We start from the raw sequence: 144,179 nt of genomic DNA, 5'->3' as shown, positions 1-144,179 counted from the left end.
CAAAATGTATGCCTGCTACCCATCTAAACCACATGTCTGTGAGTCTGCATGTAGATGAATCTGCCAGTGTTGCCCAGTCTCTGTGAGTGGTGTAACACATTAACCTGGTCATACTCTTGACCAAGCTGATGCTTGCTCATCAAACTGCAGGGCAGCTGTGTTTGTTGTTTCTCTGCCTTATTTGGTTTGCAGGCCCTTGGCCCTTGGTCGCTGCTCACGCTCTATGAGCACTTCAGCTCCCCATCAGGTCTCATACCGACATATTTTCAGCTTTTACATGCAAAATGGAAATGGAGGCCCCCCTTCCTCCGCTATGAGGAGCCAATCTCTCAGTCTGAAACCACCAGCCAAACCTACAACATCATGCAACATGGGCTCTAAGAAGGGAATATAAAAAGTGGAACGTAAGTGGGAGAGCAACACATTTCAAAATTATTTGAACATATTGAAAATACTGTCGTATTAAATGTCAGGTAGCCGTTAAAATTGTGAGAGCAAATTATTTTTCTGATGTCACCACCAAAAAACTGCCGCAAAGGTCTTATTCATCGATATTAATTCTCATCATTCACCTTCAAAAATGCTAGGTTTGATGCCTCACCCCCCCTAAGACCTGCAAAGAGTTTTTTCTTGATTCTTTGTCTGTAAAACTGTGAAAATTAGATGACGTTTTGGTCCGAGACCTCCCTATCTCTCTGGTTATTTCTGTTGTCCTAAATCACTTTGAACCTGTCTCTCCCTCCCAATTTAATGTTCATACCAAACCTATATCCTGCCCCCCATTACATTATCCTCCTTAGTCTCCTCAGAGAGGTGTTTGATATGGACGTCTCCAGATAGAGCCCCGTGTGGGACTGTTTTTTAATCCTTGTCCCACCCGCAACCACATGATTTCTGATCACTCCTGCTCATGACACTCTTTACTATTGATTATTCGTCTGTTCCCATCCTGAAAAAAAAAGATAAATAAAAGACAGATTCTGGTCTTCATGTCTAATAACACTGAAACTGAAACTAAAGTACATTTTTTAATTATGATGATATCAAAACTGAATTTTATTTTAAATGTAAAAAACTATGCTGAAACAAAATTCAGGTGTATTTCTTGCATTTCTCGAAGTTCAGTGCTTCCCCGTCATCTGAACCAACTACAGCAGAAAACTCACCCTACATGACTGACCCGCTTTAAGGTGCAGATGCGCAGAATCCGGCGAGGACGCATGTGGCGAGCTGGGCGGTGCTTCGTTTTGGTTTGCCCGTTTCATCATGGCGGTTGGGTCATACACTTTCTCATTTTACAGCTAAACGGTGAACCAAAACATGTTTCTGAAAGCATCTGAGGCGAAAAATAGGCAATGGAGTAACAGAATATTGATTCATATTTGATCAGCACCGCCTAGTCTGATCTGAGTTTCGCGAGCCGGATGCATTGCGCTGGACGGACTCATTTGCATAAAGTTGAGGTCGGGTCGTGTTTATGCAAATTCAGATACGGCGAATGGTCCGTCAACTCGCCGTGCTGTATCCGTCATGCATCGTGCGGCCAGGTCTCCTGCTCTCCTGAGAAAATTAACTTTCTTTTCGATCCGATACCAAACAATACTAAGGCTAGTATCCTGATACCGACACCGATACCGATACTTAAAAAAAAATCTTGCGTACACAAAAGCAGGAAATATTTGTGATGTCTAGAGTGAAAATTGGTGGTAAATGCAGACACCAAAAAGTTATACCAGAAAGCCTTGGTATTAGTATTAAATAAACTACCAAAGATCAGACATGTTTTCCTTAACAAACGGAAATAAATTGGAAATTTATTCAATTTATTACAAAGTTTAAATTTATTTCAAACAAAAATTATTGTAAATATATTACAAATTTATTACGAGAGACAGATACGTTGACATGGTTCATAAAAGGAGGACATATTTAACAAATTTTCTACTGTGTATTGGGTGGACAGATTGGTGGTATTTTCTCCGTATTGGGTGGGCACGACCCCCCCCCCCCCCCCAGAAAAAAAAAGAATGTGTGGTTACACCCAAGGCGTGTGGTGCCGGGGCACTTCCTTTCTATAAACTATGTGGAGTGGAGCGAGAAGGCGAAACGAAAAGTAGTGCCTATCCTAAACTAATACTACTACTACTTTTACTACTACTTTTGGCTGCTCCTGTTAGGGGTCGCCTCAGCGGATCATCCGTTTCCATCTCTTCCTCTGTCACACGAGCCACCTGCATGTCTTCCCTCACCATATCCATAAACCTCCCCTTTGGCCTTCCTCTTTTCCTCTTCCCTGGCAGCTCCATATTCAGCATCCTTCTCCCAATATGTCCAGCATCACTCCTCCACACATGTCCAAACCATCTCAATCTTGCCTCTCTTGCTTTGTCTCCAAACCATCCAACCTGAGCGGTCCCTCTAACATAATCGTTCCTAATCCTGTCCTTCTTCGTCACTCCCAATTAAAATCTTGACATCTTCAACTCTGCCACCTCCAGCTCCAACAATAAAAAAAAAAGTTTAAAAAAAATCACTAGTTAAGGTGGCACGTTGGCGCAGTGGTTAGTGCAGTTGCCTCACAGCAAGAAAGTCCTGGGTTCAAGTCCTGGGGTAGTCCAATCTTGGGGGTGGTCCAAGGTTGTCCTCTGTATGGAGTTTCGATGTTCTTCCCATGTCTGTGTGGGTTTCCTCTGGGGGCTCTGGTTTCCTCCCGTAGTCCAAAGACATGTATGTCAAGTGAATCGGCCATTGTCCCAGGTATGTGAGAGAGAGAGAGAGAGAGAGAGAGAGAGAGAGAGAGAGAGAGAGAGAGAGAGAGAGAGAGAGAGAGAGAGAGAGAGAGAGAGAGAGAGAGAGAGAGAGAGAGAGAGAGAGAGAGATCTCCCTGCCTGCCGCCCAATGACTGCTGGGATAAGCTCAAGCATCCTTGTGATCCTGAGAGCAGGATAAGCGGTTCAGATAGTGGATGGATGGATCACCAGTTAAAGACAGTACTGGTATCGATTTTTTAATATATGAGGATTGATAATCCAATCCCTAAAATCAATTGGATCCGTCAACTTGACATCGGTTAATGACTCTGGTGGATCTGTGCCTTTATTCTTAATGGTGAAATGGCCTGCTTTTGTTTATTTTCACAACCTCAGCTGGTGTCTCCATGATATTTCACGTTTATTCTCTGAAATATTAAAGCAGAAACGAGCGACGTTTTTGCTTTAACGTATCAGCATTGAAATAATTTTGGTTGCATATTGTGATGACTATGGGGGAATGACACAGTCGCCATTCACATCAGTTTGCATGAAGCCTTGTTTTTGCTGTGCTTTTTGTCTGCAACCGGGCATGAAACCTTTCAGGAAATATAGAATTTGCTTCACAGCACACACATAAGTATGGCGATCATCCTTTACCTTGTCTGTGTAAATGGCTCCTCTTCTTCCACAGTGGTCTTTTGAGCGATGGTCTGGAAATAAATGCACACGCTTTTTTGTTATGCTATGAAGCCATGAAAAATAGTACCTTGGTTATCTTTGCAACAGTGACTTAAAAGATGTTCAAGCCCAAAAATGTTGGTTATGTCATATTCAGTGGTCAGAAATGGGACTATTTCACTGGAGGACTTATATATGTGGAGGGCAATTAATCTTTGTGTATGGTTAAACTCAATGATATACATCGATCAGCCAAAATATTAAAACCACTGGCAGGTAAGTAAATAACATTGATTATCTCGTTACAATGGCGCCTGTCAGGGGGTGGGATATACTAGGCAGCAAGTGAACAATCAGTTCTTGAAGTTGATGTGTTGGAAGCAGGAAAAACAGGCAAGTGTAAGGATCTGAGCAAATCTGACGAGGGCCAAATTGTGATGGCTAGACGACTGGGTCAGAGCATCTCCAAAACAGCAGGTCTGTGGGGTGTTCCCAGTATGCAGTGGTCAGTACCTACCAAAAGTGGTCCAAGGAAGGACAACCCCTGATCTGGCAACAGGGTCATGGGCACACAAGGCTCATTAATGCACGCGGGGATTGAAGGCTAGACCGTCTGGTCTGATCCCACAGAAGAGCTACTGTAGCTCAAATTGCTGAAAAAGTTCATGCTGGCTATGATAGACAGGTGTCACAACACAGTGGATCGCAGCTTGCTGGGTATGGGGCTGCATAGCCACAGACCGGTTAGAGTGCCTATGATTACCCCTGTCCACCACAGAAAGCACCTACAGTGGGCACATGAGCATCAGAACTGGACCATGGAGCAATGGAAGAAGGTGGCCTAGTCTGATGAATCACGTTTTCTTTTACATCATGTGGATGGCCAGGTGCGTGTGCGTAGTTTACCGGGGGAAGAGATGGCACCAGGATGCATTATGGGGATAAGGCAAGCCAGTGGGAAACCTTGGGTCCTAGCATTCATGTGGATGTTACTCTGACACATACCACCTACCTAAATATTGTTGCAGAACAGGTACACCCCTTTATGACAATGGTATTCCCTGATGGCAAGTGGTTTTAATGTTTTGGCTGATCGGTGTATAATCCTTATTTTCATATATTAAATGTAGTATTTCATCCCACACACTTCCTGTGTCGATGTGCCTGACAGCCAACTCCCCATGTAAGAGTGTCCTACACTTAGAACATTTGTGTTGGGTCCCACTGGACCCCAGTCCTGTTGCAGCCCACTAGCCCCAGCATCTGAGTACATCTCCTGTTTTAAACATGCAGAGGTGCAACTGCTCCTTAGAAAGTCCATCCTTGACCAAAAAATGTTCAATCCCTCTCCAAACTCCCATTTTATTGTTGAAGTTCCTGCATAGGTTCATATCTTGGCAGTTGTCTCTTTTGAACCAAAATCAAATCTGTGAAAACTTCCAGCCTGGCTTCAGGAAACGGCATGGTACAGAATCCAATCAATGACCGATGGCTGTTGACTCTGGTGACTGAGTCCATTTGAATCCTTTTGGACCTCAGTGCTGCCTTTGACACATTGGACTGTGATACGCTGGCTCAGCGTCTCAAGAAAGCAGTCGGTGTGCATGGGACACCCTCCTGACTGGGACTTTTATTTAGTCAGCATGGACAATTTTACATCCATCTTAGCAAGCATTTCAAATGAAACCTTTTGGGGTCCCATAAGGTGCCAGGCTACAATGCTAACCACGACACCACTCAAATTAAAAAAAATGATAATAATAAGCAAGTCTTCAGTATCATTTAGGATTTGGAAATAAGTTGGTTTTAATCTAGATCCATATTAACAAGCACCCGCATGAGGATTTGCTCTAATAAGGTCGACAGGCTTATCCAAAAGTTGGTTTCCCCGATAGTGGGTTATCTTAAACTTTCAGACATAATTCAAGCACTTTTCTAAAGATGTATAAATTTGGTAAATCTTTCTTAAACATAACTTGAAGAGAGGATTCTATGACATAAGAAACACTTTATAAATTTCAGTTTCAGGAAAGCAGGCACGGCTCTCTAGATGACCTACTTAAATCAGGAAGCAATTGGGTCAAAGTCATTATGGACTTTCTACTCACTTAATGTCTCCTACAATTACTTAACAAATGGATACTTGATTATATCGTTATGGATGCATTGGTAGTGAATCTTTCAACGTTCAATCTGCAGCATTATGGAGTAATTAAACAAGGTCTGGAGGTCTGGACGTGATCCCCGCATACAGTTTGGGAGTGTTGCCAGGCCATTTTGCCGTCGTATCTATTATTTGGCACTAGGTGTTGCACACAAATTGCACATAGCGTGCCATATATCCTTTACAGTGCATAAATGTAGGGTCTCTGAGGAATAGGTTTGTAGGGGAATAAGTGTCCCATTCACAAGCCCAATCACCTGATGAATGTTACCAGTGGCATAGGACTCAAGGTTTATTTCTCCCACCTCATCACAGGACACCGGGGAATAAAGTGCGGATCATAGTCGAGGTCATGCTCACCTCTGCCTTACTCAGTGTGCTTTACTGCTACCCCCCCCCCTTCCCCAGGGCAAGCAATTCTAGGGTGGCAACCAGCTGAACCTCTACACCCAGTGTGTAATTTTGTCTACTGGCTCCCAACAAACCCGGACTGGTAATTGCTAGGAGCTGCTGAATTTCTTGTCTGCATCTGTTTGTTTGTTGATGTTTTGTTGTTGGAAAGGGTTAAAGGCGCTTTCATCCAAGTATTGATGGTCACCAGTCGGAAAAACCTTCTATACCAGGTGTGCCTGTTTTTTTTCTGTCTTCACGTGATGTGGGATTATTTTTGATTCAGAAAAATAGTGAAAAAATAGAAAAAAATTAAATTAAAAACATCCGCCTTATAATCTGTGGTCCGGGATTAGGTGTAGACCTACTATGGGTCAGTATACAGGCTCAAACCAACTTACTGCAACTGTTTCCACATTGTAATGAGGACAAGGAACATAAGACCAGTAATAGAGAGACCTCAAAAGCCAGTTAAGAATTACATTTCTGACTCTGAATTCAAGACAACTGAAGTCATATTGTGGCCAACATTTCGTATCTGTGTGCAATTTTGCAAACTTGTCCTTTACGAAATGAATATCAAACTAAATATATGGTAGGTTTTTTTTACCCCTCAGACAGTCAGTGTTGAATCATATTTAAAAATTAAACTTATAAACTTTTGAATAGTTTTTTCAATCATGTACATGAAGAAAAAAAAATCAACACAACTTTGAGGTGAAATTATTTTTTTACAAAACGCTTGGTTATAACAATGACCCACTGTGAACTGCCCCACTCTCTAAATGCAAAATTCCAAGATTTTCATCAATTCAGGAGATTTCACAATCTATGCAGGTTATGTGTGTTGGTAAACTCCTTAGAGCAAAAACATCCCAAGATGAGAAATCCATAAACGTTGCATGAGTTCGCACTGCCACCTTGTGGTCATAAACGGTACCTTGCAATAGAGCGTCCATCAATTCATCCATCCATCCATTATCCAAACCGCTTATCCTGCTGTCAGGGTCGCGGGGGTGCTGAAGCCTATCCCAGCACTCATCGGGCGGCAGGCAGGGAGACACCCTGGACAGGCCGCCCGGCCATGACAGGGCAAGAGCAGGAATGGAGAACTGACAGTCACTCACCTTTCACCATGGCCGCCACCGTCAGTATTGCCACGGCAATACTACTTCTTAAAAAAGCAACTATTGCTTGGCAGTACTACTTTTTCACAGACAATATGGCTTATATTTCATTTAGAAGACTTGATTAACCTTTAACGACATTTTAAAGGACTTTGTGTCCAGTAAGACAAGGAGTGGCTGTATATGAGATAAATATGAAGCCATAAGGTAAGACATTGGATTTTCTACTAAAAATAACGTATGTGCTATAATATATATAATATGTGGTTTAATATAATAATAGTTTAATGTGTGGTGTAAGTGTAGCAGATCTTTGTTCGCCTTCGTGTTTTTAAACGTGTCAGAGATCTATTATTTTTTGTGTGTTTGTGTGTGTGTGTGTGTCTATGTAGCCTCCGTTAATGAGTAACTCTCTCAGTTTTCATTGTATGTGTTTAGTAGGAGAGGAAAAGCATGCACATATGTTGATATAAGTAAAGCAGATTTTGGGGGCGTCCGGGTGACGTGGCGGTCTATTCCGTTGCCTACCAACCCGTGGATCGCCAGTTCGAATCCCCGTGTTACCTTCGGCTTGGTCGGGCGCCCCTACAGACACAATTGGCCGAGTCTGCGGGTGGGAAGCCGGGTGTGGGTATGTGTCCTGGTTGCTGCACTAGCGCCTCCTCAGGTCGGTCGGAGCGGCCTGTTCAGGGGGGAGGGGGAACCGAGGGGAATAGCATGATCCTCCCACGTGCTATGTCCCCCTGGTGAAACTCCTCACTGCCAGGTAAAAAGAAGCGGCCGGCGACTCCACATGTACACTCCACGGGACGGCTTGGAAGAGTGGGGTAATTGGCCGGGTACAATTGGGGGGGCAGATTTTGAGGGGTATTCACTTGACCTTTTCAGGGGCCCAGCCATACAATTGATAACGGGACACTTAAATTTCATCACCTTTATATTTACTTCTATTACTAAAATCAGCTCTGTTTATTATGTGTCCATAGCTTAAGCCTTAAGCCATTTGGATCATAATTTAAATTGATACAAAATGTTAATTATTAGAAAGTGTCCCACTTTACCTGTATTCACCCTATTTAGATAATGCATACACCATATTGTGCTTAATGAGAAAGTTTAGCAATGCTATGTCTTGATGCATTCTAGGAAAGCCCTTGCCAAGAAGAGTAGTTTAGTTTGGCTCCCGCTAGTATTGCTCACTTCAGTTTACTGGTAAGGTTACTGGCCCTTTAAGAAATACAGAGACTTACCGGCTCTAACCAGCTGGTCTTAGTTCGTCTGACTGCTAGTAAGCTACAGTTTGCCTCTTCCATTTCGAGGAAATTGTATGTCAATGACAGATACAACCACACATTCTTCAAATAAATATCCTCAAACTGAAGCTCCACTTCTGTGATTCTCTAACCAGAGTCACACCACCATAGCGTTTGCCAGCTCTATTCAGCACATCTGTAAAGGCCCTAGACCTCTGTCATATTGGTTCTTCGAGCTGGATGGAGCTCCTTCAAGATGCTATGGCAGACCAGGACACCACAGAGACATTGGGTCGTCCCCACAGAAAGCGACACCTACCACGCCACCTACGCGACTTCGAGGTGGGCTATGAATCTCAACCACAAGATGAACCTCCAAAGGCTCTATCCCATGCATCACAGCGCTGGGCTAGCGAGACGAGGGTCCCCTCTATGAGGAGCGAGCACCCACATCAACCAATCCCATCCAGACGCCTGGCGAGTGAGGCAAGGGATCCGTCTGAGGGTAATAGATCCTCATGTCAGTTGATTCCTAGGACCGCCACCAGGTCCGGTGTTGGCTCCCTTTGTTCATCTGTGGGTGTATACCCGCAACATGCTCTGTCACCAGTCCAGGAAGCTATCCTTCAGGAGAGTATCCACCGCCTGGACCTCGAGGAGTTACAGTGCCAGGTCCTAGAAGACTACAATGCTGATTTGGAGTGTCAGTGCCTCAACGCCCAGGCCCGGAAAGCACATCGCCAACAACGGGCAGCACAAGAAGAAGCCCAATGCCTACAGCAGGAGGCACAAGATGCACAAGAAGCTATCGCCAAACAACTTGACAGGCAGAGGCGACTGAAAAAGGAGAAGGAACTTAAGGTAGCCAAGCTGGTCATCTCACTCCTTCAAGAACCAGAGATGGAGGGACCGCGTAGTAGTGCATCGACCACGAGGAGCTTTTACTCTTCACCAGTGACGAATGCTCCATCTGCCAAGGCTCCTGCAGGCTTACCGCGTCAATCCATCTCATCTACACTCTGCACCCCCTCCCGTGCTGCCAGCAGTATCTAAGCAGACTTACCCTCTAGCTGAGTTGCAGCACCATGCAGTGGCATCTGTGCCTCTAGTGCGTCCTACTGTACCACAGAGCATACATCCCCCACCGGCTCACCCTGCTGTTGTCACTTCAGTGATGCACCCTCCAGCACAGGCGATGTCAACCTCTGCTACAGCCCCTGTGTCATTGTACCTCACTCCCATTGTGCCTGCTCCCACCGAGCTTCCCGCACGGTCACACAAAGTTTCTGTAGCTATACCTGCTGCTCCCACCTAGCTGCCCGCGAGGTCACACAAAGTTTCTGTAGCTACACCTGGCATCCAGACCCAGCAGTATCAAGCCACAAGACCCAATGCAGTGCAGACTCCTACCTACTGTGTGATCACCTCTACTGCAGCTCAACCATACCAGCACGTGAGTTCCGCTGCACCCCACATGGCTCCTATCCCACCACAGATTACATCAGGGCATCCCCAGCATCCAGGTTCAGAGACACTGATTGCCTCTCCTTACGGCATCCCCCAGCCAATGCTGTCAGTCTTCAAGCGTGACCGCGAAAGTGACTTTGCTCTACTCAAGATGGCCTTGGATAACTTGATGGGCCACGAGCACCTGACTGAACAGTATAAGTACCAAGTGCTTCTCAGCCACTTGAAACTCCCCAGTGCCCTCCACCTAGCAAAGGCCTAGGTGGAGGGCACTGGGGAGTATGACTAGGGATGCCCCCCGAAACCCGGTTCTAAACGGGAACCGGTTCTAAATTGGTAAAAACCGGAGCATTTTTAAGATCCGACGTTTTCGGTTCTGCTATCGGTAGTCGGTAGGTACTCGAGAAATCATGGAGTGAGATTTATATTGTGGCAATTGTGTTTTTCGAGGAATTTAAACGTCGCGAACATAATCTTGTTTGCCGTTTTCTCCATCTCTCTGTCTCTCTCTCTTACTGCGCGAGGGGCGGGGCTGTGCTGTGCTCCACACATTCGCTCACACACGCACAGACAGCTCTGCTCAAGGGCTCATCATGGCGGAGGGAACTAAACGTTCAGAAGGTTTGGGTATATTTTTCAAAAGTCGATGACAAGAACGCTCGTTGCCACAAGTGCAACAAATCATTTGCCAGTAAGGGTGGCAATACAAGTGTAGCCCGTGGAATTAGATACCACACAGGACACAATTACTTCCGGGGTTCTTGTAGCTTTAATTTTATTGTTTGAACCTTCGAATGCAGATCGTTTTACTGAGTGCATACATTCCTTTGTCTTTCGAGCAAACAGCTCATAAATGTTCACAGATTTTAAAAAAAGGGAAATAATAAATACAAAATACGGTGCAAAATACGGCAGTGGACTATGTACGTTAAACAGGGTTTAACAAAGACATGTGGAACTTCCTGAAGATCGCGCAACTTCTCACTCTGTCAGTTACCTTTAAACAGAATTAAAATGCATATAAAACCTTTACATCCCAAATACAATGGCATGGTGTGGCTTTATTCACGCCAACATTACCTTGTCATGCCTGCAATGGCGAACAGCGGTCGACGGCTCGCGCCCAAAATCACCGAACATCAACTCCAGTAGCGTCTAAATCAAACCATCTTGTCAAATTACCGACATACAATATTGTTTGGAATAATGTTACAGGTATATTTCACAAGATATTTACCCTTACTTACTACGGAGTCAGAGCACTGTCACACCGCAATCTTCAGGCGCTCCACACAAGAAAAAAAAGAATACCCAAGATGCACTTGGATAACTTGCACGGAGTTACAATAAAAGTCCGCCACTGCCACTTACTGGTCAAAACATGCAATGACAACCAAAACTATAAAAATACACTCACAATCTGCCTCACAATTTAAATACATCAAATGACATTTTACATGGCTTGACAGTGTAACAATTACATATATTAACAGTTAAACTATACTAAATTTAAGTGAAAAATCATTTAACATATTTAACAGATTTACCACCCGGCTACATACTCCCCTGCAAATATAGTCAACGTCCTCGGTGACTACGAAACATGAACTGACTCAAATACTCCCTGCAAGGCCTTTTCAAAGAGAGCAGCACCCAGGCTTGTCAAAACCTTAGAGACCATGTCTGTGCTGACTGAGACTGCATTACAGGCTGACTTTGGCAGATGAAATGGGTTTGAATGAGATCCAGCCATTTCCCGCTTACTTTTCCTAATGGCAGGTTTAGGTGCATAGGTTCTACGTCCTGCTCCACCAGCATCCTCTGTTAGTGCGGGCCTGTCCCTGTTTTCAATAATGGGCAAGTCACTGTCGCTAACGTTTGGATGCACATCATTAACACATTCTGTTTCTGTGCCACAATTTCTCATATCTGAATAACCTTCCTCAGGTCCTTCACCGTCACTCTCATCTGTGGGTGCTGTCACAGGTGAACTAACACTTTCTGCTGCAAGAGGCAGGTTAGGTACTTGCACAAGCCGGCGAGGGATGACTTCCTCAACAATAACAAAATCAGCCTCAGGTGACTCAGGCTCATCCTCAGCTACAGGCTGTGTAGTGGTCTGTAACCTAGTTCTAGTTCTTGGTTTGGGAACTGGTTTCGCACAAGGTCGCAACTCTGACCTATGAACTCTTTTAATGGGACCTCCCTCAAAAGGTTCAACAGTGTGTGTGGTACCCTGGATGTCAACTACCTTGTAGACTGTTGAGGTCCATGTGTCCTGAATCTTATGTCTACCTGGGGGTCTGTGACGTAGGAAAACCAACTGACCAATGTCCACAGGAGGACAATACACCTTCTCATTTTGCAGTGAGATCCTCTCAGCTGCCTTCTGCTCTGAGTACTCTCTGGCTCTCTCATGTGCCTGTCGGAGTCTCTCCTGATGAACAGACAACCAATCCTGTTTCCTGTCTGACACACACTCACGCCCTAATAAAGCATCTACTGGGAGATGTGGCTGTACCCCGAAAAGCAAATAATAAGGCGAGTACCCTGTGGTGGAATGAGGAGTGACATTATAGGCATATACTACTTCAGACAGATGCTCTGGCCAACGCTTTTTTTTCTCTGGTGGGAGTGTCCTTAACAAGTCATGGAGTGTGCGATTGTATCTTTCACACTGACCGTTTCCCTGTGGCCTGTAGGGAGTTGTCCGTGTCTTTTTAACCCCATAGAGTTTGCACAGCTCTGCTATAATTTCACTCTCGAAATTTCGACCTTGGTCTGAGTGCAGTCTCTCTGGGACCCCATATTTCATGAACCACTCCCTGAGCAAAACTTTAGCTGTAGTGTCAGCCTTCTGGTCTTTGGTAGCATACGCTTGTGTGAACTTTGTAAACACATCGGTCACAACAAGGACATTTTCACGGCCATCTGAAGCTGCCTCCAACACTGTAAAATCAACAGCCACCACTTCTAGAGGTCGGGAGGCCAGGAATGCCTGAACTGGAGCATGGATTTTTGGCTGAGGCATCTTGGTCAAAATGCACCGCTCGCAGTTTTTAACCCAGCTTTCCACATCCTCGCATAGCCCTACCCAAAAACACCTCCCTCTTAGCAAGTTTACAGTGCGCTCTATGCCCTGATGTCCCATGTTGTTATGTACATTTTCTAGAACTTGGTCCCTCAAACAACTAGGCACGAGTAACTGCCACACTTCTCCATGACGTGGGTCTGTGATAACCCTGTACAACAACCCTTCTCGTTGCTGTATGCATCTCCATTGTTTCAACAATCTTTTCACTTGACTAGACAGGGCTGCTCTCTCTCTGGGACATGGCCTCCTCCCCCGATCCCAAAATGCCCTAAACTCTTTTAGGGTGGGGTCACCGGCCTGAAAACCTACCAGCTCCTCTCTGGTATAACCTGGCAGTGTGGGGGTGTTGCCCTGTTTAGTACCTGTCTCACCAGACCTCGACTCCCCAGCACGGATCTGTCTCACTTTGTAACACTCCAGACCTCTAGAGACAAGACCAGGATCCAGAACTGTTCCTCGCTCAATCAGGTTACACACAGTGATACAGTCGTCAAAATCCGAGTCAGGGTCTGTTTCAGGCTCCCCTGCAAACTCCTGCCTAGAGAGAGCATCTGCGGCGGCATTACTGCAACCAGGACGGTACTTAACCTCGAAATCAAAAACAGACAGTTGCGCTACCCACCTCTGCTCTATAGCACCTAACTTGGCTGTCTTGAGGTGGCAGAGGGGATTGTTATCAGTCAGGACAACAAACTTTGAACCAAGCAAGTAACCCCTGAATTTTTCAGCAACTGCCCATTTTAAGGCAAGCAACTCCAACTTCATGCTACTATAATTTCGGTCATTCTTCTCAGCCTGGCGTAGTCTGCGGCTAGCATATGCTAGGACACGTCTGGTGTCACCTTGCTGCTGACACAATACAGCGCCTAATCCATGCTGACTAGCATCTGTCTCAACTACAAATGGTTGTGTGAAATCGGCAAAACCCAAAATGGGAGCAGAGGTAAGTTTTTCCTTTAACTGCTCAAAGGAAGAGTCACACTCTGGTGTCCACATATTACAAAACTGGTGACCTACTTTCCCTGTTTTTTTCACACCTGAACATTTGTTGACTAGGTCATGCAGTGGCCCGGCAATCTGTGAGAAGCCTCGAATGAATCTCCTGTAGTAACTACAGAAACCCAAGAACGACTGCAGCTCTTTGGCAGTGGTTGGGACCTTCCAGTTCTTAACAGCAGAGACCTTGGAGGGGTCAGTTCCTATACCTTCTGCTGACACCTGATGACCCAAAAACTTTACTGACTGTTGTAGAAAAGCACACTTCTGCAACTTCACCTTAAGGCCCGTCTCTGCCAGTCTCTTAAACACAGTCTCAAGTCTCTCCAAATGCTGCTCAAATGTCTCTGAAAAAACCAAGATGTCATCTAGGTAGACCAGGAGTATCTGAAAAATGAGATCATTCATAGTAACTTGCATAAGTCTCTGAAATGTAGCTGGACCGTTACAAACACCAAAAGGCATTCTCACGTACTCATACAGACCAAACGGTGTAGTAAATGCAGTCTTAGTCCGATCTCTCTCATGCATAGCTACCTGGTGGTATCCGCTCGCCAGATCTATGGTCGAAAAGAACTTTGCCCCTCTCAGCGCATCAAAACTCTCATCAATTCTCGGGAGCGGGAATGCATCACGTCTTGTCTTTGAGTTGAGTTTCCTGTAATCGACACATAGCCTCAGACTACCATCTGCCTTTCTCACTAGTACTATGGGCGAAGCATAAGCACTAGAGCTTTCTTGAATGACCCCTTTTTTAAGCAGCTTAACAATATGTTCCCTGACTTCACTGTACTGTGTGGGTGGGATTCGTCTGTATGGCTGTGTTACAGGTATGTCATCTGTCAGATGGATCTCATGTTGTACTTTGTCAGTGTGGCCTAGATCTTCATCTTCTGTTGCAAACACAAAAGAGTACTTCTCCAGTAACAAAGTCAGCTGTGCTTGCTGTTCTGGGCTACCACAAAAATTGAGCTTGCCGAGAATTTCCTGCACATCTGTCGGTGTTTCGGGGTGTTCACTGATACTCACTTGTTCAGTGTCTGCTGAGATTCTCTGGAACTGTACCTCACAAAGCTCATCACTTTTCACACAGTCTACCTGAGTCAAAACCCCTAGCCTAGTCCGTGGCCCTAGCCAGATATCTTCATCAGACATGTTCATGACTCGGACTGGAAAAATGTGATTGCCCGATGAAACCAAAGTAGGCACAACAACCAAACCTCCAGGAACGGGGACACCCACAGACTCCAGCAACAAAAAAGAACCATCCTCACTCACGGTCCTGAGTCCCCTAGCCATAACTGTAGCAGCAGATGAAGCAGGTATATGGACTACATCCTTACCAGCTACCCTAGCGAGAGAGTCTGTCTGTTGCATGTACTGCATGAAGATGATTAAAAGCCTCTCTCCAGTTTGAGTCAAACCTCTCCTGCAGTGTGGTGTCAAACTCAGTGTGTACTAGCTCTCTGCATTTTTTGACAATGTTCATCCCTATTAGACCTGGAACAGAGGAAGAGTGTTCAGAATCTTTAACTATCAGAAAACCTCGCTCTGGGATAGTCAGACCCATGGCTTCTACATCAAGCTCCACATAGCCCATATAGGGTATGTCTAATCCATTAGCTGCAGTGATCTTTAACCACTCAAATGCCGGGTGAATGTCTTCGCCTTTCACTGACAGGTGTTCCCTGAAAAAACTCTCAGAAATTGTACTGACCTGGCTACCAGTGTCAAGTAAGCAGGACACTGTAACACCTCGTAGTTTCACCTCAACAGTTTTACATTCTCCGACTGCACGCTCTAAGATCCTGCTTCTGTCTGGAGTCTCTTTTGGTGAGCCAGCTTCCTCCCCTCGAGTTGTGTGGCTCATGACAACTGAGGGTGCGAGTTTTCCTGCACTACATAAGAACTAGGTGTTGCGTCCCCTTGACCCCCTCTGGCCTGTGAGTATTTTCTTGCAATGTGACCTATGCCTCTACACTTGAAACAGATAGGCTGACCATCTGGTGTGAACTTTGGCTGGGGTCTAGGTCGCGGCTTGGGCTCTAGGAATGTCTGTTGAGTGCTGCGCTTACTCAGTTCACCTACAGCAAAGGCTAGATCAGCGAGTGTTTTGCCTAACTCTGCTAGCTGTTTTTCTTGATGGGCTACTGCTCTCCGAACATCATTTAATGCAATACCTTGGTCATTGTTTGTTTTAATAATAGAGCACTGGGTTTCCGGAACCTCTGATGTAACTTGGTTGCTCTTTATGACCCTGGGACGATGAGACCTGCTGTCCTCCATCTCCCACAGGAGGGCCTCGTTCCTCACATCTAGAAGACTGCTCTCTGGTTTGTCCCTAACCATTTTCCTGAGTTCACGCCTGAGTGCTGCTTCTCTTAAACCCTCAATAAACCGGTCTCTGAGCACAGTTTTCTCATTAGGTATTACATCTGTGGACTGTTTCACTACAGAGTTCAAAATCTGGGATAGTGCATGGGAGTAGTCACGGAGGTCTTCTCCATCAGTTTGGTTACGGTTGTAAAAGGTCTGCAAAAGCTGTGTGGAACTGCGCTTTTCCCCAAATGCACTGCTCAGGTAAGAGTATAAATCACTGGGCCCCACTGACTGACCCCTCATGCATAGTCGCACCTCTTCCAATGCAGGGCCATGCAATAGAGATAGTATATAGTCACATTGTTCTTCTGTTGTTTGCTCTCTGTATCTTAAAACCCTTTCAACCTCTTCAATAAACTCTTCGACAGATCTCCTGTCTGTACCACACTCCCCACTAAATGCTTGGATCTGGCGTTCTCTTGGAACGTTGATGTATGAACGTGTGGGTGCACTGTTAGCACTTGCTCTCTGAGCCCTTGCTTCACCATTTAACCTGGTGAGCTCATCTCGCAGTCTGGCAAGCTCTTGCATGGTGGTCTGCATTTCTTTTGTAGCACCTTCACCTATACCCATTATGCCACCTGAGGTGTGGCCATTATCATTACGTGAACTCCCTTCATCACCAGAATCACTAGACATAATGATATATTAATCTTTACTCAGTCCAGTATAAATGAGGATATTTAGTTCAAAACCTGGTTCAAGGATACTACAAGGACAGTCTTTAACTTGGAGCCTTTCTGGATCTTGGTCTTTGTAGCTGAAGTTAGCGCTGGAGTCCTCTACGCTGGTACGGCTGAGTCGTGTGAAACAGGAAGCACCAGAACCTCTTAGATGCCCTCACGTCGTCTCTCGCTGGTCACCACCTCCACAGCAGGATGGCTTCAGACTCAACACCAACGGACGTCACCAGCAATCTTCACCACTGCCGTATTTTTTTTTTAAGTAAAAATAAGCCACTCTGTTGCCAATTTAAAAAAATGTTTTAGCTACACCCCACTCCTGGTACCAAAATTATGTAGCCCGTGGAATTAGATACCACACAGGACACAATTACTTCCGGGGTTCTTGTAGCTTTAATTTTATTGTTTGAACCTTCGAATGCAGATCGTTTTACTGAGTGCATACATTCCTTTGTCTTTCGAGCAAACAGCTCATAAATGTTCACAGATTTTAAAAAAAGGGAAATAATAAATACAAAATACGGTGCAAAATACGGCAGTGGACTATGTACGTTAAACAGGGTTTAACAAAGACATGTGGAACTTCCTGAAGATCGCGCAACTTCTCACTCTGTCAGTTACCTTTAAACAGAATTAAAATGCATATAAAACCTTTACATCCCAAATACAATGGCATGGTGTGGCTTTATTCACGCCAACATTACCTTGTCATGCCTGCAATGGCGAACAGCGGTCGACGGCTCGCGCCCAAAATCACCGAACATCAACTCCAGTAGCGTCTAAATCAAACCATCTTGTCAAATTACCGACATACAATATTGTTTGGAATAATGTTACAGGTATATTTCACAAGATATTTACCCTTACTTACTACGGAGTCAGAGCACTGTCACACCGCAATCTTCAGGCGCTCCACACAAGAAAAAAAAGAATACCCAAGATGCACTTGGATAACTTGCACGGAGTTACAATAAAAGTCCGCCACTGCCACTTACTGGTCAAAACATGCAATGACAACCAAAACTATAAAAATACACTCACAATCTGCCTCACAATTTAAATACATCAAATGACATTTTACATGGCTTGACAGTGTAACAATTACATATATTAACAGTTAAACTATACTAAATTTAAGTGAAAAATCATTTAACATATTTAACAGATTTACCACCCGGCTACACAAGCAATCTGTCGAAACATCTTTTGTCAAAACATGGTATTAATCTGCAGAAATGCGGCGTTTTCCACTGCTTTGCTCATAGTGTTCCATCAACGTCCACTGCAGGTAAGCCGTATGAGCCATAGATACGGAGTTAGCTAGGCTTATAACGAATTATTACGAATAGGCCAATAAATAAAATATAATTGCTTAGCTAATTGTTTAGCTACAAATATATAAGCCATAGATACAGAGTTAGCTAGGCTAATAACGCATTATTACGAATAGGCCAATAAATAAAATATAATTGCTTAGCTAATTGTTTAGCTACAAATATATAAGCCATAGATACGGAGTTAGCTAGGCTAATAGCCGGGGACACTATAAGTCAGGAGAGATCACGACTCCTGCCGGAGAAGGCAGATATGTTGATTTTTCTGCAGAAGAACTGTTAGGATAATGTTCTAGGCTCTTGTTTGTTTGAACTTCCGTCAGCCTTTTGCTGTAAAAATTTATTTTTAATATATATATTTTTTTCTTTATCTTTATCTACTTTTATTTTCTTATCTTATTTGTTGTTGTTGAATGTTGATTATAAAGTCTATAATTCAGACGCATTTAAAACATTGCTGCTGCTCTTGCTGCTGAATAAATAATGTGTTTATATTTATATAAAGTTATATAATAGAATAATAAAGCAATGTCGATTCTGTTCTTAATTAAGTGTCTTTTTTCTTGCATAATAATCAAAAAGAACCGATAAGAGTATCGATAAAGTACCGAACCGATAAGCAGTACCGATAAGAGTAGTAGTATCGATAAAATCCTAACGATACCCATCCCTAAGTATGACCCTCGGCCTTATAGCTGGTTTGCAGTCACGTGATTCTGATGACGCTCGAGATTCAGATTGAGGGCAGGGAGTGAAAAGCAGAATGGACGAGATGGAGCTACTTTAGCCCGAACTGTGCTAGTTTAGACGATATTATGAGAGAAAGGTATAAACAGAAAGTAAGATATGTTGGATATGATCCTTATGTTATGAAGAGTGATTTTTTTGACTAAGTAGTCACTGCACACATGTGCGTTATCCGACTCTAGTCCTCCTGACCGCAGACAACGGTTCGCAAGCCATTTTTTCTGATGTTTCAGTCAATTTCTTGCATTTTTCCCCCCCTCATGAACAACAACTTTCAGTACTCAATAAAAACTCCTTGTGGTTTCTCAGTTAATTACGCCAAATATGGGCATTTCGAAAGTTTGTGATAGTGCTTCCTATGTAGAAAATCACTTCCTGCCCTCCATCTGTAATTTGTGATGTCATATGCAAACAACCTATACCGCTACATTGCAAGCCTTACAAGACAAATACGGTCAAACCCGACAGTTCATCCAGTCAGAGCTAGGTGCCATTCTCAACTCCCCTACCATCAAGTTTGGTGACACTGAAGCCTTTGACTCCTTCGCCCTGTCCATCCAGTCTCTGGTGGGCATGCTTGGGACACTTGAAGGACCAAACAGGTACGAGTTGAGATGTGGATCCCATGTCGACCGGCTCCTAAGCAAGAGGCCTCTGTCATTCAGGGATGGATTTATTGAATACTGTCTGAGCCGCGGCATTCTCCGGACAGGGTCAGACATGACATACACCCTGCCTGACCTGGCAGCCTGGCTCAAGATGAAGTCACAAGCTAAGCGCCTCTCAAGCCGAGCTGCAGCACTCTCCAGAGCCTTCTCGCTCCAAGACCGCCTTCAAGTCCAAGCCATATTGTCCCTTTTGTGACAACAAGGAGCACTTCTTGAATGCCTGTGGTGACTTCAAGAATTTATCTACCAGCCAGGTTGTGAAGTAGATCCAAGAGTGGAAATGGTGCTGGAAGTGTGGCCACAACCACTCCGCTGAAACATGTACTATGAAGCGCCCATACTTGATCTGCAAAGAGCAGCACCTTACCATTCTGCATGACTGTCCAGCAGGGTGAAACCAAAGTCCGCATGGTCACTAAACCACCCATCAAGGACTTTCTCGACCAGTCCAACCATCCTCAACAATTAATGTTAAAGGCTGTCAAGGTTATCTTGAGGAATGGGGACCAAGCCTTGGAGACCTACGCTGTGTTGGATGACGGCAAACAAAGTATCATTCTCGCTTAAGCCATGCAGTGCCTGAACCTTCCCAGACAGCCAGAGACTCTCCATCTACAGATAGTCCAGCAGAATGTCAAACAGCTCCAGGGTAGCTCCTTCTCCCTTGATGTTTCTCCACTGTGCACACCTTACCAAAAGTATCGGATCCGCCAGGCCTTCACCACCGAAGGCCTCAGCCTGGCCAAACACTCCTACCCCATGGCTGCAATACAGAAACACTACAAGCACCTCCGTGGCCTGCACTTACCGCCAGTCGACCATGCCCAGCCGCTGCTTCTGATTGGTTCAGATACACCACACCTCCTGATCCCAGTACAGCCCATACGTGCAGGTCCGCCAGGTGGTCCTGTCGGCATCTGCACCTGACCAGGTTGGTCACTCCACGTTCCGATGAGCCTTGCCAGACTACGTCTTCTTCACAGTGCCGCTGCATCTCCACTGTCTCCCCTGCCACCGAGCTCTTTAGGAATGTTGATCACCACTGGCAAGTCGACACTCTTCTTTACGCCAGTAAGAAGGAAGCCACCCGCTTCAAGCAGGACCAGCAAGCCATAGCTGTGCTCCCAGCATCCATCACCAGGGTTGAGGCCGATGGAGTCCAGCACTACACTACTCCCCTGCTTCGGCAAGCAAACGCTACTCCGCATCATGCTCCAAAGGAAGCTGTGCTGCCGTGCCTCCGCAGCATAGAGAGAAGACTTGCCAAGGACCCTAGGCAGGCAGAGGTCGACTGTAATGAGATACGGAAACTGGAGAAGGCTGGTTATGTGGCAAGGATAACCCCTGAAGAAGCTGACCAGTCTGCAGAATCCTGGTACATTCCACGCCATATGGTGACCCACAACAGTAAGGACAGGATTGTCTTTAACTGTTCGTTTGAGGACCAAGGCCTGTCCCTAAACGACCTTCTGCTCCCTGGACCTGCACTCGGGCCTACCCTGCTTGATGTCCTCATCAGGTTCCGCCAACATGCTGTGGCAGTCAGTGGTGATGTCAAAGGCATGTTTGCCAAGTGTCTCGTCGATGATCTCTGCCAGCACCTACAGACCAGAGGGTTTGAGGTCCACCAGTGGGCAAGTAATGTGCCCATGGTCATTGAGCACCTCCCGCCTGAGGCCCGCTCTGAAAGCAGCGAACTGTGGCTCTTCAAGAGCAGTAGTGACCTTCAGGAGCCTATCCTGGGCCTATGCTAGAACTGCCTCGGTGACTCCCTGGGTTATAAGCATCGCCCTGTGGAAACCTCAGCACCCACCATGAGAAACATCTACCGAGTACTTGCCTGCCAGTACCACCCGCTTGGGTACATCGTACCATTCACCATGAGGGTTAGGGTTCTCATTCAAGACCTTTGGAAGGAGGAGATTGGTTGGGACGACCCGATCTAACCTCAAAGTCTGCTCGACAGATGGTGCACCTGGGAGCAAGAGATTCCTCATCTCATCCACCTGGAGTTCCCCCGAGCCTACGCCCCACCACGCGCGGACATCGCTACAACAACAAGGGACATCCACATCTGCGATGCATCTGAGTGCGCATATGGCTCTGTTGCCTACATGCGAACCATGGATGACCAACAGCACGCCCACATTTCCTTCGTGCTCGCTAGGTCTTGGGTGGCTCCCAGGAAGCAACCTGAGTTGAGTGCTGCCTTCCTAGGTGCTCAGCTCACCAACGTAATCCAAGCTGAGCTCACCATGCCCATCTAGCGGGTTGTCTTGTGGTCGGACTCCACCACAGTTCTCCACTGGATCAAGTCAGAGTCCTGTAGATACAAAGTCTTCGTGGGCACACAAGCCGCAGAAATCCAGAACCTGACTGAACCCGATAGCTAGAGATACGTGAACTCTGTCACAAACCCAGCAGATGAAATCACTCCGGGTCTAACCCTGGAGGAATTAGCCCAACCACATCGATGGCACCAAGGTCCAGAGTTCCTCTACTTACATGAAGATCAGTGGCCTACTATGCCCTCTGCTCATCCAGAGTCTGATGACAGTGAACTGAACAAGTCCGCCATAAACTGTAATGTAACCATCTCTCCCGGCCCTCAGCTCCCTGCAATTGAAGACTTCTCTTCATGGAAAGAGTTTGTCCAAGCCACAGTCAAGTCCCTTCATGGGGCGGCTGATGCCAAGGCCGCAGATTAGCCTTGTGAAGCAGCCGACTACTTACCGGGTCTGTAAGAGAGGCAGAAGTGGAAGAAGGATGGCAAGGAACTGTCGGTCGGCCAGGTGGCCCCACCGTTGACCCACAGCTTTTTCACACACTCTGGCCTGTTGGGAGGGTTATGCAGATGTACCCTGGAGCTGACGGGTACGTCCGCACCGTGGCTGTGCAGGTGAAGGACAGAATTTACCTGTGCCCTGTGTCCCGGTTGGTGCAGCTCCCGAGTCTCCCGGATACAGAGGACCCCTGAGAGGCTTTCCTGTTTCATTCAAAAGGTCTAAGTAGACACCCTGAACAGGCTCTGGACAGGGCGCCAGGCCATCACAGGGCCCACACACACACACACTCTTATGGACAATTTAGCATGGCCGATTCACCTGACTTACATGTCTTTCAGCTGTGGGAGGAAACTGGAGCCCCCTGAGGAAACCCATGCAGACACGGGGAGAACATGCAAACTCCACACAGAGGATGACCTGGGATGACCCACCAAGGTTGGACTACCCTGTGGCTCGAACCCAGGACCTTCTTGCTGCGAGGCGACCGTGCTAACCACTGCGCCACCATATATACATATATATATATATATATATATATATATATATATATATACACTCACTGGCCACTTTATTAGGCACACCTGTCCAACTGCTCATTAACGCAAATTTCTAATCAGCCAATCACATGGCAGCAACTCAATGCATTTAGGCATGTAGACATGGTCAAGACGATCTGCTGCAGTTCAAACTGAGCATCAGAATGGGGAAGAAAGGTGATTTAAGTGACTTTGAACGTGGCATGGTTGTTGGTGCCAGACGGGCTGGTCTGAGTATTTCAGAAACTGCTGATCTACTGGGATTTTCACGCACAACCATCTCTAGGGTTTACAGAGAATGGTCTGAAAAAGAGAAAATATCCAGTGAGCGGCAGTTCTGTGGGCGAAAATGCCTTGTTGATGCCAGAGGTCAGAGGAGAATGGCCAGACTGGTTCGAGCTGATAGAAAGGCAACAGTAACTCAAATAACCACTCATTACAACCGAGGTATGCAGAAGAGCATCTCTGAATGCACAACACGTCGAACCTTGAGGCAGATGGGCTACAGCAGCAGAAGACCACACCGGGTGCCACTCCTGTCAGCTAAGAACAGGAAACTGAGGCTACAATTCGCACAGGCTCACCAAAATTGGACAATAGAAGATTGGAAAAACGTTGCCTGGTCTGATGAGTCTCGATTTCTGCTGCGACATTCGGATGGTAGGGTCAGAATTTGGTGTCAACAACATGAAAGCATGGATCCATCCTGCCTTGTATCAACGGTTCAGGCTGGTGGTGGTGGTGTAATGGTGTAATGGTGTAATGGTTAGTACAAATTGAGCATCGTGTCAACGCCACAGCCTACCTGAGTATTGTTGCTGACCATGTCCATCCCTTTATGACCACAGTGTTCCCATCTTCTGATGGCTACTTCCAGCAGGATAACGCGCCATGTCATAAAACTCGAATAGTCTCAGACTGGTTTCTTGAACGTGACAATGAGTTAACTGTACTCAAATGGCCTCCACAGTCACCAGATCTCAATCCAATAGAGCACCTTTGGGATGTGGTGGACCGGGAGATTCGCATCATGGATGTGCAGCCGACAAATCTGCAGCAACTGCGTGATGCTATCATGTCAATATGGACCAAACTCTCTGAGGTATGTTTCCAGTACCTTGTTGAATCTATGCCACGAAGGATTAAGGCAGTTCTGAAGGCAAAAGGGGGTCCAACCCGGTACTAGCAAGGTGTACCTAATAAAGTGGCCGGTGAGTGTATATTGCATTTGTGGTGCACCATAGAAGTAGACCATAAAATGCTTAACCGTTGGAATGCTAACTGAAGATTTCCAAATACGTGTTTCATATCTTGGTGTGAATCATATGACTGGTCTTGTGTCTTGTCGTGTTAGGGTCTCTTAAACAGCAGCCCAGACTGAGCTGTTGAGATAATTGGTGGTAGGTACATGTAATTATATTTGGCTTGCATAACAGCAGTGGGTGTCTGATTGTTTTTGTTAACGCAACAGATGCAAATCAGGATGTCAAAATGAATTTAATTTTTCAGGATTTAGAGTTCTTGGGTTTTTCTGAACATTGCGATTCCCATTCAGCCTTGTATGTAGTGTACAGCTAATTCAATAATCCAGAGGAGGGCTCACATGCTTGATTGGTGTTACAGTGTCCATATGGTTAAAGATTGATGAATTGTTGATATAGCCTACTGAAAGCATTTGCAGAAAATAAGTTATTATCCCAGATATATTCACTCCAAAAGGGTCTCTGTGTAACATGTTGGCTCTTCTGAAAGCATGGCTGATGATTAGGACTGGTACATATTAGCAGGTGTTAACAGGTGGCCTCTTGCACTTCCCACATCTGCATTCAAAAGCACCCACAATTTTTCTGTCTCATAAATGAAGTCCTGTCTTTATTTAGCTTTGCTAAGTGATGGATTACACACACATTCCAATTTATAGGTTAGATGAGTGTGAGTGCAAAATGAATGCGATACATCCCTTATTCCACTCTTATGAAATCCCTTGGAGTTTCCCCACCATAATGTTGACCATATCTGCATTTCAATACCACAGTGATCCCTGCAGGCTTTTTACTCACAAATTTGGTAAAGATGCATAAATGTCTGGCTGGATTAACAGTCTGGCAAACATCCCTTGGCACCAAGCCACCAAAACAACCCAAATGCTTTGGAGGACTGCATTCGCACAGATTAGACTCCAAATTCAAATAGGTCCCCAAAACTAAAGGTTTACACAACCATCATCACCATCAGTGGTCACTCGGGGTCGAGTATTACCATCCTACCTCTCGGTCCTCAGGTGAGAGTAGAGGCTGATCCTGGAGCCGCATAATGGGAGGATGCCTACGCATGACAGCTTTTTACGTGGAGTGGCTGATGCACCTGCAGCCACCACACAGTCCTTGGCAAGGGGTGGTCAGAGTCCATTGGCATGGAGAACCAAGATGATTGGGGACCACCTTCTGTTGCAGCCTTCATCCACCTTCACTGCCGTTGTCACCCTACCAGGAGCCAAGCTCTGGACGGCATAGCTCTTGGGCTCATTGGTACATGCAAGCTTCTCCACCACAGCAAGGTGGTGATCCAGGAGAAGAAACCAGTTTACAGAAACAGTCTACACAACCAGCCGATATTGGGACCACTGTCACAGTATATATTGCAATTACAGGGGCTCAAAATGAGAACCAACGGTATTAGAAGTAAAGAGCTCCAGCTAAATGGAGTTGTGTGATCGATTAGTTTGCAGCCAGTATAATAAAACTCTCACACAAAAACAAAACATAGAAGGGTCCGCGGTAGTGTAGCGGTCTAAGCATTGGGTTTGAGTTGATGCAGTTGCCCACTGGGGACCGGGGTTCGCGCCCCGGTCTCGTCAGATCCGACTATGTCCGGATTCGATGAAGCAGCAATAATTGGCAACGCTGTCTTCGGGAGGGGGCGGAGTCAGCTTGTGTTCGTCACATGAATGCGTCTGTGTGTGTGTCGGAAAAAGCAGTGGTTTGGCCTAGATTCGCCTTGTCACGGAAGTAGTGAGGCGTCTCCTTCGAGATGGCCGGCCGGAGAGATGCAGTTGGCGAACGCATGCAGTATGAGGGTGGGAGTTTGAACTAAAATAGGGATTTGTTGTGTATAAGTCACAACAGTGTGACTGTAGTCTAGGACACTGCAGCTTTAAGTTTTACTACAGCCAGTTTACGGCAGTAACACGGGACGTGGTTGATGCTATGCTGTACGTGTATGTGACGATTACTGTGGCAGCAATAAACACAGTTTGATTCAAAGTCGTGGTCCGAGTTTTGCTGGACACAACATTGGCGATGAAGATGGAGTTTTCACTCACGCCTCTCTCTCCCTTCCTGGCTCTACCCGGCGAACTACCGGTTCCTTGGACTCGCTGGCATGAATCGTTTGAGACATTCATCACGGCTGCGGGTTTGGTGGACGTGGAAGACTCACGGCAGGGAGCCCTGCTGATACACAGCTTGGGCAGCGAGGGTCAGCGGATCTTTAGGACGCTCGGATCCACTCCTACATACGCGGCTTGTGTTGCTAAGCTCGCTGGACATTTTGCCACTCCACAGAGCGTCATACTCCGGCGCATTGTTTTCCGTCAGCGCCAGCAGCGCGCGGGTGAGTCAGTACATCACTACATAGCTGACTTGAGGGGTCTGGCTAGCCTCTGTAAATTCGGGCCTCTGGAAGATGAACTAATAAGGGACCAGCTGGCAGAACACACCAATAACCATAAAGTCAGAGAGAAACTGCTCATGTCCCCTGATGATTTGACTCTGTCGAAAGCAGTGGAAATAGCATTCCAGGTGGAGTCTGCAGCTGGATTAGCATCTCAATTAACATGTTCCCCACCATCCGTGCTGGCAACACAGACTGTACAGCCCGCTTCGACTTCACCCGAACCCGAGGTGAGCAACGCAGAGGTGAATTTTGCTGGGCGCCAGAGAGCGCCAACACGCACGGCATGTAGTAATTGCGGCTCTTCAAATCACCCCACCCATAGCCCTACCTGCCCGGCCAAAGGACAGACATGTTCACGTTGCGGCAAGTTAAACCACTTTGCGAGGGTTTGTCGTTCCAACCCTGCTGCTTCCCCTCAAACGCAAAGTGTTTCCCGCCCACCGGCGCCAACGACCATCCATTCAGTAAGCTCCCAGGCCCGGCCCTTCAAGTGGTGCACTGTGGAATTGGACGGGGTGTGTTTGCCACTCCTGCTAGACACAGAGGCTTCAAAGTCGTTACTGAACATGTCCACAGCGGCACATCAGGACTGATGCGGAGGACCTGTACGGCTATGCCAATTCCAAGATTGGTATGGTGGGTACCATAGACTTTTCAATTCGGTATGGGACCAAAGCCCTCACCTCATTCACTTTCCAGGTGTCCCATCATGGAGCTAACCTTATGGGTCTGGATTTGTTCTGTGACTTAGGGTTCTCTCTCATGGACAATGCTGGCTGTACCATCCTGGCTGTGGGCCTGTCATGGCAGCAGTGCTGGCCTTCTCTGTTCAGCGGCCTGGGCTGCCTAACTGCTTTTAACTACCAGCCCCTCCTGAATCCTGAGGTGCACGCAGTCATCCAGCCTCTGCGCCGCCTACCTCTTGCCCTGCGTGATGACATAACTGCTGAACTGGGGAAGCTGCTAGACGCAGGCATAATCGAGCGCGTGGACGCATCGCCCTGGATCTCCAACCTGGTGGTGGCAAAGAAAAAATCAGGAGGGCTGCGTCCATGCATCGATCTCCGGTCAGTGAACATGGCGGTGATTCCGGATAAGTACCCACTACCAACAGTAGAGGAGTTGACGGCCAAATTTCACGGCTCCTCCGTGTTCTCAAAATTCGACCTCCGCCAGGGCTACCTGCAGGTCCCACTACACCCAGACAGCCGTGACCTCACTGCCTTTGTGACACACACTGGGGTTTACCGCTACACACGTATGCCATTCGGCCTCAGCTCTGCCCCCAGTTGCTTTCAGAAAATTATGTCCACCATATTTGCCGGCATTCCTGGGGTGGTCATCTGCCTGGATGACATTGTGGTGCACGGCCCAACTGCAGCCGTCCATGATGAGTGCCTCACTAGGGTGCTCAATGTCCTCGCCAGCCACAATCTCATGCTGAATGGCGAGAAGTGCACCTTCTCAGTACCCGCCATCGAGTTTGTGGGTTTCCGCCTGACTGCTGATGGCGTCAGCCCACTGCTTTCTAATGTGGAGGCAATACAACGCCTCCCTGAACCCACATGCTCGACCCAGCTTGCTTCCTTCCTGGGTATGACGGCCTATTACTTGCGCTTCCTGCCTCAGTATTCTTCAACCACAACCCCACTACGGGAACTCCTAAAAAAGGATGCGGCCTGGACATGGACCCCGGCGTGCTCTGCAGCTGTGCGCCAGCTTAAGGAACAGCTTACATCTCCCCCGGTGCTGGCACATTTTGACATTAACAGCCCCACTATAGTGACCTGTGACACCTCCAACACAGCAGTGGGCGCTGTGCTGTCCCAGCTCCAGCACGACACCGAGCGCCCTGTTGCATTCGCCTCTTGCTCACTCACTGCGGCTTAACAGAAATACTCCGTGGGGGAGCGGGAGGCATTGGCATGTGTGTGGGCGTGTGAGCTTTGGCACATGTACCTGTATGGGAGGCACTTCACGCTGCGGACTGACCACCAGACCCTTACGTCCCTACTAGCTTCGTCGGGGTCAGGACACAAACCGCTGCGGGTCCACCGCTGGTCCGAGAGGCTCCAGCAGTACGACTTCTCCCCTCAGTTCACCCCAGGTCAGGATATGGTAGTGGCGGGCCTTCTTTCCAGAGCTAGCCCTGGCCCCGCACCAGACTCAGGCCCAGACCTAACGGAGCCAGACCTCATTCAGATGTTGCACGCCCCACTCCAAGCTGCAGTTTCTCTCCAGGACCTCCAGCTTGCCTCGGAGGCGGACCCCCTCCTCTCCCAACTGCGTACCTTCATCCGGGAGGGCTGGCCCCTGACGGTCCCTGAGGAGCTGGTACTGTACAGGAGGGTCAGGGAGGAGCTGTCCTGTTGGCATGATGTCTGCGTGGCTCGGGGGCTCTGCACAGTGGTCCCTGTCGGCCTGCGGGCACGTATCCTGGTCATGGCCCACGAAGGTCATTTGGGCATTGTGAAGGTGAAGCAGCGTTACAGGAGCCTTGTGTGGTGGCCGGGCATTGACAGGGACATTGAGGCCATGGTAAAAGACTGCACAGCCTGCCTCGTCAGGGGGAAGACCGGCCCGCCGGCCCCACCCCCACTACAACCAGTACACTGGCCTGCCACTGCCTGGGAGCACATCCAGGTGGATATCTGTGGGGAGCTCCACGGTGTCCCGCATAGTCAGCGCTTCCTTGTGGTGGCATACGACCTCCACTCTAAGTGGCCGGAAGTGATCGCCGCGGGTTCGGTCATAACCCAGATGGTCACTGCCTTCCTCGCCTCTCTGTTCGCCAGATGGGGGATCCCTAACAGAATCACTACGGATAACGGCCCACAGTTTGTCTCAGCTGAGTTTGCAGCTTTCCTGGCAGACAAAGGGATCAATCACATTCGCACTGCCTTTTACCACCCAGAAGCCAATGGGGGTGTGGAAAGGTTCAACCAAACACTAAAAAATGGCATCAGGGCACATCTGGCTGACGGTCTACCTTTCTCAGCTGCTTTACTTCACACCATGCTGCACTACCGGGCGACACCACACTCAACCACAGGCAGCTCACCAGCCCATCTCATGATAGGCCGGGAGCTCCAACTTCCTCTGGATTGCCTGCAAGCACAGTTGGCTACTGCACCTGCATCGGTAATGCCAGTCCAGCACAGCAGCATGATCGCTGGCCGTCAACGTCAGATGAAACAGCGGTTTGACAGGAGGCGTAAAGTGCGTGCGCCACAGTTCACAGTTCTGGACTGGGTCCGGGTCCATCGGCCGCACCGGGGTCACAAATTGCTCTCCTTCTGGTCGGCACCACTGCAGGTCACCAGTCAGCTAGGTGCAGCGACATTCCACCTCTCTGATGGGTCACGGTGGCATGCCAGCCGACTTCACAAGGTAACTCCACCTAACACCACACACCCCAATGCCTCGGAGAACTGGGGTTCCATGGCGGCAGACTGTGACTTTACCATAGCACAGCCAGAACCCGCAGAGGGACACCCAGCTGAGGGTGGGGGCCCCGCAGCTGATCATGAGGCCCAGCCAGCTCGAGCTCGGGCTCCACCAAGCTATCTGAAAGACTATGTTACGGACTTCTGACGTTTAGGTTAGTTAGAGCGTGGCCTGTCATGTGGCAGAATAATCCACATGGCTACGCTGGTAACTGGTAGTCCACCCAGTTTACCTAGTTGTGATACAGTTCATTCATGTTCACTGTTCTGGTGATTTCTGTAGAGGGGGGGAGAAAATGTTGTGTATAAGTCACAACAGTGTGACTGTAGTCTAGGACACTGCAGCTTTAAGTTTTACTACAGCCGGTTTACGGCAGTAACACGGGACGTGGTTGATGCTATGCTGTACGTGTATGTGACGTTTACTGTGGCAGCAATAAACACAGTTTGATTCAAAGTCGTGGTCCGAGTTTTGCTGGACACAACAGGATTAATTGGCCACTAAATTGGGAGAAAAAGGGGAAAAATCAGAAATAAATTTATAAAACAAAACATACGAACACCAAAGCAGGATTGACAACAGCACATGGTGGGCAAGGAGATCCAAAGGAGTTCAAATATGCAGACCAAGGAAACGAGTGATGTGCACACAACAGATGAATACTATCAACCATTTAACAATTGAATGGTAGTGGGGACAAAGGAAGCCTTGTATCTCTTAGTCCTAATACAGGGCATCCTCAACCGACAACCTGAGGGTAACAGCTCAAACTCTGGCCAAAGGGGGTGACCTTGGCACTCAAGAAGGGAAGTAGCCTCTCTGAACACCTTCCTATTATAAAGGTCACAAAGGCACAAAGCTATGTGTGTGTGTGTGTGTGTGTGTGTGTGTGTGTGTGTGTGTGTGTGTGTGTGTGTGTGTGTGTGTGTGTGTGTGTGTGTGTGTGTGTGTGTGTGTGTATGTTGAGGTGGGGTCACTATAACAAAACCTGTCTTGAGGCTGTGGTTGGATGATCCAGCCATAATTGCAACGCTCCTTGTAATCAGCCAACTCGTTAGTCATACCATTCCTTTCTGTGTTTACCAGGATAATACAGATCAAACATGGATATGTAAAAACACACAAAAAAATCGGAGCAGTTGAATAATCCCTCTTGCATGCAGTAGGCCAACAAAATAAGAATTACCATGGTTGGATTAGATGTTTCTTTCATCAACAAAAACATCTTCCATTATATACATAACATGTACAAAAGGGTACGTACAACAAACAAAAAAGTACACTTTTTTAACACTATAGTTGAACGTGGGGGGGTAACTGTATAGAAATTCAAACACAGTACAACATGTTAAACTTTTAATTGATTTTTGGTTTGGAGAGTGTTGAATTGAATCAATGTATTGTTTGAACTCTTCACTAAAGGCCAAATGAGATTTATTATCTACACATATATGTTTTTCTTTGTATTATTTTCCAGGAGACCAAACAATACATTCTTTCAAAGGTAAACTAAAACTGTCATCATTATTTTCAGTAATGAAAGCACATAGGTTTTGCCAGAAATTCATCACAACTGGCCAATGTCAAAATAAATGCACAACACTTTCTCGACATCCATAACAGAATTCACATCAATTTCTCTGTTAAATTTTTTGGTAACATAATTTTTAGCTGGATAGAATCTATGAATGAGTTTACAAGACATTTTCTGCCCTTTATTGGTGATTAAGTATCAATTAGGTAGAAGCCAGGCCTTCTTCCATAACATACCAACCACAAATTGATTCCAATGTGAAATCACATATGGTAAAATGTAGGAATATCTTTTTGGAACAGAGCTCTTATAGATTTGTTGTTATTACCAGGATAACTGGAAAAAAACAGATTTTGCCTATGGGAGTGTAGGTTGACGATAACAAAGACAATTGGCTGACATTTAAACAGCACACAGACTCCAGAGGGCGTTGCACCAAAGACTTTTGCAGAATCCCCAGTTGTTACATATATATTATGTTCTGACAGAAATGCCTCATAAGTAAAAAGAAGACCATCGCTATTAAATAACTGATCTACCAACACAACATTATTATGAAACCAATATTCCATAAAGAGAGATTTATTTTTATATAAAATACTTTAACCCCCCTGAAAACATGGGTTGTCTCATTTGCCTATACTGCTTCCTGGTACACACCTGAATTACATCAGCTCAAGGCTATAAATCAGTGCCTTGAGAGGCTTTGCACCAAGACTGGACTTGCTGTTCACAAACAAATGTATTCGGATTATATACTCCATTACAAAAATTGTCTTTCAACAGCTAAAACATCATATTATGCAAATATCAGTACAGTTGAAGGTAATACTGGAACTCTCTTCTCCCTAGTTAAAAGGTTACTAAATTCACCCGAAACCAATATGAACAGTAACCATTCTAATGAACAATGCTCTGCTTTTTTGAAGTTTTTCAACTCCAAACATAGTGCCATTCATAAGCAGCTAGCCTGTGCTAATCTGATTTACCATCATCATCAGTGATGAAACTGTTCTCATCTACTGTGCTATATGACTTCAATCTTCCAACTGAAAATCACATTTCTGAACTTATTGCTAAGGCTAGCACCTCCACATGTCACCTGGAACTAATTCCCACAACCCTGAAAACATGTCTGCCCTCTATAATCTCCCTGATAACCTCCATCATCAACTCCTCTCTTTCCACTAGTACAGTTTCCCCCTTCACTGAATGTTGCCATAATCAGACCAACTCTGAAAAAAAATTAATTTAGATTCTACAGACCAAAACAGCTACTGGCCTATTTCCAATTTACCATTCATCTTCAAAATCCTTGAGAGGGTAGTTGCATCTCAACTCCAGATCTACCTTGATAACAATAATCTCTTTGAACAATTCCAATCTGGCTTTCACCCCAAACATAGCACAGAAACAGCTTTGGTTAAGATCACTAATGACCTCCTTCATGCAACTGACTTCGGTTATTCTCTATGCTCATCCTGCTCGCCACAGCCTTTGATACTATATCCGATCAGCTCCCCATGGTTTGTCTGGCTAGTATTGGAGTTGGGGGCACTGTGTATCAGTGGTTTGCTTCCTACCTTACAGAAAGAACACGTTTTGTACATATTCAGAATTACCAGTCAGAAAGTTTGATAGTTCCTCATGGAGTTCCGCAGGGTTCAGTGTTGGGGCCACTCCTGTATATACTTCCTCCATCTTGGCTTCATCTTCTGGCACTATGGTATCCATTTCCACTGCTAGGCTGATGATACACAGCTTTTTGTGTCCACTAAGCCCACTTTCACTTTCCTCTCCAGTACCCTCACTGCTTGTCTCGTTGAGATATAGTTATGGATGATTAACAATTATCTGAAATTCAACAGTAGTAAAACTGGGCTACTCCTCATTGGCACTAAATCTACACTGTGAAAAACTAATATTTGCTCACTCCTCATTGATGGAGCCACCATACCTGTCTCTGCTCAGGCTAAGAGCCTTGGTGTTATCCTAGATAGTACACTTTCCTTTTCCAGTCATATAAACAGTATCTCCCAGATTGCCCTTTTCCATCTGTGAAACATCTCCAGACTATGCCCTGCTTTAACACAATACGTCACGTAAGTCTTATTCAGTGCTTTGGTCACATCACGCACTGACTACTGCAATGTGATACTAACAGGCATCCCAAACAAACTTATTCACTGACTTCAACTCATCCAGAATTCTGCAGCATGAATTATTACACGTTCAAAGTCCACTGACTATGTCTCTCCCCTGCTGATTCAATTACACTGGCTTACTGTGTCACAGCAGATTATTTAAACATTGTATTAACATTCAAAGCTCTTCATAATCTATCCCCTGCTTATCTCACATACCTCTTTCAGACTTACACTCCATCTCGCTCCCTGCGGTCTTCACGAGCAGGTCTATTTGCACCACCAGCCACCAACCTCAGCACAATGGGTGCCAGGGCTTTCTCTTATGCCATACCCAAACTCTGGAACTCCATTCCCCATCACAGTCACATACTGGACTCCATCACAGAATTCAAAACTGCTCTTAAAACGCACCTTTTTAAACTAGCATATTCACTTTAACAGCATCAAATTCATCTTTTTTTAACTCCTGATGTATATGCCCTATTGCTTATTGTGTGTTTTATTGTTGACTGCACTAATGTTTCTTTACTGCTTTTGTTTTACTGTATTTGATGTAAGGTGACCTTGAGTGTCATGAAAGGCGCCTTTAAATAAAAAGTTTAGTATCATTTGTATTATAAAATGTCCTTGTAAAATAGTTATGAGGTGAAAAGTTGTGTTTGTAGATGAAACAACCATGAGAAGAAAACCTGGTGATGGAAAGCAGACATTTTCACAGTGATTTTATCAATATCATTGTTACAAACAAGAAAAAAGTTCAAAATTGGATTAGATTATGTGTGTACCATAAAGTTGCTGACGTCACCAAAATCAACGCTGTAGTATCAAAGATAATACACAAGAGGGCAGGAGAGAGCCAAGAAAAGAACATTGTAAGGTAGAGGAAGATACATTTAAATCAACTATTTCCGCTTGGGAGCTTTCACCAAACAATTTCACCAAAAAAACAAAACAAAATAAAACAAAAACCACCAAACACCAAAAAAAGCTAGCTACAAATAGGAAAACCCAAAAAGGGAGGAAATCTGGTAGAAAATAAAGTGGAAAAATAGTTTAGATAGTTAAAATGGGACATCTCTTTCCAGTTATACTCTTGATGGTTAAAATCACCTCCTTTAATACAAATTGGCTAAGGGATAAGATTAAGAGACAGCAAACCTTCATGGTATGTAAGTCTGATATTTCATGTTTTCAAGAGCAACACTGGGATGAGGCGTGTGGAGAGAGGTTGAGAGAGAATGGATGGAAGAAATGTATATGTGAACAATGGTGGAGTCAGAAATAGAGGGGTTGCAATATTAGTGAAAAGAGGTGTAGTTGAGAATGTTATGAATGTGTGGATGATGGTGAGGGGAGAGCGATAGGGATTACTTTTGAGCATTTAGGTAAAACATGTCAATTGTTGAATGTGTATGCACCGAACGATGCGAGGGAGAGGGTTTTTTTTTTTTTGCGAAATTTGAAGGGATGGTTGGTGAGAACTGTATGGTAGTGGGTGACTTTAGTGTATGGTGTGGAAGGTTGGACGCAACTGCGAGTGTGAGATTTAGGAGCAACTCATCGAGAGGTGTGTTGAAAGAAGTGATGAGAGAAAAAGGGCTGATAGACGTGTGGAGAGACGGGAATCGGGAGGGCTTTTTCCAGGAGACCGGTGGTGAAAGGGGTGTTAAAACAGAGCAGGATAGGTTTAGTTTTTCGAAGGGCATAGTAAATAAGATAGGGGAAATAAAATACAAAGACACGATATTAGTGATCACTTGATAGGTTTTAGCTTAGGCCAAAGTGTAGGGGGGCGGGGGGTGGGGTCTGAATGGTGAATTGTTGAAAGATGAGAAATATAAGGAGATAGTGAGAGAGTGTATAATGAGAAGAAAGAATGAGAGTATGTATGAGGAGGACATTGGGAGGTGGTGGGAGAGTGTGAAAGAACAGTTAAAGATATTGAGTATAGATTATAGCAGAGGCAGAAATAAGATAGTGAGAAAAAGAGAGAGGAGGTTAAAGGGAGAGTTAACTAAAGAGGCAAAGAGGGCAGATAGGGAGGCAGGTTATTGTCTGACTTTCTGTCAGTTTGGAGGAATCCGACGACGACTTTATAATTCAGTGTCTTTATTTCAACGGTGACGGTTAGAATCATACAATAGCTAGCTCTGCAGTAGTGACTCGTCTGAGTGCTAAACATAGACTGACGATTATGTGGTTCCCCTGCGTCCGCATGTGTCAGATGGACCAATCAGCTTGCAGCTAACTTAACAGCCAATAGGAGTGCTTGTATCACATCCTTATAGCCCAATGGGCTATTATATTCTAGAGAATATTACATCCCCCTTAAGAAATTGAAATCAAACATTAGACTCCCAACATTAGTAGCACATGTCCTATATCAAACATATGAACAATCCAGACGAAAGAAAACACATTTTATAGTAATAACTGATAGAGTCAATACTCTTAATAAAACAGGTAATATCATTCATTCAATATTACTGTATGCATATTAAACTACGGTAAGTAATCAAACACTTAAGAGGTAATACAAATCACAAGAACATTTACAATAATTTTTTTTTTTTTAGATAAGGGCAGCGATCCGCCTACACCCTTGTACATTACAGGTCCAGAACCTCTCTGGGCTTCACTGCTCGTCCATACCTTGTCTGGTAGGGGACAGTCTCTGAGGCTGTCTCAGCCGCTGCATGTGAGACGTGTGGTGTGTTGTGAATTGTGAGTTGACCATATTTCTCGTCAGTGCCTGTGTTGGTGTGAGTGTCAGTGTGTGTTTCTTTTGTGTCCAGGAGGTGACGTCTGTTTCGTCTGTACTCCTGTCCTTCAGCTGTGTGGACGTGGTAGGATCTGTTGGTATCCGCTGGCTGGATGACAACTGCTGGTTTCCAACAGCCGTGCTCCTGGAGTCTGATGTGTTGTCCTTTGTGCAGCTGTGACATCGGCTTCGCTGACCTGTCGTAGTACCTTTTCTGCTGCAGCTGACGTTGGACTCTCCTGGCGTGCGTGTCTCTGTGACTGACGACCTTGGGCTGAAGCTGCTGGTGTGTGTTGGGTAGAATTGAGCGTAGACGACGACTCATGAGCAGCTGGGCTGGTGATCTGAAGCTGTCAACAGGTGTGTTCCGATACTCAAGCAGACTCAGGTAGGGGTCTCTCTGGTCAGCCTTGGCCTTTTCCATCAGCACCTTGGCGATCTGTACTGTTTTTTCGGCGAGGCCGTTGCTTTGGGGATAATGCGGACTGGTAGTCGTGTGGGTGAACTCCAAAGTCTTCGCGAAGGTCTCAAACTCCATACTTGAGTACTGAGGTCCATTATCCGAAATAACAGTCTCAGGTACGCCGTGTCTGGCGAAGGTTGCCTTCAGCTTGCGTATCACAGCTGAGGATGTGCTGTGTAGTTTGTCGAGTTCAAAGTATCTGCTGTAATAGTCCACTGTGACGATGTAATTGTCATGATTCCAGGTGAACAAGTCAGTAGCGACTACTTGCCATGGCCTGTCCGGGATCTTGTGGCTGATCACGGGCTCTTTAGTGTTTGATGGTCTGTAGGTGAGACAGGTGGGGCACTGTCCAACCATCTCCTCGATCTGCTTGTTCATCCCAGGCCAGAACACTATGTCATGGGCTCTCTGCTTGCATTTCTCCATGCCCCTGTGTCCTGTGTGTATCCGGGATAACATCTCTGCGCGGAGCGAGGTAGGTATGATGATTTTCTCGCCTTTAAACAAAATGTTATTCATCTCTGACAGTTCATCTCGGTGGTTCCAGTATTCCGCAACTCTCTGAGGGCATCTTCTCCTCTCCTCAGGCCATCCTTCTCTGATTGTCTCTCTCAGCATTGTGAGCTGTGTGTCTGCGGCAGTCGCAGCTCTGATCTCTGTCAGTTTCGTGTCACTGACCGGCAGGCCACTGTACACTGTATGTACCTGCATGTCCATGCCTTCTCTGAGGCTGTCATCTTGGTCTGTGAGCGACTTGCGGGACAGCGTGTCTGCCACGTGGATCTCCTTGCCTGGTCTTTGCACGATGGTGAAGTCATACCGCTGTAGCTGGAGGATCATCCGCTGTAGTCTCGGAGGCGCTGCTGCGAGTGGTTTTCTCATAATGGACTCAAGCGGTTTGTGGTCACTCTCCACAATGACATGACGACCATAGATGTATTGGTGAAAACGCTTGCATCCGAACAGAATAGCATATAGCTCTTTCTCTATTTGTGCGTAATTGCCTTCACTGTCATTTAGCGATTTGGATGCATATCCGATGGGCTTTTCTTCCTGTAGCAGGACTGCACCTAGTCCGTACTTCGATGCATCGACTTGTAGTCTGAGCTCTTTACCAGGGTCATAGTAGGCTAAGACTGGTCCTGGTTTGCGTGTGATCACTTCTTTCATCTTCCTGAAAGCTTCGTCATGCTGCGCATCCCATCTGAATTCACTTGACTCCTTCAGCAGGTGACGCATGGGTTCGTTGATGTCTGAGAGCATCGGGGCAAACTTGGACAGATAGTTAACCATACCGAGGATTGTCTCCAACTCACCCTTGTCCTTGGGTGGCTCCATGTCTTTCACAGCTGCAATCTTGGCTGGGTCAGGCTTGACTCCATCCTTTGTGATGCGATGCCCAAAATAGCTGACCTCGGTGGCACAGATCGTGCTCTTCTCCGGGTTGAGTTTCACTCCTCGCTCTCTGGAGCGCTGCAACATGGCTCGGAGGTTGCTGTCGTGCTCCTCCTTGCTCTTTCCATATATGAGGACATCATCCACTATGGCTGTGACTCCATGTAGACCTTCATAGGTCTCATCAACCTTCTGTTGAAACTCGTCCTGGGCGGAGATCAACCCCAAAGGTAGACGAAGGAAACGGTATCTTCCGAACACCGTGTTGAATGTTGTCAACTTGGACGACTCTTCTGCGAGTTTTATCGCCCAGTACCCTGAGCGAGCATCCATGACACTGAAATAGCAGACCCCTGCCAGTTTGGAGGTGATGTCGTCGAGGGTAGGTAGAGGATAATGAGGTCCTTTCACAGCCTTGTTCAGGTCCTTCGGGTCGAGGCACACTCTGAGCTTTCCTGTGCGTGGCTTTTCTGCTGTCACCATTGAGTTGACCCATTCAGTCGGTTCGGTGACTTTCACAATAATCTGTTGCTTCTCCATGTTCTGTAGCTCCTCTTTGAGACGGTCGCGTAAGGCTACTGGAACACGCCTTGGTGGGTGGACCACAGGTGTTACATTTGGGTCAACGTGGATTATGCATTCATCAGGAAACAGTCCTATTCCTTTGAAAACATCTGAGTACTCCTCAATGAGTGACACCTCGGTGTGTTGGATACAGACAGTATGAGCTTGATCAGTCCAAAGTCTAGGCATGCTTTTAATCCTAGCACAGGTGGTGCCTGTGTGTCAACAACATAGAACTTCAACATTGACTGGGTGCCTTTGTACTGGCATTTCAGGTCACATTTACCTTGAATGACGAGCCGCTCACCACCATAGCCATATAGTGGGCGAGTGGAGGGCTGCAATGCACTCTGTATTCCCAGTCTTCTGAAAGCTTGTGTGGGAATGACATTAGCTGATCACCCAGTGTCTACTTTAAAACTGAGTGTGTTTTTGTTTGGACCTACTTGCATATCCGCGAAAACTTGATCCATATTTTTATTGTCTTTACCTTGTGTCAATGCGTCGATGAGCAGTTCTTCATTGTCTGAGCATCTGTCAGACTCATTTTCCTCCACAGTGTGTACGCCGATTCCTGGTCTGGAGACACACTTAAGCGAAATGGTTCCATTTGCTGCAGCTGTTGCATTGCTTGCCTTTTGCTGGGCAGGTTTCGTTTCCACTGTGAGTCTTGTTCCCACAGTATTTGCATCCTTTACTGCGGTTGTTGTCTCTCGCTCTCCATGAGGCATTGTCTGACGCTGCGCGCCATTTTGTGTCGTCCTCGCGCCTTTTCCAATGCTTCTTCTTTGTTGCATTCCGACCGATTGCATGCACAGCCTGTTCGCGCGTGCCCGTGCTGGTGCTAGCAATGCTTTTGAGCTGTGCTTGTGATAGTTCATGAGACCTAGCAACGTCTATTGCTTTTTCCAATGTTAGCTCGGAACCGATGTTCAGTAGTTTCTCTCTCACTCTCGGTGAATGAACTCCGAAAACGATACGGTCTCTGATCTCCTCTTCACTCTCTCTATAATTACAGTCCTTCACAAGCAGTCCCAAATCAGTCACAAACTGTTCGAAAGGCTCGCTAGCTGCCTGTGCCCGTCCATGGAACTTATAGCGCGCGAAGATCACATTTGCTTTGGGTTTTACATACCGTTCAAAACGACCGTAGTATGTTTCCAACAACTTTCCTTCCGCTTCTGAGAGCGTCCATGTATTGTAAATGTCCCGTCCATTTTCTCCTACCCAAATCAGTAGGTAGCTGCATTTTTCTTCCTCCGATTTCCTCTTTAAAGGTCCAGAAAACATCAACTCGACGTGCAGTTTAAACTTGCGCCATGCTTCGGGCAGACTGCTAGCTTCCCAGTCCATGCGGGGTGCAGCAACTCCAGCGACGTCCATTCTGACTTTTCTGTTTCTTCTTTCTTCTCCTTTTCACGCTTTTACTCTGACACCATGTCTGACTTTCTGTCAGTTTGGAGGAATCCGACGACGACTTTATAATTCAGTGTCTTTATTTCAACGGTGACGGTTACAATCGTACAATAGCTAGCTCCACAGTAGTGACTCATCTGAGTGCTAAACATAGACTGACGATTATGTGGTTCCCCTGTGTCCTCATGGACCAGTCAGCTTGGAGCTAACTTAACAGCCAATACGAGTGCTTGTATCACATCCTTATAGCCAAACGGGCTGTTATATTCTAGAGAATATTACAGTTATGATTTAGGGGAATATGTTAGAATAAAAGATTAACTGAAGGAGATAGAACAAAAGAGGAGTAGGGAGCAACAGTTAGAAGCAGGGCTAGGCTATGTAGTTGAAGGAGAGAAATGTACGAGTTTTTTTTTCGGGTTAGAAAACACGAAACAAAAGAAGAATTATTTAGAAAAGGTGAAAGGAAAGGATGGTAGGGAGATTACAGACTTTGTGAGGATAGCTGAAAGAGTAGAAGATTTTTTACAGGGATTTATTTAGGAAAGAACAGATTGATGAAGACAGCATAAGACAAGTGCAAGGCTCAGCGTTTTCGGTTTTTACCGATTTTCACCGAAAACGATCCAGATTTTTTTTAAAAAGAGCAGAACGGTTTAAACTGATTTTCACCCGGATTTTATGTTTCCACGGATCCAAAAGGTGTTCCTGTTCGTTTGGGGTTATGTAACACTGACCTCTTGTGGCGAAATTCGGCATACTGGATGGCTTTGAAAAATAAAACCCGAAAACGCTGAGCCTTGGACAAGTGTTAGATAAGGTGAAGGCCAGAGTAAGTGATGATGATAGAGAGATGCGTGACGGAGACATAGGGACAGGGGAAATAGAGGCAGCAATAGCAGGGTTAGGTAGGAACAAGAGTCCAGGGATAAGTGGTTTTATTGGTGAATTTTACATAGAGTTTAGAGAGGAATTAGTGCCAGTGTTACATAGATTATTTAGGTGGATAGAAGAAAAGAACGAGATGCCAGGTAGTATGTCAGCAGGGTTAGTCAGCATTATTTACAAGAAAGGGAGTAGGAATAGATTAGAAAACCATAGGCCACTTAGGATGTTAAATAATGATTATAAAATATTAGCATGAGTGTTAGCCAACAGAATCAAAAAAAGTTATAGGAACGGTGGTGAGAATCACACAGGCTTACAGCATACCAGGTAGGGACATAGCAGACACAATAGGTAGCATCAGAGACACTACTGACTTTATGAAGGGAGACAAAGGAAGGATAGTTATTAGTTTCGATTTGAATAAAGCATTTGATAGGGTAGATCACGGATATTTATACAAGGTCTTAGAGAAATTTGATTTTTAGCATAGGCTGGTAGGATGGATCAGAAGGATGTATGATAGGGCAGTTAGCTGTATTAAAATCAATGGAATAGTCACAAGCACATTTAAGATAGAGAGGTCAGTCAGGCAAGGGTGTCCCTTATCGGCTCTGCTGTACTCCTTGTCGGCAGAACCGATAGCGGCACTACTGAAGGGAAATAATAGAATTAGGGTTATAGAGTTACCAGGAGAGCAGGTGAGTTTAGTTTATCAGTATGCAGATGACACGACAGTTACAGTAAGGGACAGGGGAAGTGTAGTTGAGGTATTAGAGCTGTATGGTAGGGTATCAGGGGCTGACGTAAATATAGATAAGTCAGAAGTTATGTATATAGGGGCAAGTAGAGAAGATTTAGGAATAGAATTAAAAGAGAAGAAGGATTATTTCAGGGTGTTAGGTGTGAATGTAGGGATTGAGGATAAGGAAGGGAGAGATATACAGTATGAAGAGATATTGAATAAGATTAGGAAGACATTAGGGTTTTGGAAACTCAGAGGGTTGAAGCTGAAAGGGAAGGTGGTGATGGTGAATGGATTAGTTATGAGTACGACTGTGTATGTAATGAATGTGTTGGATGTGCCTGAGAGAGTGTTGAAGGAGGTGGAAAGAATGGCGAGTGAGTTTCTGTGGGATGGGAAGGGAGTTGGGATAGCAAGGGAGGTGATGGAAAATGAGTATGAAGATGGTGGGTTGAAGTTAATCAACTTAGCGGTGAAAAAGAAAGCACTTAGGGTGAAAATTATGGTTAGATACTTAAGAAACAAGAGAGATCACTTATGGAAGGTGTTTTTAAGGGAGCCAATTTATAAATGTGGAGGGTGTGGGGAGAGTGGAGTGTATGAAGAAAGGTATGTTGAGTGGAGTGTCTGAGTTTTACAAGGAGGTGCTGGGAGCGTGGGAAGAGTTCGTGAAATGTGTGCAGTATGAATGTAAGAATGTGAAACAGGTGTGGGAACAACTAATGTTTTTAAATCCAAAAATCCCATTTGAGGGGAACTCAATTTACAACAGAGTGATTTGGAGAGCGGGGTTTAGAAAGATAAGGGATTTAGTGTATGAGTATGTACCAGGGTTTATGAGTGCACAGGTACTGGTAGATGAAGTGAGGGGAAGGGGTGAGAAAATGTGGTTGGGAACAGCGGAGTGGATATTTGGAAAGATCAAGGGGGGATGCCGAGAGAATGGGTCAGTAAGATTGAGAGAGAGGCTGTGTTGGATGAGGAAGGGGGGGGATAGAAATGTATGTTGGAGAAGGAGAGAGGAGAGTGAGTCTGATGAGTGTGAAAACGATAGTGATGTATAGATGATGGGGAAGACGTGAGAAGACCGGCAGAAAGTGTGGGAGAGGGTTATGAATGAAATGGATGTAGGGAGGATATGGAGAAATCTGAGAGTGAAGTGGAACAGTGTTGAATGTGAGAATGTTGACTTTTTATTAAGGCATAATAAATAGGGTGTTCAGTAATTTAATAGTTAGTAAGTTTGATGTGAATGTGGAGAAAGAAAGTGATGTGTGTGGTGTGGGAGTGGAAACATTTATGCATGAGCTTGTTGAATGTTGTGAGCCGGAGGGAGACAAGCCGAAAATGAAGGAATTAATAAGTAGATGTTGGAGAGGTGGGTTTGTTGAGAGAATTGGAATGGAGAGAATTGTTGTTGTTTGGGGTAACTGGCAAAGTGAACGGATGGAATGTTAATTCATTAAACTATGTTTTAAGCCATGCAAGGTTTGCTGTCAAGTTAAGGAGGAATATAGCTCATTACAAAAAGAGGAAAGCTGAGGAGTGGAATATTTTTAGGAGTATAATGGAAAGAGATGTTAATATGTTGTATAGTTATGTTAGAGAAGAAGAGTTTATTAGTGGATTTGTGGAGGGGAGCACTTTTATTGTGATTGGGGAAGAAGGGAGGGTGATGTTGGATTTTGGTTAAATAGTGTAGTGTGCGTGTATATGACTGCTGGGATAGGCTCCAGCATCCCTGCAACCCTGAGAGCAGGATAAGCGGTTTGGATAATGGATACATATATGTATATGTATATATATGTGTATGTATATATATATATATATATATATATATATATGTGTGTGTGTGTGTGTGTGTGTGTGTGTGTGTTTTGTTTGATTTCTTTGATTTGGTGGTGGTGGGGGGGGGGTCTGTAGGCTGGAAGCCACCGCAAAGCCTACAGGTTAACTCACTGTTTTCTGTTTTGTCTACCTGTGTTTTAATTTTTGATTCTTATCCTCTTTGATTCTATAGAGTTTGATGGGTTTGTGAAATATTTTATTTCCCTATTGTTTTAATATATGTATATTGTATTTGGAATGTTTTTTTTACCTATAAAATAAAAGAGAGAGAAAAAAACCAAACAAATTTCGCATTTACCGAACAACATCTTAGTTTATCAATCCATCATCCATCATTACTTAGTAATTACAAAAGGCTAGGATATACATGTTGCCTTTTAGATCTAACAGATCATACAGTGTTCGTTGATTCGTCATTTACTCAGTACCACTCGGCAACTCCTGCTGGGATTTGCGAGTCATATTATGATGTTTGCTAGTCATATTATATTTATTACCCTACATATTATGACATAATAGTAATATTTGGATATTTACTGGTCATATTAATATATTTAGTTGTGCTTCTGATGGTCTGAGACGTCACAATGCAATGTGTATAGAGGATCATGCCGTTAACTAAAAAAACAGACAAAACTAACTTTCCGTATGTGCATGCTTACCATACTTTTATACAGTGTGTGTTCATCTGCTTGTGTCTGTGTCATCTAGGCCCTTTTTTCTTAGACCTCCCTCTTGAGATGGGGCAGGACTGCCTGTCTGACTGTTGTATCTGATATGCCACTTAATACTGTGTGAAGCACGAGAATAGTCATCAATCAACCAACCAATCAGTCCAATTCAACCCGTTTCAGAACGAGTGTCAGCCTTTTGCTCGTCAGGTGTCGCTGTTGCTCCACTTAACATCTTCACGTCCACCGTACCGGCTGCAATACGAGGGCATATGCTGGTCCATCCTTCATTGGACGTGAGTTGATTGCCAATGAGTAGTTGGCATTTTAGAGGTCCCTCCGAGAGAATCCCTTCCTGCCCTTCGTCAATTCTATGCCGGCCGCAAGACGTTAGTCGACAAGGTGTCGTCTAAGCAGTCTAAAAATTAGGTTATTATCGTAAGGACGTCTCGGAAGGTATACGTAGGCCAATGACCAACACGGCGCAGTGGAAGTGACAGGCGTATACATTCTTGAACACTGCCTTGCGTCTGTTTGCTGAGATCTCATCCCCGACAAGGGTTGGAAGGGGGGGGGGATGAATTCCGCTTCCTTTGACAGAAAAAGCGCACGGCGGCCGGCGGAGGCAGAGTCTCTCTGAGCAGACGTCTGCCGCACTGTGTGGGGAGCGCGTAGACGCGGCAGGAGCGGCTCGTACCGAGGAGCAAGAGCAGCAAGTGTAAACGGGGTTTTTTTTACGTTTGATCGCAATCCAACGCCACGCTGATTCCCCCCCCCCCTTCTGTCCAGATGAAAGAACATGGCAGCGGAATCGACTCGGAGATTTACCAAGAACCTGCTGAAACCCGGGACCGCGGCGGAGATACGACAGACGGCGTGCAACGCCGTGAGGCTGTCGGCGATGACGGTAAGTGGATGGGAACGAAATGAGAGAGAAATCCAAACAAAACGCCATGTCGGAGGAAGATCGGTGTAGCCACCTGTGGGCTCACACTCGGGCTTTCTCGAGCATTCCCCCCTCAAGCCCATGGAACTTGCGTTCCCGACGCCGTGGCTAAACTGGGAACGGGCTCGATAAAATAAAATCTCCCCCAAGTATGGCTGAATGGATTTGGTTGGCGTGGACCCGCACCCGTTGCGCCCTGCTTCTGGTAGACCACGTAGATATTCGTTTCGATCGTATTTGAACTGGATGAACGCCAGCACCACCAGCACCAGCGTAATGTCCGAGCGGAGACACTGATCATGCAGGGTATGTTGTGTCGTCATGAACACCCTCGAATTAGGCAACGATGCACAATTGCACAATAGGTGTGACAACGAGTTTTTTTTTTTAAAGAAATGCGTGAGTGTCTTACTGAGGTCAGTTTTGTCAGGGGGGGGGCCGTTAAATACATAACGGTTTGGGTTCGCGGGAAATGCCTCTGTTATAAGATACAGTGTGACGTCAGCAGTAGTAACATCAGCCCAGCAGTGCGGACGGAGAGAACAGCAGCAGTGATGATGGGGATGGGGGGGGGGGTTGAAATAACGAGGTTAACAAAAATGTATTCCAGGTCTTAGTTGAACAGTCCTAACTGGGATTTAAATTTCGTAGTTAACGTTTTTTTATTTTCTGCTGAATTGTAAATGGCACGCCTCAGTGGGTGTGTCGCGCCTGAAGGGCTTCGATTGACAGTCAGTCGGTGGGTGGAGGGGTAATCCAGGGGGAAAAAAATCAACATGCGCACTGCATTGTTAATCTCGCGCATACACACGCGCGCGCGCGCACGCACGCATGAACGGAAAGAGGGATTTGCACTCAATGATGACCCTTTTATTCCTCTGGCACGATGAAGGTCATTCCACTCCGGCCTCCCTTCGGCCTCAACCTGAACGTGTGGATGTTACTGTGTCACTGGGACACAGCATGGCGTAGCACAGGGGCGATTAGAGTAGAGTCGGAAAGCAAAGCGGACAAGCAGATGGACAGTAAAAGAAAGAGGGACGGAGTAGTACGGGATGGAACAGGTCAGAGGCAAAAAGAAGAGATGGAGATGTACCGTTCCAGTCTATGCCTTAAGTGGGAAGGAGTTGGTAGGCAGCGGACCCTCTCCATGTGCAGCAGTGCTGTCTTCCAGCCAGATGTTACAGTAGGACATGGGCCGCTCAAGGAATAGAATAGAATAGCTATTTTTTAGCAAATACTTTTTATCCAAAGTTAACTCGCTATATGCATTTGTCATGTGAGGTGACTTACCCAAATGGGAAAAAAGCATAAAAATCAGTTATTATATGTTAATATATTATTGTGTGTTATTGTATTGATTCCACCTTACTGGCTGTAGAAACAGCCGTTTATATCTACACAAACACTGCTAAACACTGCTTAACGGCAGCAACTACAGCTGTCAGACGTCGCCTGCCTTGCTCAAGGGTACCGCCCCTGGAATGATATTGATCCTGGCATAGTGCGGCCACGATTTCCCAGAATGAAATGGGAGAGCAGAAATGAAACATCTGACTGTTGCGAGACAGCTAAGGAGTTAGGAAGAGGAAAAGGTGGCAGACGAAAATTGGAAGAGAGTACTCGCTTAGTGAGAGCGCACCATTTATCACGAAAAAAGGTTACTGGGTGGACAGATTCAATAGACGGAGCCCAGATGATACAGAATAAGCCTGTCAAGATAGTTTCGGCCTTTTTCCTGTCTGTCATATTCCAGCCTGGCTTGTTGGCTAGCCTCCACCCTTTCCTAAAGCTGAAAGAATTCATGGTTCTCAGTAGCAGCCCACTGGTCACTGGATCGCTGCCCAGTGCCCCCGGGTGACTGCCCACCAACGTTGCCCTCAGCCACAATTTTAAAGAGATAGAGTCTGTGAGGAAATTGTAGGACCACTGGAGATTTTTAGTGCACACATATAGGATACAGAGAGCAAGGGAACTAGAAAGTGAGTGGTGTATGAAAGGCTAAGCATCTGTGTACTGTGTACTATATGTACAAGAAAAATGCTTGTGTGCACATGCTTAGGTTAAGTGAGTGTGCAAATGCTTATAGGCATTGTGTGCATGTGTGTGCTTGTGCATGTTTGTGTTAATGCATGGTCTTTGTTGGTAAAAGAAACCAGGTCAGCAGAATCAGGCCCTATGGGGTAATGCTCACTAGAGCATGTCTCTCTCTCTCTCGTCGCTTTCCTATATAGCTCTGTGACCCTTAGTCACATGTTCACAGTAGCCCCTTCTTCTCATTTACACATCTTGGTTCAATCCCCTGGCTTCCCTCATTCCCCCTCTTTCCATCGCTTCCCATTCTTGGCTTGGTGTTGAATTGTTTCTGATTCTGTTTTTCCCCTCTGTGTCTCTGCCGGTCCCACTGCTCCACATGGGTCCTGACGCAGGTTAGATCACTGTCTGTGGTATGTTTGTGTGTGTACAGATGTGTGCAGATATGTATGTGTGTGTGTATGCGTATACAGCATACATCTCTACTGAAGCATATGACCATGATACTCAGCAAAGCTCCCTGGTGCCTGCTTAGTTTTCACCTGGCTGACCGCTCTGCAAAATCAATCACTGCTTTCTGTCTGCCAAGCTTCAAGATTCAAACCACACTGTCTCTTGTTGTATGACAGTTCATCCATCCTCTAATCAGAGGGAAAGCATGAAAGGGTGGAAAGGGAATGACAGACACAAGTAGTTTGTTTTTGTGTTTAACTCAAAACATGTATGCAACCCCAGTGCAAATTATACTGGCCACGCTTATAACAAGGAGATATGATTTGTCTGTCTCATATTTCTGTCATCTTTTACAAGATAAATGCGTGATATATTAAATAGCCACACATTATAGAGGATTCATAAATCACGTGCGTGTCGTCACATGAGCCACAATAGAAGCACATCTGTAATATTTGTAATATTAACTGGTTTTTTTTGGCCCGTTGGCGCTAGCTTGTTTACATCGGATTGGGTGGGCTTGTTTTTACTCTCTGTAAAAACAAGCAGCACAGAAATCCAGGAGCATGTGTCATTCTTGTGATGATATTGGCTGCCTGCTGGGGGAGGCTTGCCACATGCCCATTTCTTGTCCCAAAGATGCCAGCCAAGTGATCCACACGGCGAGGGAACGGGACTAGCACGCCAATCTGCCATCATACTGTAATTCAGACGTGTTATCATGTCTTTTGGTTTTTCTCTTTGCCCCATCACTCTCTGCGTTTCGCCATTTCTATGTGGCTGATTGGCGTAACATCACTTTCTTGTGGCATTACAAGTGTTTGCTCAAAAGACTACATGCAGCTCTCTGCCCTTGACATACCCGATGTCTTTATGCTAGTGCAATGCCAACCACATAATTGCCTGTTTGCTGCCCAACTAGTTATGTACATCATTCATTTTTCATCGACTTGCTAACTAGTGACAGTTGTTCAGTAATGCTGATGCCGCTGCAGTCCTCTGCTATTTAACATTAACAATCATTTTTATGTCATGGTTGTCTGCATGTTCCAGTCCCAGTCTGGCTTGACTGGTGTTACAGTATAGGAATGGTCAGGCCTGGTCTTAGATTGTCTGCAACAATTAGCAGATGACCTTTGGCCTCAGTGCCAAAGCAGCAGGGCACACAAACACACACACACACACACACACACACACACACACACACACACACACACACACACACACACACCATGGAAAAAAAGGTCAAGGTTCAAGTGGTTTTTTCCTTCCTCTGTTTTTGCGTTTCCTTTTGGAGAACCTTACCTGGGTGCTGGATGTCAAACATTAAGAAAGTCATTCATGTTTTAGGATTTCTGTCCCCCCCCCCCCCCGCCTCCCATATTTCCCCTACCTTCCATATTTCCCTAACTCATCTTACTTTATTCCCTGGGGGAAAAAAAGAATATTTGTGCCGTCTGTTCAAGGATCTGCATCTCCTACAGCCCCTCCTGCCCGTCTGTCTCTCTCTCTGTCTGTCTTCCAGCTGAGCAAGTGATTGTAGGTGTGCGTTTTACTGTCCAGTAAATTACAACAAGCAGACTTTTGTGTCTGTCTGTCTGGAACCACAATGTGTATCAAAACAGCATGACATAGTCATTTCTTTGCAGGGGGTTTTGATGGAGAGTCCAGTTGTGTGTTGTGATGTGGTTGTGTGTGTCTGGTGGTTGAGGGGGGGGGGGGGCAGCAGGCTGTCACCCTGAGTCAACGCCCAGCGCATGACACATCATGGTTCACAGCCTGGGGAGGCAGCACCGGGGATGACGGCTGGCCTGCCTGTTTGTCTAGCATGCAGATGTGTGCGAGTGTGTGGAGGGAGGTCGAGAGTCTACATTTTTCTATGCCCTACTTTTGTGACATCAGCATGACTTGTTTTGAAACTCCTATTCGTTAAGGCCGTGTAGCACTCTAGACTTGCAGCAATAGGCAGTATTGCATGCTGCATCACGGCTTACGGCTGGTGTCGGCATTCTTTTGCTCCAGCCACACATGCTGCAACGTCTCCAGAAGAGAAATATCAACGTCGCCGTCTCACAAACGAGTGTCCGTATATCAGCACAGAGCGCTGACTAATAGCTTGATCTGATGCAAGTTAGTCAAGCTGATAATGTTTAAAATCAATTGTCCCAGTGGAAGGAAACCAGCGAGATTACGGGTAATTACTCTCCCGCAGACTGCGTCTGTTACCATGGTGACTGAGAAAGGTCAATTAGGATGGAATTTAAGCCAGGCAGAAATTCTTTCTCCCCCCTCCCATATCTTTTACTTTTCTCATCCTGTATCTGATTCTAGCTCATCTTCTGCAGGGGTTGTTCCTCTGTTCCCATGCTCTCTCCCACGTGCATGTCTTGGACTCTCACAAATTCATTCGCTAATATGACCGATGTCTACTCATATACTTGTTCACATTGGGCTCACCACTCCCTTATATTTATCTTTGTCTGCGCTTCATATCTGAAACCTAAAACTGCCTGAACTTCTACATCCGCAGTTTTTTCTTTCTTCTCTCGAGTAAAATGACAGATGTGATATTTCATTTTACTCATTTCCTTTCTTTGCTTGTTCTTGGTTTGCAGTTCTGGTTGAGTCAAAACTGTTGGATGGCTGAATTTGTGGACTTGTATTGACCCTGACATTTCTGTCACATGCATCCTATTATGCTGAGACAGGAGAGGAGAGGGAGGGGGGAGAAAAGCCATGACTATTTTAGGGCCAAACAGTCTTATCAGTTTAGAGGGCAGGAGGATAGAGATGGGAAAAATCAGGGGCAAATTGAGGGTGGGAGAGAGAGAGAGGAAGAGAGACTGAGAGAGAGACGGGGGGTGTCCCAGCTATCAGTTGGTCTATCAGTACCCCTCCCCTCTCAAAGAACCTTGTTTGGAGGCTCCTACTGCTGATAACCCATCCTTCAATAAACACACTGTCCCGTGTGTGTGTGTGTGTGTGGGCGTAAGTGTGCAGGCAAGCAAGTTTGTGTGTGTGTGTGTAGGCATAAGTGTGCAGGCAAGCAAGTTTGTGTGTGTGTGTGTGTGTGTGTGCGTGTGTGTAGGCATAAGTGTGCAGGAAAGCAAGTGTGTGTGTGTGTGTGTGTGTGTGTGTGTGTGTGTTGTAGGCATAAGTGTGCAGGCAAGCAATTTTGTGTGTGTGTGTGTGTGTGCAGGCAAGCAAGTTTGTGTGTGTGTGTGTGTGTGTGTGTGTGTGTGTGTGTGTGTGTGTGTGTGTGTGTGTGTGCAGGCAGGCAAGCAAGTTTGTGTGTGTGTGTGTGTGTGTGTGTGTGTGTGTGTGTGTGTTCTTGTACTTCTAGCTTTGTGAGGACCAATCTGAGTTTTTAAACCATCAGAGTGAGGAAACTTTTAGAATGTGAGGACATTTTGTCTAGTCCTCACTTCTTTAGGGGTCCATTTTAGGGTTAGAACTTGGGTTTTAGAGTTAAGGGTAGAGTAAGTTTTAAGGTTAGGCGTGTAGATGGTTTAGTTCAGGGTTAAGGGCTAGGGAATGAATGTAGTCAATAAGGAGTCTTTACTAAGATAGAAGTACAAGAATGCGTATGTTTGTGTGTGTGTGCGTGTGTATGCATGTATGTGTGTGCGTGCGTGTGTTTAACGTGTGTGTATGCGTGCACAAGTTTGCAGATTAGCAAGTTTTCAGGTCTCAAAGGATAGGAGGGCTCAAAGGATAGGAGTGTGAGTGTCCCCATTCTTTAAGGGAGAGTAAGCCAACAGACACAATCGGGACCCTCAACACACTGTAAGAGGAAACAGAAATAGTGTGCTAATGATAATGATAGCCTCTACTCCCATACAGCCAGTTATGAAGTTGCTCTATGAATGAACAAAATGCCTTTGCACTGCCTGCCAATTCTTATTCTCTTACATAAGTTTGGGTTTTGGAAACCATACCCCAATTTGATTATATAACCATAAAAACGGCATGCAAGAGAGAAAAGACTATACCCGATTCATAACAATAGAAACAGGAGCCAATGTTCATTATCACAAAACTATTATTACAGCGCTATCACATTGTTCCATGGCAGCTACCGTACATTAGCACTAACACATATAGTTTGTAAAAAGTGCAAAAAGTTATTTATTGCACTATAATACATGCCATGCTTTGATATCACACACACACACACACACACACACAGTGGACCACATAACACTGAACTTCAATAATTCTCTGTTATGTAACACACTTAACTATCTTATTTGTTATGCTAAATTAGAAATGTGTGAATTTTAGTGTTGTACACAAGTCTTATCCTCTTACACTGTGCATTTGTCACATGGTCACCTTTGTTTGGATCTTGCCATTGTGCATATGACATATAGAAGCATATGTCAGTGTCACATTGTGTTAGCCTCTTCCGCTTGTGTGTCCCTCTCACCATGCATGTGTCAAACGGACTGCATGAAAGTGGATTCTGAAAGTGTCCTGTGCATGTGACCTCCGACAACATGAAACTCAGCATGCTGCTTCCCCCCCCCAGAAGCCATGCTGTGCTACGAGGGGCAGCAAAGGCCATAATCATTTGCTGTGCGGTGTTTGTAATGCAGTGCAACTGCAATGTGTGCACAGAGGCAAATTCATCAATAGCGTGACACACATTCTCTTCCTGTGAAACTGCTATCTCTGCTCTTCCTCTCGCCCTGCGCTCCTCCCTCCGCTTTGCTGCTTCTCTCTGCTCCCCATGCTATCTTCACCCTCTCACTCTCTCTCTCTCTCTCTCTCTCTCTCTCTCTCTCTCTCTCTCTCTCTCTCTCTCTCTCTCTCTCTCTCTCTCTCTCTGTTTGTCTGTCTGTCTCTCTCTCTGTCTCTCCCACTGCTCTTCCTCTGACTCTCTTTTTTTAGTTCTCCCCCTTTCCCTCTTTTTCTTCTCTACATGCCACTCCCAAACTGCCGTCTCTCTTCTCCCCCTCTCTTCCCTGCTTCATTTCTCTTTCTTCCCAAACATCAGCTGGATTATGTTCACTCCGTTCCCTGGTTCAGCCTTCAGTCATGACCATTGTGAGTGAACGGTTCCAGTGTCAGCAGCGGTGTGCACACAATGCGGGGAAGAGAATAGAGACACGGATTAAGGGGAGATGAATAGCGCTTTGACATTTGTTATGACTGAGCTGTAGACGACTCGGCCATGTTTGCCTGATATCAGCGAGGCCGTGCGCAGCCGGGCCTCGGTGTGTGTTGGCGCGTGTGTGTTTCGCCCGATCTGTTCAATGACTCATTCAAAAAGGACAGAGAAATTAAAGCGGACAGACAGACAGAGCGGGGGGGGGGGGGGGGAGAAGTAAAATCAGAGACTGTCACTGTCACTTGTGACGTTGTCTCCCGTTGAATTACCCCAGTGTTTGAACGGGGTGTGATCTTGCACACACTGGTGCTGCAAAGTGATCTCAGTTCTGTGTGCATATCTGTGTGTGTGTGTGTGTGTGTGTGTGTGTGTGTGTGTGTGTGTGTGTGTGTGTGTGTGTTTGTTTGTGAATGCTGTTGCTGGGTGAGACGGCATGTAAATTCAGCTCTAGCTTACAATACCCTTGAGGTATCTATTGTGGGCTAAAGTTGAGGATGAAATGTCCCGGACTGTTTAGTCTGGTTAGGAAAGCTGGATAGAGGGAAAGAATGAATGTGTGTCTGTCTGTATGTTAGTGATTGCAAAAAAGTCACATGAGCGAGAGAGACCGAGAGAGCGAGAGAGAGAGAGAGAGAGAGAGAGAGAGAGAGAGAGAGAGAGAGAGAGAGAGAGAGAGTGGTCCTTAGGGGCTCTATGCATTGTGTGAAAGCGTAGGTTTACAATAGGCTCTTTGGAGAGGCTTCACAGCCAGTGAACTGCCCCATTCATACGTCCAGAATGACCAGGCTTTGCTTCACTAGAGCTTAGCTTTTACCCCTTTCTCTTACATGCACTCACTACACACCTCGAAATTGTACCATCCAGCCAAGCCATCCTCCTTGACCTTAATGGATACCTCCCAAACACCCCTCTATCCAGACTCTATCTTGGCCCCCAGGGAAGGGGAGTCCAGTCCACTTAACATACTGGACTAAGAATAGTTCACTGACTGTCCCTGTGAGAGAAGTCTAGTGTTCTGTTACCGCCTCACAGCATTCCAGTGTAGGAGCCCTGAATATGCTGCAGCCATTATTACTAAACACCCCCACCCCCCATCCCCACCCCTGCTTCTTGGCCTGGGAGCTGCCACACTCAGTACATGAGCGATCCTTCACTAACCATCTCCATTGTCTGTGCAGGGCTCTGAGACGGACAGAGTACAGGACTAATTAAGTTATGCACAAATGAGACAAGGTAAAGCACGCTAATTAAATGAAGGAAAAAGAGGTTGAATGGCTCTTATTTATACTAAAACTCAAAACCCCTCTCTGGAAATGTTAACACTGAATTGCATTTTTTGGAGGGGGGGGGTTTACATGGGGGAGGAATCTGGAATCTAGCAGAATTACTTTTACTGGGGTCTTTATTGCAGCTCTAGCCTCCTCTTCTCTATCTGTAACTCTGATTGAGTCTATCAACCGGTTTGGCCCTTAAACTACCCTGCCTGACAGTCTCTGCCCTCTTGGCATTAGTGGCGAAACTGAGATAAAGACAACGAAAGGAGCTGCCATCTGCTACTGCAAGTACATACAAAAATACTATACACCCACACTTACAATCACACACACACACACACACACACACACACATGCAAACACATACACTCAAACAACGCACAAACACATAAGGCCTTAGGCACCATCATTATCATTTACTGAGGCAACATTAATGTTTCAACACCAGTACCGAGATGACTGCCCTCTCTAGTGCCACACACACACACACACACACACACACACAGGATGTGCCTGCATCCTTGTTAGAACAGATAGTTCTTTACTGATTGAGAAAGACTTCAAATGACCAAGTCCAAGGAGACTTAGCAGACATAACTACCGGGTGTAGCTCAAGATAACAAAGCTTAAGAGGCCACAGCTCCAAGATAGTATGTCTTCATCAGTATGTTGAGCTGGACCATATCTAACAGAGGTACGATTGCTCTCTTTGGCACATCATACTATAGTCTTTCTTCGCCACTCGTGTGCATCTGAATATTCAGTATCGACTTTCTTGAACATCGTCCAATACACAGCCACACAGTTTATATGTCAAGTGCCAGCGGTGGGAATAGGATTGACTCAACGACACCTAACCCACTCAACCCTGTGCCTGGCGACAGGCGCAAAGAGGTGTCTTACTGACACATGTCCCGGGGGAAACTTCGCCCAGAGCCAAAATAAACATTGATTGCAGCAGCAAAAAAAAAAAAAAAAAAAAGGGAGACTATTTATAAGGTGGGAAACAATGGGGAGATCTATGATGCTGCTTTGTCTGTCTTGCTTGTGTAAAACGATATTACAGGGAGGGAATCTGTGGGATTACTACTATGTTTTCTCTGTTTTGGATTTACAGTCAGTCCATGCCTATGTGCCGGCTCACTGTGTGTGTATCTCTGTGTGTATTTGTGTGTGTGTGTGTGTACGTGTGTGTGTGTCTGTCTCTGTGTCTGTGTGTGTATCTGGGTCTTTGTGTGCTTTTGTGTGCTTGTATGCGTGCATTAATTTTATGTGGCTCAAATGAGAGCCAAATAGCTGAAAGCGGATCTGTAAAAGAAATACCAGAGAGGAAGGCAGGGAGATAGAGGGACAGACAGAAAAAGGAGTTAGATGGAGGGGGGGTGAGAGAGAGAGAGGGGGGGACATTGGGGGATGGAAGGAGATGGGAAGGGAGGATAATAGATGTATGAGAAAGCACAAGGTAAAGTCTTCAAACCAGCTGTGTCCTCAATTCAAAGCAGGACCGCGGGGAGAAGGAGAGAAGCTGAGTGGGCGTCTGGTTGGATGGCTGGCGTTGGTGTGGAGGTTATCCCGGGGTTAGGTGTAGACACTGTGTAGGTGTCAACCGTAGGCATTATGACTGGATGATTTATAGCTCAAGAGGCATGATAGTGGGATTTCTCATCGTTTTTCGGCTTGTGTTCGGTTAAGGTCAGCTTCAGACTGGGGGCAGGTGCTCAATATTCAAGTTATTTGGTGATGTGGTTACGAAAGAGGGCCAATATAACTATTTATGTAACCACATTAATCCACAGTATGAACATAAACTACATTTGTCTGTTTTTTTGCCAAGATTGTACTAAACTAAAGATGTTCATGGTTGTTCCGATACCTGGGCATTTGTTGTAATGAATACGCAACAGGTTCAGAGAGGGGACACAGTTTTACAGCAAACCGAATATGACAGACATTAATCATCAGGGATAAAAGTTTGAGACATTGTGCGTCACAGATGTCTGTAGTACACATATACAACCTTAGTACAGTAGAAATGTGGACGTTTCGGAGTTTGACGTAGCCGGCTTTGCAGAAGTCAGTGGACTGTCTCATGCACTGGAGGATTTTTTACCTGAACAGGAAACACAGGAAGCCAAGCAGCTGTGCAAATGGACCAGACAGGACCGTGGGGAAAACACGGTCACATACGCCGAGAGAGAAATCGTAGCTATGGCACTTGACTGGTGCATATATCACGGTGCTGCTGTGCATTTTCCAGTAAAGTTAAGATTTGGTTAACAGATTAGTATTGGCACGGTGCTAAATCCCCTTCTGTCAGCAGTAAAGGCTAGAAGAGACCTTCAACCCTTCTCCCCCCTCCGTTTAATCTGGTTCTCATTAATGTTCTCTTCCCTGGATGGAAAACTACCATTAAAAAGAACAGCTCTGTTACACTATAGGTACCGCTAGTTCGCCTCTGGCTTTTGTCACGCTCGGGCCACGGTTTGAGTCAAGACGCGTAGTCTTGTTTTATGCCGCTAAAAAGACACTGACGGCACAACAGCACACAGTCACCTTTTGACTCTGCACCAGAAAATTGTCCCTACACAAAGCATTTCTGTATTCCCACAACACTGTGTCACCTGTGAAAGATTTGAATTATGGTATTCTTCATTAAAGTGGATGACTAGATGCATGGGTACTGTTGCAGATTTGTATTGTGTATTGTGTATATATAAAGACGGTGGACACTGATCTCATTTCTCTCTCTGCAGATACAATATGTGTTTTCCAGAACTCTTAAATATGTTTGTGTTGGTAGCCTACGCCCGTGTGTGTGTGTGTGTGTGTGCGTGTTTGTTAGTGATACTGCTTGATAGTCTAACATATTTAGTCTTTAGGCCTATTGCTAATTGTGTTAGCCCAAAGAGAAAACAGGTACCATCGCTAACACAGCTGTGGCTTAATAAGGGCATGGTTTATTTCATGGAAAAGAAACTACCACGGTCAGATAAGAACAACACAATAGGCAGCGAGAACTTGAAAAAATACTCCACAAAATGTGTGCTGTCTCTCTCTCTCTCTCTCTCTCTCTCTCTCTCTCTCTCTCTCTCTCTCTCTCTCTCTCTCTCTCTCTCTCTCTCTCTCTCTCTCTCTGTGCTTATCTTCAGAGGCTGTGATTTTGTACATCCCCTTCTCACCCATGCAAAGCAGATCAAACAGGGACAGGGGCAGGAGGGGGCTGAGCGAAGGGAGATTGTCCTCTAGTTAATCTATTGCGTATGGTGTCGATTTCTCGGATTGTGAAGGAAAAAAATTGAAAATTGTTAAAATGGGCCTTCAGATTGGAGTCTTAAGTCTGGAGGACTGAATGGCTGCTGATGGGGAGAGTGGAGGGTGTTGATAAGAGTGTGTGGGGGGGGTTGGGGGGTAGCGGATCGAGAGATGACATATGGGAGGGTGAATTAATGAGACATTTGTCTCTCTGACAGAAGTTGAATGTCTTTCTGATGCTTTTGCTGTTACATTGTTCCATCCATTATCCAAACCACTTATCCTGCTCTCAGGGTCGTGGGGATGCTGGAGCCCATCTCAGCAGTCACTGGGCGGCAGGCGGGGAGACACCCTGGACAGGCCGCTAGGCCATCACAGGGCACTTGTGCTGTTGACCTCTTTTGTTCTTGTCTCACTGTATTTTATGGTGTTGATATTGCACGTTTATGCATATATCAGTCAGTAAGTGAATGTGTGAACTAAGTAGGTAGGCACACTGGGGCGGCATGGCTCAGGAGGCAGAGCAGGTCGTCTAGTAATCGGAAGGTCACTGGTTCGATCCCCGGCTCCTTCAGAGAGTGTGTCCAAGTGTCATTGAGCAAGGTGGTGAACCCCTAACTGCTCCTGATGAGCAGGTTGGCACCTTGCATGGCAGCCTCCACCATCAGTGTATGAATAAATGGGTGAATGTGAGGCATACACTGTAAAGCAGTTTGAGTGGTCGGTAGACTAGAAAAGCACTATATAAATGCAGTCCATTTACCATTCACATTTGGTTAACAGATTAGTATTGGCACAGTGATACAAAAGGACTAAAAATCACTGCTTCTGTTAACTACTTGCGGCTACATTAAATCTTATTATTTCTGCCGCTGTCATTGTTAGACCAGAAGTATGAGAAAAGGAGAACTCCATGCAACATGAGACCTCCCACTTTTATTGTGACACACAGTGTTTATGAAATCAATGCTGTCTATCATATCTGTAAACTCACTAAACTGTCAATGGAGACAGAGTGCATAAAGGGAATCCAGGATAAGACTTTTCTCTCTTCAACTGGAGATTCATTTTTTAATTGACTCCTTGTCCCCTTGGACAGGAAATCATATTCCACGTCTATCTATAAATATGAACTTTCTGATAATACACTACTGTCTAAAGCCCCTTGAGGCAAATTTGTGATATTGGGCTATACAAATAAAATTGATTTGACTTGACTTCATTCTAGCCTGTTAGTCTCCTATTAATTATTTACTGTGGTGATGTAGGCCTCTATCTGGACCTGCTGGAGTGCTACTGAAATGCGTTTCTCTAGTCATATAGTATGATTCTCTTTGAAAAGGCTAGACAGTCCACAACATTTATCATATTGTGTTTGGTTCTGGCTCTTTGCGTATTGCCAGCTTTAACTTTTGGTTAAAATCTGTGCAAAAATTAGGAAATTAGAGCATCAGCTCAGTGCGCTATGGGTTCACAACGAGATGTTTGGGTTGTTTTTCCCGTCCTAACTAGCTACATTAGCGACCGAGTTTGGCAGAGTGAAGGATTTAACATCATTATTCACTGGCTGAAATAGAAAATGTGACTGTAAATTGCCCACAGTGCTTCATTTTGCCTTGGCATTCTTGAGATTGAGGATTTCTAAAGCAATCAAAACATGTTGCTGCGAATCCCAGGATTCATCACAACATCCTTTCCTTAGTTTAGGCTGGACCTTATGGAAATGACTCTCACAGCAGCGCTGGGCAACACCACGATTTGAGGTGGAAGTGGACTTGAGATCCCTTACTCTCAGCACACCTTTTAAACTAGTTTAGGTTGACCTGAGTCTTTGTGGCGTGTTCAATAAACATTTAATGAAGTCCAGGCCAAATGAAGAAGGTGTGACAGAAATTGCCCATGAGACAGGCCATGTGCATATATGTGTGTTCAATACTTGTATGTGTTCATCAGGATGGTTGGAGAGGAGGGATTTGGAGAAGGGTTGAAAACATTTTTTGTAAGAGTTAGAAAGTGGCTTTGGACAGTGGATGCCTGATCTCCAAGAGGGTGTGCAGGTGAGGGAGGGGGGGGGAGTTAAAATGGAGGAAAAGACCCAGAGAAGAATCGACTAAATGGAAACTTTTTAAATCCTTCTCTTTTATACTTGTTATACTTGGCAGTTCTTCATCACCATTGTCCCTCTCTGGACCCCCCCCCCCCACACACACACACACACACACACAGACACACACAAAAATCATTTGCCCACTTCCCCAATGCCTCTGGTCTTTAGATCTTAGTTAAAGACATTTTAATAGCTTCCTTTTCTAAACAAACAGCAGCCAGATTAACAGACACACATCACGGACATAGAGCGACTCCTGGAGATCGTTCAAGGAAGGCAATGGCATTGAGAACAATATTGAGACCGAGTTGTAGATAACACACAAACACACATTTGTAACTGAGGCAATCTTACAATCCACCACCGTGCAAGAGATTTTTTTCTTTTACAGATGCAGAGAAACAAAGAGAGAGGAAGAGATCTGAATGAGAAGAGTTAGCCTTGAATCGGCCATCACAGCAGTTCGACCAGTTTAGTCTCCACAAAGCCTGTTGTGATGGGTTTGTGGCACTAGGTGGCGTCGACAGCGTACTGTGTAGCTCTGTGTACTGTGTGGCTAAACTCTTCCTCTGACTTCTTCAAACAAAGAGCTGAACACACAGCCAGACACAACCCTTGTCAGACATTACACACACTCACCCTGCTTGTCAGGTCCTTTTCCTGAACCTGTAAGTCATTAAATCGTCATGGCAGTGCCAGAGATCTGGCGAGCTAGAGAAGGAAGGGTTCCAGAGATGACAGTGCTTCAGTATATCAGATAAAACAAAACAAAAAAAAGCAAGTGTTGCATCAGACCAGGTTTGTCTTCCTGTTTAAGCAGGGTTATGTGTTAGACCCACACAAAGAGCTTTGGTGCTGCATCCGCATTGCTGCGATCTGGGGCTTTTCTTAGAACAACACAGTGATGCGTTGAATTCAAGTGAAGTTATGGTGTGCAAACACATGCACACTCACTCACTCACTCACTCACTCACTCTCTCTCTCTCTCTCTCTCTCTCTCTCTCTCTCTCTCTCTCTCTCTCTCACACACACACACACACACACACATCTTCGTGACATCAGGAATTATTATTGTCACAGTAGAGGCCTAAATAGAACAGTCTCCAAAAATATAAATCATCACCTACTGCAGAGAGAAAGAGAGAGACGGGGGGTAGGGTTAATCATATTCTGATTTAAGTAAGAGAACTTTATGCAACCTTTGCTCAAACTAGCAGGTCAAGAACAAATTACCATTTACAGTGATATCCTGGCAAACGAAGAAAGAAAAAGGGCTAACAGTGGCTTAGGAGCATGAGTTTAGCTATGATTTACTATCAAATCTGTTGTCTGCATAGTTAAGCCCTCTCTTCCGAACTGTATTTCTTTTGGTTAAATGTAATCCTTTTTAACTGTTCCTCGCAGTGCGCTCCATCCATCACTACAAGCTGTCAGAGAGAGACACTGTGTGTGTGTGTGTGGGGTCGGTGGGTGGGGGACTAAGGCAGGAGAGAGAAGTTGACCCTGCGTCCTTGTTTTTTTTACCCTGTCAGTGCCAGAGGCCAACCTGTAGTATGCTAAGGACCAACCTCTCTTGAGTGACAGCATCCTTCCTGCTCTGATCGTCATGGCAACATGGGAGTGTTTTCCACGAGTAAACTCAACAGCGTTCTGCACCACATGAAACGCTACTGCAGTGAGTCAGCCTCGAGCTCTACAGGGAAGCTAACTATAGCACTGCTAACTGCTTACAAGGCAGTGCATGGGAATCTTAACAGACTGTAGTTTCCTAGTTGGCTAGTTGATTGTTGTACTGTGTATTAAGCCAGTGAGATGGGCTATGCCTTTTTCACAAATAGTTTACCTTCATCATAGCATGTACAGTGCATACAGATGCAGATGTGTGTGCATAAAGTACAGACACACACAGTCAGGTTAAACTACCATTCCACTATACCACCATGAGGACCGCAGATGTTTTTACTTGTTTTCTGTCCGCCACCATTTCTCAGTAAAGTAGGAGACTTGTAGGGAGCAGGGAGATTATGTTGCTATGGTTTTGCTTCAGAGACAGAGGCCATACAGCTGGAAAACATTAACAACACTGTGATGGAGACTGTCTGCCCTACACAACCTCGCTGATGTCATTTTTTACTGCGATTCTGACTTACACACAACTTAACCCCGCTCACAATCACATACTATAAAGCAGTCAGCCAAATACGGAGACATGCAGTTAGCCACAGACAGTGACCAACAACACCAGTGCATGCCCATACTCACAAACACACATGAACACACACACACACACACACACACACACAGAGAAACTCACTTAACACTTGGCACTTATAGCCACCATTGTGCTGCCAAGAGATTGGCCGTTTGGGTTAATGGGTAGAGTCAATGAACAGAGAAAAATTGAGGGGGGAAAAGAGAAAGTGAATACAGGATTGAGATTTAAATGAGGGACAGAAGGAGGAATGAAAGAACAGCACATTTAGTCTGTAGTTTGCTTGTGGTGGTGAGATGGCTTGTGGTGCTGTCTAGGTATGTAACAGTATCCTTGTACTGTTTTACGCTCCTATTCCATTGTGTTATTTATTTATACCTTTAACCAACACTAGCGCTAGGACAAGCAGTGCGGGAGCTAGTCTGCATTACACTTCTGCATCTTCTCTGTGAAAACTGTCCCTGTGCTGTAATAGCAGTGTGTAAGAACCTTCTCATCCCTTTCCATAGAAGCTGGCAGTTCTCATCAGTAATTCAACATTCACTACCAAATTCAGTGAGTGTTGCCTCAGGTGTTTTTTAAATTGCTCTCTCTCTGTCTCCGTCTCTCTCACACTCACACACACTCGCTCATATAGAGACTGACTCATTTTCTTACCTTCTCATTCGCTCACTCTAAAAGGGTGGTGAAACAATTAACAAGACTCCCAAAGTGAAACCAGAATGAAGCTCACTACTGAGTCACCCCCCCACCACCTCTCCTACTGCATATGTTTTATATTAAATGGTAAATGAGCTGCATTTATATAGCGCTTTTCTAGTCTACCGACCACTCAAAGCACTTTACAATGTATGCCTCACCTTCACACACACCATGGCGGAGGCTGCCATGCAAGGCACCAACCTGCTCATCAGGAGCAGTTACGGGTTCAGTGTCTTCTCAAGGACACTTCGAAACACTCCGTGGAGGAGTCGGGGATCAAACCAGCCACCTTCCGATTACAAAATGACCCGCTCTACCGCCTGAGCCATGCTGCCCCATGTCGTATTAGTGCTGCATGGTTTTCCACATAACTCCTCTTGATGGTGGAGCAGAAGGGCTGCAGCAGTGCAGCTACTGCTGTAAAATGCAATAAATAAAAACAGATTACTTTTAGGTTAGCTGATCTCATTGTCCGGCGGTGTAATAAACTCCACTTCCAAGACTGCACCTCTCAAACAGTGCCCCCGTGGTTCTATATAATGTCTTAAGTTTTGAACCAGGTACGCAGATCAGATGGGAAACCAGAGACCATGCATATGTGGGCATAATAGCGTGGCATGAGTATTATGCAGACCTGGGACACAAACAAAGATGGTGTCTGTGGTTTCTATATCTTATCACTGCTGCATCCGACATGTTGCATTTGAGAACCTTTAGTGAGAAGTGGTGGGGTTGGTTTTAGGAAGAGGGCAGAGAGGGTTATTGTCCTGTCATCTGCTACTGTGTAAGAGCCATTAATATTTTTGTGCGTGGGTGTTTCTGTCTTTGCACTGTTTATATTTAGCAATGTGAAGCACTGCAATGATGTGAGACTATGTAGGAAGTGGGTGGGACTATCTGTCACTAGGTCTCTAAAGACTCTAATCATGATTTAACATCACTCTGGTTATCTCCTACTTCCTGCCCAGAACACTGCAACCACTTTCAGACAATTCAGAAATGTTTGGACCTATATAATGTGTCCTTTACTTACCTGCTTCTGAGAACCGAGGTCCATACAGCATGACTGATATCCCTTTGCTACCAAACCATGACACATGTTGAAAATGGTCCCACACAAAATCACTTGGAAAGCAGTAAAATAATCTCCCAAATAGTTCCAGGTGTGGGTTGTTTATTTAATGTCCCTGGTCAGCAATGGTTTGCAGTTTCGCTTTGTCATGTATCTGTGATTGACCCGGATTCGGATAAGGTGGCTTGATAATGGATGGATGTATCTGTGCTTGTTTTTCCACAATAGTCTTTCTATTTGCATGGAACCTGCATTTATAAATCTGAGGGAATTCAAGTTAAAATTTGTTGCGAAATGAGGGCGTTCTATTCTGTTGCCTACCAACACTGGGATCAGCAGTTCGAATCCCCGTGTTACCTCCAGCTTGGTCGGGCGTCCCTACAGACCAGTAGCGAACCGTGGGGTCTGGTAGTGGACCTTCAATGGCGCAATGATATTGTAATCAGACAAATTTTTGGGGTATTTTTTAATATGTGAACAGCTCTGACACACCGCTCTAACACACACGCACACACACGCACACACACAAATTGCACCCATCGCAGCACCACAGGTGAAAACCTCCGACACAAACACACACACACACCGCCAGTAACTCAGTGCCTCAAGATCCACCAAAATCACATCCATTGGGTTTCAAATAGCCTTTGTCTCTCTCCATACTTGGAAAACAATGAAAAGTCACATGACATGGCCTCTGCTTCTGGCCTACAACATCACCATGGACAGTGCTAGCATGCAGCATCATGAAACCTCTTCTTTACAAACTGACCAGACCAAGGCAAAGCAATTCATGAGCAAAGAACAGAAGTAACGATTAAATCAACCTCCACATGCAGAATATGCCACGAGCGAAGTTGCAATACAATCGTATGCAAATATGCCAAACCTTACGCCATCATATTGAGTATAGTAGGCCTAACGTTACATGAGCAAAGTGTAGCAAAGTGAAGTGCCATCACAACATGTAAAATGTATATGCCAGCTTTGATCTGGAGTAAAATAAAATTAGGCAGCTGACCTTATTAGGCTACTTGAATATAAAGTCCATCCGTTGGTCCTTCTTTGTGAAGTGGGCAATGGCAGCATCATGCAGTTTGTCCTTGGATTTAAGTTCCATCAGAAGGCCTTTTTTATGGACATCAGTGCCAAAGCTCTCAGTTGATCCTGTCCCGTTGTGTTTCTGGTGTGCATCTTGATGTGCTTCAGGGCTGAGAAAGGCCGCACAATTGAAGAGGTGGATACGGGGATGGTCAACACCATACAGGTGAGGTGATGAAGCATAGACGAGACAACAGCAGGAGTTGGCCTTCCATTTCCAGTCACATGTTGCTTTTCCCCAAAAGCACGTATTGAGAAGGGTAACGCTAACAAGCTAGCTACAATGTCGCTCTCGTCTCCTCCTGTAGCCATGCCTCGTAAACTTCATCACACTCGTCTGATACACAAACGTTAGTGATGTGCGGTTCCATTGGTTTAAGTGAGCCAGTCGATTTGGATCGCCACTGTGAAAGAGTCAGTCAGTCACAAGTAATGACTCCTCAGCAACCGCACATCATTTTTTTATATGAGTGAGCCCTCGTCTGGATAGGTCTGGACTTCTAGAAGTCCTAGGGTGATATTTTTTGTCCCACCCACTACAACAGCAAAATATGATTGGCTGCTTCACCTGTCACTTTCTAAACAAACACACAAGCACAGGACTTCTAGCAGTCCTAACCAATGAGGGGGAGCCAGCCAGCTAACCCTTTCTCTGCCAAGGGACAACAACAAAATCTGATTGGATAACTCGATTGTCATGGTTTCAGGACATTAACCCTTTCATTACTGAAGCAAACTTGATAGAAACAAGGGCTAAAATTAGAAGAGATAATTATCATTAAATAAAATATTTTAAATATAGCATTTAAAATGCTGATATGCTGGGCCTTCTCTGAAGTCCTAGAAGTCCCTAAGTGCCTCCCTCTGCTACAGACACAATTGGCCGTGTCTGCGGGTGGGAAGCCGAATGTGGGTATGTGTCCTGGTCGCTGCACTAGTGCCTCCTCTGGTTGGTTGGGGCGCCTGTTTGGGGGGGAGGGGAAACTGGGGGGGGGGGTAGCATGAGCCTTTCATGCGCTATGTCCCCCTGGCAAAACTCCTCACGGTCAGGTGAAAAGAAGTGACTGGCGACTCCACATGTATTGGAGGAGGCACGTGGTAGTCTGCAGCCCTCCCCAGATCGGCAGAGGGGGTGGAGCAGCGACCAGGATGGCTCAGAGGAGCAGGGTAATGCCGGATACAACTGAGAAAAAAAAATTGTCTTGAAACCCTATTTTTTTCCCGTTCCAATAAACACTAATAACATCTACTCGACCCACCCTTAAGTAACTTCAACGCAATTTTATATCCATCTCTAATTTAACATAGGCAAAACCATCGTTAAGATTTACAATAACGTGCTGTAGAATTACAAACTACCATCAAACATTGAAAAATGCAATTTTGTTTTGAGACTTTCTAAAAGCAGCCACACACAAATGAGAGGAAAGCAGAAACTATAGGATAAAATGAGACATAACACAAGGCAACCTACAGTGGTAAAAACCATCAATTTTAGTTGGTGCCAAACAGATGGAGACTAGATTGGATCCTACAGAAATTTTGCACACTAGCTCTAGATTTCTTGTATCAGAAAACGGCACACAGTTGGTCCAGTCAGAGTTCTGCTCAATTATACCATCTCTACTTTCCTCTAACAGCTGTGAAGTTCAACAAGCACGCTGCCTCTGCAAAACCTCCCACTCCTCATGTTCCATCCACTTTCCATTAAACAGCCTACCACCCCCACAGCCCACCATGCCTCCACCCTCTCCCAAGAGCCACACACACTGCCAACTATCACTCTGGAACATTACAATGAAATCACCATAAGATGTATTACAGGCAGAATCCTGCATACACACACACACACACAACCAAACAGCACTCTGGCTTTAAAAGGTTGGTCTGGCTTGAAAAGGTTGGTATGACCAGGTTAATAGGGTGTGAAAGTGCAGCAGGATGAAAATCAAAGAGACCCTGAAGCCATTTCTTGTTATTGTCAGTGTAACTGTGTGTGTGTTTGTGTATATGTGTGTGTTTTTGGTTTTTTTTGGTGTGAGTGTTTGTGGGTGTGCACAGTGTGCTGGTCAGTGGAGAGCTAACGCAGATTGTGATTTGTATTAGAGATAGGGCTGGGCTTGACTAAAGCATGCACAGCTGCAGCATGTGTATGTGTATGTGTGTGTGTGTGTGTGTGTCAGAGAGAGACGAGAGAAAGAGAGAGAGAGTGAGAGAGACACCCACATAAGGCTGACAGTGTGTATGCTCAGCAGTAGCAGCAGTCGGGGTTGGACGCTGTAGGCAGAGTCTTGAGGCAGGACTGAGGATCCCAGAGAGAGCTTTGTTAAGCAGGACCGGCAGAGGGTGCAGAACAAGGCTAGGTGAGAGAGGGCAGGACGGAGAAGAGGGGAGATGTCCTCATAACACCGAGCAGATGGTAGCTCTTCTGGATGGACCAGGGGCTGGACTGGATTGTAATTGAAGCAGAAGGCTTTATAATGGGACAGGGACTACACTGGATCTGAGCTTTATCAACCCGGGTTTGAACTCCAGTTTTACTGAAGCTCTGCAAAGGCTGCAAGGGTAGGGACTGGCTTGCAGTATTAGGGGAGCTGGGTGGGGATAAGCAACAGACTAGACTCATTCAGCTGAGGTCTTGCTGCTGGAGTGGACTGGACGGCACCTGGACATATACTGCGAGTCAGCAGCAGAGGATCATGGGCTGTTCAGCAAGTGTGGTCCTGCTGCTACGCTCAGTGGGAGGGGCCAACTGTGGTCAAATGTGCTCGCATCAGGACCAGCTGTCAGTGGATGCCACCACACCCACACTAGAGGGCTACACCTGCACTGACACACCTCTGACGATCATCATCATGGTAACCTGCACCACTAGAATCCCCTCTGTGCTTAGGTCTGCCTCTCTGTCTCTTGGCAGGATAGGGGTGTTGCTTGTACATGCGAGGGGAATGTGTAGGTGGGAGTGTGTGCACTGCATTGGACATATACATGCATATGTGCAGGTGTGGATGTGTTTTCATAGGTATGAGTGTGTGTGCACGTGCACATGCGCACCGGTGTGTGTCTGCTTTTGTGTGCAAATCTGTAACGGTATGATTGTCTGCAGAGCTGTGGTTTGGAACAGTGTTTTATACTGTGTGGTTTTCCTGAACTTTGTTCTTTCCATTTGTGTTCTATCTCCTTTGTCACACACTCCTCTCTCTCTCTCTCTATTTGTGTTTCTGAGGGTAATGTGCTGTCTAGGAGTGGGGCCTGGCTGTTTCTTCCATCTCAACTGAGCAGGAGGAATACGGAAATAGAGGGAAGAGGGAGGAGAGCGGGGTGGAATGGGGGTGAGGTGGGGTGGTAGGGTCAGAACTGGGGAATCTAGTTTCTGTGGGAAAAAACTGCCTATATGGCTTTTCCCATGGTCTAGAGAGAAAATGACCAAAATAGCCAATTAAACTAAACAATGGGAGAAATATTAGTAGTGGATGGATGGATGGATGAATGGATGGATGAAAATAAAAGCTGAAAATGTTTCTAGCTCTATTCCTGTTTGTCATTTTGTCCTATGCTAGTATATGTCAGTCATCTGCCTGTTCTCTAAGCCAAGTGGGAAAAAATTCAGACTTTTGGCAGGGTGAGATCTCTACAGTCACCTCCCCTATCCCCCCTTCTTTCCCTGGATAATCCCTCCTTTTCTTCTAGTGCCCTTCTTACCGAGGGAAAGTGAAACCATGTTCCCTTGTAAAACCATGTTCCACTACAGAATCCTATTACTCTGTGTTAGTGGACTGATAATGTATTTAGACCAAGATCAAGCATGAAAACAGTGCATTAAATCTGCTTCTAGTCTACAGAAGTACCTTCATTATTGTAATACAATACTTTACTCTTCTTCGCACTTGGGATCTTGAAAACAAGAGACTGTTTTGGAAAACATCGTTCATGTGTGGTACCTTTCCTTAGCAGAAAAGGAAAGACGCTGAACTGATGATGTTAGAAAGTGCATCAGCAGAGGTTGTAGACTACTGGATGTGCAGTACAGCTACCTTTCCTGTCTTGACAATCTTTCAGTCCGTCACCCAAACTATGAGGATTCCTTCATTGTCCTCTCTGCTTTCACTCAGATGTTCCCTCCTCAGGGGTATTCTGTCATGTGGTTGACAGAAAATTACCTCTAACCTTTCTCTGTCAACCGGCTTGTCTGTATACTTTTCTTCCTTCCTTTCGCTCTGTCTGTCTCTATCCATAATGTCTGGGCAGTCATTCGTCTGAAGGAAGACCCCTGTTTCACTGGGTGGTCCACAAGCAGTGAGTTTGGAAACAGCACGTTTGTCCAGCCACAGGGAAAATACCGGTCATTCAAGGTTGGTAGGATTTCCTCACTCAGCTTAATGTAGGCTACTTGCAAAAAAAAAGAAGAGAAAAGGATGACAAGGCAGGAAACAACTAATCACCCAAAACAATGGTGATTGGGTGTTATGAACGATGTCAGAGAAATTTCTCCAAAGTTAATGGAGAGCATAAGAAATGAAACCCGAAACTGCCCCGAAAGAGGTAACATGTTTACTGAAAACTGGGGCGCTTTCTCTAAATTATGAATCCCCCTTTAGTCTTGCTCTGCGGACCCGGTATCGGTCTAATGATGTAAAGCAGATGGCTTCTGTCTGGTTTCTCCTCTCTGCTGTTTCAGCTGTCTCTGTCCCTCTGTCTGTCTGTCGCTCCAGCTCATCTTTTTCCCTCCTCGCCCTCATGGTCTGCTTTTAATTCCCCTCTCATCTTACCCTTAACAGAAAGATAAGCTCTTAAACCCTGTGGTTGAGAAGGACAAAGACCAGCCTGTGCAGATGATGCATGAAGAGGTGAACCCTAGAAACCCCCCCGCCCGCTACCCCCTCCATACCCCCCCCCACCTCTTTCCTTCCTTAATCTCCCTTTTGGTCTCCATCTTGTTTTGACACTCGTTTTCCGTTCACAGTCTCCTCTTTGCGCCATCTTCATTTTGTAACTTTCACGTTCAGTTATTCTCTCTCTCTCCCTCCCTCCCACGTTCTCTCTGGTCCTCCATCATGTTCTCGTTCATTCACATCACAGCACTCCCCCTCCCTATCTCATCCCCTTGTTCACATTTCTCTTGGAGCGAGGACCTGCTTGCTGCAAGCCAGCAGCCTCCATAGTGCTATTTGTGCCCCCCCCCTGCACACACACACACACACACACAAACACACAGCTGTAGTTTACCAGTATCTAAACGCAGCCTACATCCACCCTGCTGAGAGGGAGGCATAGGCGAACAGAGGAGTGTACGGGACTCAGCGAGTGATGCCAGAGGTATGGCAGGGAGAGTGATGCTTAACAGGGTGAGGATGTGAACAACAGAGCAAGGTAGTGACAAAGAGGGAAAGAAAGAAAAAGTGAAAGAATGAAAGAGGAAAAGAAGCCATGAGTGAGTGGCTTGCTGGGTGGGTGGGGAGGATGATATGAGAGCGGTGTGATGACACTGAAGGCGGGTGGGTGGTTGTTGGGTATGTTTGATGAGCTACAGAAGTGACAGAGGGTGGAGGGAAGAGGGGCAAAGACGGGAGAGAAGGAGCCAGCTGAGGCAGCTGGTGTGGGAACAGATGAGGGAGGAGAGGAGGGAAGAGGGAGAGAGATGGCCGGGGTGTGTTCCTGCAGTGCTGAGGAGAGGTTGTTAGATAGGCCTGGAGGAGTCGCAGTGCTAAGGAGGCTGATTATGATTCACTGGTTCAGACTGGAAACATCAAAGACTTAAGGGTTATTAAATTAGGATACCATGCATAGAGATTAATACATTTCTTAGAAGCGTGTCGTGGTGCTAGTCTTGCAGGGCTGTCTCACGTCCCACTTTCCTCAGCTCGCTGGTCATCGCAATGGCGTTGATATGATGGTTAAAACGGCAAGACAAAAGTGATGACTCCTTGCACGTTTCTCTATGAAAAGTTTTTTTGCTGTGAGGTTATATCACAGAGGTTGTCGAACGGCGGCTGAAGCTTTCAACACAAATGGAAACAGCGGGTTTAAAGATGTGATTGAACGTTTCGGAGATGTCAACCTGTCAAACAACCTCAACACTAAACTTTCCTTTTTACTTTACCAGGGCTTAGAGTTGGCAAGCACCCCCCGGTTCAGTATTACAATGATGTTTTAGTACTGTCGTATGTTGTATATTGTTGTATATCGCACTGATTGTGAAGCGCCTCAGGACTATCTTGTGATTTTGGGCTATACAAATAAACATGACTAAACTTGACTATTGATGCATATATTGCGATTTTTCATCGATCTATCCATTAGTCGAACCGCTCAGCCTGCTCTCAGGGTCGCGGGGATGCTGTAGACTATCCCAGCAGTCATTGGGCGGCAGGTGGGGAGACACCCTGGACAGGCTGCCAGGCCATCACACAGGGCCGACATACACACACACACACACACACACACACACACACACACACACACACACACACACACACACACACACACCTTCATACCTAGGGGCAATTTAGTATGGCTGATTCACCTGATCTGCATGTCTTTGGACTGTGGGAGGAAACCGGAGTTCCTGGAGGAAACCCACACAGACATGGGAGAACATGCAAACTCCACACAGAGGACGACCCCCAAGGTTGGACTATCGCAGGGCTCGAACCCAGGACCTTCTTGCTGTGAGGCGACCGTGCTAACCACTGTGCTGCCGTGCCGCCGTGTGATTTTTCAAATATCAAGCTATTGTAACTATTATACGTGAACGAGAACGAATGAACAAGAATGAGCAGGGAGGACTGCAGAATGGTGAGGCTGCAAGGAGTATAGGTGATGAAGGTAGATGAGTTTAAATATTTGTTGTCAACTGTTCAAAGTGACGGGGCGTGCAGAAGAGAGGTGAAGAAGAGACTGCAGGCAGGGTGGAGTGGGTGGAGAAGAGTGTCAGGAGTGATTTGCGACAGAAGGGTACCAGCAAGAGTTAAAGGGAAGGTTTACAAGATGGTAGTGAGACCAGCTATGTTATATGGTTTGGAGACAGTGGCACGGACAAAAAGACAGGAGGCGGAGCTGGAGGTGGCAGAGTTGAAGATGCTAAGATTGTCATTGGGAGTGACGAAGAAGGACAGGATTAGGAACGAGTATATTAGAGGGACAGCTCAGGTTTGGCGGTTTGGAGACAAAGCAAGAGAGGCAAGATTGAGATGGTTTGGACATGTGTGGAGGAGAGATGCTGGGTATATTGGGAGAAGGATGCTGAATATGGAGCTGCCAGGGAAGAGGAAAAGAGGAAGGCCAAAGAGGAAGTTTATGGATGTGGTGAGAGATGACATGCAGGTGGCTGGTGTGACAGAGGAAGATGCAGAGGACAGGAAGAAATGGAAACAGGTGAACTGCTATGACGACCGCTAACAGGAGCAGCCAAAAGTAGTGGTAGTAGTAGTCGTAGTAGTAGTGGCAGCAGCAGCAGCAGCAGCAACAGCAGCGACAGTAGTAGTAGTAGCAGTAGTAGTAGTAGATGCTATTGTAAATATTGCAATTTGATATTGCAATTTTTTAAGGCTTCATCCTCTCTCCATATCTACAGTAAAATGGGAAAAATGCAAAATAATCCAAAGAAAACATACAACAAAATGCATGTATGTAAAGCCCCATGTTTTAACAAAAGGAAACTCCAATGATGTCTTCCTTACAAACAGTTCGGCTTTGTTTCAAACATTTAATGTTTCACCACAAAGACAGAGATGTGCTGATACTGATACTGCTATTGGATATTGGGTTGATACCAGGCTAAAATAGAGTATCAGTATCGGAGCTTTTACCCAAGACTCACCCAAGCCATGATTATAAATAAAAGGAAAATGGCTTGATTTACTGCATTTTTAGCACATGGAAGCTTGTATCTCTTAACTTTTCCAAAGGAGTTGAATCAAGTGCAACTGGACTTGGTATATATCTGTGAAGACGTTCTCATCCAAGAGGCTTCCTCAGTTCGTGCCTTTCTGACTAGACCAAGCTAGTCTGACTGGCTGGTGATGAGACTCAGAATTTATCCTCTTGGAGTCATTGTCAGAGCTATAGATGTCCATGGCTCTTTGTGTCCCGATGTTTACCAATGTTTACCAATGCCCGTCGCTAATGCCCGAAAGGCACGAACTGAGGAAGCCTCTTGGATGAGAGGCGAAACGTCTTCACGGATATATACTAAGTCCAGTTGCACTTGATCCAACTCCTTTGGATAACCATGACATGGATGAATGAGAACATTCACAGACTTGTATCTCTTAAGTGGTGGAAAAACAACAGACCAGTTTGTCGTATCATCAGAAGCCACTTCCTTTAATGTAGGTCTTTGTTCTGCTATAGAGTTCAAACTGAGGAAGTGTGTGAGTTTGATCTTCTGTCTATATGTGTGTGTTTGCATGCATGCAGATGATCAATGCATCTTGGCAATGGCAAGGCACAAAATCTCCAGTTAGCAGAGAACCATAGAGCTGCATGTGGACTAGCGCCCCATGCTTTAAACAAACATGCGCAACCGAAACCCTTTAAATTTGGGGCGTCCTGGCGGACGACCTAGGTGAGGTGAGGTGAGGTGAGGTGAGGTGAGGTGCATGTGTGCAGGCATGTGGATCTGTGTGCAACTGGCAAGTGTGTCACTATTAACCATAGTCAGAGGAACCTGGGAGTGGCTGTGTGTGTGGGTACATGACTGTTTGACTGTAGAGATAACTGGTCACTCACTTACTGTCTAACTGGAGAGTTAGATTCAAAGTCTTAAAACAATGTTTGTTTATCGAGCATTTATCCTGCATCCGTTTTTGTGCTTTGTTCAAAATTGATAATGAAGTTATGGGTCTTGAAAATTCACAAAGACACTAATAAAGTGTGGAAACTGGACATTTTCTACTGTACATAGGGTTTCCATGCTGTGTGTGTGTGTGCGTGTGTGTGTGTGTGTGCGTGTGTGTGTGTGTGTGTACGTAGACTTATTAGCATATTTGCACATCCATGTGTGTTTAACATCAAACCTCTACTTCCTCCACGTGGTCCTACATGCGACTGACAAGTGTGCTCAGTGCTCATTCTGTGTCTGGCAGAGCGCATGTCCTCAGGTTGAATCGTCCACAGTGAATCCTGGCTCCTCTGTGTGTAACACCAAGACCGGTACACTTTTAACTTGTGACTTTAAGTCAAGTCACAATGAGCTTTAGGAGCAGAATCACCTTCAGGAAGAAAATAAAGAGCAAACGAGTACGGTCGGATTTCAGCAACATTAACATTGTATGTATGCTTTCTTTCTGTCTGTCGTACTTGTTATTACAATGTTGGTCTCATTAACTACTGTAATTTGGGTTATTTCTGTATTCTCCACTGTATTAGCCTCATCGGATCTTTAGTAAGATGACCACCTATTTGTTTTTCAAGAAATCGTGTTTTGCCACTGTGACATTTACAGACCAACTGCCATTCTTAGCAGCAGCCTTTTTTTCGTTTCTGAGGTTTTTATACAAAGGCCGTTCATTTTTATCATCTGGTATCTGTGATATGACTATGTTGTTGTGACTCCTATTATGAAAATATCCAAGCGATTTGTTTTCATGTCACGTTAAGGCAAGTTGTGTGACTAGGCAGGGCGCGGCATCGAGATGATTACTTTCAAATTGACTGATTAAATGATGTGCATCAGGCTGCACCGGCATGATAGTGTTGCCTCCCCTGTAAAAGTACCAGTTTGTGCGGGGGGAAAACCAGGACACGAAAGAACTGAAAACAAACTTGCCATGACATGACACGGGTCAACGTTTTATTGTGTTGTTTGGTTGTATCCACATATGTGTGATGACCTTTACATTAGCTTGGTATATGTCTGAATGGTCCGCTCTGGCATTGGTGACATGCCTGAGTTTTTTCACTTGCAGAACAGGATTTAGTACTTAGTCACAGTAGTAGCAAGATTTACTTAGCTACCTCTTTAGCACTGTGCCGGTGAAGTTTATCAATCACTCAAAATAACAACAACGTATCACGGGACACAGCTGTGTGTCTTGACTTGAGGAGGTTTATAATACGTCCCGTTCTTTTTCATAATATGCTGCTTTATGTTGCACATCTTTACTGTATGTGAAACATACTTCTAGTGGTTATGGTTATTGTATGGCTAACAGATTTTAGACAAAGGATCATGAGTGCAAATTACCCATATGAGGAAGTTGTACATATACCCTCAAAATTTACTCAGTGAGCTTTCCCAGGGCGAAAATCACCTTTCTGAACAGCATCATGGAGTTTCCTACATGCTTGCCTTTCCCTGCGATGGTTTCTGGTCTGTGTAAGATATCAATAACTGAAGTCTCATGCGAACTTCAATGCATCCTGACCAGTCTTTTGATGAAAGTATTGCTTCTGTAATACAGAGGATTTTGTTGTCCGTGTGAAAAGTGGGCCACTCTTTCTATTTGTTCCTGGGCTGTGGTGGATAAAATCCCCAGCCTGCAATGCATGCGTGTGTGTGCACGGGGCCTGTGAGAGGACGACTTCCTTCTCTTCTCTGACCACAGCCTGTTTCGGTCTTCATTGTAACTGCTGCTGTTCTCCTCGACTCTGAATGTCAGAAATAATCTACCATTGTCCTTGATCTGATAAATATATTTTCATATAGTGTCTTTTTTGTGTGTGTGAAAATCCATCATATTTTGTAGTTTGTATTCTGTGATCTCTGAGATAAGACTAAAAAAAACATTTACTTTGTATTATCAATTCATCTCTGGTGGTACTTCCTCTACTCTTTTTTTGGCTTCTGATGACATCATGGCTAAACACACAAAATTTTTGTCAGTTTTCTGATGATGTCATTGCCAAACACATAAAAAAAATTTCAGATCAGTTTTAAACACAATTTTTTTTCGGTCTTCTGATGACGTCATGGCTAAACACAAAATTTTTTCAGATCTTTTTTTTTTTTGGACACTGGGACTATAGAGCATCAACTATGTCTAATTAACTTTTACTATTGAAATCCACAGTATAAGCCCCAGTCTTGACATACTTGTTGTACATTACTGCTGTCTTGTCATTTGTCCCCCAAGAACAGTTGTTTCTCTCACCTGGTCCCAAAATGATGGATTGAACTCCCATCTGCTATCAGGGCTGCAGACTCTCATATTTCGTTCATGAAAGACCTAAAAACTGCCTTTTTTCCAACATGGGGATGGCCACTTTGAATTCCCGTGTTGCCTCCAGCTTGATCGGGCGTCCCTACAGAGACAGTTGGCTGTGTCTGTGGGTGGGAAGCCGGATGTGGGTATGTGCCCTAGTCGCTGCATTAGCGTTTCCTCTGGTCGGTCGGGGCGCCTCTTCGGGGCAGGGGTGGGGGCCGAGGGGAATAGCGTGATCCTCCCATGCGCTACGTCCCCCTGATGAAACTCCTCACTGTCAGGTGAAAAGAAGCAGCTGGCGACTTCACATATATTGGAGGAGGCATGTGGTAGTCTGCAGCCCTCCCCAGATCGGCAGAGGGGGTGCAGCAGTGACCAGGATGGTTCGGAAGAGTGGAGTAATTGGATGGGTACAATTGGGGAGAAAAAGGGGGAGAAATCCAAAAAAAAAGGGAAAAAAGAACTGCCTTTTTCCAGGCCTACCTTAATCCTCTAGATTGTCCCCAAGTATGGCTGTGATACTGATTTGTGGCATTTTCCAGCTAATTTTGCATCCCTTATTACTCACGTCACTATTGGTGATCTGCTTGTTGCACACATACTAATTACATTTTACATGACATGCACTCATGGCTATGATATAATTATATTCATTGCTCTAAGACACAGGAATATGTATGTAAATTGCTGACACTCTCCTGTGAGTCGCTTTGGAGAAAAGCATGTCCTAAATGAGAAAATGTAAACGTACGATGAAATAGGTGCGACACTAATCCTGGATTATGCCTTTCAACTGTGTTTAATACCTGTAATACTGTGTGGCGCATAAACACCAGAAAACTATTTGATTCTGTCTCTGCTTTCACCCTATCTGGTGATAGATGAAAATGGAAATAACATGTTCATTTTACAAGTCAAGACTGATTGGATTTCTCTGTCTGTGTGTGTCAACTGCAGCAGGAGAAGCCTAAACTGATTGATCCGCTGGACTATGAGGCGGTTATCTCTGAACTGGGTGATGATCTGAAAGAAGACCCACTAAGGGACCTGCTCCTCTTCCCTGACAATGACTTCTCGGTAAGAATGTACTCACACGTGTGTGTGTGTGTGTGTGTGTGTGTGTGTGTGTGTGTGTGTGTGTGTGTGTGTGTGTGTGTGTGTGTGTGTGTGTGTGTGTGTGTGTCTGTCTGTCTGTCTGTCTGTCTGTCTGTCTGTCTGTATGCATATGTGTGTGTGTGCATCAGGAAACATGAATAGATAAACATGAAGAAATAGACACAATTAGTTCCCAGTCCCATCCCGACACAATTATTCACACTTGTCCGTGCTTGTTTGGCATCGCAATCCTTTCACCACAGCCAGCGATTTAGGCTGTCCAACTCGCCTCAGCTGTTTGTTCATTACTGCCTTCATTACTGTGCTAATGTGGTCCTGTAGACAGATCCACAGCACATTAGGATGGCCTAATTGGCTGTTTGTAGTAAAGGGGATTATCTGCCTTAAGATCCTTGTTTTAATGCATGGCTCTACTTGTTCTCGGCTCTTTTTAACTACAGAACAACCCCCTCTTCTTTTTGTGTCTCTGTGTCCCGTTGTCAGTTATTTTAGCCGAGGGTGAACTCTGACTTGGCGCTCTTGCACAAAATGCCATTCACTAAAGCTGCCGCTCTGCAAGATGAATTATGTGTCCAGCAGTTGAGTCAATTGATTAATCTGTATGAATGAGATCCAGTCACTGGTTATGGCGTTAGATCTGTGATGCATGCTTTCACCGCCTTGCCAGCCCTGTTGAGGGAGCGTTTCTATATTTATGAATATGACACCAAGCCTTATCTAATGTTGTGTTATTGTATTGTAGGCAAGACAATATAGAATTAAAGATATATGTATCATCAAATTAATGCATGTGTGTCCAATCTGTTCTGGTAGAGTAAGCACACTGAATTATTGATGATTGGACTGTTAGGGAGAAGCAATGAATGTGAATGTGTGAGTATTAATCTACAGTTTATGGCTTTGCTTGAAAATCCTCTTATGTCAGACGGTTTAATATCAGTAGTGACAGCACCATTATACATATCATTAAATATGTGGTTTTTGTTCATCTCTCCCTTATTTTTCTTTTCTCCATTCATCTCTCCAGGTGTCTGTGGTGCCCCAGGAGAGACGGACCCTCTACTCCACTGTTCCAGATGGAGCAGAGCTACAGGTGGAATGTCTGCTGGTCAGACAGGTGAGGCAGAGGCAATACTGTGTGTGTGTGTGTGTGTGTGTGTGTGTGTGTGTGTGTGTGTGTGTGTGTGTGTGTGTGTGTGTGTGTGTGTGTGTGTACGCCTGCGTTTGTTTGCAGCTGTGTTACCATAGCAGAGAAAACATCTTCGGCATATACATACCATTTCTGAATGTGTATCCTCTTTTTCTCCATAATTTGCTGGAACACACTAATGCTTTAACGCATCTTGGCCAAGACTGGAGACAAAAGAGAAAGAGACAATAGACTTGTGCATGTGCGTTTTAGAGAGAGAGAGCGAGAGAGAGAAAGAGAGAGAGAGTGTACTTCAAATTCCTAATTGCAAAGTGAGGGCCTTTGTGCTAGAATTTTTAAAATTAGAACTAGGTTGGGGTGTCTGTGTTGCGTGGCAGTCTATTCTGTTGCCTACCAACATGGGGATCGCCGGTTCGAATCCCAGTGTTACCTCCGGCTTGGTCGGGCGTCCCTACAGACACAATTGGCCATGTCTGCGGGTAGGAAGCCGGATGTGAGTGTGTGTCCTGGTCGCTGCACTAGCGCCTCCTTTGGTTGGTTGAAGTGCATGTTCAGGGGGAACTGGGGGTAATAGCGTGATCCTCCCATGTGCTACGTCCTCCTGGTGAAGCTCCTCACTGTCAGGTGGAAAGAAGCGGCTGGCAACTCCACATGTATTGGAGGAGGCATGTGGTAGTCTGCAGCCCTCCCCGAGTTGGCAGAGGGGGTGGAGCAGCGACCGGGACAGCTTGGAAGAGTGGGGTGATTGGCCAGATACAACTGGAGGGGGGGGATAAATAAATAAATAATATATATATATATAAAAGAAAAAAAGGATTAGGTTAAGGTTATGGTAAGGGTTAAGATAAGACATGTTGTTCCAAGGTTAGGGTTAGGGGTGAGGGAAATAATGCAGTCAGTGAGGGGGTCCCCATGTGCGGGTGTGTGTGTGTGTGTGTATTTCCATGAGTACGTCTGCCATGATTTGTGTATTGTGTGTATTATGTGTGCATACGTGTGGGTGCATATGGAAAGCCAAAGGGATCAATAACACCAGTTCAGAGTGTTTGCTCACATCTAAGTCAAGTATAGAGCTCCAACTAGAGCGACTGTGGTTTTGAGCAAAGACGGCTGAAGATGTGATTTTGATCTTTCTGTTTATTCTTAACATAGGACCTCGTTATCTTCTCTCTCCTGCCCTCCACCCCAACGTACATGTGCGCATCTATGGATGTGTTAACGTGTTAAGTATGTATGTGTAGGAGTGTGTTTGTGGGTCCCTTTGGTGCACATGCATGAGTAGGTCAGACCCACGCTCTGCAGTGGAGGAAGCCATTGATCGACCAGCTACAGTTTCAGTGGTTCAGTGTAGAAACCCAAGCTCTTTGGAAGGAAAGATGCCAGACAGGACACAGTTTACAAGGCACTGGTGTGTGTGTGTGTTTAAGAGAGAGAGAGAGAGAAAGAGTGTGCGTGTGAATGAGTATAATACACCAACCTATTTGTCCAGCCGTCTGCTTCTCAATGTATCTCCCTCTTTCGATGTACTCTTGTCTACAATTTTTGTTTTAGTTGTTTTTTGTGTGTGTGTGTGTGATGGTGTGTGCATGTTAATGCAAAATAAAAAACTTCTCAGTCGCAGTTATTAGTGTTCATTACACAGATGTTGACCGCCCGCTTGCGTGTTTTCTCCTTCGCTTAATTGCTGATTAAAGAAAACATGGCAACATGGAATAAGATTACTTTGTCATGGTTTGTGCATTATAATACTGCCCATCTGTCTGTAATTTTTGCTTTTGTTGCCAGATGAGAGCCGACCAACACAATGGCTTGTCAGGGAACAGGAAAACCGAAATAAGTAGTATTCAGCAGTCAGACAGAGAGAGGATGTGAAACCCTCTTTAATTCTTTGCAAGTCTATGTTTGTTTGAGAAGGACAAGAAAGACAGAGAAGAACTTATCTACACATGACACCTGATAATACCTTTTCAACCCACAGGACTTTCACTGATTCGTTTGTTTGTTTTCTTGTTTTAGTAATCTAACGATGAATCATATCAACAACTGGCACTCTCACTTTTCAAGAGCTCCAATTATCTCACAGAGGTCATACATTTCGTGAGATAACACTTCATTACATGGTGGTCTATTCAGTTGCCTACCAACACGGGGATCACTGGTTTGAATCCCCGTATTACCTCCAGCTTGGTCAGGAGTCCCTACAGACACAATTGGCCATGTCTGTGTGTGGGAAGCCAGATGTGGGTATGTGTCCTGGTCGGTCAGGGCGCCTGTTCCAGGGGGAGGGGGAACTGGGGGGAATAGCATGATCCTCCCACGCACTATGTCTCCCTGGTGAAACTCCTCACTGTCAGGTAAAAAGAAGCAGCTGGCGACTCCACATGTATCAGAGGAGGCATGTGGTAGTCTGCAGCCCTCCTCGGATCAGCAGAGGGGGTGGAGCAGTGACCGGGATGGCTCGGAAGAGTGGGGTAATTGGCCAGATACAATTGGGGAGGAAAAATAAAAAGGGGGGGGGGATAAAAAAAAAAGTGTGTATATATATATATATATATATATATATATATATATAATTACATTCAACAAAATGTCCATCTCCTCCTTTAGGCCTGTAAGTATTACAACGCTGACCTAAACGTGGTCCACTTCAAGTACGATGACTATGCCGGAGACTACCGCCTCCTGCCAAGGTAATACAACACTGACGCTGCTTCACTCCCATGTCTGCTGTCTGGTGCTGATTATATCATATTATGTATTAGATTACAGCAGGGGTCGGGAACCTTTTTGACTGGGAGAGCCATAAAAGCCAAATATTTCTAAATATATTTCATTGAGAGCCATATAGTATTTTTAACGTATAATAAATTAAATATGTCTTACTTTTAATGCGACTTCTGGTGCTGCATGGTTTTGCTGATGGCCTTGTAGTCTGGTTCATACGTGGTGAGGTTGAGCTTCATGCAGGCGTTGAGGCTTCCATCAGTTAAACGTGAGCGTAGGTTGGTCTTAATGTTCCTCATATGCGAGAAAGACTGTTCACATGCATATGTAGAGCCAAACATGGTCAATATGGCAATACTCACACGCTGCACTGTGTGGTATGTCACAGGAAGCTCGTTCCAAGTTTTAAGAATCAGCTGGTCTTCAGGTTGAAGATTTTTAATTTCTGTCCACTTGTGTTCCCTCGCCAGCTCTGCTCGCTGTCGCGCAAGACTTTCCAACTCTCCATTAAGTGACTTGAACTTACTCATCCACATGTCTGATGCCTTCAGGTCAACAACTTCCAGCTCAAAGTCTCCGATAGAGACCCCGGGGATGCATGTCAGGTCGATTTTGTCCACTGCACACTCATGTGGATGAGTGATGAACTTGAAAAGACCAGTGCGCGCACGAAATTCTCCAAAACGTGCTTTGAATGACTGCAGGAGATTGAACGTAAAGCCAGCTAGCTGCTGGAGATCCAGATGTTGAGTGGAGTCACTTGCTAAGCATGCATCTCTAAATTGTTGCAGTCTTTCAAAGTGCAGAAGACGACCTGTTTCAATGTCCCTGAGAAAGACTTCCAGCTTGCTTTCAAATGCAAACACTGCTTGTTGAAGGGATGAGATTGTATTTCCAATACCTTGCATTTTCACATTGAGCTGGTTCAGATGGCCAGTTATGTCCACGAGATAGTGAAACTGCAGGAGCCAGTCAGTGTTGTCTAGCTCAGGATGCTTGACGCCTTTCATTTCAAGAAAAGTCCGGATTTCACTCAGGCAAGCTGCAAAACGGCTGAGCACCTTCCCCCTTGACAACCAACGCACGTTGCTGTGTAAAAGCAGACCGGGATAATGATTCCCAACTTCTTCTAACAGAGCTTTAAACTGGCGATCATTTAAAGCTCGGGCAACAATAAAGTTGACCACTCGAATGACCAGAGACATCACCTCGCCAAGCTCCTGGCCACACGTCTGAGCGCAAAGCGCCTCCTGGTGCAGGATGCAATGAAAACTTAGGATGGCTCTCTTTTCATGTTCACGGAGAAGCGCTACAAATCCTTTGTTCTTCCCCAACATACAGGGTGCACCATCAGTACAGACAGAAATAAGTTTATCCATCGGTAGTTTTTTTTCTTTAGCAAACTCCATGAAAGACATGAATAAATCCTCTCCTCTTGTTGTCCCTTTCATTGGCAAAACAGCCAAGCTTTCCTCACGCAGTGTGTCACCTGCAGCATACCTGGCAATGATACTGCACTGAGATAGATGGCTAACGTCTGTTGACTCATCTAACGCGAGAGAAAAGTATGTCCCGGTGTTTATGTCCTTCATTTGTGTTTCCTCGACTTGATTTGCCATCATGATGCTACGATCGTGCACAGTTCTTGCTGACAGGGGCATGTCTTTTATTCGTTTGATTATCTTGTCTTTATTTGGGAAGTCATCAAACAGTTCATTGGCCACATCAAGCATGAATGTTTTGGCATACTCGCCATCTGTGAATGACTTTCCATTCCTTACTATTGCCAAAGCCCCCGCAAAGCTAGCGGAATTCCCGTCACCTTGCTTGGTCCACACACGTAGTTGCTGCTGACTCGTCTGCACTCTCCGCTGTAGCTCCTCGCATGCCCTTTTCCTGCTGTCCCCCGCTGGATATTTCGATGCAAATGAAGCATGGTGCGTATCGAAGTGCCGCTTTATATTTGACCGTTTCATCGATGCAATTTTATCATTGCATATTAGACATACCGCAGATCCTGCTCTCTCCACAAATGCAAATTCCTCTGTCCACGCAGCCTGGAATACACGGTAATCATCGTCTTTTTTTCTTTTCGCCATCTTTTCCGTTACAAGGGTTGAAGCGGATAAACTAGTTGGCTATCTGATAAAATTGATTTCTTCACCTTTACAATGACCCGGACATGCTCGCGAGCCATTGGTTCCCGACCCGACCCACGGGTGACCCGTGACCCGTGAAATTTATCTTCAAAACTAATTTCTGTTTACTTTAAAATGACACAGTATTATTAAGAAATATCACAAGTATTTTAAAATCAGTTCCAAACTGATTTTTTTGAAAAAAAAATAATTTTCAACTCAAAATTGTCTGGGAGCCATATGCCGTTACCGGAAGAGCCATATATGGCTCGCGAGCCATAGGTTCCCGACCGCTGGATTACAGTTACATTTTTGGTTATTCCATTTTTTTTATTATTTTAATGTCATGAAAGTTATTGTTGAACTGGGCCGGATGGTTTTACCTCTTGGGCAAGGACATATGTTTCATCTTATCGGTCGCTGTTCTGTTTTAGAGACAGAACATTTCTAATGATAACCTCCTAAAACCACAGAGTAAGAGTTGGCTATGGTGTTGTGGAGGGTCAGTAACACGATCAAGATGGTGGCGAGTGTTGAGAGGGGAAAAGTTTACCCAGAGGGCATGCCTTACAAACAGATGTGCCTCCAGATGTGTCCACAATCCTCTTTTGGATTACATTCAGGTTATCAGTCATTCTAACTTGTTAGATCAATCAATCACAAATTCCTTCCGTCTTTCTATCCATCTGCCAGTCAGTCAGTAAGGCAGTAATGCATCCAGACTTTTTCAACAATACATGAAGACAAAACTAAAGCGGTTCTGCAGCGACCGATCACAGCCACAGGAATGTCCTTTTTTCTTTCTCAGGGTTTTCATGGTGACATTCCTTCGGCCAGTTCATATGACCTATGAACCCAGGCTAAGCTATAAAGATAGCTGCATATTACAGTAGAGAAACTTAAACTCACTCTTCTTTTGGCATTATAAATGTTGAAAGTTGAGTGCTGGTGCTGCAAATTAATTCCCTTGTTATTTCTTCCTAATCTCTCCCTAAATTCAGGTTGAAAAACAAATCGAGTTAAGAGACGCTATAACAGGATGAAAATGATAGTCAAAATATGGCTTGTGTTCATCTCTGTAAATCTACAGCCAAATGTATGGTTTTCAAACAGGTTCCCATGTGTTTCAATGGAATTGTTTTCACTTGTGCATCCAAAACTGAGCATTGTTTTGTCAGTGGGCAGCCCACAAATGCCACACGCCCTCTAAACATCTTCTCTGTAATTGATTTTCTTCTTTTTCTGACCACTTTTACAGTTGTGTGACTTTTAGCAGTGTGTTATTCCAATGCCATCCTCTGTAAGCACCAGACCAGTTGTCTACAGCTCACAACACATGCACAAAAGGGATTTAATCCCATAGATCCCACACAAAAACAGGTTAGCCAGTGAAATCAACGGAGCAAGCTCTAGTTAGGAATACCCATTGTTGGCTCTTGACAGAGAAAGATGAAGAGGAGTCAGCTATCCAGGAAGTCATTTGCATTGGGTGAATTTAGAGGATAAGTTGAATCCCCAAAATGATTTTCTCCTTCCAAAGAAACTACTTTTTTCCAGTTTTAAGATTCCAGATCCAACTTTTTGCTTAGCAGTACAATATTCTTCTGCAAAATCTTTATTTTTCCTCTCCTCCTTCCTTTATAGAAAACTGTACAAAGCAGAGAAGCTGCCGTCTCATTCTTTTGAGATTGACCATGAAGACATGGACAAGGATGAGGTCAGCCTACTATGAGACTCATGATATACCATATCCTGTACGCAGTAGACTTCAAACCCTCAAATACTCAGTCCACAGCAGGCTTTAAGATGTTAAAAAATACTCTTTCATGAAAGAGAGCTTCACTCCCACAAGCCTTTAAAACCAGAGCTGTCATCCACCAGTTAGTACTGGGTGATATTATTACGTTAATCTTATGGAGTTTAAAAAAAAATAAAACTGTATATATATATATATATATATATATATATATATATATATATATATCTACTAACATGTACACAAATACTATGTTCAACAATCCAACTGATGTTCATCACATTGCACTGTTTGACAATATAAAGTACAATATCATGCCAAAACTAGATTTCAAATAAGACCTCAAGTATTTCAGACCTCAGACCGGTGAGAAATTTTAGGTTTCAAATTCTCATTATCAGTGATTTAGACAACAAATTTGTTTCATCCCAATATGACAATATAGGAATTTCATCCCGGTACAATACCACGCAAAGACAAGAAACGATAATATTGAACCATTGCCTGGCTCTACCACCCATGTGATTTGTTAAATGAAGGCCATTACGAATTAGAATCAGTTTAGAACCTTAACTCTATTCAGGACAAAGCTGATGCATATGTGATATAATTCATTTGTGTTTTACAGGATACCACGTCCCTGTCCTCGTCCAAAGGCGGCGGAGGAGGTGGTGGTGGAGGAGGAGGAGGAGGAGGGGGGGGTATTGGTGTGTTTCGTTCTGGCTGGCTGTACAAAGGGAACTTTAACAGCACCGTCAACAATAGCATCACTGTTCGGGTGAGGAAGTGCAAAGCGAGTCCCAAACACCCACAATTCAGTCATTTCTCTAAATCCTGGTCTTGAGCTGTTGATCGGTCTAGATTTTGTCTTACTGAACTTGACAGACACATTTCTCATCAACCATATTTACTCAAGAGAAAATACATCTTGAAAATCTCTCTCTCATTGCCCTTCCTGTTCCTCACTCCCACTCACCCAACCGCCAAACTAAACCACTGACACACACACACACACACACACACTTTTTAACCATCCTGCTCATTACTCCCCCTGTAGTCTCGATTTGATTACCTTATATCTACCCAGACAGCCCAGGAAGACAACAAGAGTCTAGAGCCCATTACTAATATGTCATCCACTACCCTGTTTTCCGTCCAAGAGAAAATAACATCGTTACCAGCTGGAAGTAGTGATTTTGTCAGGCCATGAAGGGTTTGGTCCAAAAATAAAATTACTCTGCCCAGTCTTTCAAAATAAGTAAATTTTTCATAGATTCTATTTTCGTCATGTTCTAATATTTGATAGTTTAAGAAATGCTTAAAACCTCTGGATAACATTGCATAATGATACATATAGCATGATTATTAATTTTTTGATTATTGAATGTTTCTTGACTTCCTTTGATGGTCACCTTTCTGGCGCCTGGACTTTTATATCCAAGGGCTGATTACTATAGTAATCAGTAAAACCAGTTCGAAAAAGATAGCACTTTTTCACTCATGCCAGGATCAGACTACACGATATTTTTGTCTTTCGTAACGGTCACCATGTCAGATTAGGCAATTATAGTGCCATAAATTCTTGCCGTGTCTTGGCCAGGAGACTGGCAACACTACAAGTATGACCCCGACCAATCATCGTATTGTAACATGTATGGACGGACCCTTTAGTCGACTGGTTAACGTTGTCGCCCGTGGTGCGGGAAATACGGGTTCGCGTCCCGGCTGTGGCGACGGTTCCTAGGCTGACCCCCCCCCCCCAATTCACTGCATTTGTGTCAGAAGTGGGATGGTGAGACCGTGAGGTCATCAGAAGCACGTACGCTCAGAGGCGTGAGGGAGCTGATATGCTGGACGCGCTACCCAAAAAAGGGGGGTAGTGTAGCGTGCACTAATAAGTAGACATGTTAGCCCTTGGCCAACAAGTCGGACCCTTTAGTCGACTGGTTAACGTTGTCATGCGGGAGATACAGATTTGTGTCCCAGCTGTGGCGGTTCCCGAGCTGCCCCCCTGAATTTGCTACATTGGTGTCAGAAGTGGGATACATATTTCAAGAAGAGGGAGGAACACAGGGTGACATACAAGAGTGGAGGAAAATGCACACAGGTGGACTATATCTTATGTAGAAGGCGCGATCTAAAAGGGATTGGAGACTGCAAGGTGGTGACAGGGGAGAACGTAGCTAGGCTGCATCGGATGGTGGTCTGTAGGATGACTTTGGAGACCAAGATGAGGAAGTGAGTGAAGACACAGCCGAAGATCAAATGGTGGAAGTTGAAGAAGGGAGACTGTTGTGTGGCGTTCAGGCAGGAGTTAAGACAGGCACTGTGTGGTAATGAAGAGTTGCCAGATGGCTGGGCAACCACTGCAGAAATAGTGAGGGAGACAGCTAGGAAGGTACTTGGTGTGTCATCAGGACAGAGGAAGGAAGACAAGGAGACTTGGTGGTGGAATGAGGAAGTACAGCAAAGTATACAGACGAAAAGGTTGGCAAAGAAGAAGTGAGATAGTCAGAGAGATGAAGAAAGTAGACAGGAGTACAAGGAGATGCAGCGTAAAGCGAAGAGAGAGGTGGCAAAGGAAAAGGTGTATGGTGAGTTGTATGACAGGTTAGACACTAAGGAAGGAGAAAGGGACTTGTACCGATTGGCTAGACAGAGGGGCCGAGCTGCAAAGGATGTGTAGCAAGTTAGGGTGATCAAGGATAGAGATGGAAATGTGATGACAAGCGAGGAGAGTGTGCTAAGAAGTTGGAAGGAGTACTTTGAGGGGCTGATGAATGAAGAAAATGAGAGAGAGAGAAGGTTAGATGATGTAGGGATAGAGAATCAGGAAGTTCAGTGGATTAACAAGGAGGAAGTGAGGGCAGCTATGAAGAGGATAAAGAGTGGAAAAGCAGTTGGTCCTGATGACATACCTGTGGAGGCGTGGAGATGTTTAGGAGAGATGGCAGTGGAGTTTTTAACTAGATTGTTTAACACAATCTTCGAAAGTGAGAGGATGCCTGGGGAGTGGAGAAGAAGCATACTGGTACCGATTTTCAAGAACAAGGGTGATGTGCAGAACTGTAGCAACTACAGAGGTATAAAGGTGATCAGCCACAGCATGAAGATTTGGGAAAGAGTAATAGAAGCTAGGTTAAGAGGAGAGGTGATGATTAGCGAGCAGCAGTATGGTTTCATGCCACGAAAGAGCACCACAGATGTGATGTTTGCTTTGAGAATGTTGGTTGAGAAGTATAAAGAAGGCCAGAAGAATTTACATTGTGTCTTCATAGATTTAGAGAAAACATACGACAGGGTGCCGAGAAAGGAGGTGTGGTATTGTATGAGAAAGTCAGGAGTTGCAGAGAAGTATGTAGGAGTGGTGCAGGATATTTATGAGGGAAGCGTGACAATGGTGAGGTGTGTGGTTGGAATGAAAGGATGGGTTCAAGGTGGAGGTGGGATTACATCAAGGATCGGCTCTGAGCCCTTTCTTGTTTGCAGTGGTGATGGACAGGTTGACGGACAAGATCAGGCAGGAGTCTCCATGGATGATGATGTTTGCAGATGACACTGTGATCTGTAGTGAGAGTAGGGTGCAGGTTGAGGAGAGCCTGGAGAGGTGGAGGTATGCACTAGAGAGAAGAGGAATGAAAGTCAGTAGGAGCAAGACGGAATACCTATGCGTGAATGAGAGGAAGGACAGTGGAATGGCCAGGATGCAAGGAGTGGAGGTGACAAAGGCATTTGAGTTTAAATACTTGGGGTCCAAAGTAATGGGGAGTGCAGTAGAGAGGTGAAGAAGAGAGAGCAGGCAGGTTGGAGTGGGTGAAGAAGAGTGTCAGGAGTGATTTGCAACAGAAGGGTACCAGCAAGAGTTAAAGGGAAGGTTTACAAGATGGTTGTGAGACCAGCTATGTTGTATGGTTTGGAGACAGAGGCACTGACGAAAAGACAGGAGGCGGAGCTGGAGGTGGCAGAGTTGAAGATGCTAAGATTTTTACTGGGAGTAACGAAGAAGGACAGGATTAGGAACGAGTATATTAGAGGGACCGCTCAGGTCGGACAGTTTGGAGACAAAGCAATAGAGGCAAGATTGAGATTGTTTGGACATGTGTGGAGGAGAGATGCTGGGTATATTGGGAGAAGGATGCTGAATATGGAGCTGCCAGAAAAGAGGAAAAGAAGAAGGCCAAAGAGGAGGTTTATGGATGTGGTGAGGGAAGACATGCAGGTGGCTGGTGTGACAGGAAGACGCAGAAGACAGGAAGAAATGGGAACAGATGATCCGCTGTGGCGACCCCTAACAGGAGCAGCCAAAAGTAGTAGTAGTAGTAGTGTATATAGACTTGTGATTGGTGGAGTCTGACCAGAGGGCGGGTTGAGGGGTTGAGACCCTGCCCACTCAAAAAGTTGGTCAAGAACTTTCCATCCTTACCCTTTAAGTGGGGGTCCACTGACTTTGTTGTTATAGCAAATATATAGCTCTCTCACACACACACACACACACACACACACACACACACACACAGTTTTGAGTTATTTATAAAGATTTAGCTACAGTGAGCTTTGAGAATTTAGACAACAATCTTTTATTATGTTCCGCTTAAGTCTTTTCTTGTACATAGTCAACTATGATTAATGACCAATGATTTTGACCTTGATCCAATGTATTTAAAATGTCTTGCTGTCTGTGCAGTCGTTCAAGAGGAGATACTTCCAGCTGACCCAGTTAACGGACAACTCGTATATTATGAACTTCTACAAAGATGAGAAGATCTCCAAGGAACCCAAAGGATGCATTTTCCTTGACTCGTGCACTGGTGTGGTGCAGGTGGGTTTTAATTCAACTCGCGCACACACACACACACACACACATACATGCATGCACGCACGCATGCACACGTACACACACAAATGCCTAGAAGATATACTTGTGTATGCATTGATTTATTCATTATTAAGTCGGCCCTCATAAAAGATTTCTCAGCAGCATACTCTGAAGTTGCTCTGCTAGAACAGAACCTTAAACTATTCAATAGTCCCAGCTACAACTGTTTAATAGGAAGACTCAGGTCTATCATCACCTCAGGCAGGTTATCGGACTCACTTCCTTAACATAAACTCTAGAACGTACTGATAGGAGAATAGTGAAGATAAGCTGTTGGAGAAACTGAAAAGCTAACTGATAGATAACTTTGGGTAACATTAAAGCTACGTTCCTGAAGGTTTATATGCAAACATATGCCCTCTATGCTACTTTAGGTATTTCACCAATATCCATCTCATTTTGTAGTTGCGCATGTTAATGATTACTATCGGGTAGACTTTTTCAGGGCAAATGATAATGTTCATTTTCCAAGGAAAATGATAGTGATAATGTTCATAACAGTTTACATCTTAACTAGAGCAGCAAGAAAAAGCAAAGTTGCTGTTGCTAACAAGCAGCTATGGCAGACTAATCTTGTGGTAGACCTTCATAAACAGGTACAACAACGTCAATATCTAAAATTCAGGTTTGACCAAGAGTCAGTGACACAACAGTACTGGCAACTGTTTCATTTCAACTTAATCTGTGGCACTGACAAAGCTCATGTAACGACCCTCACTTGTGCAGGTGTTCGTGATAGAGATTCAGACCAGGGGTTCCTAACAGTGGCTTTTATTGCCTGCATTCACAAATAAAACAACAATCCATGAGATTTCTGCTGCAACGCGACTGCATACAAGTCTCCAGCGGAAATGGTCTAGCTCTCTCGTGCATGAGCTAGCAAACAATGTTCTCCTGGCTAACCTCATGCATTGCATAGCATACTAAACTTACATGGAAATCAAAATGCACAACTCATTAATCTTCATGTAAACAAAAGTACAAAACAAACCAAACAAAAGGACAGACAACACTGGCATAGCGCACTGAGTGATCGTATAGTTTTAACATAGAAATTCTTGACTCTTGCAATATTCATAACCAAGTTCTTGCACATTTACATTATACATAAACCACGTACCTGCATTCACAAATAAAACAACAATCCGTGAGATTTCTGCTGCAACGCGACTGCATACAAATCTAAAATAGCATAAAACCAAAATAAGAACAATGCTCTCCATAACGCACAGCGCAGCGTGGTTGCCGCCAAAATTATACTTTAACTCGGTTAAAACACTTACAAATCACTTTCTATCGTTACTTTTCGAGAGCATTAGTTAGTACAACTTATATACATTTATATTCAACCCATAGTTTGCAAAGAAAAACATGTTCATTTATTAAAATATCAAATTATTCACGGAGCGCTCCCAAAGCCTGCTTACCTCCAGCGGAAATGGTCTAGCTCTAAGGTACGGATAGCGCAAATGCCCAAAATGTGTCGAAGTGAGAATAAATAGACAAACAGTCGCGCAGCCTCATATTTAACCTTAGTGAATGCGGTACAACATCTGGGGTTTACACAAACCATCAAAAAGCATTGGATTACAATAACATGTTAAAATACAAATTTTGGGAGAATTCACTTTATCTGAGTGAGGTCATTTTCAACTCTGTTATACCCAGTCACTACTGCAATTACTAGACTAATTACAAATGTCAATAACTTGAACAAAAACAGCAATCTTGACTTCAGAATTTAATTGCTCCTCGTCAGATATGTTATCTCCTAGTTTTATGTCTAGAAACCGTATCTGGACCAGAATGAAGTAGGGCATTATAACCCAGTAAACACTCCTCCTGATTTCCTTTTTTAATAGATTTCATCATTAATGGATGCTCATGCTGCTGTTATTTGTATTACCCATCTTTATTTAACCATGCACTCATTCATTCATCTATCCATCCATCCATCCACCCATTGTGCCCCAGAATAACCGTCTGAGGAAGCATGCATTTGAGCTGAAGATGAATGAGGTGACATACTTTGTTTTGGCTGCCGAGAGTGAGCAGGACATGGAGGAGTGGATCAGCACCCTGACTCGCATCCTACAGATCAGCCCCCATGATGGGCCGGCCCCAGACCGCAAGAGCTTGGACCTCACGGACCACCGCCAGGGTGAGACAGGTTGTATTTATACCTGAAGATTACATTTGGCTCAGCTGTGACTCCTGGGCACTGCATCAGCGTTTGAAAAGAAATCCGTAGTAAGGAAAACTTAGGGGTGCATAACAGGTAACTGAAAGGAGATGAAACAAAAGCATCACATGGAAAGGGAAAACTGGATGGATATTAGGGGAAAAAAACACCAGATTATGATAATTGATTATGGTGCCAAAGAGCGAGGAGTGATCTGTTGAGTGTCGGCAGAAAAATAGCATTTTTTTCTCTCTCTCTCTCTCTCTCTGTCTGGCATAGCTGCAGGTTTTCTGTCATCCTACCTTGCCCTTTTGAGAGATTCACAATTGGGTGGAGGTATGAAGCAAAACATTAAAATCAGGAAATGAGGCGTGACACCAACCAAGTCCTCCACCTTATTTTAATAGCTTATGGTGTGTTTAAAAAAAAAAGAAGGAAACAGCATGGGAGGGGAGTTCCTCACTCTAAACCTTATGTTGGGAGCTTTTTGAGAGCCTAGCAATGGGAATACAGTTTGTGACCTGACACAGAGCATGACAGAGCATGGTAAATTGGCCCAGCGAAAAGCAAAGGAATGATGAAATAAGTCCCAGTCACCGTGGCCCCCGTGGCCCACTAACATGTCTGTAAATCAAGCTGAGTGTAAATGGTGACCTAACACTAATGAGCCATTTAGCTCCATATGGCCTATAGGGAGAATAGCTGCAGGCATGCATAAGTTATGGTTCTACAGAAGGCTGCCTGTCCTATTGCTCATGAATTTGAGAGATTGGGTCCGTATTGTAGTGCGGGGATATGCAGACTGACTTGCATCACTGAGCATTTATTGTTTGACCTTTTCAGAAATAAGTCTATGACATTTGCCCTACGGTGGAAATGGACTTCATAGATAAACATTCCCTTCCCATTTATGAGCGTTTGTCACTCATAAACAGAAGGTCTTTAGCCCTGATTATGTTTGTTCTCTCTCCAGATGTTTTTGACTTGTCATTGAGTGACAGCTGTTTGCAGGAGAATGAAGATACCACAGAGGATGGCATCAATCCAGAGTTGGCCAAGGTTGGTCACTGGCACTCTACATAATGATAACTGGATAATAAATAACTGTTTTTTAAATGCTGTCTTTTTCTATGTCTTAATGTCTCTCTGACTATTTCCCTGTCTCTCCTGCTACAGTATATCTCTGAGACAGAAGAAAGTGTTCGCTCTGCCAGGAGGGAAGAGAGGTTGAATCTGTTCTCCTTAGACCCTGATACTCCTGTATGTATACACAATGAGTGTGTACTTGTGTGTGTGTGTGTGTGTGTGTGTGTGTATGTGTGCGCGCGTGTGCGAGAGAGAGAGAGAGAGAGAGAGAGAGAGAGAGAGAGAGAGAGAGAGAGAGAGAGAGAGAGAGAGATAAAGAACGAGAGATTGTGTTCTTGTTCAGTTATGTTTGTGAGGACCAGTTTGAGATTCTAACCGTAAGACTGAGGACATTTTTGCAAACTGAGGAAACTGATCGGTCCTCACTTCTTCAAGGGGTCTTTTTTAGGGTTAGGGCTTGGATTTAGGGTTTAGGTTTAAATTCCATGAAGTTCAGTGTACAAAGTTAATCTCGATTGAACTTAGAGATAAGGTTAGGGCTTCCAAATACGCTGAAGTCTTAAGAGGCCCATCCAACGGCATTCCAGCATTTACAGGACGTGTAAGTTAACTTCCTGCTTCTTCCCTTTACCATCTACTTTGTGACTTAGTGCACTCTAGCTTGTGCTCTACCTCATGCAAATTATGCATATTTGCGATTAAGTGGTTAAAGCACTTTTACACTCCTCAGGTCCTGAGGAGCCCGCGGGCAGAGCATGCCTTGGGTGAGAGTGCAGCAGTACGGCCATTTGAGGAGAAGCTTGGCAGGAGACTGATGATCACATGTCGATCCCTCAACCTCACGCTACAGGGCTGTGTCAACGAGACTGAAACTGGACCTGTTACTAATGTGAGGGTTATAAACACACACACACACACACACACACACACACACACACACACACACACACACACACACACACACACACACACACTGGAGACACGGGTCTCAGCACACACTTTTCATACATTTATTCAAAGATTTCTTCACGTTGCATTTTATTAGTTATGAGTCACTGTGAAGTTACATCCAACGGCACAAATAATGGCAGAAAGAACATAAAAATCTCCAATTGGGAGTTCTAAAACTGAAGATGTAAAATTCAACAATTATCCTTCTGGTAAACTAGATAGTTAAAAAAAAGCCCTGCTAGAGAGCACGTCATAGGGGCTATAGAGGATATTTGGTTCTGACTTTTACAGAAACTTCTTTACCTAGTTGCCTTTAATCTATGTAGAGCAGCTGACCTTAACACTGTTTGCATCTTAGCGCTTGTAGGAGAAGATCTCAGTCAGTATTTTATCATGCAGTACATAATTTCAACATGACTTTTCTTCCATCGTAACACCTCTGGTCCACCAGATTGAGCCCTTCTTTGTGACGGTGGCTCTGCTGGATGTGCGTGAGGGGAGGAAAGTGTCTGCGGACTTCCATGTTGACCTGAACCATGAAGTTGTGCGTCTCATGTTGGGAGGCTGCAGTAATGGGGCAGGAGGCTCAGAGCTCGGTCTGGGTCAGGAGAATGGCCTGAGTTCCCCCGCGGAGAAGAGGCCGGGAGACTGTCACCTCAGCCTGGACCTGGAGCAGTGGCTCTGCTTTCCTAGACAGGTGCAACGATGAACCACAGAGTTTATTTTGCAAATTTGTGTATTGTACATGCTCGCTGAACAATTTATTTAAACCATGTGTCACTGTATTTGATTGTGATATTGGGTCATATCAGATCATTCAAAAAGAAAAAAGGACATGTTTTTGGCATAAGCACTTTCATGCTTTTGCATGTTTTTTTTTTAAAAGTATCTGTCCATTGCTGTCTATGCAGGCTATCTTTTCAGTGACCAACCCTCACACAGATATAGTGATGGTGGCCCGTGTGGAGAAGGTGCTGATGGGAAATATTGCCTGTGGGGCAGAGCCTTACATCAAAAACGCAGACTCAAGCAAGGTTAGTTAATACTTTTTTTATTACTACTTCTACTTATGCTCACTGTCTTGTTATCTGAGATTCTAATTGTGCAATTAAAGGAACATTCAGATTTTTTTACACCCTGGGTCTTATTTTCGTAGTTTTTTTTTTCTTTTTCCGTTGTGCATATCAGTTTTGATATCACTTTACTCACCGGTTTCCTTTTGTAGATTTTAGGCTTGGGACCTCCACTGGACACAGCTTTACAACACTGTCTTATGGGGCAAATGAACACGAGCCTTAAACATACCCTTTCAATAACAACACCGAAATATAGCTGCAAGCAGCAATGGGCAGGATTCAAGAACTTAGTGCAATGCACTTTAATGGAAAAGCTTATTGAAAATTCTTCAACATGTGTCTCAGATTTCACGTTGATGTCTCAACATGAGTTATTGCAAAGTTTTGGAAAATTAGCTATTTTGATAAAGCTTGATTGGCTTGTATAATAGAAACTCTGTGGAATAACAAAAATCCAAAAAATTTAAAATTTTCGGCTTGGTCCAGAGATGCTCTCTACCAAATTTCATGACAATTACTCAAACTTTGTAGGTGGAGTAGCGAAAAAACAGATTTGGTCAAAAATTCAAAATGACAGAAAATCTAACTTCTAGCAAAAGTGAGTCTTTGACTTAATATGACCTTCAGAAGAATTGGAAAACATGCCACATGCGTAAATTGCCACAGGTTTGGCAAATTTGAATTAGACACCTTGGGACTTGAACCAATGACCTTTGTATGCCTAGAGAAGATGACTTACTGACTGTACCACTGGGGAGATGTGGCAAGCTCACAGCTTCTTATAACTTGAGATTACATCGCAGTTGCCAGACTGGGATATTTTTGTCTGTTTAAGCTTAAAAAAATTCCAAACAATTTAACTGTTGGGGATAAAATTCTAAAAAAAAAAAAATCACACACCTTTCTGCTGGTTTTGGGTGTATTGTCAAATACTTTGGTGAGGTTTGATTAAATATTTGGTGAAACAGAAAATGTGCATACAGTACTATTACAGTAAGACACTGAGTGTCACTGTAGACTCATTGCTTGACATATCGCAACACCATCTGAAACGTGATATCAAGCCTCGGCGCAATCTCTCTGTCAATTTTGGTAGCATTTGAATGAAGACTTGTGGCGATATAGATGTTAATTGATTTTAAATATTTTGGAAAATATAGAGTGACAGACTTCTGAATTGACCATAGGTTGCGGTAAGGCAAACTTGTCACACATCAGTGGATGTGTTGAAAAACATTTCAGCTCTGTAGGACGTATGGGTGATTTTTTTTTTCATTTTTTGAAGTTTGGAATTTGAAATGTTTAGAAATTTAGATTTGTTGCAATAGGCCACACACATTTTAACCATCCATCCATCCATTATCCAAACTGCTTATCATGACCACCCTTACCCGAGGGATAGTGGGTGTAGATCGGTGTAGTGTTCGGGGACTCGTCGTTCTCCAACGACCCCTCTGGCCCACCCGGGCGCCTGCAGCCAAGCAACTGAAAGCATTCTCAGGCTAGTTCCCATCGATGCAGAGAACGGAAATGGAGTAGAGAACGGTCAACTGAGCATGCGCGAAATGCCTCTACCATGCCTCCACACGCCCCGCGTAGCATCTAGGGCTAGGATTCTAGGAAGACCCACCCCTACTCTGCGTCTGATTAGCTAACTTTAACCCTAACCCCGCCCTAACCCTAACCTACCCAAACAACGGAGGCAACGAGTACTTGCGCATCCTCAGTTGACCGTTCTCTGCATCGATGGGAACTAGCCTCTACTTTCGCGGCCTGAAGGTGATGCAATCCATGCGAGGCTTCAGCGTGTAAAATAGCGAGAGCAGCCGACACGAGTTTGAAGGAAGCTGGTGTTACGACTATCTCCTTCCTGTGGAAATGTGAGCCAGGAGAGTTATTCGACAAGATTTCCGGCCATATGCCATTGGGTTAATCGGGTGGGATAAGGGGAAAAACTAGAAATAAATTTATAAAAAAACTGCTTATCGTGCTCTCAGGGTTGCGGGGATGCTGGAGCCTATCCCAGCAGTCACTTGGTGGCATGCAGGGACACCTTGGCCAGGCCGCCACACCGTCCAAATGTTATGCATCGACTGAGTCATGACCCAAGATCGTGCAAATTGAATTTGTACGAATCCATGCAGCTGATTATAGATAAAAACTTTTCGCATTTGTGGCTCCCCTTAAAGAATAAGTGCAATTCACTTTTAATATGTAAGTGTAACCGAGGGTTTGTTGATGTCGCCTATACGGTATGAAACTATAAAATAACAAATACGGAGGCTCCACTTTCACACGAGGACTACTTTATTTGGATTCTTCCCCAACAGAACTCCACAGCAACAACACTGCGTACAGCACTTCCGCTCTCTTCGGCATTCAAAATAAAAGCTCAAGGCATATACTGTGGCAACAGCTTATAACAGGAAATTAAAATCACTAACAGGCAAGTCCAGAAAAATAGGTTACATACCTCCCCTCCTACAAAAAGAAACGTCCTCGTTTCAAAACAGTAGCACTATAAGTGCAAAAAACACAGTCTTGTCCAAAACATTATCAACCTGTCCTCCTAAATATACATATATATATAGCAGAAAACACACCCTGACACCAAAAAAGTGCATATCAATCTGCGAACCCCAGAAGTAACCCAACACCATAAAACAAAATCTTAACAATAACATTATGCATGTTACCCCTCATCTCACTGCACAGTCTCAATAAAGTATCCCACCGCTGCCACCAATGTAACCGAGGGTTTGTTGATGTCGCCTATACGGTATGAAACTATAAAATAACAAATACGGAGGCTCCACTTTCACACGAGGACTACTTTATTTGGATTCTTCCCCAACAGAACTCCACAGCAACAACACTGCGTACAGCACTTCCGCTCTCTCTTCAGCCTTCAGAATAAGAGCTCAAGGCCTATACTGTGGCAACAGCTTATAACAGGAACTTAAAATCACTAACAGGCAAGTCCAGAAAAATAGGTTACATAAGCTTAGTGAAAATTCCTGAACATCTATCTCAAATGTTGGGTTGATATTGCAACACTGAGTTATTGCATATTTTTTAAAATTAGCTATTTTGATAAAATGTGATTGACGTGTATAATGAGACCGTGTGGAATATCACAAATTCAAATAATTACATTTTTTCGGCTTGGTCCAGAGATGCCCTGTACCAAATTTGGTGACAATTGCTCAAAATTTGTAGGAGGAGTAGTGAAAAAACAGATTTGGACAAAATTCAAAATGGCAGAAAATCTTTCCTGGTTTAAATGGGCGTGGTTTCTATTTTTAGATTTGTCTGGACCCACAGAATAGGGGGGGGGGAGAATTTTGTAGGCCAAAATATAAAGTTTGTTGTTATAGCGCCACTATTTAGCCAATCGGTATAATTTTTTTGTTTTTTTTGTTTGTGTCTTGAGTAATGGGTGAGATTTCTAACCTATCTGCCAAGTTTGGGAACTGTAGCTGGTTTCTGAGACCCAGATAATTTTAGGGCATATTGATAATAATAATAATAATAATAATAATAATCCTAGCAGATACAATGGGTTTCCAGTAGCTTCGCTGCTTGGACCCCTAAAAAAAAATCTAGTGCCTCGTTAGACTGTGTACATGATTTCCCATTATCTATGACTTAATGGCACTGGCAGGGCAGTTTATCGATAATTACTACTGCCTGCGGTAAATAAGATGGTCATTCCTGCAAGTTGAACAGGGAAGATGCTTGGCAATGTGATGGACCATCGATAATATTGTGGCAGGAATGAGGAAAAACACAGGAGACCAAGGCGAGTTTGATGTTTATTCCTCAACTCCAAAAACCAACTGCAGCAGGAACAACCCTGCACCGGCGAGCCCGGGAACGTAAACCACGCCCCCAGCTCACAGTCCTGCTGGGTGAGAGGCATAGCCCCTATGGTCCGCCACACAGCCCCCCCCCCCCCCCCCGAACACCCAGAAGGGACTCCGGGAAAGAAAATTAGTGTCTCACTGGAGGCTTAAGCAGCCTGCCATAACGGCTGCGCCGTCCCTCAGCCGAAACAGTAGGTGAAACACAGTCCAAAGCCGGCTGAGAAGCAGAACGCTGAACCCGTGAAGACACTGCCGGGGTCCTGGAAGGAGGACGACCCCGACGGGGAACCTGGGCCGGAAACACAACTTCGCCTGCCACCCTGTGCGCCGGTTTAAGCCTATCAAGCGTGACAAGCTCCCTACGCCCACCCATATCTAGCACAAAACCCTTAGGACCCGTCTCAAGAACCCGAAATGGGCCATCGTATGGGGGTTGGAGGGGCGAGCGGTGAGCATCATGCCGTACAAAAACAAAACGAGCCGACATGAGCTCCGCAGGCACGAACGACCGCGGAAAACAGTGGTGAACGGGGCCTGGAACTCGAGTGCTGTCGGACAAAAAAGGATAAACGGCCGGACGGGGTCGAGGAGCGGAACTCCCAGGCAAAAATTCCCCAGGGACGCGGAGCGGCTGACCGAGCACCAGCTCAGCGGGTGACGCGTCGAGGTCCTCCTTAGGAGCCGAACGCAACCCGAGCATAACCCAAGGTAAACGATCCACCCAGTTACTATCCGAGAGCGCAGCGCGCAGCGCTGCCTTGAGCGACCGGTGAAAACGTTCACACAACCCGTTGGCCTGAGGGTGATACGCGGTAGTGCGGTGTACCTGCACACCCAAGGATCGCGCAAGTGCCGACCAGAGCTCTGACACGAACTGGGGGCCCCTGTCTGAGGTGATATCTGACGGAGCGCCGAAACGGGCGACCCAGGAGGAAAGAAAAGCGCGTGCAACATCCGAGGATGTTGTGGAGGATAGAGGGACAGCCTCTGGCCACCTGGTGGTCCGATCTACCATTGTGAGCAGGTGCGTAAAACCCTGTGAAGAAGGTAGAGGGCCCACCAGGTCCACATGCACGTGGTCGAAACGTCTGGCCGGGATCGGAAACGGTTCGAGGGGCGATTTCGTGTGCTGGTGGACCTTAGCGCGCTGGCACGCAACACATGCAGCGGCCCACCCCTTGACGTCCTTGCGGATGCCAGGCCAGACGAACTTGGAACCGACCAACTTCACCGACGCCCGAACTCCAGGGTGCGAGAGGGAGTGAATCGAATCGAAAACTCGACGGCGCCAGGCCACTGGAACAACGGGGCGGGGACGGCCGGTGGAGACATCGCAGAGAAGGGCAGGACTGCCTTCCTGCATCACAGCGTCCTCTAGCTTGAGACCGGTACGCGGTGACCTAAGGGCAAGGACGTCCGGGTCGCTGGGCTGGTCGGCAGCCATAGCGGAGAAATCCACACCGAGGTGCACAGGACACACAAGCACACGCGACAGACAATCAGCAACAGGGTTGGACTTCCCGGCCACGTGCTGAATGTCCGTTGTGAACTCGGAGATCGCCGCTAGGTGGCGCTGTTGACGAGCAGACCACGGCTCAGTCACCTTGGACATGGCAAAAGTCAGCGGCTTATGATCCACATAAGCCGTGAATGGGCGACCCTCCAGCAGGAAGCGGAAATGCCGGGTTGCAAGGTGCAGTGCCAGCAACTCCCGGTCAAAAACGCTGTACTTGCGCTCGCTATCCCGCAGTTTGCGGCTAAAAAATGCGAGTGGCTGCCACGCATTCGCCACACGCTGTTCAACCACAGCCCCCACGGCTATGTCAGACGCATCGGTCGTTAAAGCTATGGACGCCGTGGGTGTGGGATGGGCGAGGAGGGCAGCGTTAGCCAGGGCGCACTTAGCTCCGTCAAAGGCCTGGACCTGTTCGAGAGTCCAGTCGACAGGGTCGTTAGCCTTCTTAAGCCGCAGGGCTTCGTAAATTGGCTGAAGGAGGTGGGCAGCGCGAGGGAGGAAACGGTTATAGAAATTCACCATGCCCAAGAATTCCTGCAATGCCTTAACAGAGACCGGGCGGGGAAATTCCGCCACCGCTTGCACCTTAGAAGGCAACGGGACCGCGCCTTGCGGCGAAATGCGGTGACCCAAGAAGTCAATCACCGGCAGTCCAAACTGACACTTGGCCGGGTTGACTATCAGGCCGTGTTCGTCCAGACGACGGAAAACCTGTTTCAGGTGCGCCAGGTGCTCTTCAGCTGACGGTCTGGCCACTATGTCGTCGAGATAAACGAACACGAAAGCAAGGTCACGCAACACTGAGTCCATCAGCCTCTGAAAGGTTTGCGCTGCCCCCTTCAAGCCAAAAGGCATGCGCATGAATTCAAAAAGCCCAGACGGGGTGGGCACGTCCTCTGCGCGCACGGGAACCTGATGATAGCCGCGCACCAGGTCCACCTTAGAGAAGATAGTGGTACCTGCCAGGCGTATGGAAAAGTCCTGTATGTGTGGGATGGGATAGCGGTCATTGGCGGTGACGTTGTTCAGGCGGCGAAAATCGCCGCAAGGCCGCCACGACCATGTGAAGCGGCGAGGCCCACGGGCTGTTGGAACGCCTCACTATACCCAGACGCTCCATGATGGCGAACTCCTCGTTAGCTATAGCCAATTTTACCGCGTCGAGGCGCCGCGCGCGCGCAAAAACTGGCGGTCCCAGAGTGGGAATGAAATGTTCTACCCCGTGTTTAGTAACCGCGGTGGAAAAGGCAGGCGTAGTCACCGATGGAAAATCCGCCAGCAAACGCTGAAAAACATCCCCTAATGCTAAAAAGTTAGCGTGTGTTAACGGCCCGGCTCCCCCTGTCTCGCACGGAACAGTGGCGAAAGACACAGCATCAATTAAACGGCGGTTTGCAACATCAACCAGCAGACCATTAGCACACAGAAAATCCGCGCCGATAATAGGAACAGTAATGGCGGCGACTACAAAGTCCCACTCAAAATGGCGCCCGTGGAAGCAAACAGTCACCAACCTTGTGCCAAACGTCGCAATGGACGAACCGTTAGCTGCACTTAACTGTGGGCCGCCGCCTTCGGCCGACCTGTCTGTCTTAGCAGGAGGGAGTAGGCTCTTTTGCGAGCTTAGTCCACCAGAAACCGTCTTCCTGACATCGTGTCCTTAATGAAGAGCAGCTCACTACGACCGCCAGCGCCCACAGCTGCTACTGAGGGCTGGCCCGGGAGTTTCCCGCCGCCTCAAACGTGCACGGAGGGACGCAGCACCTCGCCTTGCCGCCGAACCGCTGGTGGAAGAAACAGAGGCCTCTCCCGCGCCGTCTCCGGGCAGTCACTTCAGCCACCACTGCCGGGTCCGCGTCCTCCGACGTCGGCTGCAGAGGCTCCGATGCCACACTCTGCACAGAGAACCTTCTGGTAGCGAGCAGGACCCGATCGGCCTCCTCAGCCAAACTTCAGCAGTCACCAGCGGCCAGACACGGGGAGTTCGCCAAAGCCGCGCGCACAGGAGACGGGAACTGGCGCAGGAAAACGTGCGGGAAAAGGAACCCACCTTCGTCTGAGCCTAGCAGCGACAGCATATTGTCCATGAGATCCAAAGCCGTCCCGTCGCCCAAACCGGATAGGGAAAGGATTCTATCTGCCCTCTCTGCTGCAGATAGACTGTACCTCCGGAGCAGAAGATGTTTGAGGGCGACGTATTTATCGTGTTGCGGAGGGGGGCGCAACAGCTGCATGGCCCGGCGTGTGGACTGCTGGTCCAGCGCAGCGACGACCAAATAGTATCTGAGGTCGTCCGCGGAGATTCCACGCAGGTGGAACAGCGCCTCGACATGCTGGAACCACGAGGCCGGGTCGCTCTGCCAGGACTCTGGGAGTTTCACAGCCGCAGCGAGAACGGCCGGCTGTGAGAGTTGGGGCGGCGTGGCCGAAGTGGATTCACACTCCTCTTCTGCTCCAAACATGTTCAATTCGGGGTCACCAATGTGGCAGGAATGGGGAAAAACACAGGAGACCAAGGCGAGTTTGATGTTTATTCCTCAACTCCAAAAACCAACTGCAGCAGGAACAACCCTGCACCGGCGAGCCCGGGAACGTAAACCACGCCTCCAGCTCACAGTCCTGCTGGGTGAGAGGCATAGCCCCTAGTGTCCGCTACAATATTAGACATATTGGGTAATATATTTTAATTTGCACTTTCGTTTTCACTTCCAAATAGGTGTTTTAAATAATTTGGTTTAATGTTTGTTTTAATGTGATCTGTAGCAAGAGTAGGGTGCAGGTTCAGGAGAGCCTGGAGAGGTGGAGGTATGCATTAGAGAGAAGAGGAATGAAAGTCAGTAGGAGCAAGACGGAATACCTATGCGTGAATGAGAGGGAGGACAGTGGAATTGTGAGGATGCAAGGAGTGGAGGTGACGAAGGTGTATGAGTTTAAATACTTGGGGTCAACTGTCCAAAGTGACAGAAGTGAGGTGAAGAAGAGAGTGCAGGCAGGGTGGAGTGGGTGGAGAAGAGTGTCAGGAGTGATTTGCAACAGAAGGGTACCAGCAAGAGTTAAAGGGAAGGTTTACAAGATGGCTGTGCGACCAGCTATGTTCTATGGTTTGGAGACAGTGGCACTGATGAAAAGACAGGAGGCGGAGCTGGAGGTGGCAGAGCTGAATATGCTAAGATTGTCATTGGGCGTGATGAAGAAGGACAGGATTAGGAACGATTATATTAAAGGGACCACTCAAGTTGGATGGTTGGAGACAAAGCAAGAGAGGCAAGATTGAGATGACTTGGACATGCATGGAGGAGAGATGCTGGGTATTTGGGAGAAGGATGCTGAATATGGAGCTGCCAGGGAAGAGGAAAAGAGGAAGGCCAAAGAGGAGGTTTATGGATGTGGTGAGGGAGGACATGCAGGTGGCTGGTGTGACAGGAAGATGTAGAGGACAGGAAGAAATGGAAATGGATGATCCACTGTGGTGACCCCTAACAAGAGCAGCTGAAAGTAGTAGTAGTAGTAGTAGTAGTAGTAGTAGTAGTAGTATGTTGTATGTATGTTGTAGTATGATGTTCCTCCTGGGGAAAGTTGCCCGCAGCAAGACCTGGCCATCATCATTGTGGTGATGCCAACTCGGACTGCGAGGAATCTGGGTGTGATCCTGGACGACCAACTGTCGTTTGCTGCAAATGTTGCATCGGTTGCTCGCTCCTGCAGATTTCTCCTCTGTAACATCAGCAGGATTCGCCCATTCCTCACCAACGAGATGGCACAGGTGCTCATCCAGGCTCTGGTCATCTCCCGGCTGGACTACGACAACTCCCTCCTTGCTGGCGCCCCGGCGTCGGCCATCAGACCTCTGGAGCTTGTTCAGAAAGCTGCAGCTCGTCTAGTGTTCAACCACCCTAAGTTCTCCCACACAGCTCCCCTTCTCATGTCCCTACACTGGCTCCCAGTAGCTGCTCGCATCCAGTTTAAGACTCTGGTGCTAGCCTACAGGGCAGTGAAAAGAACAGCTCCTTCCTATCTCCAGGCCATGGTCAAGCCCTACACCCCCACCCGACCACTTTGCTCTGCTGCCTCAGGATGCCTGGTTGCCCCATCGCTCAGAGGCCCCTGCTGCCAATCGACCTGGTCACAGCTCTGTTCTGTCCTGGCCCCACAGTGGTGGAATGAACTCCCCACTGATGTCAGGACAGCAGAGCCGCTGCCCATCTTTCGGCACAGGTTGAAAATTCACCTCTTCAAGAACTACTACCCTGTTACTTGCTCTTAGCACTTATTGTATTCACTCATTAAAAAAAAAACTCTTTCTTGCACTTTTACTTTAGTACTGGTTTTGCTCTTAGATGCTTGTTTAGAGAGAAGATGCACTTATGACCTCTGACGACTAGTAGTTCTCCTGATTTCCAACGTTAAATGCACTTATTGTAAGTCACTTTGGATAAACGCGTCGACTAAATGACTGTAATGTAATGTAGTAGTAGTAGTAGTAGTAGTAGTAGTAGATAATTTGGTTTAATAGGACTCGCTGAAACACGGTGACACTTGTGTTCAATTGCCCCTTAAGATGCTGTTGTAATGCTGTGTCTAGCAATGGTCCCGTATCCACAATCTCCAAAATTAAGTCACAGTTAAATGATATAACTGATATGTATGATCATAAAAATGATAAATGTCAAACCTAGACTGTGGAAAAAAAAAACAGTATTATCCTTTAATAATTCTACACACCATCCTACATTACCAAAAAATAAACTACTGTCTAGTTTGTAAATCAGACATTTAATATATTACCAAAATCATAAAAGCACACATCCCGTGTTATTTTGCATCATGAAGCACACTATGAAAACCAGTTTTAGAAACTATATTTTACCTTACTGTAAGAGCCGTTTGATTTAAGGAAAGTACCCCCATCTATTTCCTGTGAAGCTCCGTGAGTCTATCTTTATCACCAAATGCCAGTAGAATGGTTTTGAAATTAAGTTGCTCCTGTATCCTGTCCAACATGCTGTCTTGCCTCACTGCCGTCAGTGTTCCATGTGCTCTTTGGTTAGATGACGAGTGAATTACCGGATGTTCTGCTAGCCAGAATTACTGTATGAGACAACCTCTAATATCACCTGTCACTCTGTCTGCATCAACTAGAATCTATTATTTACTGTATCACATTCTGCTGAATTGGAGAGTATTGATCACTGTGGCTCTTTATTAACATTTTGTTTTTGTGATTGTACTCTTCTATAGACTGTTCAGAAGATGCTGAAATCCAACAGACAGTTTTGCAGTAAACTGGGAAAGTACCGTATGCCTTTTGCCTGGTCTATCAGGTCAGTATCACTGCAAAGAGAGTTTGAAAGCAAAACAAATTATTCACACTATTTATCTTCACAGGTTTTGATTTAGGATGACAGGATGACAGCTATATGTATATAGTTGAGTTTCACCTGAAATCTCCCACCCAGCATCCAGACTGCAAAAACTGTCCAATACTGATTTAACCTTCTTTGGGTCCTGTTTTCTTTAGATATATAGATGAATATAAAAATAGATGGACAACTTACAGCATGGGCATCCCTACAGACACAATTGGCCATGAGTGCGAGTGGGAAGCCAGATGTGGGTATGTGTCCTGGTCGCTGCACTAGCACCTCCTGTGGTCAGTCGGGGTGCCTGTTCAGGGGGGAGGGGGAACTGGGGGAAATAGCATGATCTTCCCATGCGCTACATCCCCCTGGTGAAACGCCTCACTATCAGGTGAAAAGAAGCAGCTGGCGACTCCACATGTATCGGAGGAGACGTGGTAGTCTTCAGCCCTCCGGATCGGCAGAGGGGGTGGAGCAGCAACCAGGACGGCTCGGAAGAGTGGGGTAACTGGCCTAGTACAATTGGGAAGAAAAAGGAGGAAAAATCAAACAAAAATGAAACGGCCCACTTCACACTGGAAACAATTTAATTCACCTCAATTAAAGATTCTGTTATTTGTCTTGAGGAAGATGTTTTGAGATTTTAAAGACTCCATACAAGACATAACACCTTGGTGGTATGGACGTTTTTTGCGCTACACTAAATTACTTGGTTATATGGATTTTTTTTTCTTCGTATTTCCTCTATCTAGATCGGTTTTTAAGGACAACCAGGGGACACTGGACAGGGAGTCTCGCTTCTCGCCTCTTTTCAAACAGGAGAGCAACAAGATCTCCACAGATGATCTGATCAAGCTGGTGTCTGAATACAGGAGGTACACAATGGGCTTTACAGATAATGCAGGGCGTACTAAGTGCTCTGAAATAAGATGAACCATCTTTATCTTTGATCTCTGTGTACAGGGCAGAGAAAACCAGCAAGCTGCAGACTATTCCAGGGAATTTGGACATCACAGTAGACTACATCCCCATGGAGCATCCTAGTACGTCTAACTCTCTCTCTCACGGCTCCTTCATGTTCCAATCCTGCTGGTTTCTTTCTGTCTTTCTACTACTCTGCTACTCCGCTACACTCTCCCTGCATATTATAAGATGTGTTAGGAGCAGAATATAGATGACTTCCCCCTTTCTCTTTCACTGTAGACTGTGTGACGTCGTCCTATGTGCCAGTGAAGCCCTTTGAAGAGCTGAGCCGACACCAGCCGACAGTGGAGGTGGAGGAGTTTGTCCAGGACACCTCCAAATTTACCCAGCCGCATCGGGTCTACAAGAACCACATCTATGTTTACCCCAAACACCTCAAGTATGACAGCCAGAAGAGCTTTGCCAAGGTATAGCACTATTGCAAAATAAAGCCAATCTTGTAGTATGCAAATGCACAGTTGATTTTTTTGAGTTTTTTTTCACACCAGTTTTTAAATGAAAATATGATACTGTGTCCCCTTTTGGATACTATACTGGCTTGTATAGTAGCATCTATTATAGGCATATAATCTTAACCTTTGTTTACAGGCACGTAACATTGCTGTCTATGTGGAGTTCCGCGGCTCAGATGAGGAGGTTGCCAAACCTTTAAAGGTAAAATGGTATCCAAAACACACTTAGGGCAAATTCATCAACCTTTGTAAAACTGGTGGCTTTGTTGTTTTATTCTCCTTTTTTAAAAATGTGTATATGCGATGGGTGTCTGAGGTTGACTTTTTTTTTTGTGTGTGTGTCTTGCCTTCTCAGTGCATTTATGGTAAGCAAGGAAGTCCAGTCTTCACCACAGCAGCTTGTTCCACAGTCCTACATCACTCCCAAAACCCTGACTTCTATGATGAGGTAAGGACACTACAGAAGCTTGAAAAGGATCATAACACAGCATAAAAAATTTAAAAAAAACGATGGATTTTCTATATATAGTAAAGAGAACCTGGACAGTTGATTGTAAACATTTGACTCATTGAATGCTTAGAGATGACCTACCAGTCTTTGTTATTACTTGCATTGCATAATGCAATGCACCATTTGCTTGTTCGGTCTTAGGTAAAGATTGAGCTTCCCACCCAGCTTCATGAGAAGCACCACCTTCTCTTTTCCTTCTATCATGTCACTTGTGACATCAACGCCAAAACCAGCTCCAAGAGGAAAGAGACTCTGGAGACACCAGGTAGAGATGACAGTTAATTCATAAAACTCAATTTTATGTACAAAAAATGGTAGTTTTCTATGTAGGTAAGACACTTTTTTGACTGGAAAGCATGGTTTCAAGCTCCTGAGATGGCTAACATCTTGCCCATCTGGAGTGTTATATACAAGTTATTGCAAACCCACAGTTCCGCTAAGATTTAGCTGATCCTGTTCTCTTATGTCCCAATGGAAACGTGCAAGCCAAAAATCTTTAGGGCTCAACATGCACAAAAATGGAATAAAGGGTAGGATCTACTGTACCTTAAGATATAGCTAAGCTAAAAAATGTCTCATTAGTTTGCAGGTTATACTGTTGTTTCAGTGTTTCACATCTAATAACCTGTGTTTATCTCCTCTTATTTTGCATCTGTGCATTTACACACTTTTTCAAGTGGGATATTCCTGGCTACCACTTTTGAGAGATGGTCGTCTGGCATCTCAGGAGTTCAACATCTCTGTCTCTTGTAATCTGCCCCCGGGATATTTGGCCATCAAAGAATCCAGCAGCGCCAAGGTGAAAGAAAGAGGAAGGGAATGAGGCTTATGGGACTTCGGTAATCTTCTACTCTAGCTGTTACATTCCAGCTCTCTTCTCTCCTCTGTCTTACAGAACGGTTCAGATGTGAAATGGGTGGATGGCGGGAAGCCCATCTTCAAATTGTCCACCAATGTTCTCTCCACAGTTTACACTCAGGTAAGACAATCGTCCCGTGTCTCTGAAACAATATAATCTTTTAGGAATTGATGTCACGATATACACATGTGCAATAGCCACATTGCAAAGGATGCAATGCAAGACAAACTGAGCCCATCAGGCATGTTAGGCTAAAACTCTTATAGCCTGATAGACAACGGTTTCTAGCAAGGTCTGTTTTTCATGACTACTCTAGGAAAAAAATTTAAAGCAGCTGAAAAATAATATTATATGGTCTAACTTAATAACTTGTTGCACAAATGCTGTATTTCCTCCTCTAAAATCAACAAAATCATTGCAAGAGTGATAAGTTCTCTATAAATGAAGCTTTGGAAGCTATCAGATGCTTATATCTGGTGAAATATCTAGTGAAATTAATTACATTTTATTCTTGAATATTCCAATACATATTACAACAAAAAAAGTATTTTGCATTGTTGATTTTCTTCAATATTGTTCAGCCCGAGTCTCTGGAGTCTACCCTCCAATCTTTTTTCCATTCTCTGACTTAATAGTTTACTGATTTTGTCAGGCAGTGAATCCCTAGACAAATTAATCTGAAGCAGGATATGTCCTGCCAAGGTCTCAGCTTTACATGGAAGGGGCCCAGTAAGAAATACTCCAAATCCTAGTTTATAATGAATTCATGAATCATCTCCACCGTGCCAGGACCCCCACTTGAACCGATTCTTCCAGCAGTGCCAGAAGAGAGAGCTGGACCTCTCCCTGCCTCCTACCTCTAACTTCCTCAACTGCCTGAAGGTCAGAACAAAGACAGTACATCCTCTCTTCCTTCGTTTATTGTCACTGGGGTTAAGACATGGTATGCACCAATCCTCAGAGCTTTGTTTAATCAGCACAAAGTAGTATTCATCTTTTTTTCATTCTCTCTGTCTCTTTCTCTCTGTCTCTTTCTCTCTGTCTCTTTCTCTCTGTCTCTCTCTCTCTGTCTCTCTGTCTCTCTCTCTCTCTCTCTCTCTCTCTCTCTCTCTCTCTCTCTCTCTCTCTCTCTCTCTCTCTCTCTCTCTCTCTCTCTCTCTCTCTCTCTCTCTCACTGATTTATTCTTTGATTTGTTTTATTTCTATTCCACCTCCACCCCCACCACTCCTCTGCAGGGTCTCCTTAGCATGGAGAGAATTCCAGTTATCATACGGTTTCTACCGGTGCTTTTCAACCAGCTCTTCAAAGTCCTGACTCAGAATGATAATGATGAGGTTACTACTGCCACCACAAGGTGAGTAGGGGCATTACAGTCCCTCGAGCACTTGAGTTGATGTCTGGTAAATAGCTAAGTAAACATGGTGAAGACCCATGAAAAGACTTACAATATGCAATGGAATTTATAGAGCGACACATAAACCTAACTTGCTTGCTTATTCTATCACTTTGATATCTATTTTTACTTTTTGATTGTAAGGACTACATTGTATATGCTGCACAGTAGTATACATCTTATATACACTTAACAAAGAGAGAAAAAAAATAAGTGCCCAAGTAAATGAAGAAATTATGAATTAAAGAGAAACTATGTCTGACAGTGTTTGACAGATGTTTTCCATGAAGGTTTAGTGTTGCAGGCATACTGCCAGGATATAATCAATATTGTCCTTGTTACTGCTCTTTGTCTCTGCAGAGTGCTGGTCCACATTGTTGCAAAGTGCAGTGAGGAAAACCTGGACCACTATCTGCATTCCTATATCAAGGTATAACAGCATGTATAATGTGTGTGTGTGTGTGTGTGTGTGTGTGTGTGTGTGTGTGTGTGTGTGTGTGTGTGTGTGTGTGTGCTTAAAGACATTCTGTAGTTTAGTTGGCAGCAGTTTGCTGTGGAAGACTGGTGCTGCACACATACAACTTCATTAGAGGAATAAGGCTCAAGGGAAGGAGGGCTGTGTGTGTGTGTGTGTGTGTGTGTGTGGGTGTGTGTGTGTGTGTGTGTGTGTGTGTGTGTGTGTGTGTTTGTGTGTGTGTGTGTGTCTCTCTCTCTCTCTCTCGCTCTTTGGGCCAACAGGAGTGTGGCAAGGGCCACATGCCCAGAACACTGTGCTCACAGAAGGAAGAGACAGAAAGAGCGCTAGAGACAGATTGAGTTGGAGGCAAGTAAGGACATTCTGACATTCAATCAGAAATACAAGCAACGCCTGTTTATGTAGAAAATCAGCAAGAGAGTTGAAGTGAAACCACAAGGCCCGTTTCATGCTGGCTGCTATGAAGGAAACTACCATGCTTGAAGGGCAGATATGAATAGAGAGAGGGAGGGAGTGAGAGAGAGAGAGAGCGTTGGAGTGGGAGGAATAGAATAGTGGAGCTGAGTTAATGGAACCAGGGTTGCTATAGCAACAGATTGGGCTGATGATCAGGGTTAGTGGTGAACAGTTCAAACCTCTGCTGCATGAGTGTGTGTAGTGTGTGTGGAAAGTGGGAGGGACATACTGTACTGTAGCAAGGTGTGAGCAGTATGAAGCACTATAACTTCAACACTGACTATAAAGATAAAAACAATAAATAATGCAGTTCACGTTTTATTAAGCTCACTTTTACAGATGCCGTCATATAGATCAGGGATTCTCCAACTTACTACTCAAAGGTCCGCATCTGATTTTTATCCAAGGTCAGAGGTCCGAAACTATTGGCGATAACAAAATAACATTTGATAAACTCTCTTATAACTTTCAAGCAACACACATTCAAGGTCAAGACGGTCAAGATGGTCAAAACACATTTGAGCCAAGTGGGTGAAATGGCGTTGTTTGCCTGCAGTCAGTTGCTTGAACCTAGGCACAAAAGGTGTGGCTGCCAGCTGGAGACACGGATCCAAATGTCCATTTCAAAGACCCGCTTTACTCTGCCTCTGATTGGCTCTTGCCCTACTGAAAACTCATGTACTGGTATGCTACTCATTACTGTCATTTATGGTCGCGCTGGTTTCTCTCCTCTCTGCTCCGCTGCTCTCTGTTTCAATGAGGGTGGGGCTCAGCCCCCCCCCCCCACACACACACACAGAGCAGAGCAGAGGGGGGACAATGAACAAGTGAGGATAGTGTTACTCGAGTTGACAACAACTACACTCGTTACGTTACTTTAAGTACAATAAAAGCTTCGCATCCCCCCCAAAGCAAAGTCTCTGGTGTAACGTTAATGCAGCAACAACACACTTCATGATGTATTGTTTTCATAGCACGAGGTATTGGCTGGGTCCGGACTGACTGGCTGTTCGGTCCAGACTTTGAGCAGACCTGATATAGATGAATGATAATTTAACAATATCAAATCAAACAACCTTACATGCCATCTTACATCTCGGATGATGTGACCTCTGTAAATGAATGTGTTTGTCTTTGTGGATGTACATGTGCTTGTGTATAAATAGTTGTGCGTCTCCCTACCTTGCCCCTTTTTGTGTGTGTGTGTGTGTGTGTGTGTGATTTATAAGTATCCTCAATGACATTTTTAATCTTATCTCTCTAATCTAAAATGTTCCAATAAGAGAAATCCCAAAGTCCTCTTTGATACAATAAACAATATTGTCTCTCCAGGCACTCCGCAGTTGCCAATTTTCTCTAACAATGACTGCAATAATTTTCTTGAAGATTTTATAGATAAAGTTGTGAATGTTAGGGCAGACATCTCACCCTCGTCCAGTTCACTCAGTAGTGGTTTCTCTAACCCATCTATCTTGGATTCCTTTTTTTTTCTTGTTTCTATAGATATTACAGCCTTGTTAGGAAAAATTGAAACTGTATTCAAGCCCACTAGATGTCCTACCAACCTCTCTGTTCTGAAAGGGTTTTAATCTCGTTTGTTCCTGTTTAGTTAATGTTTTAAACTGCTCTCTTTTATCAGGGTGTGTCCCTAGCTATTTCATGCAGGCTATTGTTCAACCTTTGTTGAAGAAACCAAACCTGGACCCCTCCCTGCCAGAGAATTATAGGCCTATTTCTAAACGTCACAGAAAGTTGAATCAGTTCATCTGGACACAACATTTATTGAAAGAAACATTTCATCACTCATCTAAGTGACCTCTTCAGTCTCAATTGACTGTAGGTATCCCCACCCTTAAAAAAAAATGCAGTGGCATAAAGACCAAAAACAGTGATTGGTTTCATATGCAAATTGCCGTGACCATTAACTAGAGTTTCAATGGCCATGTGTACTATTCACAGAGGGTTTGGGAATGTTTGCAATCACAGCATCTACTAGTAAGATGGCGATAGATGTACTCGTAGCCCCCCGGTTCAGGGACGGTCGTTTCCTCTTCATATAGATGGCCTCTTTGACTCCCCATTCAAACCAGCATTCCTCCCTATCAAGGATGTGCACATCCTCATCCTTGAAGGAGTGGCCACTGGCCTGTAGATGGGTGTAGACTGCAGAGTTCTGGCCTGATGTGTTAGCTCTCCTGTGTTGTGCCATCCTCTTGGCCAGCATCTGTTTGATTACCCTGATGTACAAGTCACGCCAATCCTCCCGGCACTTAACAGCGTACACTATATTGCTCTGTTTGTGCCAGGAGAACCAATCCTTGGGGTGGACCAATTTCTGGTGCAACATGTTTTGGGGTTTGAGCACAATTGAGACATGGTGCTTGGAAAATATACATCTCAACTGTTCTGACACTCCCACCACATACAGAATCACCACTGGTTTATGCTTAGGCAGCTGTTGTCCTTCTCCTCCCTTCAATCGGCTGGTGCACTGTCTGGGCGTCTTCCTGGCTTTGACAAACGCCCAGTTAGGATAACTACACTTAACCAGGGCCTGTTTAATGTGGGATTTCTCCCCTTTCCCTTCCCCGGCTGCTGTGTCGGTGGGGATGTTGTCAGCTCAGTGGTACAGCACCCTGATGATTCCTAGTTTGTGCTCCAATGGGTGATGTGAGTCAAACCTTAAGTTCTGTTTTGTGAGTATGTTTTGGTTTACGGTAAACATCAACAATCAAATTTTCCCCCATCACCAATTGCAATTTCACAGTCTAAGAAGGCTAACCTGTCATTTTTCACATCCTCCCTGGCGAACTTGATGTGGTTGTCCACAGAGTTAATGTGGTCGATGGTACGTCCTGAGATTTAATTTTAACCCAGATGTCGTACACAAATCTGAACCAATGGCTAGGTGGTGTCTCTGGATAGGATATCAGAGCCCTCTTTTCCACTTCCTCCATATACAAGTTCGCCACTATAGGTAAAACTGGTGAACCCATAGCACACCCGTGCCTCTGACTATAGTGATGTGGGCCCCTGATTGTGAAGTACGTGGACTGAAGACACAGCTTCAGTAGCAGACACACTTGGTCAGTGTGTCTTGTGTGTCACTTGATAAGGGTGGTCCTATTGCTAAGGGTGGAGTCATTTTGTAATTTCATACAGACTACTTCTACTGCTTCATCAACAGGAATGCACATGAAGAGAAACTTAACATCATAAGAGACCATTGTTTCACCCCCCCCCCCAATGGTGTCCCTTACCTTTGCCACAAAGTCCATAGTGTTCTGAATGTGATGTTCCTTACTGCCTACCAATGGGTTAAGAACAGATGTAAGAAACTTAGTGATGTTATAGGTCACTGAGTTAATAGTACATTTGTCACCATCTTACAATGCTGTGATATCAGCTATTCCCCAATCCTCTGCGAATAGTAAACATTGCCATTGTAACTCTAGTTAATGGTCACGGCAATTTGCATATGAAACTGATAGTTGTTTTCAGTAGTTATGCCACTGTATTAGTTATAAGGGTGGGGATACCTGTAGTCGTTTGAGACTGAAGCGGTCACTTACATGAGTGATGAAATGTTTCTTTCAATAAACAATGTGTCCAGATGAACTGATTCAACTTTCTGTCATTTTCTTACCTGGATTACTGAGCATGCTTAAAGATATTTCTAAACTTGCTTTCTTTTCTAAAATTTTAGAAAAGGTTGTTGAAAAACAATTTGTTTAAGCACTGGATTTGCACAGGGTGGTTGACAAATTTCAATGTGGTTTTCGTAAACTCCATTCCACTGAAATGGCCCTCTTTAAGGTTTCAAATGATGCAGATGTTGGAGAAATCTAAATCTTCCTTGGACCGTTTACGAACTCTCCAAAACACTGCTGCTAGGCTTTTAACACAAACCAACAGATGGTCACACATTACACCTACTTTAACCTCTTTGCACTGGCTTCCTGTTGATCTTAGAATTCATTTTACAATCTTGGTGCTCACTTAAAGAGCCCTACATGGCCAGGCTCCCCATTACATCATGGACCTTCTGCACCCCCACACCATGAGCCGAGCTCTAAGGTTCTCCAACCAGGGTCTTCTACGTGTCCCTTGGACACATTTTTAAGACTCGGGGAGATTGTGCTTTCCAGGTGGCAGCACCTAAACTTTAGCATAGTCTCCCAGTAAGTCTGAGGTCTCTGGTCTCTGTGGACACTTTTAAAAAGCAGCTAAAAACCCATCTGTTCAGACAGGTATTTAGGTAGCATGTGATATATTAACTTGTGTTTATCCCTGTTTCCTCTGGTGTGTTTTATATGTTGTTTATCTTTGCTTTGTATATTTGACTGTGAGGCACTTTTATCTGTTGTTTATCTTTGTTTTATTTATTGACTACAAAGCACTTTGTAACGTGTCTGTGAAAGATGCTGTATAAATAAACTTCCTTACTTGTGTGTGCACGCGTGTGTGTGTGCGTGTGTGTGTGTGTGTGTAGTATGTGTTTAAGTCAGAGTCCCATGGCTTCAGGACAGTCCACGAGGAGCTGGCTAAAGGTATGACTTTCGACCTGAAGAGCAACGAGCAGGCGGCAGTCAGGAATATCCTGAGGGTTAGTTCCTCGCACCTACACCTTTTTTTCTTATAAAATAATGAACTGGAACTAGCACAAAGGAATTCACTGCACCTTTATGACCTACAAGTTTGCAGAGAAACACAGATAGTATATTGGTGAGTTGTTCAAAATGTCTCTCCATATGCCTTCCTTCTTTTCATCATGGAGCCAATCTGAGTAAGAAATGGCGGGTTGACTTCAATGTGTTTTTGTTTTTTTTTTGTCTGGCATCAACCTCTTGCCCTTGCAGTTCTCCTGGTTCTTCTTTGAGTTGATCATCAAATCCATGGCCCAGCACTTGGCCGACTCTGACAAAGTTAAGGTAAAGAAGCTTACTTTGTAAAACAAAGCCTCTTGATAAAGTCTCCCTTTCCTGAAGATGTAAAACAATATAAACAGTGCACACTTTCCTACCCAGACTCAGTGAACATCCTTTATCCAGTGCTAGAATTAGTTTGATGAAAATGCAGATTTCCAATGAACAGAATCGGTTTTATATGATATTGCACTAGATAGCATGTGTGATTCTAACTTGCTCATGCATGTTGACAGCTACCTAGGCCCCAACGTTTCCCTTCATCCTATCTGAATCGTGTGGAGACACTGTTGGAGACAGTGTCTGACCACATCTTCTGGAAGAATAAAGAACTGACGGAAGAGACGCGCAGCGCCAACCTGGCTGTGGCGGCTTTTGTCAAGGTAAGAGGAATGTGTTAATGATACGCCCGAGATAAACTGCATTTCCAGATTACATATTTATTTAATGAAGTCAAATTAAGATGTTAGCATTTATGAGGCGGGACGATGGCATTATCAGACCAAAATAAGTTTAAGTACATGCAAAGGCTGGTCTTTGTCTTTTTTGTGTCAGGCGAATTACAAGTGATCAGTCAGCCCAAGCAGTCTCCAAATGAAAATGGCTTCCATTTACTATTGTTTCCCATCGATTTTCCTGTTTGTTAAATGGTCCGTCTCTCACATTCTCATTAACTAATGTTGGGTGTGATCCAATTTCTTCCTCGCTCTCACTCTTTCTCATTGCAGCGTTGTTTTACTCTAATGGACCGAGGTTTCATCTTCAAACTCATAAGCAACTACATCAACATGATCACTGCTACTGACAGCAAGGTAAAAAAAAAAGTTTTAATAAGAAATAAGAGAATGGCATTACTTAAACTGTCTCATCTCCATCTGATAAGACATTGTTTCGAGTAGAGATATTTTTATCTAACAGCAAGTTTTCAAGCACTGTCTCTTTAGTCAGTAGTGCCAGTTACGGGCGTCCGGGTAACGTAGCGGTCTATTCCATTGCCTACCAACACGAGGATTGCCGTTCGAATCCCCGTGTTACCTCCAGCTTGGACGGGCGTCCCTACAGACACAATTGGCCGTGTCTGTGGGTGGGAAGCCGGATGTGGGTATGTGTCCTGGTCGCTGCACTAGCGCCTCCTCAGGTCGGTCGGGGGCGCCTGTTCAGGAGGGGGAGGGGAATAGCGTGTTCCTACCATGCGCTACGTCTCTCTGGCGAAACTCCTCACTGTCAGGTGAAAAGAAGTGGCTGGCAACTCCACATGTATCGGAGGAGGAATGTGGTAGTCTGCAGCCCTCCCCGGCTTGGCAGACGGGATGGAGCAGAGACCGGGACGGCTCAGAAGAGTGGGGTAATTGGCCAAGTGAAATTATGGAGAAAAAAAGGGAAAAAAAAAAATATATATATATATATATATAAATATGTATATATAGTGCCGGTTAGATGCTATATAAACATGGCTTATGTTAGCGCATACGGGTGGTGTGGCAGTCTATTCCTCTATTCCGTTGCCTACCAACACAGGGATCGGAGGTTCGAATCCCCGTGTTACCTCTGGATTGGTCGGGCGTCCCTACAGACACAATTTACCGTGTCTGCGGGTGGGAAGCCAGATGTGGGTATGTGTCCTGGTCGCTGCACTAGCGCCTCCTCTGGTCGGTTGGGGCACCTGTTCGGGGGGAGGGGGAACTGGAGAATGGCGTGATCCTCCCACACGCTACCCCCCCCCCCACTCCTCACTGTCAGGTGAAAAGAAGGAGCTGGCAACTCCACATGTATCAGACGAGGTATGTGGTAGTCTGCAGCCCTCCACGGATCAGCAGAGGGGGTGGAGCAGTGACCGGGACAGCTCGGAAGAGTGGAGAAATTGGCCGGATACAATAGGGGAGAAAAAAAGGGGGGGGGGGAATCACCCCCTAAAAAAAACAAGAGAGTGGCATTACTTAAACTGTCCCATCTGCATCTGATGTGACATTGTTTTGAGTAGAGATATTTTTATTCATCAATAAGTTTTCAAGCACTGTCTCTTTAGTCAGTAGTGCTGGTTAGATGCTGTATAAACATGGCTTATGTCCATCAATGTGTAGCTAAATACAAAACATACAAAGCAGCTTAAGTATTCGCCCCAGGTTTATGCTGTTGCACCATGTTGTGTTGAAATTAAGAGTAATTACAATCTTAGACAGTTTCTAATCCTTTTTCTTTTGTGACAGATCTTGTGTGAGCTGAAGTTTGAGTTTTTGAGAGAGGTGTGTAACCATGAGCACTACATCCCTCTCAGCCTGCCCCTGCCCTCTGCACGTATCACAGGTTGGAGTCGCCTTCTGCTATTTAGTACATTTACACTCATGTAGTCTAAGTGTGATGGCAATCATTCATCAAGTAGGTCTCACTCTCATTTGTCTATTAACGCCTCCCCTCTCCTCTCCGTTTGTCTGCCTCTTTTTTTCGCTCTCTCCCTTTTTTACCCCATACTTCTTTTTCTCTCTTTCACTCTCCCTTTCTCACTTTATCTGTCCATATCAGATAATGCATCCCCAGAGCCACAAAGTATACATGGTAAATATGTTCATTCATTTCCCCTTAATATTACATCTGTGTGTTCATCGTTTGTGTCATTGGTTCACAACCGGACCTTCATGTATACCACTAACAAAGGGTCGGGTTTAACTGGCAGTTTGGGATTCCTAGGTTTAATTAGATTATTGAAGTAAATTTAGGTATGTGCGTTATTCAAAAGAAAGTCATCTCAATTAAAATCCCCTAAAAATTAGACTTTTTTGTGATCTTTCGCCTTTAGCATCAGTGCCAGAGTACAGCCTGACCGGAGAGTTCTGCAGGAAACACTTCCTGACTGGTTTGCTATTGCGGGAACTGGGGCTGGCACTGCAGGATGAGCAGGACCTGAGACACTTGGCCCTGGCCACCCTCAAGACTTTAATGGCCAAACACTCCCTGGATGCACGCTATGCCACCAAGGTAGGCTGAAGTTTTCTGCTCATATACAAGATCAAAATGAGGGACCCTCCTTTCCTTGTTCACCTTTCCCTCCATTTGCCAGCAGTCACGTGTTGTTGTCACTTCAGTCATGGCTCCGTCCTGCCAATGTGGCATGATGGTGGTGAGAAGGGGCTCTTGACAACCTACATCTGCAAGATTTTATTCTCTATGAACTTCTATTTTGTGACAGGGTTAATACTAGAACTATCACCAGTTGGGTTTTGCAATAAATATTTTGGTTGAAGCTGTGTCTCTCCTCCTGATTGAGCTAAATTTGTGCGTAAGTCATGAGCTCAGAGCGGAGCAAATATTACTCTCACAACCTGAACAACCAGTAATTTAAGTGATGATAGGTGGGAAGCTTTCACAATTAGCATGTTGTCAAATTTTTGATTTTCACATATTTTAAACTGAAACTGAACAAAATCTGATCAACACAACAGCTCCTTAAATGTCGGTGTTTTTACAGGAGAAGCAGGCAAGAATTGCATCTCTCTACCTGCCTCTGTACGGTCTGATACTGGACAACATGCCTCGATTCTTTCTCAGGGACCTCTTCCCCATCTACTTCACTTCAAGTGACCAGGTAAGAGTCAATATTTTGCCAAAATCATTGATGGATTTAGTTTCCCTTTGGTCTTAGAGCAAGTGTTCATTTTTTCTCCAACTGTTAAACACCTACACATTCATCTACCGCATAAATCCACTCTCCTCACCCCATCCAGGGCTCACGTGATGACCTGAGTGTTGGAGGTGGAGTGGCGGGAGGTGTGACTCACATTGTTCGCCATGCCAACTCTGTGGATGCCTCCTTCTCCAAAGAAGTTCTCAACTCCATTACAGGTGTGTGTGTATGCGTGTGTGTGTGTGTGTGTGTGTGTGTGTGTGTGTGTGTGTGTGTGTGTGTGTGTGTGTGTGTGTGTGTGTGTGTCCATGCACAGAAATGTGTTGGTGTTTGTTTCATGTATATGCATTACCTGTATGTGTATTTCTAGTGCCTATTTATAAGGTTGTGAATGAAAGTGAGTGAGTATGTGTATTTGTGTGTTTCAATGCATATATGTGTATTTGTGTTTGTCTGTTTCACGTCTTTCAGCATTTACCTATCTGTCTGTGTCTATATACCTGTATATCTGTTTCTTGTGCCTATATATATAATGTCTTTACATAAGGTTGTGGATGAAGGTAACATTATTCGCACCCCACCCAACCCCCATCCCCCCATCCTCCCTCCATCAGCCTTTTCTTCCTTGGCTGTTGCCACGGGTAACCAGGCCGACTCACGGGGTTCTTTGATCAGTGTGGACTCCAACCCTAGCAACAGTGACAGGAACAGTGAGAAGATGGATGGATGTGAGAAGGTGAGAAGGGAAAGAGTAGACCAAAAAAAAAAAATCCCAAAGACTTATCACCTCCCGTCTTATGACGCGTCCTGTACCATAAGGTCTTTTTTACTGACACACTGCAGCAGAACTCTCCAGACATAAGAGATTGTCAGATACGCCTCATTTTACACTTGGGCTTGCTGTATTTCCCGGACCATAAGTCGCTGTTTTTTTTTACTCGTCTGGCTGGTCCTACGATTTATATTCCAAAGCCACTTGTACAATGTAATTTGGTCGGACGAATATGCTGCATTTCAACTAAGGCCTCTAGATGGCACTGTTTAATCTTGTGACTCATTTGAAAATACTGTACCACCATATAAATGCGACTTATACACCAAAGCGACTTATATGGGGGTTTTTTTTCTAACAACACTGCGTTCTTTTGCTGAGTGCGACTTATACTCTGGTGCGACTTGTAGTACTGGAAATATGGTATGCTTTTCTTCCTGTGTGATATGTGAAAAGAGGCATTTATGCGGGAACCATGAGCTAACGTTGGTCCTGTTTTACCTGCTTGCTTGTTTAACACAACAGCAAAATAGAGATTTCACATGACAAGATTAACATGGTGCAACAGAGCAGATGCCTTTTGATAGCTGGTCTTTATTGGCCTCTTTTTTACAGACTTAAAGCGTTAACTCTAGCTAAAGCAGGAATCTGTGATTTCTCCAATCTGTATGTACAGACTACAAACAAAGTGTCATTGCTTGTGTGCCATCAGCTGAGCAGTTAACAGTTCCCACCATTGTAAAAATTATATCCTCGGACCAAAACCAACACAGACAACAAACTATATCAAAATATAAGGGAACACTGTTGAGCTGGGATATTGATTGTAGAATTGGTAGGTGACCTGTCAAAAAGAGCCATCGCCACATATTCATCACGTTTCAATCCTTTTCCTGTTTGAGTAGGAACATGTTTGCTGGTGCACCAGTGTTCATCCTACCTGGTCAAAAATTTCAACAGCAGTATATATAAAATGCCAGTTAGTACTATGTAACTTCTCCCCAAGATCCAGATGAATAGAATAACTATTTATTAATGGAGAAGAATCAGGGATATCAGTTTTAAAGAGACAAATTGAAGCTCACCATTGTAATACCTCGACTTTTCTATCCTCAGTTTGCCCGCCCTCAGTCCCTGATAGGCTATGGCTCTCGCTGTGATAAACTGGACCAAGCAGAGACCCGCAGCCTGCTCATGTGCTTCCTGCACATCATGAAGACCATATCTGAGGGTGAACCACAACACAATTCTCCTCTTAAATGCAGTGTACAATCATACATTTGTTATACAATACCCTTTGAACATTTTTTTCTGGCTTGGTGTGGTTCGACTTAGGGACCACACAAACAGTCCAGAAAATGTAGGTAATCAGACTAAGGAAAATATGTTTCATTCTTTTCATTTAGATCATCTTACATGACACTATTTAATTTGCCCTGGTTTGCTAAACCCTGCTCATCTATACAAGCACAGCTAGACCATACACTAATGGTTTGCAGTTACAGTGTCGCTCGATGCAGGTCCGCTTCACTTACCATAATACCACAGCAGAATAGAGTCTAAACCACACAGTGCTATAGCATAGATGTAGATGACAAAGGTTAACACATTAAACCGTGTAAATGTAAATCATTTCTCTATGCTCTTTATAAATTACAAGCAATGTCTCTGTCTTTCTGTGACCGTTTCCAGATGTGCTGGTGTCCTATTGGCACAGGGCCATTCACCAGGAGATCTCAGACTTCTTCAATATTTTGGAGTAAGTGCTTTTATTATTCCCCAAAAAACAGTCCTAGTTCAGTTTAGACAGAATAGTGAGTCCTCAGAGATACTGTAAATACAGAGAGGGGAGGGAAAACTTGGCAACAGGGGAGAAGATAAAAGTTATGAGGAAAAAAGCCAAGGAGAGCGGAAAAAAAGGCCGACTTTAATCCCAACAAGCTCTCTCTCTATCGTCTGAACAGTGCAGTAAATGAATTGTCTGTTTCCTGTTCGTGTCAGCATCTGACCATCTGACCAGTCCTGCTACAACTCGGCTCTATCACATGCATTGAATTATGTACTTAGCCTCAACACATAGAGTAATGTCCTCGCTCACACAAAACCCTAAGATCATTTTGCAGTTTTTCTATTTGTTTAATTTTTCTTTTTTTGTAGGTTGTGTCTTCAGCACTTCAGGTTCCTTGGGAAACGCCACATAGCCAGGTGAGTGTCCACCATGATGGGCTGTTTTCAGAGAAAAGAGCCAGGTGTCACTTTCTCACAAAAGAGAAAGAAAAACAAATGTATTCAGAATAACATCCCAGGCATATAAACAGCTTATCAGGTCAATATACAAACCAGAGGCAAAGGTTGTATGACTCCACCTACTGCTACATAATACATAAAATTGTATGCACACATGAATGCACACATGTGCAAATGTGGAGGCACCCCCCCCCCACACACACACACACACACAAATACATGAAGCAGACAGAGTCAAGCAGAAACACTAATATGGGTTCTGTATGTGTGTGCACACTCAGGGATGTGCTTCAAGAGGGGAAGTGGTGAAAGGAAAGAAAATGGAAAAGAATAGATGGGGAAGGAGGTGAAGCTCCTGGATCTAGAAAGAGAAAAGCACTGCTGGATATTTCATAGTTGGCAAACCACGGGTTGGGGGAGGGATATTACTATGTGTGTTTGTGCTTGTGTTTGTGTGACTGTATATGTGTGGGTGGGTGTGTGTGTGTGCAGCTCCAACTGGAACAGATCCACTGGCACTGCTAGACTCTTCTATCTTCTCCTGGATTCTGGTTTCTCCTAGCTAATTAAATTAGCCCCTCTTTTTTCCATTCAGCATTGAGATGCTAAGATGTGAGCCAACAAAAGGCAGGGGGGTACCCGCTCTGATTTACAGTGTGAGGAGGCATTAACAGAACAAAGATAGCGGGAAGCTGAGCTAGCTGTCTCCCTCAGATGCTGTTGAGCCTGTCTGGGGCTGCTAGCTACTTAACATTCATCTGTAATACCAGACCATGGGGGGATTCACATTCATACGCCTCTGTGTCTGTCTCTGTCTCTCTCTCTCTCTACTAGCACTTTGATGCCTGGCTGAGCCGATGTGGGCTTTCATTGAAGTTAGATGGCAATGACTTACAGTAGCAGTATGCAGCAAGCCAGACAGACAGACAAACAGACAGTCATCCAGCCTATCAGACAACCAGCCAAGTAACCAGTCATTAAGTGAGCCAGAAATGCTGCTGTTGGAAGGCGTAGCTGAGGCACTGATATTATGTATCTTGTCTGTTTTTGTCCCTTATGAGGGACTCATTTCCTGAGCTTCTACCACAGTTCAGATTCAAGATGATAGGGACAGACACACATGCACACAAACACACTTGCACGCCACACAGACAGAGTGACATGTCTATGAATAACACACCGGTTCAGTTGAATTGCAATGTTTTGTTCATTTATGACCTTGCTGTTGCAATCTCCACCCTTGTGCATGTCTTCCTCCCCCTCCCCCTTCATGTGTTCTGCTCTCTGTGCTGTATGTATTGATATAGCCTCTGCTTTGTTAGTGGATTCTCAATGTGACAGCATATTTTCATGATGGTTGTTTGGTTGCTTCACAGAGGCCGTACTATACTGTATGCGCAGCCTACTTTATAAATGGAGAGGAAACTGAATCAGTTTGGATGTGGTTCATGCGCATGTTAAAATGCTGTATATATATTTCCCTCTGTTTTATAATTTGCTTCTCTGTGTAATGTATTGCGGGGCTTTTTAAGGCTTTCCTGTCATTACTCCATTGATTTTGCATGTCCACCTCTCAGCCTGTGTCTGTGTCCTTTTGCCACATGTGTGACTGGCTGTGCTCCACCTGCTGTGCTGCTTGGTTTGATTTGGTCTCACTTTTTCATCATGATAGGCTTGGGGGCTGTTTCTACTGTGTTGATTGGCTTGCAGTTATTTTTTTTTCCGTCTTTTCATTGGCCAAGGCTTTTGTCTCTTTATGTGGATTGGTAGTAGTTTCTCATCAAGCTTCCTTTTGGCATCAGACAAATATGATATGCTCAACATCTGCTTGATGAGATCAAGTGACTTAACTGCTTCGTACTGTAACTTAGCAGTCATTTACAATAGCAATATCGGATATACAGGTCATAAATTTCCCACTAGCCCAAGGTTTTATACTAGCCAAAAGTAATGTAGGTCACAGCTCACAAAGTACTGATGTCAAACCCCTGTTCTACACGAACACTCTTGTAGCTTAGGAAATGACATTAACTCAGCATTACACTAATGGTGAACTTGGAACCTATGATTTTTCTTTGCCACTAACATTTCCATCTGGCTGAGCACTTTAACCTCTGACCTCCCGCTCTGCTCAGCCCTATGACATTTTTCTCTGGCTCTCATTGCTCTGAAAAGACCTTGGTTTGGTCAAGTAAGGGCATTTAGCCTGCCTGGAAAACCATGTGACCTTGTTACATAGCTGTGTAAAAATGTCACAGTAGCACAAATAGCATTGTATTGCAAAGTGGTTAAATATGCACTTTGGGATCAATTTCTATTGATTGCAGGCATGCTCAAATAACTTAGCATGCCACTAAAATCTATGACCGATGAGTATAATGGCGATTGTGATGATGGTCACAACAGTGATGGTCTCACAGTATGCAAACCGACTAACGCTAGGTGTGATGTGATTGGCTCGTGAACAGGAAGCTAGCAGCGGCAGTAAAGCTGGCCCAGTCCACCCAGGCAAATGGCACCCTGAAGGGCTCTAACCAGCACCCCCACCCCTCACAGCCCTCCCAACCCTCAGGCCTCTTCCCACAATGGTAACCAGCCTCCACCCGAAAATAGACAACACAACAATAATGACAGATTTAAGCTGTTGAAAGATACTATGTCTCAACTGACTCCTAAATTAAGTCTTTTAATAGGTGGTTAGGTAAACAGAATAATTATTAAATCAATTAATAATAGTTCCCAAATTATGTGATTAATAAATGGTATGACTCCTTTACCTATAATGTAAACTAAATATTGATCTTTTAATGGCTCTAAATGCAGGACTATAGTGTTGTAATACTGGCTTGGGTAAGCTGAATGTACAGATTTGGCACTTAGAGTTTTATAAATACACCCCACTTCTGTGTATATTCAGTACTGATGTGTCCATAATGTGAGTATTCATGCATTACACTGTAAGTTTTCTCACATCATGCCCTTCTCCATTGTTCCAGTGATGTTTTGTGAATGGCTAGCCTTGTCTGTGTACTCCAATGTTTAGGTACCCAACACCAGCAAGTACATGCGGCTTTTCTATTATATGAGTTACTGTATCTTTAATGCATTAGTACACCTAATAGAATATCCCTGATTTATCTTCAGTGTCTTAATACATTATAACAAAACTATCCCTAACAACTCAAATGTGTACAAAGTAACTAGGAACTAAGTAACTCAAATTGATTGCACTTGATAGGACCACAGAGTAGAACAAGCACTTTTTTCCCCCATAGCCTAGTCCAAATTGGCACAATAGGTAGGTTGAGAATAGCTTCTGACCCTCGCTTTTGGTCTTCAGGATTTCATCATCAGGCGGTGATGGACACCGACACGCCCGCTCCCAAACCATGCCTATCATCAGGGGTAAGAATGCTCTCACCAACCCCAAGCTGCTGCAGATGATGGAAACAGGTAATATGCACACACGTAAACACATTCTTACTCATATACATGGGCAACAATTCAAGAATATGTATTTCAGATCTTGCTCTCTGATGCTCTGTGTTCCCAGATGGGAACCTCCCAGAAGGGGACACACTGAGCCCTACAGACATCGAGGCTAACATGTCCACAGAGGTGTCCCTCACTGTGCTAGATATCCTAGGACTCTTTGTCCACCATCATAAGGTCTGGGGTTCTCCTATGGACATATCCCACAGTACACACACATGGCACATTTGTTTTCATTCTATTTACTCATCTGTTTTTCTATTTACCACAGCCAAACCTCGTACCAAAAGCTTTTCCATTTAGTGTCTGGTCTGTAGTGTGAAATCAGTATGGCAGAACATGCTCACATGTACCAAATTATCAACTTCATGGTGAAGTCAACAGTCCTCTACTGCCCCCTGGTGTTCATACGAAACATTACTTTATATGGTCAATGCAATAATTTTATTTTTTCCAGGTCACATCTTTATAGTCGAGAGGTTTTTCCTTATTTGTGCTTTCAACTGAACATCCATGTGTGTTTTCTGCCATCTCTTTCCCACCTTCAGAAGCAGCTGTTGATGGATGACGGACAGAATGCATTGATGAAGAAAGTGCTGGATACCTACCTGCTTTTTTTCCAGATTAACCAGTCAACCACCACACTACGACACGTGTTTGCCGCGCTCAGGCTCTTTGTACAAAAGGTACTGTGTATGCACACTATATAGAAAAAATAATCACTCATACACACATTCATGTACACATGCAGATGCACAGGCACACACATACACTGAAAAGACACACACATACACAGACTGAGACACATACATGCACATCATATAATGCAGCACAAGGGTAAAGCAAGCAAGTAACCTCAGGTAATAGCTAAATCATTTAAATACATAGCCTCACTTAACCACACTTGTGCACACGGTCACAAACTGTACAAAATGCACTTATACATAGAACAACAGCTCACACTCAACCATACGCACATATTAACCCATTCAGACACCCGTCCTCTCATTCCTTGTGACAGCAAGCTTCCAGAAAACACATAAGATCTAAGTTATGTTATAATTCTGGGGCATTCTCTCATGTGGCATTTCTTTCTCTGTCATTGTCTCTCCTTCTAGTTCCCTAGTGCATTCTTCCAAGGCAAGGCAGACCTTTGTGGCTGTCTCTGTTATGAGATCCTGAAGTGCTGCAACCACCGCTCCAGCTCCACTCAGACTGAGGCGGCTGCCCTCCTCTATTTCTTCATGAGGAAGAACTTTGAGTTCACCAAGGGCAAGTCCATAGTCCGCTCACACCTGCAGGTCAGTTGGGCCGAATGTATACGTGTGCACAGCGGTGTATGCTTCTGTGACTGCATGAATGTATATACACTACCGTTCAAAAGTTTGGGATCACATTTAAATGTCCATATTTTTGAAGGAAAAGCACTGTACTTTTCAATGAAGATAACTTTAAACTAGTCTTAACTTTAAAGAAATACACTCTATACATTGCTAATGTGGTAAATGACTATTCTAGCTGCAAATGTCTGGTTTTTGGTGCAATATCTACATAGGTGTATAGAGGCCCATTTCAAGCAACTATCACTCCAGTGTTCTAATGGTACAATGTGTTTGCTCATTAGCTCAGAAGGCTAATTGATGATTAGAAAACCCTTGTGCAATCATGTTCACACATCTGAAAACAGTTTAGCTCGTTACAGAAGCTACAAAACTGACCTTCCTTTGAGCAGATTGAGTTTCTGGAGCATCACATTTGTGGGGTCAATTAAACGCTCAAAATGGCCAGAAAAAGAGAACTTTCATCTGAAACTCGACAGTCTATTCTTGTTCTTAGAAATGAAGGCTATTCCATGCGAGAAATTGCTAAGAAATTGAAGATTTCCTACACCGGTGTGTACTACTCCCTTCAGAGGACAGCACAAACAGGCTCTAACCAGAGTAGAAAAAGAAGTGGGAGGCCGCGTTGCACAACTGAGCAAGAAGATAAGTACATTAGAATCTCTAGTTTGAGAAACAGACGCCTCACAGGTCCCCAACTGGCATCTTCATTAAATAGTACCCGCAAAACACCAGTGTCAACATCTACAGTGAAGAGGCGGCTGCGGGATTCTGGGCTTCAGGGCAGAGTGGCAAAGAAAAAGCCATATCTGAGACTGACCAATAAAAGAAAAAGATTAAGATGGGCAAAAGAACACAGACATTGGACAGAGGAAGACTGGAAAAAAGTGTTGTGGACGGATGAATCCAAGTTTGAGGTGTTTGGATCACAAAGAAGAACGTTTGTGAGACGCAGAACAAATGAAAAGATGCTGGAAGAATGCCTGACGCCATCTGTTAAGCATGGTGGAGGTAATGTGATGGTCTGGGGTTGCTTTGGTGCTGGTAAGGTGGGAGATTTGTACAGGGTAAAAGGGATTCTGAATAAGGAAGGCTATCACTCCATTTTGCAACGCCATGCCATACCCAGTGGACAGCGCTTGATTGGAGCCAATTTAATCCTACAACAGGACAATGACCCTAAACACACCTCCAAATTGTGCAAGAACTATTTAGAGCAGAAGCAGGCAGCTGGTATTCTATCGGTAATGGAGTGGCCAGCGCAGTCACCAGATCTGAACCCCATTGAGCTGTTGTGGGAGCAGCTTGACCGTATGGTACGCAAGAAGTGCCCATCCAACCAATCCAACTTGTGGGAGCTGCTTCTGGAAGCGTGGGGTGCAATTTCTCCAGATTACCTCAACAAATTAACAGCTAGAATGCCAAAGGTCTGCAATGCTGTAATTGCTGCAAATGCAGGATTCTTTGACGAAAGCAAAGTTTGATGTAAAAAAAATCTTATTTCAAATACAAATCATTATTTCTAACCTTGTCAATGTCTTGACTCTATTTTCTATTCATTTCACAACATATGGTGGTGAATAAGTGTGACTTTTCATGGAAAACACAAAATTGTTTGGGTGATCCCAAACTTTTGAACGGTAGTGTACCTGTGTTTGTCTCACTCTAAGTGGATGGCCGGGGGTGAAACAATGTTAGAGTGCTGTGAGCTGCTACCCAGCTGTCTGTAACCATGTGCAATCAAAGCCCATGTTTGTGCAGATTTTCCCTCCAACTGAGCAATATCAGTTAATGTAACCAAATGGCACACCCTCAGCCATAGATGGAGGAACTAATTAGAGATGTGAGATGATCTAGGGTTTGGCTGAAATTAAAGCTTGTGTTATAACCCTGTAGTTAGTGTTCTGTATGAACTGTGGATACAGGGAGCGACAACTGACCAGGTGTAATGCTCTCATTCAAAGCCTTTTCCTCCCTTCTCTAGGTGATTAAGGCAGTGAGCCAGCTGATAGCGGATGCTGGCATCGGAGGCTCACGGTTTCAGCAGTCCTTGGCCATCATCAATAACTTTGCCAACGGAGATGCACCGCTCAAGGTAGAACAGAGGAACTCTCACAGTGTCTGCAACTGTCTGCATGTTATGGCACAAACCAATGTTTATATGTGCCATATAAGAGTATAGTTCATGATAATTGCCTTATGCAGTATATACTTGTGTTTCATTTCACATTGTGTATGTCTGTATATATACTAACAATTTTGTAATTAAATTTTGGCTCTACGTATTTGCTAATCTTATTTTTCCACCCTCCTCCAGAACACTCCATTCCCAGCAGAGGTGAAGGACCTGACTAAGCGGATCAGGACTGTTCTGATGGCCACAGCCCAGATGAAAGAGCATGAGAAGGACCCTGAGATGCTGGTGGACCTGCAATACAGCCTCGCCAACTCCTATGCAAGCACCCCTGAGCTTCGACGCACCTGGTTGGAGAGCATGGCCAAGGTCCACGTCCGCAACGGAGACCTCTCTGAGGTATTACAAACACAACCCATATCAGAGGGGCACAGTACTGCTTATATAAATTCTGGGTTTGGGATGAGAAAGTGTCGGACATGGTTTTGAGAAGACGGTGTTGTTGCTTTATTCTTATCTAATCCATAACCTCAAATTTGCCTATGAGTAAGCAATCTGTTGATGTTGCTTTTTCAGTGACTTCACGTTATGTTTTAGGCCATCTTACTGTACTTGCTCTAATGCCGATGCTCTCATCATTTACTCTTGCTTAGTACTTAACGTTATTGTGCCTGATAAGCTATATTATGACAAATTGCTGAATCTGGGTGTCTATAAGGCCGCATGTCAGGGAATTTTAGATTATTTTGATCAATGGGAAAGGGACTCCTCAAGGGTCCATTCTTTCACCCCTTTATATTTTCTCTGTATACAAGTGACTGCATTTCTTATTCCAACTCCATCAGTCTGGAGATGTTTGCAGATGAAACTAGATTAGTAGGTCTGATAAGACATGATGATGAATCCTCACATTGAGTAGAACCTTGTTGGCTTGTGCAGTCATAAACCTCCAGCTGAATGTGAGTAAGACAGGAGAAATGGTGATTGATTCTCAGAGGCACAAGTGACGATAGTAATTTGGATTTGTGGTAAGAATTACACTCTCTGTCCCTCAGGCTGCTATGTGCTACATTCACATCTCAGCCCTGATTGCTGAGTCACTGAAGAGGAGAGGTGAGCACAAACACACTGTTGCTTTTAATTCAATACTGTGTGGCTACTTGGCATGCACTTGTGTGTGCCTGTGTGTGTGTGTGTGTGTGTGTGTGTGTGTGTGTGTGTGTGTGTGTGTGTGTGTGTGCGCGTACGTGCACATATGTTTGCACTTGCATGTGTATATGCTGTGCTGTAGAGTTGCTGTGGATTTCACACACTTCTATGTAGACATGTCAAACTTCTAACCAGCCAAAAGTCTGATTGCAATGGTGCCCAGCATCTTCCATCATTTACCAACCTCTCTCTCTTCTAACTTGTTCATTACTGTCTCAGGCCAAGTTATTTGGTCTTCCTTGTATTATTCTACTTTTGTGGGCGTTGAAAACATGTGCATGTTTGAAACATGAATACTTTGTTTTGATTTCAATGTGCATCACACGTCTTTCTCAGTGTGCACATGTGTTTGTGTGGTGGAGCGCAGCAGTGTTCTGTGCTCAGGCTGGAACAAGCCTGCTGGGGAGGAGCACATGATGAATGGACATGAAATCTCATCCTGCGATCTGTTAGAAATATTGGTCTTATGAGCTGTCTGTTAGTTGAAGTACCATTCTCTATCCTGACATAGAGAAGAGAAAGAAACCAATGTTCATAAACTATGTTACATGGTCCTCCATCTCCAAGTTTGCTTGCTTGCATGCGTGTGCGTGCTTCATGATTTAGAACAGAGCATAATATGTACTATCTATATGTGGCATATTAAGTCTACATCTAAATCTACAGATGTAATGTAGTCCGCATCTTGCAGCATGCTTGCACCCTGCCTGTGTGTTGAAATGGCCAGCATGCCTGTAGCTCAGCTGTTTGGCTAGCCTGTCAACTGCATTGCCCTGCAGTAGTTAGGTTAGTGGATGTGATCTGTATAAACCTCCTCCTCCTCCTCCTCCTCCTCCTCCTCCTACCAAACAGGCTACTGGAGAGCTGACAAGGCCAGGATGTCCCGTGTGTCCCCAGAGGAAAGCCCTGTCTTTAACTGTAGCTCCTTACTAACTACCTCCCGAGATCAAGACAGTGAGTGTGGCCGCCTGGGGCCTGCTGGGAGGGGGGATGTGGGTTGGTCGGTGGGGAGAGGGGCACAAAGGTAGGGCCTCGTGAGCTTTTGGCGAGGGATGCTGTCCAAGAAGAGGTACTACCTGCATTTAAACCTCCTAAAATGAGATTGTAGGTGATGGTGACAAGGGGTAAGTATAGTCTGGACGAAAGGGGGCATCAGGCTGTGACACCTCACCGCGCTCCAAATAATTAATGATTTTCCCGTCTCCATATTATTCTAGGCATACGGCAACATTGGACGAGGACTATTTTTCTAGTCTTTTAAGATAGATTTTATATGGTTATGCTTTATCACTGTGACTGTGCAAGGTGCTGTTTGATTTCAGTCCTCTCTCACTGGTAAATAAGTCACACTGGGCATAATGCTCACTGTCACTGGATATGCTTTCAAACACACATTTGAATCTGTTACTTTTGCTTGGGTTTTCACGTTTTATATTCAAACATACTGCATGTATGTTTGAATATAAAAATGGTTGTGTATTTTTTGTTTTAAAAAAACGTTTGTGTGTATTGTAAGATGCTCGAGTGAGTGTGTGCATGTTGGACATGTTGGAGTTGGACATACAAGCATACACAAAAGTGATGTTTAAAGTGCATGCATGAAAGCGGATACCTTCTAAAATGCCTGCTTATCACCCCCTGTATAAAACCTCAGCATCCTTCTCCATGGGCTGGGCAGCCTTTATGTGCATCACTCCAAACGTCAAGGAGGAGGGAGCCATGAAGGAAGATACTGGTACACAGGACACACCATATACTGAGGTACAGCATACACCTTTGTCCTGAGCAAAATGCTGAGGAAAAATCTCTGACAGCACTGAATGATAGCTGAAATATTGTCTATCCATCGCTATTTTTTATCACAAGATGTTTTCTGAAGAGATGAACAACTGGATCAGTGTTGTAGCTCTGTTTCAGGGGTTTACCAAGCATTAGTGAAAGAGCGCCACTTGGCAAATCTGATCATAATATGATTTTCCAGGTCTGCCAAAGGTTAAAGACTCATAAAGACCTGTGACACGGTTGAATATGATGTCACTCATGCGTACTATATCTGTTACTTAGAGAGTACGTGATTTGATTCAAGTGGTAAAAGTCTGGGCAGGCAGGTAGCGTAGCGGTCTATTCCATTGCTTACCAACATGGGGATTGCCAGTTCGAATCCCCGTGTTACCTCCGGCTTGGTCGGGCGTCCCTACAGACATGATTGGCCATGTCTGTGGGTGGGAGCCAGATGGGGGGATGTGTCCTGGTCACTGCACTAACACCTCCTCTGGTTGGTCAGGGCGCCTGTCCGGGGGACTTGGGGGAATATCATGATCCTCCCACGTGCTATGTCCCGGGACGGCTCGGAAGAGTGGGGTAATTGGCCAAGTACAATTGGAAGAAGAAAAAAAAGGGGGGGGGGGTCCAGAAAAACAAAATAAATAAAAAGTGATTAGATAGACCTTTCTAAAGCTGCAAAGCATGAATATACAGAGGGGGATTTTGAAAGCTCAAGTTAAGGAATAGGAATAGTTTGGAGAGTAAACTAAGTTCATGTGATAGTAGAGGTGTTTGGAAGAGGCTTCAACAAAATACCATAAATGGCTTAATTATAAAAGGCTTCTGACAAACTAAGCGAGTTTTACCGCTGCTTTAATAGGCTGAACCCACAAAGGTCCCTCACACAGCTGGACAAACCCTCGTCTCCCCTCTGTTGTTATTTAAGAGTATCAAGTAATGAATTTACTTTGGAAACTAAACCCTGGGAACGCAGCAGGTCCTGGGTCCATTTTAATATCATGTACCAGGCAGCATTCTCCTCTTCTCACTAATAGTTTGTCTCCTGCACAAGCTAAGGTTCCTGCTTGTTTTATATGAACAGTAATAATTCCTATCTCTCACCCCCCCCAAAACAAACAGAATGTGACAGGACTAAGCAATTATGGGTCTATTGCCTTAACCTCTATCATAATGGAGGTTTTTGAACATCTTGTTGCTTTATTCTTATCTAATCCATAACCTCAAATTTGCCTATGAGTAAGCAATCTGTTGATGTTGCTTTTTGAGTGACTTCATGTTATGTTTTAGACCATCTTACTGTACTTGCTCTAATGCCGATGTTCTCGTCATTTACTCTTGCTTAGTATTTAACGTCATTGTGCCTGATAAGCTATATTATGACAAATTGCTGAATCTGGGTGTCTATAAGGCCGCATGTCAGGGAATTTTAGATTATTTTGATCAATGGGGAAGGGGCTCCTCAAGGGTCCATTCTTTCACCCCTTTATATTTTCTCTGTATACAAGTGACTGCATTTCTTATTCCAACTCCATCAGTCTGGAGATGTTTGCAGATGAAACTACATTAGTAGGTCTGATAAGACATGATGATGAATCCTCACATTGAGTAGAACCTTGTTGGCTTGTGCAGTCATAAACCTCTAGCTGAATGTGAGTAAGACGTGAGAAATGGTGACTGATTCTCAGAGGCACAAGTGGGAACTGAGGCCGCTGCTAAAATATATGGCCATTCTATTGAACTAGTCATTTTTTTTTAAGTTTCTTGGCACTTTTTTTTCCACAACTGGAAATGAAACACAGATGCCATTTTCAGCAAGGCCCATTAGAGGCTGTACGTCCTTGGGCAACTGGAAAAAACCTGGGGTCAACTCTTACTTTTTATCATGCCACCATTGAATTTTAGCTTTTCCCATTCCTGTTTGGTATGGTGGTACAACTTTGAAAGAAAGGCAGTGATTTGAGAGAAGAAATGGAATTGTCTTGAAGGTAAATTGGCTGTTCCTTCCCATCTCTGGCCTCCATTTATGCAAGCCAAATCAGATCTAAGGGTCAGAAATTCATTTCAGACACTTCTCACTCTGCCAAAGGACATTTTTCCCTTTTACCCTCAGGTAAACATTTCAGCAATAATGGCGTCATTGACTCGTTTTTGTAGCAGCACTTATCCTGCAGCCGTCCGTGCAATGAACATGTCTCGCTTTGCACTTTTACCCTTCTATCACGTATGACGCTGCTCGTATTATTATACTTTTATCTTTTTTCATTATCACACTGTGTGCCTGCAGATTTTTGCACCTGCATTGTATGCCGTAGTGTTTGGCTTATCACAGACACTAGCATCTCCTTCAGGTTTTTTAATGTAATTCTTGTGGTGTCATTTTGTGGTGTGTCACTGTGTGTTGGTGTGTTTGTACTCTAGTAGCACCATGAAATATTCCTATAACCACTTTCGGTGTGGCAAAAAAAGAAGGAAAACATGAATATGTTTGGCCAAGGTCATAATTGAGCATTATGTTTAGGGTATTGCACTAATGGGGATTGGGATGTATCCGACATGGTGTCTGAGATACTTGCTGGCCTCCCTGTACCTTGTAGGACACCTTAGTGGAGCAGCTGGAGCTTTGTGTGGACTACCTTTGGAAATCAGAGCGACACGAGCTCATTGCCGACATCAACAAGCCTGTTATTGCTGTTTATGAAAAAAGGAGAGATTTCAAGGTAACTGTTCTCTTTCATACTCTCAGTAAATGTGTGTTGGGGGGGAGGTTACATGAAAGACATGGTTAAACATGGTGTGTGTGTGTGTGTGTGTGTGTGTGTCCTACAGAGGCTGTCTGAATTGTACTACGACATCCACCGTTCCTATTTGAAGGTGACAGAGGTGGTAAATTCAGAAAAGCGGCTCTTTGGTCGCTACTATCGCGTGGCCTTCTATGGACAGGTGAGGGGCAGCCACTGTTGCAGCAGCAGAAAACTCACTTGCACAAGCTCATTAGCACACACACACACACACACACACATATGCACACATATGCACACATCTCCCAGATAAATTATATACAATAGTCTATCAGTACTATAGATGGGCAACATTCACTGCAAAATGCTAAAGCTGGCAGATAGAAGCCCCTATGGGCTAGTCAGAGAAACCCAGCTTTGGTGCCTGACTAGTCTGTGTATTTTGTAACGTGAAGATATATTTTTAGTCTGGTTTATGGTAAGAACAATGTGGCTAGGTTAACAGCATACTAATGGTGAGCTAGTGTAATCCAGAATGGCTCACATCAACTATAAAGTAGTACTGTGTGGTTGGGGCTTAGCTTTTAAGACCTTGGATCTGGAATTTGTTAATAAAGGGATAATGAGACTGTTAGAGGATTAGAGAGACCCGTAGTGAATGAGACTGGTCAAGAAAGGAGTAAAGGAGAAAGTAAGAAACAAATCTACCCAGTAATGAAAAGTAAAGTAAAAACATATATTGCCCACAGTAGTTTGAAAAGAATAAGGAGGTCTGGTCCTCCCTTTAATGAAACAGTTACTTTAATTTCTCTCTCTGATCTTTTCTTCTTTTTTTATTTTCTATGTCAAGATTGCGGTAAGTTTTTTTCACCTGTCTTTTCTGTTTTTCCATATTTCTCTCTAACCACTTTTACCTCTCTTCTCCTGCCACCGTTATTAACAACTGATGCCCTAACCCTTTCAGGGGTTCTTCTCCAGTTTGCTGCCATCTATTTTGTATGCATATTAATATATATCTATATATTTATATATATGTATGTATGTATGTACACCCCCTATAATCTCCAGTGACCTATTTTTGTTCTCCCTAAAGATCTAAATCTGTAACCCACAACCCATTCCACAGGATTGGTGTCAAATAGCCTAAGTGGACCGACGCGTACAGGCAAACGTAGTCAGATAAACCTCGTTCCCCTTTGACCGCTCACTCCCATGGTGCTGTGAAAACAGCATTTGATCTGCATCCAAAAATAACATTGACATTCTGTCAACCCCTACGTGTTCTAACAAAATGACAATTTTAATATTTAGCCCATTTGTCTTGCAACCTATGGCCAAACCAACCACTAGGGGGCAATATGAATCTAGCTCAACACGTACCCTTGATAAAATGGAGGCAGTCAAGTGAAGCGCACAGTAAAATGAACCTAATCCAAATATTAAATCTGCATTACACATATACACATCCTTTACAGATAGCCCCATACACGTGCAAAGAAACACAAACACTTACACACTCTTTACATGCACAAAACTTTCTAATCTTTTGTGTGTGTGTGTGTGTGTGTGTGTGTGTGTGTGTGTGTGTGTGTGTGTGTGTGTGTGTGTGTGTGTGTGTTTAATGGTAGGGTTTCTTTGAAGAAGAGGAGAGTAAGGAGTTCATCTATAAGGAGCCAAAGTTGACAGGGCTGTCGGAAATCTCCCAGAGGTTACTCAAACTCTACTCAGACAAGTTTGGAGCTGACAATGTCAAGATGATCCAGGACTCCAACAAGGTAATTGAAAAAAATCGTGATTTGTTTAATTCATAACACCCACTGATATGATTTTGTTTTTCAATTCGTATTTATTCACCTTAAAGCCAAACTATTTTATTGGTATTATTAGTTACAGGCGTGGATTGTATTGCATGTTAAAGTGTGACTGATGGTGATACATCATCAGACATCACATCAACAAAACCTGCAACTGACTATCCTCTTTTCCTTTCTTTCTGCCACAGGTGAACCCTAAAGACCTGGACCCCAAATTCGCCTACATTCAGGTGACATATGTGGTGCCCTACTTTGATGAGAAGGAGCAACAGGAGAAACGGACGGATTTTGAGAGACATCACAACATCAACCGCTTTGTGTTCGAGACGCCGTTCACCCTGTCCGGGAAGAAGCACGGGGATGTTGAGGAGCAGTGCAAGAGACGCACCATACTGACCAGTGAGAATTTCTTTCTATGTCTAAACAACAGACATTTAAGGACAACGTGGCTCAATAAACACAAATTCTCTCTCTAATATGTCTGTCTGATTGGCAATACTGTGCCTTATTTCAGACTGGTAGGTGACAAGGAGAATGGACTGAGTAACATTTTTCTTGTATCTCTTTCCAGCGAGTTCCAGTTTCCCTTACCTGAAGAAACGCATCCAGGTGGTGGAGCAGCAAAGCACCGAAATGAACCCTATTGAGGTGGCCATAGACGAGATGTCCCGCAAGGTGTCTGAGCTCAACCAGCTGTGTAACATGGAGGAGGTGGACATGATCCGGCTGCAGCTTAAACTGCAGGGCAGCGTCAGTGTCAAGGTGCGGCTCCAGTAGATGAATCAGTCACTCAATCAAGTTGCATTTTATATAACGCTTTTCTAGCTGCAACAGCCACTCAAAGCGCTTTACATTTCTGGTCAAATCTGAATTTCAGACACCTGTTACAATAGAACACAAGCCGTTTTCTGTACAATGGCTACCTATTTCATATGCGTAAGGCCACCAAAATGTGATTTACAATGATTTAACTTATTCACACGTGTATTACAAAAAGATTTGACATGGGCCGTTTGAGACTATTGACGTTAAGCAGACCAGTGACAGACCTTAGTCGGTATGCAGATAATGGATTGTCGACAGCAGTGGAAAGGTCACCAGAAACTAAAAAGTTATTTTCCTGCACCTAACATGACCATTTCCATTATTACCACGTGGGAATGAATCAGATCCTTTAAACAATACACAGGCTTTGCATATCAGCACGGCCGAATGGGTTTACATATTAACTGTTCCAATAGATTTAATAATTTCAGCGCATGCCAGGCTAACCACATGCATAAAAATCGGTTGTCACTTAACAAGTCAAACAGACTGACGAATGGACGACGTTGCTGACTAGTGAGCCACTATTGCAGCAGTGTTGTCAACCAGCACTTGCTACCATCAACGATACCGTTGGCCTAACATGATATTTAACATCCTGTGAATTTACAACTGGATCATTCATAACTGCTTGATTTTCTAGTAACAAAAGATGTGGGATGAGTATTAATATTAACAATACGATTGGTTATTTCTCCCAAACTTACTGATTACACTGCGGCTGTATCCACGTGCCACTTTTTCTTGCGTAGTGGCCGGGCAGCTTGCTCACATACAGACTCTACAGCCTGTGTTGTTTAAAAACACAAGGCGAAACAAATAACAGCTCAATACCACATTAGTCAATATTTTATAGAAGTTGTTAATTACCTCATCTAGTGTATACTATGTGTCTGTGATGAAAAAATCCATAGCTCAACACGTAACACACATGCATGCACAAAAAATACACATTCACATATGTATATACATGTTTGTGTCTATGCTGGTGTTCCCCCTCCAGGTGAATGCGGGCCCAATGGCCTATGCCCGAGCCTTTTTGGAGGAGAAGAATGCCAAAAAATACCCAGATAACCAGGTCAAACTGCTAAAAGAGATTTTCAGGTAGGTTTTGTCTGCAGCGAACATTATAATTCAGTAACATCTGCTGTATTTTGTGCCCACCATTTAAATGATAGTCATGTCGGGGTGTCCGGGTATTGTAGTGGTCTATTCCGTTGCCTACCAACACGGGGGTCACTGGTTCGAATCCCCGTGTTACCTCCGGCTTGGTCGGGTGTCCCTACAGACACAATTGGCCGTGTCTGCGGGTGGGAAGCCGGATATGGGTATATGTCCTGGTTGTTGCATTGGCACCTGCTCTGGTCAGTCGGGGCACCTGTTCAGGGAGGAGGGGGAACTGGGGGGAATAGCGTGATATGTGCTACGTCCTCCTGGCGAAACTCCTCACGGTCAGGTGAAAAGAAGAAACTGGCGACTCCACATGTATCAGAGGAGATGTGGTAGTCTGCAGCCCTCCCCGGATCGGCAGTGGGGGTGGAGCAGTGACCGGGATGGCTTGGAAAATAGGGTAATTGGCCATGTACAATTGGGGAGTAGGGGGGGGAGGGTGACAGTCATTTCAAGTGGTCACGAATGCTTAAGCAGGATGTTTCTAAGTCTTTCCTGGGTAAACAAAGGATGAAGAAGACAACCAAGCTTGTCACCCACAGTACTCATAGTCAATACCATGGCAAAAAAAATTCACTTGACATTTTACAGTCAGTAAAACAGTCATTTTATCCTTACAGGCAGTTTGCTGAAGCCTGTGGGCATGCTCTAGATGTGAACGAGCGCCTTATCAAGGAAGACCAGCTGGAGTACCAGGAGGAGATGAGGGCACACTACAGGGACATGCTGACCGAACTGTCAGGCATCATGAATGAACAGGTGGGACTATGGACTGACCAACTAAGTGAGCAAAATGTCCTCACTGCAGAAAAAATGTATGCCACACATGAAGACATATCCCATTTTGTTAAGTCTCAAAGTCCTGTCTGAATCTGGAATTTTTCAGGTTTCTTTATACTGGTGGAGCAATCTGCCTTCATAGCTGAAATGAATGGAAGTACACTGGAAACAAGTTTAATTAGATTTTATGACTATAAATTAGTCGAATGTGATAAGATCAACTTTCCCTTGAGTGCAGATTTTTTTCATTAGTTTCTTTCCAATATTTATGAGCTTTCCCTTGTGAGCGACGTCATTTCATCTGCATTGTTTTTTGATGCATTCTGCCTTTTCATGAATGTCTGCTTCTGTCATCATTTTGTCACTCTCTTTTCTTCTTTTCCAACCATGTTTCTCTCTGATCACAGCTGCAAAAAAGTGTTTTAGCCTCGGGTAGCTCTTCTGTCTCTAACAGCTCTCTCTCCACTGTTTCTAAGACCGGTATGTCATATCATACTCTCTATTGAACATGCGCACTGTCATGTTTCTGGTCTTGCCACCTGTTCATGCACATTAGACACTTTTCTTTACCATCCAATGACTTGGCTTGCACTTTTTCATCAAAATGCAAACCACTGGTTTTAATTCTCAGTTAATTTCAGTGCTTGGTTCTCTCTTTTGTCCCAACCCAGATTCCTCACACAAGACAACCAGGAACGGAACGGCACAGCGCCTACTGAGTTGCCAGTAGACTCACTGCAGACTTTTTTGTGCCAGTGAGTTTTGTTTTGTTTTTTTGTTTTTTTCAACAAAAACATGGATATTTCTATATTTCAACTTGAGCTCCAAGGTAGATCCTCTGCTCATTGTTGACTGCCATTTTTTAGCAGCTGTGGTGAGCAATGGGGGAGTGAAACTATGAGTTATGGAAAGTGTAGAGAAAACAAAGGCGAAAGTGTGTAGACTGTGGTTGTAGTAGTCTGTAGTTCTGTTGAATTTTCATTCTCTAGAGGCCAGGCTACTGGACTGTTAGCTACATTGTGCATTTGTGTTGGTTGTAGAGACTCTATCCATGTGTGCTATGGACTTTCCTTCCCTGCCAATTCATCACGTTTTAGTTTGTATACACAGTAGGAGATGCACATAGAATTCAAAACCAAGCAGACATAGACGGTACATATGCACACACACACACACGCACACACACAAACAAACACAACATGCGCCTTCTCTCCACGACCCTGTCCCTTTATAGAACAGTGACCTTGTCGAACTTGAGGTGCCTTCAACCAGCAATATTTCAATTTTCAGTGGGTTATCACTGTAGTTCAAACTATCCGAAAATAGGTCTTGTGTGAGGACTGTGATGTGAAAAGGAAGTGACTCAGATTACATGTATAACCAAGCATCTGATTGGTTGAACACACCTCTTGTTCTTATTTGAATGTAGAGCAGCTCCACATAGCTACTTTCTATCCTTGCTAACATTCTGGGACTCTCCGCTTGCAGATTTTCAAATGGAAAATTTTATGTTTTATAACATTTCTATGATTGATAATGTCATTGTTATTATTATTTCTTGTACTGTTTCGATTTGTAAATAAGAATATTAATATTTAAAATGTTTCAAATGTTTTCTTTTTATAAGATACACAATATATGAATATTTGTTTAGCTAAATTAAAAAAAAGGAACAAACTAAAGTTTTATGTATAACATTTAAATAAAATTTTGTTAATGTCCAAAACTAATGATTTTATGACTTGTTCTGTTGAAATGACACCCTGCGTGCATCATCCTTTTACATTTCAGTTAGGTTTATGAAGGACAGTGGAAAAGGGGTGGATTGGCCTTTTGCAGTGGAAGTGAGCCTGGGCCCCAGCTGTGTTGTACTTGCCTTCATATCCTGTTTACTGGCTGACCAGGAGATCAGGCAATGGCGCAGTTAATAAGGGGGAAACTCACCTCAACCACCACCGATGTGTAGCACCCACCTGAGTGATGCATGGCAGCCATTTTGCACCAGAACGCTCACCACACATCAACTTGAGGTGGAGGGGGAGGACTCATTGAGCCAGTTACATGGGGGATGATTAGGTGGCCAGATGGAGAAAGCCAGGTTGGGAATTTTAGATAATTGCCAGGCCCCTTACCTGCACAATAGAAGCATATATGTGAAGTGGAAAGGTGTGATGAGCAAAGTCAGCATGGCACAATGAAAAATAAAATAAAATTTGCTTTGGCTCATCGTCGTAGCAGCACGGATGATAAAACTTTTTTTTTTAAACCCAGAATGCATGCATTTACAATAATGCACTGAACTATACTGGAAATTTCATCTTTCAACATTTTGGGATACTAATTGTCGAGAATTTGACATCATGCAACCTGTAAATGTTCACTTTTTAACTCGTTTTTCTTATAGTGTAGCGCTCCTCTTCCTGTTCCATCATTATCCTCACTGGAGTGAGTGTGACCCTTGGCTGAATCATGTAGTGACAGTGAGCCAAAGGAAGCCAATGCTACGTTGGACAAACAACTTGCTGAGAGTAAGACTTCAAAGCAGCAAGATGAAAAAGATCAGGCTTTTTCTTTTCTTTTTTTTTGAATCAGACAAAAAGAGTTTGACTTCAGCGTCAGTCTGCCTTGACCTGAACCTCAGCAGCGCTGTGTCACTTGGCCGTCTCAGTTGGTCTTACTGGACTGCCACCTCAAATCTATTATTCATTCTTTTCATCTTCTGGATAATCCATCATATACTCTTTCCTCGTCCACATCATACAAGGTCAAGGTCAAGAATCTTTTATTTGGATGTGTTTTGTCCAGGTAAGCATATCGTTCAGTAACGTTTTATCTTTTTCAGTGAAACTACCAGGATTATATTTGTCAATTTTTTCTAAAGGGGCAAATTGGTCTGCAATGCCCTGGAAAAAATGGTGGGATGAGGGGGGAGAGAGGGCAGAATCTGACGGCAGAAATGCTCTCTCATGGGTTTTTAATTTCCACTTTACAGTTACAAGTAGAAGCAAATGAATGTCACCAGCCAGTTTCAGACTGAGCCGCTCTGGTTGGATCTGATGAGCACCCAAGGCCTCTCAGCAGTACAGCTCTCTGCCCTGTTAGTTTTCATGGAGGTCGGTCTGTCAGAGTCAGACATCCTCTGCTGTACTGGCCCCTTAGTGCCCACCTATCTTAATACATTTTCTGTGCCATTGTGAGCTTATATAAAAATGTTTGAGTAACCAAATTTGCTGGGCAGTAGACTGACACAATTACTCAAGAGTGTGAGAAGCTGTTACTGACAACTCTGAGTCATGGTATTTGCACTACACTCTGCCTGAGGCACACATTGCTGCTGGGATTCAAACATTTTGCAACCCCTGTTGCAATATCTCTGCCGATTTGCCATATAAAACTTGGGAATTGTTAAACAACTTAAATTCATGCTAGGAAGATCTGATGTGAATGCTGTGATTGCAACCATTCTCAAATTCCGAAGGGTGGCATGGTGGCCCAGTGGTTAGCACTGTCGCCTCCCAGCAAGAAGGTCCTGGGTTCAAACCCTGGGGTTTGTCCAACCTTGGGGGGGAGTCATCCTCTGTGTGGAGTTTGCATGTTCTCCCCGTGTCTGCGGTGGATTTTCTCCGGGTGCTCCGGTTTCCCCCACCATCAGAAAGACGTGTATATCAGGGTTAATACTCCTGTCTGTGTCCCTGACCAAGGCAATGGAAAGAAGAACTTGGAGTTGGTCCCCTGGTGCTGCAGCTGCCCACTGCTCCTAGCTACACAGCTAGGATGGGTTAAATGCATAGCATGAATTTCCCCACTGGGATTAATAAAATATATCAAAATCAAAAATCATTAAAAAAAAAAAAATCCTCTGTGAATAGTTCACATGGCCATTGTAACTCGTTAATGGTCACAGCAATTTGCATATGAAACCGGTTGTTGGTTTCGGTCGTTATGCCACTGTATTGTTTATAAGGGTGAGGATACCTGCAGTCAGTTGAGACTGAAGAGGTCACTTAGATGAGTGATGAAACGTATCTGTCAATAAACATTGTATCCGGATGAACTGATTCAACTTCCTGTGATTTCCTTACCTGGATTATTGAGCATGCATTAAGACACGATGGGAACGACTGTGAATTAGATTACTATTCATTTGTCTGTTGCACAGACATGATGAATATCCATGCGCTAGCTAATGTCAATTGCAAAATTGAAAACACTATCTAATAAATTGTCCAGCAATGCCACTTTAATACCACTTTTGATGTTCCTACTGTGTCTTGCCTGTTCCATATGCAGTATCCTTTATTACATTTGCAGAGGTTGTTTTTCATCCTCTCTGTCAAGAGCAAAGAAGAGAGGGCTCCTCATCTCTCACATGTCAAAAGCAATTT

General features: G+C 44.6%; 1 protein-coding gene across 1 annotated transcript; it reads left to right on the top strand.

Moving 5' to 3' along the window:
* Nucleotides 1-45,408: 45,408 nt before the first annotated feature.
* dock10 (dedicator of cytokinesis 10) lies at nt 45,409-141,510 on the top strand. The gene is made up of 57 exons (XM_056283537.1): nt 45,409-45,516; nt 76,977-77,096; nt 78,163-78,252; nt 80,893-80,975; nt 84,792-84,864; nt 85,532-85,681; nt 89,588-89,722; nt 91,754-91,940; nt 92,935-93,020; nt 93,138-93,221; nt 93,778-93,936; nt 94,450-94,695; nt 94,910-95,032; nt 105,695-105,777; nt 106,566-106,688; nt 106,777-106,856; nt 107,017-107,204; nt 107,386-107,451; nt 107,605-107,697; nt 107,902-108,025; nt 108,438-108,559; nt 108,656-108,739; nt 109,409-109,501; nt 109,856-109,974; nt 110,374-110,443; nt 115,437-115,550; nt 115,804-115,875; nt 116,106-116,252; nt 116,598-116,681; nt 118,077-118,173; nt 118,390-118,422; nt 118,664-118,842; nt 119,333-119,449; nt 119,589-119,706; nt 120,103-120,224; nt 121,377-121,491; nt 121,953-122,019; nt 122,418-122,465; nt 124,976-125,095; nt 125,848-125,960; nt 126,061-126,176; nt 126,548-126,685; nt 127,118-127,300; nt 129,324-129,434; nt 129,657-129,872; nt 130,529-130,586; nt 131,535-131,636; nt 132,337-132,443; nt 135,062-135,184; nt 135,294-135,407; nt 136,834-136,980; nt 137,208-137,418; nt 137,591-137,781; nt 138,848-138,948; nt 139,635-139,773; nt 140,202-140,274; nt 140,466-141,510. The coding sequence occupies exons 1-57, from the start codon at nt 45,409-45,411 to the stop codon at nt 140,522-140,524; spliced, it is 6,624 nt and encodes a 2,207-aa protein (XP_056139512.1). The 3' UTR covers nt 140,525-141,510.
* Nucleotides 141,511-144,179: the final 2,669 nt, after the last annotated feature.

Source organism: Lampris incognitus, chromosome 7, assembly GCF_029633865.1.
Source record: "Lampris incognitus isolate fLamInc1 chromosome 7, fLamInc1.hap2, whole genome shotgun sequence".
NCBI lineage: Eukaryota > Metazoa > Chordata > Actinopteri > Lampriformes > Lampridae > Lampris > Lampris incognitus.
Note: the sequence above shows the minus strand (reverse complement) of the source record. Positions and strands in the feature narration are given on the sequence as shown.

What these genes read in the sequence shown, in the direction of transcription:
- dock10 (XM_056283537.1), top strand. Translation starts at nt 45,409, where the DNA reads ATGGCAGCGGAATCGACTCGGAGATTTACCAAGAACCTGCTGAAACCC. An exon ending in CGTGCACTGGTGTGGTGCAG is followed by an intron (nt 89,723 to 91,753) that starts GTGGGTTTTAAT and finishes ATTGTGCCCCAG; the next exon opens with AATAACCGTCTGAGGAAGCA. An exon ending in ATCTGCATTCCTATATCAAG is followed by an intron (nt 110,444 to 115,436) that starts GTATAACAGCAT and finishes GTGTGTGTGTAG; the next exon opens with TATGTGTTTAAGTCAGAGTC.